General features: G+C 60.0%; 3 protein-coding genes across 3 annotated transcripts; 1 reads left to right on the top strand and 2 right to left on the bottom strand.

Annotated features, from left to right (window-relative positions):
* The first annotated feature begins 1,764 nt into the window (after positions 1-1,764).
* On the top strand, positions 1,765-57,679 carry MAP3K14 (mitogen-activated protein kinase kinase kinase 14). The gene is made up of 16 exons (XM_054176929.1): positions 1,765-1,842; positions 17,383-17,655; positions 18,615-18,684; positions 24,039-24,243; positions 24,366-24,974; positions 27,281-27,418; positions 35,847-35,976; positions 39,361-39,492; positions 39,920-40,024; positions 42,923-43,086; positions 44,224-44,374; positions 45,374-45,724; positions 47,178-47,284; positions 50,753-50,897; positions 53,428-53,528; positions 56,507-57,679. The coding sequence occupies exons 2-16, from the start codon at positions 17,403-17,405 to the stop codon at positions 56,669-56,671; spliced, it is 2,826 nt and encodes a 941-aa protein (XP_054032904.1). The 5' UTR covers positions 1,765-1,842; positions 17,383-17,402; the 3' UTR covers positions 56,672-57,679.
* A 5,208-nt stretch (positions 57,680-62,887) lies between these two features.
* Positions 62,888-83,925, bottom strand: FMNL1 (formin like 1). The gene is made up of 26 exons (XM_054176931.1): positions 83,670-83,925; positions 77,076-77,159; positions 75,609-75,692; positions 75,451-75,524; positions 74,806-74,889; positions 74,422-74,562; positions 73,079-73,187; positions 72,766-72,842; positions 72,595-72,688; positions 72,239-72,313; positions 71,144-71,254; positions 70,898-71,047; positions 70,710-70,811; positions 70,333-70,570; positions 69,774-70,118; positions 69,537-69,658; positions 68,847-69,049; positions 67,921-68,155; positions 66,619-66,687; positions 66,417-66,497; positions 65,531-65,660; positions 65,274-65,437; positions 64,926-65,027; positions 64,571-64,660; positions 64,140-64,263; positions 62,888-63,432 (listed from the first exon to the last, which is right to left on the bottom strand). The coding sequence occupies exons 1-26, from the start codon at positions 83,856-83,858 to the stop codon at positions 63,329-63,331; spliced, it is 3,381 nt and encodes a 1,126-aa protein (XP_054032906.1). The 5' UTR covers positions 83,859-83,925; the 3' UTR covers positions 62,888-63,328.
* Positions 83,926-96,909: 12,984 nt separating this feature from the next.
* On the bottom strand, positions 96,910-99,645 carry LOC104300019 (myosin light chain kinase, smooth muscle; the record flags this gene model as incomplete). The annotated part of the gene is made up of 4 exons (XM_009900256.2): positions 96,910-97,066; positions 97,654-97,777; positions 98,373-98,590; positions 99,449-99,645. Coding segments are annotated over 4 exons (696 nt in total), but the record flags the coding sequence as incomplete, so codon positions are not given.
* Positions 99,646-111,762: the final 12,117 nt, after the last annotated feature.

The following is a 111,762-nucleotide window of genomic DNA, read 5'->3' on the forward strand; positions in this document are numbered from 1 at the left end:
TGTCAGACATCCCTCCTCGCAGCTTTTCAGCAGTTAAATGGTACAAGGAAACAGTCTTGCCACAGGGTAAGAGTAAAAACAGTCAGCAGGAACTCTCAGCTGCTTGAGCCAAAAGCCATTTAATTTGCAAGTCTCAGGAGGCCGTTTACAAAGAGAGCTGACAGCAGCTCTGCTCTCCCGGCCCCTCCGGCACCTGCAAAGCAAACCCCACCGGCAAAGTTCTGTTGGGAAACCCTCTAGAGCCGCTGCCGCTCCGCAACACCCCTCGCAACCCGGGGAGGTGACCGGCACCCCCCTGCCGCTTCGGCCCCAGTCCTGCCCCTCCTCCGGAGCCGGCGCGGAGCCGAGGGCAGCGGCCGGGCAAGGGGGAGCGGAGCTGAGCCGAGGGCAGCGGCTGGGCAAGGGGGAGCGGAGCGGAGCTGAGCCGAGGGCAGCGGCCGGGCAAGGGGGAGCGGAGCGGAGGGCAGCGGCCGAGCAAGGGGGAGCGGAGCGGAGGGCAGCGGCCGGGCAAGGGGGAGCGGAGCGGAGGGCAGCGGCCGGGCAAGGGGGGAGCGGAGCGGAGCTGAGCCGAGGGCAGCGGCCGGGCAAGGGGGAGCGGAGCGGAGGGCAGCGGCCGGGCAAGGGGGAGCGGAGCGGAGGGCAGCGGCCGAGCAAGGGGGAGCGGAGCGGAGGGCAGCGGCCGGGCAAGGGGGAGCGGAGCGGAGGGCAGCGGCCGGGCAAGGGGGAGCGGAGCGGAGGGCAGCGGCCGGGCAAGGGGGAGCGGAGCGGAGGGCAGCGGCCGGGCAAGGGGGAGCGGAGCGGAGGGCAGCGGCCGGGCAAGGGGGAGCGGAGCGGAGGGCAGCGGCTGGGCAACGGGGAGCGGAGCGGAGGGCAGCGGCCGAGCAAGGGGGAGCGGAGGGCAGCGGCTGGGCAACGGGGAGCGGAGCGGAGGGCAGCGGCTGGGCAACGGGGAGCGGAGCGGAGGGCAGCGGCTGGGCAACGGGGAGCGGAGCGGAGGGCAGCGGCTGGGCAACGGGGAGCGGAGCGGAGGGCAGCGGCCGAGCAAGGGGGAGCGGAGGGCAGCGGCTGGGCAACGGGGAGCGGAGCGGAGGGCAGCGGCCGGGCAAGGGGGAGCGGAGCGGAGGGCAGCGGCCGGGCAAGGGGGAGCGGAGCGGAGGGCAGCGGCCGGGCAAGGGGGGAGCGGAGCGGAGGGCAGCGGCTGGGCAACGGGGAGCGGAGCGGAGGGCAGCGGCCGGGCAAGGGGGAGCGGAGGGCAGCGGCCGGGCAAGGGGGAGCGGAGGGCAGCGGCCGGGCAAGGGGGAGCGGAGCGGAGGGCAGCGGCCGGGCAAGGGGGGAGCGGAGCCGAGGACGGGCGCGAGGCCTCGCACCGGGCCAGAACGGGAGCGAGACGCGCGCGAGAGACGCGCGCGAGAAACCAGCGCGAACGGCCGCGCGCCCATTTAAAAGCCACGGGGTGCACGCGCCCCTCCCGCCCGCGCCTGCACGCGCACCCGACACGGCTCGGCCACACCACGGCATCACCACCGCCACCCCGGCGCATGCGTAGAGCGGAGGACGAGCCGCCGTGGGGCGTGGCCTGTTTTGCAGGAAGCCCCGCCCACTTCTGGGAAGCCCGTCCCGCCTCCGGGGAGCCGGCGGGGCGGGGCGGGGCCGGGCGGTGGTAGAGCGCGCGCGGGCGGCGGGGGCTGGACCGGGGCGCTGTCACGCGGCGTGGCGCGGCGCTGATTGGCTACGAGGGTCCAGGGGGGCGGGTCCGGCCGTGGCCGCCGCCTGTCAGTGAGCGGGGCGCCGCTGGGGAGGCCTGAGGGGTAGCGCGGGGCCGTGGCGCGCTGGGCTCCAGCGGTAGGTGCGGCCGGTCAGGGGGCGCGGAGCGGGGCCGAGGCCGGTGGGGGGATCCGGGTGGGACGGCGATCGCGGGGTACTTCTGTCTGATAAGGCCTGACGGAGCCCGGCATCGCCGCCGCTGGTGCTTCCGCGGTCGGCTCCGGGAGGAGGGTGTGAGGGAGCTCCGTGCTCGCCGCCTGCCTCTAGCGGGAGGATGGCCCGGACCGGGCGAGAGGAGAGTCCGTTTCCCGCCGATGCCCCGCTGGGAGTGCTTGGGTGCTCTGAGTGGTACCTACTGACTAACGGGCTCCTCCCGGGGCCCGCTGCCGCAGGTTGCCCTGTCCGCTGCCGGGACCCCGGCGGCGCCCCGAGCCGCTCTCGGTGTGTGTAAAGCCTGGACGTTCTGTCTCCGAGGGGAAGCTAATCTTCTCGGCCCTGAGCCGCCCGCTTCCCTGCCAGCCGCGCCGCTCCCACACGACAGGGGCAATGGAGCCGCTTTGCCGTCCCCGCGCCCGGTGTCCGTCCCACAGCCAGCCCCGGCCGTGGCGAGGGGAGCAGGGCGCTGGGCTGGGCTCCGCTCAGCGCACGACGATCCCCGAGCCGCTCCCGCTCCCCTCGCACCCAGCCCAGCGCTCGGACGCCGCTTGTCTGGCAGAAGGTTGTAAGGTCCCAAGCGCTGCTTCGCTGATGAATAAGCTGCCGCTGGGGTTGATCTCAGATGCTTCCTGTCTCCTTCAAGCGGCTGCATTAGAAACGTGTGTTGGGTGCTTTGCACATGTCAGAAGCAGCGATCTGAAACCCGCGTCCGTAAACAAGGGCTGTGTTTCTTTCTCAGCTGGCTTTCTGAGCTCCGGGGTGAGTAATAACTCGCACCGGCTTCGCTCCCACCCTGCCGATAAGAATAATCGAGTCGGGCTTTGAAAGACCTGGCTGCAGAGTGCTGCCTTGCTGCGTCCGAACTGAGCTGAAATCTGTTACTGGCATGGCCAGCAGATTCCTTCAGAATGAGTCATTTGCTATTAACTATTAAATTTTAACTGCTGTGAGAGTGGAGCCGTGTGTAGCGTGCCGTGAAGGAGGAGTGTAGCAAACAAACATCCCAACAACCCCAGATCCTAAAGGGTTTGCAGGGCCTGATCCACCAGCTCTGGAGTTAAGGAGCTTTGCCACTGTCTGCCCTCAGTCTCATTCCAGTTCCAAGGTGCTGCCTGGTTCTTACTCTGCCTTCTAAGAGGATGGAGCCAAATGTGACCATCCTGTCTTCTGAGCTCTCCTTCTGTCACCTCTGAAGCTTGCTGGCAGGTGTCAGTCAAATCAGAGAATCATTTAGGTTCAAAAAGGCTTTCAAGATCATCAAGTCCAAGCCTTAACCCAGCACTGGGGGGACACCACTGAAGCATGTCCCTCAGCACCACATCTACACTGCCTGGAGACCCCTCCGGAGGTGAGGACTCCACCACTGCACAGGGCAGCCTGGGCCAGGCCTTGACTTACCCTTTTGGAGAGGAAATTGTTCCTCTTGTCCAACCTAGACAGAGGCCTGGAAGTCAGAAAGATATCTAAGTTCCAAGCAGAGCAGCTGGCTTGAAGTAAAAGAGACCTAAGTCAGGAAAGGGTCTGGAGATGCTTGGGAAGGGAGGTCAAGAGGATCCATGGGGGAAGCAGAAGGAGCTCTGTGAGGGCTGCACGTGTGGGACTGTGGCCTGCAGGGAACTGAGTTTTGCTGGTCATAGTTCAGTGGCATCAGGGTCCTGAGGAATATTGACCTTGTGGTGCCTAAGAGGCAGTTTTGCAGTGACTGGGGGGAGTTTGTCTCATAGGAGCTGATGCAGGCTGGACAATCAAACAGTGCTCTGCTCAGTTCCTGCTTGACAGTGTAAAGTCATCATTCAGTTTGCAGGACCCCAGCATAAAGTAAGTTTACATAGAAGTGCTTCTGTCTTACACTTAATGGTTAGTCTGGAGGGTCTTAAAGGCCTTTTCCAACAGAAACAGCTCTATGAGGAGCAGCTGAGGAAGCCTGGGAAGGGGAGGCTGAGGGGGGACCTCAGTGCTCTCTACAACTGCCTGGAAGGAGGCTGGAGTGAGGTGGGACTTGGTCTCTTCTCCCTAGTATCAGGTGATAGGAGTGGAAATAGCCTGAAAGGCTGCCAGGGGAGGTCTAGGTTGGAGATTAGGAACAATTTCATCCCTGCAAGACTGGTCAAGGATTGGAAGAGGCTGCCTAGGGAGGTGATGGAGTCCCCATCCCTGGAGGTGATCCAGGAGGTATCCACGTGGGGCCATGGTTTAATGGCTGTGGTTGTGTTGGGTTGATGGTTGGACTGGATGATCTTCGAGGTCTTTTCCAACCAAAACCAACTCTAGGGTCCTGTCCATCCTCAGTTTCAGTATCCTTGTGGGTTTGTCTGGCAGTTCAGCCTCGCTGCTCCCTCACCCCTTTTGTGGGATGTCTAAATGGGGTTGAGCTGCAGAGCAGTTTGCAGTAACAACTGGTGGGAACTCAGTGCTGCCTGCTTGGGCAGCATCACTTTGATTGTGGTTGGTGTTGGAAGTTGTCCATTGCTTTGTTTCTAATCCTTTAGGGGATGGCTTTGCTCCACAAATAGGTCTTAAACCTCAGAGTGTCCTTGAGCAGGGTCCTGAGCAGCTGAGCCAGGCTGGGTCAAAAAGCCTTTGGTGGGGGTTGAAGTTTGTTCTGATGCTTTCTGTTCATAGAATCAATAAGGTTGGGAAGGACCTCAGGGATCATCAAGTCCAAGCTGTCACCCAACACCTCCTGACAACTAAACCATGGCTCCAAGTGCCACATCCAAGCCTTTTCTGAACACCTCCAGGGATGGGGACTCCACCACCTCCCTGGGCAGCACATCCCAGTGGCCAATTGCTCTTTCTGGGGAGAACTTTCTCCTCACCTCCAGCCTGTTATGGTTTACAAAGCAGCAGGGAGGAATGAGCCACTTCTTGGAGGGAATGGAATGGAATGGAATGGAATGGAATGGAATGGAATGGAATGGAATGGAATAGAATAGAATAGAATAGAATAGAATAGAATAGAATAGAATAGAATAGAATAGAATAGAATAGAATAGAATAGAATTAACCAGGTTGGGAAACACCTGCCAGGTTCTACACATTGGCCACAGCAACCCCAGGCAGTGCTACAGGCTGGGGGCAGAGTGGCTGAGAGCAGCCAGGCAGAAAGGGACCTGGGGGTGCTGGTGGAGAGCAGCTGAACAGGAGCCAGCAGTGTGCCCAGGGGGCCAAGAAGGCCAAGGGCAGCCTGGCCTGCAGCAGGCAGAGTGTGGCCAGCAGGAGCAGGGAAGTCCTTGTGCCCTGTGCTCAGCACTGCTGAGGCCACACCTGGAGTCCTGTGTCCAGTTCTGGGCTCCTCAGGTTAGGAAAGAGGTTGAGCTGCTGGAAGGTGTCCAGAGAAGGGCAAGAAAGCTGGGGAGGGGTCTGGGGCACAGCCCTGGGAGGAGAGGCTGAGGGAGCTGGGGTTGCTTAGCCTGCAGAAGAGGAGGCTCAGGGGAGACCTTCTTGCTCTCTGCAACTCCCTGCAGGGAGGCTGTAGCCAGGTGGGGGTTGGTCTCTTTTCCCAGGCAAGCAGGAGCAGAACAAGAGGACACAGTCTCAAGCTGTGCCAGGGGAGGTTTAGGCTGGAGGTGAGGAAGTTCTTCTTCCCAGCAAGAGAGATTTGCCATGGGAATGTGCTGTGGGGATGTTTCTAACCCCTGAGCAGCCAAAGTTTGGTCACAGCTTTTATTCAGCAGCACAAAGGGAAGTGTGGAGGGTTGAGTTCTGCTCTGGCTTGTACCTGAGGAAATGGAGCTAGGTGTGTTTGGATGCTTTTAGAAACCCTGCTGATGGGTAAAGCCAGTCACACATTTTCCCCCCAGCTTTGCAACCAAAGCAGTGCAGTAGTCTAATGCCTGGCAGCCAGCAGGAGGTTGCAGCTCATTATGCTGCTGTTTACAGTAAGCAGGGCGGGTGGCTGAAGAGGGCTTCTGCTGTGTTTCCTATCAAACCACTTTAAAGCAGGTGTTTGCATGCCTGCTGTCGTTCAGGAGCACAGCTTAACTCCTGGACCTGGAGGCTGGGAGTGAAACCCTGCAAGCAGGCAGTTGTGTGGTGCTGAGCTCTGCCTGGTGATCTCCAGGTGAACTGCGAGAGGTGGAGTTGCTCAGGAGCCCCTTGCCCAGGCAAGTGGTTAGAGAGGAGGAGGTGAAGGCTCTGAGCACCCTGACTCACCAGCACTTTAATCAGTCAGGCATTCCGTTTCTTTTTGCTTTGGAACTCTTAGATGGCCAAGGGAAGGTGTTTTGGGTTCCCTCCCCCCTCTTAAACCTATTAACTTCCAACAGCCTGCAGAGGGATTTGAGGTGACACCTGGAGTCCTGTGTCCAGGTCTGGGCTCCTCAGGTTAGGAAAGAGGTTGAGCTGCTGGAAGGTGTCCAGAGAAGGGCAAGAAAGCTGGGGAGGGGTCTGGGGCACAGCCCTGGGAGGAGAGGCTGAGGGAGCTGGGGTTGCTTAGCCTGCAGAAGAGGAGGCTCAGGGGAGACCTTCTTGCTCTCTGCAACTCCCTGCAGGGAGGTTGGAGCCAGGTGGGGGTTGGGCTCTTCTGCCAGGCAAGCAGCAGCAGAACAAGAGGACACAGTCTCAAGCTGTGCCAGGGGAGGTTTAGGCTGGAGGTGAGGAGAAAGTTCTTCACTGTGAGAGTTGTTGGCCCTTGGGATGTGCTGCCCAGGGAGGTGGTGGAGTCACCATCACAGCATCACAGAATCACCAAGGTTGGAAGAGACCTCAAAGATCATCAAGTCCAACCTGTCCCCACAGACCTCATAACTAAACCATGGCTCCAAGTGCCACATCCAATCCCCTCTTGAACACCTCCAGGGATGGGGACTCCACCACCCCCCTGGGCAGCACATTCCAGTGGCCAACAACTCTCTCTGGGAAGAACTTTCTCCTCACCTCCAGCCTAAACCTCCCCTGGCACAGCTTGAGACTGTGTCCTCTTGTTCTGGTGCTGGTTGCTGGAGAGAAGAGACCAATCCCCACCTGGCTACAACCTCCCTTCGGGGAGTTGGAGAGAGCAATGTGGTCTCCCCTGAGCCTCCTCCTCTCCAGGCTGGAGGTGTTCCAGAGGGGATTGGATGTGGCCCTTGGTGCCATGCTTTAGCCATGAGGTCTGGTGGGGACAGGTTGGCCTGGATGCTCTTTGAGGTCTCTTCCAACCTCGGTGATTCTGTGAGGAGCTGTGGGGACTGCTGCAGCTCTTTTTTTTTTTGCCTTCCTTTCTCTCAGTCCCTTTGACAGAAACTGAAACTCCTCTTTGCTGACAGCCCTGAGCCAGTTGAAGTAACCTCCCCCCAGGCCCCTGCCACGGCAGTGTGCCTCAAGCTGCCAGGGCCGAAACCAGAACCCTCTGCGTTTCAGTTCCGTCTGCGCCGGGGGCAGGCCGGGAAGCTCATCCCGAGCATCCACCCAGGGAGAGGTTCTGAGAGGGCTTCTGTGCACAGATCTGCTCCTTGGGCACCAGAGGGTCAGTGTGATTCAGGAGCCTGCCAGGTGGGTTTCCTTTCCTTTGCTGGAACGGGTGAGCTCGGACGGGGTCGGAGGTCCCTGGGCGCTCGTTCCCTCGCCCCTGCCCTGGCCAGGTTCTTCCTCCTGCAGACTTGGCACTTCTCTCAACTCCTTGTCAGGACTGAAAGGTCCCCAGAAAGCTGGGTGGTGTTCTTCTCCCTTGACATCTCCTGCTCCAGCCAGGCCTACATTTCTGGCCCAGCCCAGCTGCTGCCCTGCTGTGGTGGTCAGCAGAGCTGAGGGGCTGCCCTGTGTGGTGTCGGCGCAGCAGTGGCAGCTGCAGGGAGGAGGCTTAACCTGGGTTAATGAGTTGCTCATAAAGCTCTTCTCAATAAGGAAGTGGGAAACCTCACTGAGACAACATGATTTGTCTTCTTTCTGGCTTTTTTTTCCCCCTCCCTCTTCAATGTGAAACTGCTGCTGAGCACTCACAGGCTGGGAGGAGGACTCTGCATCCTCTGAAGGCTTTTCTTCTTCTTCACCAAATGTGGGGAATAATCCACTGAAACTCTCCATAAAGCCATTGGCAAGGGAACATTGACCAAGGCAGGCCAAGCAGGGTCCTAGAATGGTCTGGGTTGGAAGGGACCTCCAAAGGTCATCCATCCAACCCCCTCTGCACTCAGCAGGGACATCCTCCAGCAGACCGGGGTGCTCAGAGCCCTGTTGAGCCTCACCTTGAATGTCTCCAGGGATGGGGATTCCACCACCTCCCTGAGCAACCTGCTGAGGTGTTCCACCACCCTCATGGTGCAGAACTTGTCCCTCACAGCCAATCTCAATCTGCTCTGCTCTGATTTCAAGCCATTGTCTCTTGTCCTGTCACTGCAGGCCTTTGGGAGCAGTCATAGTATCCTAGCATCAGTCAGGGTTGGAAGGGACCCCAAGGATCATCTGGTTCCAGCCCCCCTGCCATGGACAGGGACACCCCACACTGGATCAGCCTGGCCAGAGCCTCATCCAGCCTGGCCTTAAACACCTCCAGGGCTGGGGCCTCAACCACCTCCCTGGACAACCCATCCCAGGGCTTCACCACTCTCATGGGGAAGAACTTCCTCCTCACCTCCAGCCTCAATCTCCCCACCCCCAGCTTCATTCCATTCCCCCCAGTCCTAGCACTGCCTGAGATCCTGAGCAGTCCCTCCCCAGCCTTCTTGGAGCTCCCTTCAGGTACTGGCAGGCTGCTCTAAGGTCTCCCTGGAGCCTTCTCTTCTGCAGGCTGAACAGCCCCAGCTCCCTCAGCCTGTCCTTGTAGCAGAGCAGCTCCTGCCCCCTGATCATCTCCATGGTGTCCTCTGGACCCACTCCCTCAGGTCCAGGTCCTTCCTGCATTGAGGGCTCCAGAGCTGGGCACAGCTCTGCAGGTGAGGTCTCCCCAGAGCAGGGATCCCATGTTCAGCTCTGCTGTGGAGCCTTCTCAGTGCTGGACAGGAGCTTGCATCACTTTTTGCCAGCTGGGAGCCTCTTTCTGTGTACCTGGAACTTCATGAAGCACAGAAATGGCTTTCAAAGGTGCCTGCCACAAAGAGCTTCCAGTTGAGGCCACAGAATCTCAAAATCCCAGCATGGGTCAGAAGGGGCCTCTAGAGATCACCCAGTGCAAGCCCCCTGCTCCAGCAGGGCACCCACAGCAGCTTGCCCAGCAGCACAATGCCCAGGGTGGGTTGGAAGCTCTGCACACCAGGAGACTCCACAACCTCTCTGGGCAGCCTGCTCCAGGCCTCCAGCAGCCTCACACCAAAGAAGTTTCTCCTCCTGTTCAGGTGGAACCTCCTGGGTTCCAGTTTGTGCCCCTTGGCCTGTCCCTGGGCACCACTGAGAAAAGGATGGAAAGGTTGAAGATGCTCTGGCTTAGAGAATCACAGGTCAGAGGCTCACAGGATGTCAGGGGTTGGAAGGGACCTGTGGAGATCTTCCAGCCCAACCCCCTGCCAGAGCAGGAGCAGAGAACCCAGCACAGGTCCCACAGGAACACATCCAGACAGGGCTGGGAAGGCTCCAGAGCAGGAGACTCCACAACCTCTCTGGGCAGCCTGCTCCAGGGCTCTGGGAGCCTCACAGTGCAGAAGTTCCTCCTCATGCTGAGCTGGAACCTCCTGTGCTGGAGTTGATATCCATGGCCCCTTGGCCTATCCCAGGGCACAGTGAGCAGAGCCTGGCCCTGGCCCCTCCCTCCTGACCCCCAGCCCTCAGCTATTGATAGCCATTGATCAGATCCCTCTCAGCCTTCTCCTCTGCAGACTGAACAGCCCCAGGGCTCTCAGCCTCTCCTCCCCAGGCAGTGCTGCAGTCCCTTCAGCATCCTTGCAGCCCTCCCCTGGACTCTCTCCAGCAGATCCCTGTCCCTCCTGAGCTGGGGAGCCCAGAGCTGGATGCAATACTCCAGGTGTGGTCTCACCAGGACAGAGCAGAGGGGGAGGAGAACCTCCCTGGCTCTGCTGGCCACACTCCTCTGAGTGCAGCCCAGGACCCCCTTGGCCTTCTTGGCCCCCAGGGCACATTGCTGACCCATGCAGAACAGGATGTAGGGAGGAGGTTATGAAGGATCAGAGGCTGTTGTATTGATAATGTTTGAGTGTCTCCTTAATTCTGCCTCCTTCCAAGTCTCCAGTGACCTTCTCCAGTGTGTCAGCTCCTCACAGGAGGAGCACAGACATCAGCTAACTGCTGCTGGGCTGGGGGCTCCATGGCCCAGCTGGGCTGGGGGCTCCATGGCACAGCTGGGCTGGGGGCTCTGTGGCACAGTTGGCTGGGGGCTCCATGGCCCAGCTGGGCTGGGGGCTCCATGGCACAGCTGGCTGGGGGCTCCATGGCACAGCTGGGCTGGGGGCTCCATGGCACGGCTGGGCTGGGGCTCCATGGCACAGCTGCTGCTGGCTGGGCTGGGGGCTCCATGGCACAGCTGGGCTGGGGGCTCCATGGCAGAGCTGGGCTGGGGGCTCCATGGCAGAGCTGGGCTGGGGGCTCCATGGCACGGCTGGGCTGGGGCTCCATGGCACAGCTGCTGCTGGCTGGGCTGGGGGCTCCATGGCACAGCTGGGCTGGGGGCTCCATGGCACAGCTGGGCTGGGGGCTCCATGGCACGGTTGGCTGGGGGCTCCATGGCACAGCTGGGCTGGGGGTACATGGCACAGCTGGGCTGGGGACTCCATGGCAGAGCTGGGCTGGGGGCTCCATGGCACGGCTGGGCTGGGGCTCCATGGCAGAGCTGCTGCTGGCTGGGCTGGGGGTACATGGCACAGCTGGGCTGGGGGCTCCATGGCACAGCTGGGCTGGGGACTCCATGGCAGAGCTGCTGCTGGCTGGGCTGGGGGCTCCCTGGTACAGCTGGGCTGGGGGCTCCATGGCACGGCTGGGCTGGGGCTCCATGGCACAGCTGCTGCTGGCTGGGCTGGGGGCTCCATGGCACAGCTGGGCTGGGGGCTCCATGGCACAGCTGGGCTGGGGGCTCCATGGCACGGTTGGCTGGGGGCTCCATGGCACAGCTGGGCTGGGGGTACATGGCACAGCTGGGCTGGGGACTCCATGGCAGAGCTGGGCTGGGGGCTCCATGGCACGGCTGGGCTGGGGCTCCATGGCAGAGCTGCTGCTGGCTGGGCTGGGGGTACATGGCACAGCTGGGCTGGGGGCTCCATGGCACAGCTGGGCTGGGGACTCCATGGCAGAGCTGCTGCTGGCTGGGCTGGGGGCTCCCTGGTACAGCTGGGCTGGGGGCTCCATGGCACAGCTGGGCTGGGGCTCCATGGCAGAGCTGCTGCTGGCTGGGCTGGGGGCTCCATGGCACAGCTGGGCTGGGGGCTCCATGGCACAGCTGGCTGGGGGCTCCATGGCACAGCTGGGCTGGGGCTCCATGGCAGAGCTGCTGCTGGCTGGGCTGGGGGCTCCATGGCACAGCTGGCTGGGGGCTCCATGGCACAGCTGGGCTGGGGGCTCCATGGCACGGCTGGGCTGGGGCTCCATGGCAGAGCTGCTGCTGGCTGGGCTGGGGGCTCCATGGCACAGCTGGGCTGGGGGCTCCATGGCACAGCTGCTGCTGGCTGGGCTGGGGGCTCCATGGCACAGCTGGGCTGGGGGCTCCATGGCACAGCTGCTGCTGGCTGGGCTGGGGGCTCCATGGCACAGCTGCTGCTGGCTGGGCTGGGGGCTCCATGGCACAGCTGCTGCTGTGCTTGGATCTCATTCTGTAAACCCTCACTTTGTGTTTTACAGCTCTGAGAGCTGCCAGCACTTAACCAGGGGTGAGAGTAAAGCCTTGGAGGAGATAAGCACCAAGCACCCTGTGAGGCTGCTGCCAAGAGCCCCTGGGGGGTTCGGGGTGCAGCATCCACCTCTGCCTGCTCCCCGACCTCCCCTGTCCTCCTTGAAATGATGAGCAGGGGGAGGAGGGTCAGAGGTATTGAGGTCAAGAGCTACAGCTGAACCTAAGAGACCTGGAGGAGGGAGAGGAGGTTGTGAAAAGCAGTTTGGGGTGTGGAAAATCCACCCTCCAGCTGGAGCCTCCTGGTGTTGCACAGGCAGAGCTCAGCAGGAGGCTGTGCTGGTACTGGAGTGGTGCTGAGTGGAACCACAGCTCCAGTGTGTCCCACCTGGGTGATTCCCTTCCTTGGTGGTGGTGCTCTGGAGCCTCTGGTGCCCATTGACTGCTCCCAAGCTTCCCTTTTGCCTGGAGCTGCCCTGTAAAGGGCTGCACACAGCCTGGCCCTAGGACCAAGTCCCTGTGTCCAGATTAACAAGGCTGACCAATGCTTTGGCCTCCCTGCAGCAGCAGCACAGGGATGGGGAGGAACAAACCCCTGCAACCAGTACAGGTGAGGGAGTGACCTGCTGGCAAGCAGCACCACAGAGAGGGGCCTGGGGGTGCTGGGGGCCAAGTCCCCTATGAGCCAGCAATGTGCCCTGCTGGCCAAGAAGGCCAATGGGGTCCTGGGAGGTAGTAAGCAAAGCATCGACCAAGGGAGGCTCTGCTCCTGCTGTGCTCTGCCCCAGGGAGGACATCTGGAGTGTTGTGTCCAGTTCTGAGCTCCTCAGGTCAAGAGGGACAGGGAACTGCTGGAGAGAGTCCAACAGGGGCCTCAAAGCTGCTGAGGGGCCTGGAGCAGCTCTCTGAGCTGCTGAGAGCCCTGGGGCTGGGAGCCTGCAGAAGAGCAGCCCCAGAGGGCAGCTGAGCAAGAGCTAAAGGAGCTGTGAGCACCTGCAGAGGAGGAGGCTCAGGGGAGGCCTCATTGCTCTCTACTACTACCTGCAGGGAGGTTGTAGCCAGGTGGGGGTTGGGCTCTTCTCCCAGGCAACCAACACCAGAACAAGAGGACACAGTCTCAAGCTGTGCCAGGGGAGGTTTAGGCTGGAGGTGAGGAGAAAGTTCTTCCCAGCAAGAGAGATTGGCCCTGGGGATGTGCTGCCCAGGGAGGTGGTGGAGTCCCCATCCCTGGAGGTGTTGAAGAGGGGCTTGGATGTGGCACTTGGTGCCATGGCTTAGTATTAATGAGGTGTTGGGTGACAGCTTGGACTGGATGATCTTTGAGGTCTTTACCAACCTTGATGATTCTATGAGGGGCAAGAGGCTGGGGCCAGGCTCTGCTCAGTGCTGCCCATGGACAGCACAAGGGGCAGGGGGCACAAACTTGGCACAATCTGAGCAGGAGGAGCAAGTTGTTTGGTGTGAGGCTGCTGGAGGCCTGGAGCAGGCTGCCCAGAGAGGTTGTGGAGTCCCTCTGGAGAGCTTCCAACCCCTTCCTGGGCACTGTGCTGCTGGGCAAGCTGCTGTGCTGGAGCAGGGAGGTTGCACTGGAGGATGTGCAGAGGTCCCTTCCATCTCCCCCCCCCCCAAGCGCTGGGGCTCTGCCATTCAGAGCAGGGAGCTTCAAAGGCTCTGCTGCAAAATCTCTTCCCCAGGTCCTGCTTCACTTCGGCTGCGCTTTGCTCCCCGCTGCTGCCGGCCCCGCTCGGCGCTGGCCACCACCACTCGCCGAAGGAACAGCTGATGGAGGGCTGCTGATGGAGGGCTGCTGATGGAGGGCTGCTGATGGAGGGCTCGATTCTTTCCAGGCCCTGAAGGCTGTGTAGCAACACTTCCAGGGCTGGGCTGGGCTGGGCTTTGCAGCCGGGCTGCCCACACACAGCCCTCGCAGACCTGAGTCACACATTAATCCGGCGGGGGCCCCCGGCGGCTGCTCCCGGAGCACCTGGCCCGCAAGAGCTGCCGCTTCTTTTCCTCTCAGCCTCCCACTGAGGTTTGGGCTTTGTTGACTTTAATCTCAGGAACGTTTCCTGGTTCCCCTTTCCCACTCTGGAGGGCCCAGAAGGACTTGCAGCCTTGCCTCTCCCCTTCCCCCCGGGGCTGGCGGAGCCACCCCGGCGAGTTCCGGGGGCCGGGGATGGGGTCGAAGCCTTGAAGGTCCTGGAAGGTGAGCAGAGGGGCAAGGAAGGACAGAGTTAATGCAAATCGGGAGAGAGTGGAGGTAAAAATAGCTCTGGAGCTGTCAGTTTGGTCACTGGTGGCTTGGGTTAGTCATCTGGCAGGCTCTCCTGCTGCTCCTCCGAGGGATTCGTTTACAGCAGTCAGATCTGACACAATTTCTGTTGAGGAGAGGCAGAGGGCTGGGCAGGCTGAGTGGGATCCTGTCATCAGCTGCTTCTGCACAGCAGCTGTTCTCTCTTTAGCCACTCAATGGAGTCATTGTTGACTTGCCTTGTGGACCTGCCAGGTTGTTAGGTGACTCATTTGCACATCACACCAAGGTTCAGGCACTCGGCTCCCCAGGCTCCCTGCCCCGGCCCTGCCGAGCTCAGTTTGGTGTTTTCCTGATGGATCTCCACCGAGCTGGGGGCAGGAGTTGAGCTGCTGGAGGGGAGAGAGGCTCTGCAGAGGGACCTGGACAGGCTGGGCAGATGGGCAGAGGCCAAGGGCAGGAGACTGAACACATCCAAGTGCCAGGGGCTGCACATTGGCCACAGCAACCCCAGGCAGTGCTACAGGCTGGGGGCAGAGTGGCTGAGAGCAGCCAGGCAGAGAGGGACCTGGGGGTAATGGTCGATGGTAGGCTGAACATGAGCCAGCAGTGTGCCCAGGGGGCCAAGAAGGCCAAGGGCATCCTGGCCTGCATCCGGAAGAGTGTGGCCAGCAGGAGCAGGGAAGTCCTTGTGCCCTGTGCTCAGCACTGCTGAGGCCACACCTGGAGTCCTGTGTCCAGTTCTGAGCTCCTCAGGTTAGGAAAGAGGTTGAGCTGCTGGAAGGTGTCCAGAGAAGGGCAACAAAGCTGGGGAGGGGTCTGGAGCACAGCCCTGGGAGGAGAGGCTGAGGGAGCTGGGGTTGCTTAGCCTGCAGAAGAGGAGGCTCAGGGGAGACCTTCTTGCTCTCTGCAACTCCCTGCAGGGAGGTTGGAGCCAGGTGGGGGTTGGTCTCTTCTCACAGGCAAGCAGCAGCAGAACAAGAGGACATGGTCTCAAGCTGTGCCAGGGGACAGCCCTCTGCTCCTCCTCCTGGCCCTGCTCTGGACACCTTCCAGCACCTCCAGATCCCTCTTGCAATAGGGGCTCCAGAGCTGGAGGCAGTACTCCAGGTGGGGTCTCCCCAGAGCTGAGCAGAGGGGCAGAATCCCCTCCCTGGCCCTGCTGGCCACACTTCTCTCGCTGCAGCCCAGGCTCTGCTTGGCTCTCTGGGCTGCAAGTGCACACTGAGAGCTCCTGCTGAGCTTCTCCTCCCCCAGCACCCCCAAGGCTCTCTCCTCAGGGCTGCTTTCCAGCCAGTCCCTGCCCAGCCTGGGTTCGTGCCTGGCATTGCCTCCACCCAGCTGCAGGACCCTGCCCTTGGTCTGGTTAAACCTCCTGAGCTTGGCTTGTGCCCACCTCTCCTGTCCCTCTGGGCCTTGCTTCCAATGCTTCTTTTTGCTTCTCCCTTCCCACCCCTGGCTCCCTTCCACCTTCTTCAGCACTGCCAGCTGGCCAGGGTTTGGCCCATGCTGGGACTTGTTTGGAGCTCCATTTGCACTCCCTGGTCAGCCAGCAGCCCTTGCTGATTGACTGCCAAGCAGAGAGGTCTTCTCCAGCACCATCACTGTCCTCTGCCCTGCAGCAATCTGCCAGAGCTCTGCTTGGCTTCACCAAGAGTTTCAGGAGTTACTGATGATGAAGGAGAAAGGGAATCAAGGAAGGAGCTGCAGGTCACAGGCTGGAGAGCAGCCCTGAGGGGAAGGCCTTGGGGGTGATAAACTCCCCAGGAGCCAGCAGTGGTCCCTGGCAGCCCAGAGCCAGCTGAGTGCTGAGCTGCAGCCAGAGCAGGGAGAGCAGCAGCACAGGGAGGGGATTCTGCCCTCTGCTCTGCTCTGCTCAGCCCCCACCTGCAGCACTGCCTCCAGCTCTGGGGCCCCCAGCACAAGAAGGACCTGGAGCTGCTGGAGAGGCTCCAGAGGAGGCCACAGAGATGATCAGAGGGCTGCAGAACCTGTGGGGACAGGCTGGGAGAGTTGGGGCTGTGCAGCCTGGAGAAGAGAAGGCTCCAGGGAGACCTTAGAGCAGCCTTCCAGTGCCTGAAGGGCTCCAGGAGAGCTGGGGAGGGACTTTGGACAAGGGCTGGCAGTGCCAGGATGAGGAACAATGGCTTTGAGCTGGGAGAGGAGAGACTGAGACTGGAGAGGAGGAAGGAATTGTTGAGAGTGAGGCTGGGGAGACTCTGGCACAGGCTGCCCAGGGAGGCTGTGGCTGTGCCCCCCCTGGAGGTGTTGAAGGCCAGGCTGGATGAGGCCTGGAGCAGCCTGGGCTGGTTGAGGTATCCCTGCCCAGGGCAGGGGGATGGAACTGGCTGAGCTTTGAGTTCCCTTCCAACCCAACCCATGCTGTGATTCTATGATTGCCTTGTTTCCTTGGAAGGGAAAATGAGGAATGGATCTGAGGGTGACTGAGCCCAAGGGAGAAAGCAGTTAGCAGATTGGCTGTGGTGTGGAGCACGCTGCCATTCCTCCCAGCTGCCAGCCAGGGGAAATCTTTCCTGTCTTCTCTCTCTTTTGGCCTTCCCTCTTCTCTGTGTCCTCACTGGTTGTAGTTAACCTACTGCTACACAGCAAGAAATAAATCTCTCTCTGATACTGTTGTGGCTTCATATTTATAGTACTGAGAACAGTCCAAAAACCTCTTTGGTTAACCTATTGATTATTGAGCTCCTCAGTGGGATGGAGAGCTTTGGTTATTGAGCTCCTCACTGGGATGAAGAGCTTTGGTTATTGATCTCCTCACTGGGATGAAGAGCTTTGGTTGTTGAGCTCCTCACTGGGATGGAGAGCTTTGGTTATTGATCTCCTCACTGGGATGGAGAGCTTTGGTTATTGATCTCCTCACTGGGATGGAGAGCTTTGGTTATTGAGCTCCCCAGTGGGATGGAGAGCTTTGGTTATTGATCTCCCCAGTGGGATGAAGAGCTTTGGTTATTGAGCTCCTCACTGGGATGAAGAGCTTTGGTTATTGAGCTCCTCACTGGGATGGAGAGCTTTGGTTATTGAGCTCCTCACTGGGATGGAGAGCTTTGGTTATTGATCTCCTCACTGGGATGAAGAGCTTTGGTCATTGATCTCCCCAGTGGGATGAAGAGCTTTGGTTATTGATCTCCTCACTGGGATGGAGAGCTTTGGTTATTGATCTCCCCAGTGGGATGAAGAGCTTTGGTCATTGATCTCCCCAGTGGGATGAAGAGCTTTGGTTATTGATCTCCCCAGTGGGATGAAGAGCTTTGGTTATTGATCTCCCCAGTGGGATGAAGAGCTGGCAGTCTTGGCTGTCTTTTCAGTTCCTTGCTCTGAGGTAGGGCAGAGCCTTGACTTGGTTTCAAGCCTTTAGTTACCTTCAGCACTCTCCCAAAACAGGGTCATGGAACTGCTGGGGTTTGAGGAGCCCTTAGAGATCATCAGGGTTATGAAGCTGCTTCTGCCTGTGCAGTACTTTGACAAGTGATCTGTTTTGGGTTGCTTTCTTTTGTGTTCCCAGTGACTCTCTGAACCTGTGAGATGGCTGTGATGGGAATTACCTGCCAGGCAGCTCCTGAGCCAGCCTTCAAGCAGAAGAAGGAGCTCACAGGCAGCAAGGGGCTGAAGGAGGCAGCAAGTGAAAAGCAGAGCAGTGTCTGCAAAGTGGAGGATTCAAAGAAGGTCATCTTCCACAGTCAGTGGAAAATCCTCAATGATGTCATCACCAAAGGAACAGCAAAAGAAGAAACAGAAGGAGGCTGTGCATCAATTTCTATTATTGCCCAAGCAGAGTGTAAGTAACTGTGTGGGCTGCTGCTCATTGAGGAGAAGGAATGTGGCATGCAGGCTGAGATTTCACTCTGTTTGCACTCCTGGGGAGCTGAGACAACATCTATTTGTAATCCCAGGGCAGAGTGGAGCTGGTGACACATCCCAGCCTCTATTTAGGAAGCTCAGGAAACAACCTAATAATGTGGCAGAATCCACTGAGTGAGGCAGAAGCACCAGAGCAGCATGTGGCCCTTGCACCTACCTGCTCTGGCTCTACATCTGTGTCCTGCTTGGTCACCTCTGCTTGGCTGACTTCTGAAAGGTGTTGGGAAAGGAGTGGGGGGGGAAGGGAAGAGAACCAAACTAAAGCTGGCACGTAGAAAATGGCTGAGGGATCAGGAGTGGGTCCTGAGGAGGATCACCAAGAGGCTGCAGAACCTCCCCGGTGGGGACAGGCTGGGAGAGTTGGGGCTGCTCAGCCTGGAGAAGAGAAGGCTCCAGGGAGGCCTTAGAGCAGCCTTCCAGTACCTGAACTCCAAGAACACCAGGGAGGGCCTTGGCACAAGGGCTTGGAGTGGAGTGGGCTTAAGCTTGAGAAGGGGAGATATAGACTGGAGAGTAGCAAGAAACTATTTACAGTGAAGGTGGTGAGACACTGCACCAGGCTGCCCAGGGAGGCTGTGGAGGGGTTCAAGGCCAGGCTGGATGAGGCCTTGAGCAGCCTGGGCTGGTGGGAGGTGTCCCTGCCCATGGCAGGGGCTTGGAACTGGCTGAGCTTTGAGGTCCCTTCCAACCCAAAGCCATTCTGTGAATCTGTGAAGCCATGAGGTAGGGGCAGCTGGCTGCTGCTGGAGCAGGGAGCACAGTGTGGCTCAGTGTTTGCTTTAGCAAGTTGGCAGAGCTGTTTCTTAGTCCTCTTGTTGCCAGGAGAGCCTGTCTGCTGCTGAAGACATGTGATGCTGCTGCTTCTCTTTGCTGCAGGTGAGAACAGTCAGGAGTTCAGCCCTACCTTGTCAGAGAGATCCTTCATTGCTCACAGCAAGCGTTACAGGTGAGAGACCTCTTACCCTGAGCACCCACCCTTGCTGCTCTGTGCTGCCTTCTGCCTGTGTGCTGCCTTCCAGACTCAGAGAGTTGGGGTTGTGCAGGCTGCAGAGGAGAAGGCTCCCAGGAGACCTCATTGTGGCCTTCCAGGATCTGCAGGGGGCTACAAGAAAGCTGGGGAGAGACTTGTGAGGGTGTCAGGGAGGGATAGGACTGAGGGGGGATGGAGCAGAAGTAGAAGTGAAGAGATTGAGATTGGCTGTGAGGAAGAAGTTGTTGCCCAGGAGGGTGGTGAGGGCCTGGCACAGGCTGCCCAGGGAGGTGGTGGAAGCCTCCTGCCTGGAGGTGTTTGCAGCCAGGCTGGAGGTGGCTGTGAGCAACCTGCTGTGGTGTGAGGTGTCCCTGGCCATGGCAGGGGGGTTGGAGCTGCCTGAGCCATGAGGTCCCTTCCAGCCCTGACAGTTCTGGGATTCTGTCAAAGGCTCCTTAAGAAATGGAGTTGGTGCTTTTAGCTCCAGACTTGGTGGAGTTAGAGAAGGGTTGGACTCAAATCACCTCAAAGGTCTTTTCCCAACCCAAATGGATCTCTGGTTCTTTGAGCTTGCATGAGATAAAAACATCAAAATGACCTCAGGGAGGCAAAAAAGACCCCAGAGCTCCCCAGGGATGTAAGGCTGGGCCTTGTGTTATCCAGCACCTGCCCTCTGGGAACAAGGGTGGGTGTAGGGTAAGGTGTCCCTGGCCATGGCAGGGGGGGTTGGAACTGGCTGAGCCTTGAGGTCCCTGCCAATTCTGTGATTCCAGACCACCTCTGCCTCAAGAGGATTTTCCCCACAAACCAGAGCAGAGCAGATTGAGATTGGATGTGAGGAACAAGTTCCTCCCTGTGAGGCTGCTGGAGCACTGCAACAGGCTGCTCAGGGAGGTGATTGAGGCTCCTGCCCTGGAGGCATTCAGGAGGAGGCTCAACAGGGCTCTGGGCAACCTGATCTAGCTGAGGATGTCCCTGCAGACTGCAGGGGGGGTTGGACTGGATGACCTTTGAGATTCCTTTCCAAGCCTTTCCATGATTCCTGTTTGGATTAACTTCTCTATCAGAGGCTCAGGAAGTTTCTGTCTTTCCCTAAACATCTTCCCCCAATCCCTTTTTGTGTTAGGGGAAAGCAGAAATCTAGGCACAGACCACTCAAAGCACCTTGCCTTGGGCCTGCTGATTTCCTGCCCCTTGGAGCCTTCTGCCTCTTGCTTCTGATTTGCTCTGAAATGATTCAGTGGTTTTCTTTTTTGAGCTTCAGAGGCCTGAAGCAGAAAGGATCCAAGGGAAATTTCTGAGTCTCTTCTAGCTGTGCTGCCCTGATGCTTTTGAAACCACATTGCACCATCCTCTGACAAGCTGTGGGGAGCTTCAGCTGCTGCTGGAAGCAGTCCTGAGAAAAGGGAACTGCTGCATTTCTGGGGAGGAGAAGCAAAAGGGCTTGAGAAGAGCCTCTGCTTAATGACAGCAGGGCTGTGAAGAGAGAGTGAAACTGGGCAAGGGAGGGAAGCAAAACAGAGACCTGGGGCTTGCTTGTCTGAAGTCATCTGGGAGAGGGCCACTGCTTCATGGAGGAGTTGTGGCCTTGTGGGGCACTCACTGGAGCTCTATTGAGCACTGAGGCTTTAGCAGGCAGCTCCAGCACCCTCTGAAGTGGGTGAGTAGGACACAGAACTAGGTGCTGCCTGTCCTCTGGCAGCTTTCAGGCACTGAACCTGGCCTTGCCAGGGCTGTGGTCTGGCACTGCCCTCTGACTTAGAATCACAGAACTGTTCCTGATGGAAAACTTCTCTGAGATCACTCAGTCCAAGCATCCACCCAGCACCACCATGGCCACTAAACCATGGCCCCAAGTGCCACAGCCACAGGTTCCCAGGGATGGGGACTCCATCACCTCCCTGGGCAGCCTGTTCCAATCCCTGAGCACTCTAGCAGGGATGAAATTGTTCCTAATCTCCAACCTAAACCTCCCCTGGCAGCCTTTCAGGCTGCTTCCTCTCCTTCTGTCACCTGGTACTAGGGAGAAGAGACCAAGTCCCACCTCACTCCAGCCTCCTTCCAGGCAGTTGTAGAGAGCACTGAGGTCCCCCCTCAGCCTCCTCTTCTCCACATGAAACAAGCCCAGGTTTCCTCAGCTGCTCCTCATAGAGCTGTTTCTGTTGGAAAAGGCCTTTAAGACCCTCCAGACTAACCATTAAGTGTATGACAGAAGCACTTCTATGTAAACTTACTTTATGCTGGGGTCCTGCAGGGATGAAATGGTTCCTAATCTCAACCTAAACCTTCCCTGCCACAATTCCAGGCCATTTCTTCTCTATCACCTGTGACTAGGGAGAGGAGGCCAACCCCCACCTGGCTCCAGCCTCCCTGCAGGGAGTTGCAGAGAGCAAGAAGGTCTCCCCTGAGCCTCCTCTTCTGCAGGCTAAGCAACCCCAGCTCCCTCAGCCTCTCCTCCCAGGGCTGTGCTCCAGACCCCTCCCCAGCTTTCTTGCCCTTCTCTGGCCCTGCTCCAGCCTCTCAATGTCCTTCTTGCAGTGAGAGGCCCAAAACTGAACCCAGGACTCGAGGTGCAGGCTCCCCAGTGCCCAGAACAGGGCCATGATCCTCATGGCCTTGTCCCTTGAACCCACTGAAGAGCTGCAGAGTGAACCATCTCTTAGGGGGGGTTATGTGGAACACAGAGCAGTTCTGTGCCTAGGTTCAAGGCATTGTATAATCCATCAGCTAGGACCCTGCTCAGGACACCTTCTGGAGCCCGGGGGGGCAGTGAGGCAGCAGGAGAAGAGAGGGCAGTGGTGGCTGTGAATGCAGCACAGCTCAGTGAAGGTAGGGGAGCACAGCAGAGCTGTTCTGAGCAGCTGTGGTTTCTTCATAGGGAGGTTCTCCTCCCCCTCTGCTCTGCCCTGGTGAGGCCACACCTGGAATGTTGCATCCAGCTCTGGGCTCCCCAGTTCAGGAGGGGCAGGGATCTGGTTGAGCCCAAGGGAGGGCTACAAGGATGCTGAAGAGCCTGGAGCACTGCCTGGGGAGGAGAGGCTGAGAGCCCTGGGGCTGTGCAGTCTGGAGAGGAGAAGGCTGAGAGGGATCTGATCAATGGCTATAAACATCTGAGGGCTGGGGGTCAGGAAGGAAGGGACAGGGCCAGGCTCTGCTCACTGTGCCCTGTGACAGGACAAGGGACAATGGATGGAAACTCCAGCACAGGAAGCTCCTCCTCAACAGGAGGAGAAACTTCTTTGGTGTGAGGCTGCTGGAGCCCTGGAGCAGGCTGCCCAGGGAGGTTGTGGAGTCTCCTGCTCTGGAGACTTTCAAGCCCCACTTAGAATCATAGAATCATGGAAAAGACCTCAGAGATCATCAAGTCCAACCTCTCACCCAACACCTCCTGACTACTAGACCACGGCTCCAAGTGCCACATCCAAGCCCCTCTTGAACACCTCCAGGGATGGGGACTCCACCACCTCCCTGGGCAGCACATCCCCAGGGCCAATCTCTCTTGCTGGGAAGAACTTTCTCCTCACCTCCAGCCTGAACCTCCCCTGGCACAGCTTGAGACTGTGTCCTCTTCTTCTGGTGCTGCTTGCCTGGGAGAAGAGCCCAACCCCCTCTGACCCCATCCAGCACTTGGATGTGTTCCTGGGTGACCTGCCCTGGGTGACCCTGCAGGGGGCTGGACTGGATGATCCCCAGAGGTCCCTTCCAACCCCTGCCATGCTTCTGTGACAGGAGCACTTCTGTTAAGTACACTTCTGACACCAGACTGCATCTGTCCCTCAGCTGTGTCCACTATAAACCACAGACACAAACTTCCTGAAAGCAGCCTGGAGACCCTTCAGTGCTTTTCCCTCTGCACTGCCATCTAACCCCTGCTGTTCCTTGCAGAGTTGGCAAGTGCTGGGAGCTGTGATGCTTTGCTTCCTCCCCACACCCCCATATTTCCTTCTTGCAGTGCCAGATTTGCTGCTCTGCCTTGGTGCTGAAGCTGCAGAGGCAACATATTGGAAGGCAAGAAGTGCTGGCATCATCCTCTGCTCGTTAGAGCTCAGGGGGAGGAATTGCTAATCCTCACTCCTGCTCTGTGGGTGTTAGCTGGGGGTGGGCTTTCACCATCAGAGCTCAGAGACTTCATCCATTATCTGCTGGAGGGTTCAAGGCTCTGCAGAGGGGCCTGGCCAGGCTGGATCAATTGGCCAAGGCCAATGGGATGAGGTTCAACAAAGCCAAGTTGTGCAAGTCCTGCACTTGGGTCACAACAGCCCCAGGAAGGCTCCAGGCTGGGGGCAGAGTGGCTGCAAACTGCCAGGCAGAAAAGGGCCTGGGGGTGCTGGGTGCCAGCAGCTGGAGCTGAGGCAGCAGTGCCCAGGGGGCCAAGGAGGCCTCCTGCAGCCTGGGCTGGGGCAGCAATGCTGTGGGCAGCAGGAGCAGGGCAGGGAGCAGGGCAGGGATCATTGATCAGATGGTGTTGGGTGATAGATTGGACTTGATGATCTCAAGGGTCTTTTCCAATCTGGTTTATTCTTCTCTCCTCTTTCTCTCCTCTTTCTCTCCTCTTTCTCTCCTCTTTCTCTCCTCTTTCTCTCCTCTTTCTCTCCTCTTTCTCTCCTCTTTCTCTCCTCTTTCTCTCCTCTTTCTCTCCTCTTTCTCTCCTCTTTCTCTCCTCTTTCTCTCCTCTTTCTCTCCTCTTTCTCTCCTCTTTCTCTCCTCTTTCTCTCCTCTTCCCTTCCCTGACTTGGCACTGGGGAGGCCACACTTCAAATCCTGGCTTCAGTTTTGGACCTCTCACTGCAAGAAGGACATTGAGAGGCTGGAGCAGGGACAGAGAAGGGCAACCAAGCTGGGGAAGGGTCTGGAGAGCAGGGCTGGGCAGGAGCAGCTGAGGGAGCTGGGGGTGTTCAGCCTGGAGAAGAGGAGGTTGAGGGAGACCTCATTGCTCTCTGCAGCTCCCTGAGAGGAGGTCTCAGTGAGGTGGGCTTTGGGCTCTTCTCCCAAGTTATAGGACAGAAGAAAATGGCCTCAAGTTGCACCAGGGGAGGTTTAGGTTGGATATGAGAAGAAAATTCATGCCTGCAAGGGTTCTGAAAGCCAGGCCCAGGCTGCCCAGGCTGCCCAGGGAGGTGGTTGAATGCCCATCCCTGGAGGTGCTTCAGGGAGGCAGAGCTGTGGCACTGAGGGCCGGGGCCCAGCCCTGGCAGGGTGAAAGAGTGCTTGGCCTGGAGGATCTTTGTTCTGGGTTACCTTCTGTCCCAGGCTGGAAGCTCAAGCCAGGGCAGTCTGGAAGGTCTTTGCCAAGCAGGGCAGCCCTGTGCTTGTGTCTTGCCTTCCCCCAGCCGCTCAGACAGCCTCGACCAAATCCCCAACAATGTTGCCCACGCCACGGAGGGGAAGATGGCACCGCGGCGGGGCCGGCGGCGCGGCAGGGCCAGGAGGAAGCGCCACAAGAAGAGAGCCAAGCTGAAAGCACAGACAGGGGCTGCTGCCAGGAGGGCTCCCAGAACTCCAGAGCAAGAGAGCTGCACTCCAATTCCTGTCCAGGTGAGGGTCCTTCCACCTTCCTTCGGTCCTCCTGGGAGCCCCGCCGAGTCCTGCCCCCTCTCGGCGGCGTTCCGTGGGGTCCTGCCGAGGCTCCTGCTCAGCTCTTTGGTTTTCTTTTCTAGGAGGATGAGTCACACCCAAACACTCTTTACAGAAACAGTTTCTGGGCTTCAGAATTCACCAAGGGCTTGGTTCATGATCCACTGCCATTTGAGAAAGCAGGGCAAGTGCTGCCCACCCTCAAGCCCCCCTCCCCGAGGAGCCAGTACAAAGCCGAGCTGCACAAGCTGATAAGCCCCATTCAGTGCCTTAACCATGTTTGGAAGCAGCAGGCCCAGAGGGACAGTGTCCCCCAGCCTGAAACTCTCCATCCTTTTCCCTACAACATCATCCCCCCTCATGTCCCACCCCTGGAGAGCCCTCTGCATGCCCTGAAGCACAGTGCTCTGGAGCCTTACTTCCACGGGGAGCTCGGCTATCGGGAGAGCCAGCATCGCTTCTCTGGCCTCAGCCTCGAGTACAGCTTCCCCAAATGTGCCACCCAGTCCATCCCAACCAGCTCAGACAAGATTTCTGTGGAGGAATACTTGGTGGATGCCTTGAAGGGGAGTGTGAGCCTTGGTGAGCCACAGAACTTAGCCAGCCTGGCCAAGACGTGGCGAGGAGGTGCTCTGGACCCGAAGGAGCAGTTTGATGAAGCAGATGAAAACGAAGGGGTGCTGCTGAATGAGGTGAGCCTCTGAGCCCAGGAAGGCTGCAGAAGAGAGAGAGCCTGCAGCCATGTGCTAGCTTCTGGAACAAGACTGCATCTTCTGAGTGGTTCTTGCTCTGGTTGGGTTTGTTTCCTGAAGGGTGGCTCTGCTTTGCTTGCTCACTCGCCACACCTGCCTGGGAGAGGAGAGGCTGAGAGCCCTGGGGCTGGTTAGTCTGGAGAGGAGAAGGCTGAGAGGGGATCTGATCAATGGCTATCAATAGCTGAGGGCTGGGGGTCAGGTAAGAAGGGAAATGGACAGCCTCTGCTCACTTGTGCCTACTGAGGCCCCACCTGGAGTATTGCATCCAGCTCTGGGCTCCCCAGCTCAGGAGGGACAGGGATCTGCTGGAGAGAGGCCAGGGGAGGGCTGCAAGGATGCTGAAGGGACTGCAGCACTGCCTGGGGAGGAGAGGCTGAGAGCCCTGGGGCTGTTCAGTCTGCAGAGGAGAAGGCTGAGAGGGATCTGATCAATGGCTATCAATAGCTGAGGGCTGGGGATCAGGAGGGAGGGGACAGGGCCAGGCTCTGCTCAGCTGCACCCTGGGATAGGCCCAGAGGCAATGGATGGAAACTCCAGCACAGGAGGCTCCACCTCAACATGAGGAGGAACTTCTGCACTGTGAGGCTCCCAGAGCCCTGGAGCAGGCTGCCCAGAGAGGTTGTGGAGTCTCCTGCTCTGGTGACTTTCAAGGCCCACCTGGATGTGTTCCTGTGGGACCTGCCCCTGGGTGACCCTGCTCTGGCAGGGGGGTTGGACTGGATGATCTCTGGAGGTCCTTTCCAACCCCTCACATCCTGTGAGCCTCTGATCCTGTGCTCAGTGCCCTCAGAGATGCCTTTGTCTGTCTGAAAGAGCCTGCTCCCTTCAGGTGAACAGGCAGCCAGGTTCTATTGGCTAGAGGTGACCTGGCCTGTGGCTCAGGAACCAGGGCTGTGTAGATTGTGAGGGTGCCAAGGCCATGCCTGCTGCCTGGGGCAGGAGGCCAGCAAGTCCCCACCTTGTGCCTTGCCAAAGGCAGGGCTGGGGCACAGCAAGTGCATGGGAACTGGGAGGCAGGATTCATTTCTTCTGACCTGAGCTGCCCCTTGCCACCTGGAACACCTGAGGAGGACTCTTCCCTGGAATCAGTGTCACCCTCTCAGTGTTGGCAGTGGAGTTCAGGTGTCACTTACCTGCCTGAGAGCATCCCCACTGAGAGCTGAGGCACAGCCTGCTGCCTGGCAGGAGGTTCAGCTCACACCCAGGTGTCTGCCCTGGGGCCCCTGAAGCTCCTTCTGTTTGTAAGGTGTAGCCTCAGAGGTAGCTCCTGGGTGTGAAAGGAGCAGCTGGGAGCTGCCCAAAGGCTGGTGGCCTCTCTGGCCAGTGCTGGGGTGCTCTGCTTCAGGCCAGACAGAGCCCAGGTAGCTCCTCTCAGGTCGTTTCACCTCGAGCCCAGGGCAGAAGTCATTCTGTGCAGGGCTGTTTGGAGGTGTGATGTGGGGAGGTAGAGGTGTGGGGTGGAGGGGTGGAGGTGGAAGGGTGGAGGGGTGAGGGTGGGGGAGTGGGGTGGAGGTGGAGGTGGAGGGGTGGGGTGGGGGTGGAGGAGTGAAGGTATGGGGTGGAGGTGGAGGGGTGAAGGTGGGGGGTGGAGGAGTGAGGTGGAGGTGTGGGGTGGAGGTATGGAGGTGGGGAGGTGGAGGTGTGGAGTGGATGTGGAGGTATGGTGTGGGGTGGAGGAGTGGAGGTGTGGGGTAGAGGTGAAGGAGTGAGGTGGAGGGGTGGAAGTGGGGGTGGAGGTGTGGGGGTGTGGGGTGGAAGTGGAGGTGTGGGGGTGGAGGTGTGGGGTGGAAGTGGAGGTGTGGGGGTGGAGGTGTGGGGTGGAAGTGGAGGTGTGGGGGTGGAGGTGGAGGGGTGGAGGTGTGGGGTGGAGGTGGGGGGTGTGGGGTGAAAGTGGAGGGGTGGAAGTGGGGGGGTGGGGTGGATGTGGGGGTGTGGGATGGAGGTGGAGGGGTGGGGGTGTGGGGTGGGGGTGTGGGGTGGAAGTGGGGGTGGAGGTGGAAGTGGGGGTGGGGGTGTGTGGGGTGGAGGTGGAGGGGTGGAAGTGGAGGGGTGGAGGTGTGGGGTGGAGGTGGAAGAATGGAAGTGGAGGGGTGGAGGTGGTGGGGTGGGGTGGGGATGGGGGTGTGGGGTGGAGCTGTGGTGAGATCTCTTTGTGCTCTCTCTGCAAATGCTGCCCTGGGCCTGTGGAGCTCCAGGGCTGTTCCTTTCCTTGCCTCACCTTCTGTTGTGGTTTCCACTTGCAGAAGCTGAAGCCAGTGGACTATGAGTACCGAGAGGAGGTTCACTGGACCAAGTGCCATGGCTCTCTGGGCATTGGCTCCTTTGGAGAGGTGTACAAAATAGAGGACAAACAGACAGGATTTCAGTGTGCTGCCAAGAAGGTAACTGCCTGGGAGGAGGGGAGGCCTTGCTGACACCAGCACATGCAGGGGGGAGAAGGCTTCTCCCTGTTTCATCTTGGCAGGAGAGACCTTACTGAGGTGGGGGTCAGGGTGAAGGTGCCAGGCTGTTTCTGGTGGTGCCCAGTGATAGGACAAGGAGCAACAGGGACAAGCTGGAGCCCAGGAGGTTCCACCTCAACGTGAGGAGAAACTTGCCCCTGTGGGCAAGAAGGCCAAAGGGCTCCTGGGGTGCATTAACCAAAGCATGACCAGCAGGCCGGGGAAGGTTCTCCTGCTCTACTCTGCCCTAGGGAGGACACATCTCAAGTGTTGGGTCCAGTTCTGGGCTCCCCAGTTTAAGAGGGACAGAGGACTGCTGGAAAGAGTCCAACAGAGGCCACAAAGCTGCTGAGGGGCCTGGAGCAGCTCTGAGAGCAGCAGAGGCTGAGAGCCCTGGGGCTGAGCGGCCCCAGAGGGGAGCTGAGCAATGCTCAGCAAGAGCTAAAGGCTGGGGGGCAAGAGGCTGGGGCCAGGCTCTGCTCAGTGGTGCCCAGGGACAGCACAAGGGGCACAAACTGGAACTCAGGAGGTTCCACCTGAAGAGGAGGAGCAAGTTGTTTGGTGTGAGGGTGCTGGAGGCCTGGAGCAGGCTGCCCAGAGAGGTTGTGGAGTCTCCTTCGCTGGAGACTTTAAAACCCTCCTGGATGCACTGCTGCGTGCCCTGCCCTGGCTGACCCTGCTGTGGCAGGGGGTTGGACTCAATGATCTCTGGAGGTCCCTTCCAGCCCTGACATTCTGTGATTCTCCTTCCAGCTCCCCTGAGCTGTAGGTTCCTCATTGTACAGCTGCAGGGAAGTGTTCTCTGTGCTTGTGTCCGAGGTGAAGCCTCAAGGTGACGGCGTGGGCAGAAGCAGCAGATGGAGAGACCATTGTGTGTGTGCAGAGAGGGTCAAGTTTGGCAGCCAGAAATAGGTTCCTGTGGCCTCCTAAGTGTGCTTGAAGGGATCTGGGGTTTGGCCAAGATAGAGCTGAGACTTCAGGAGAGCTGAGAGTGTGCTGCTGGTGGCTGCGGGGGAGAAGCGGCCGTGGGAGTCGGCTGCTTATCTAACTGTCCTCGTTTGGGCCATGGCTGGTGCAGGCAGTGACATGGCAGGTGTTCCTCTGCTCAAAAAGGAATCAAGCAGGAAAGAGAACCCCTGTGCAGTCAGGAGGCACTCAAGAGAGAGCTTTCAGCTCTTCAGTGAGCGTGGCAGGCATTGCTGGCTCCCTGTCAGCAGCTGCTTCTGTGACGCATCAGGTGGGAAGGGACCCTCCAAGGTCATCTTGTCCAACCCCACTGCAGTCAGCAGGGACATCCCCAGCTGGATCAGGTTGCTCTGTTTGACCTTGAATGTCCCTAGGGAATGGGCCTCAGCTGCAGGTGCAGCCAAGGATGTGCTTGAAGGGATCTGGTGTTACTTCTCCAGCAGTTGGCTTGGCAACCTCTTGTGCACTGAGATCTTGTCCTGTGATGTGGGAAGTGTGTGGAAGCTACCTGGAGCTTGGGGCTGTGCAGGCTGGAGAGGAGAAGGCTCCCAGGAGACCTCATTGTGGCCTTCCAGGATCTGCAGGGGGCTCCAAGAAAGCTGGGGAGGGACTTTTGAGGGTGTCAGGGAGGGATAGGACTGGGGGGGATGGAGCAGAACTAGAAGTGGGGAGATTGAGATTGGCTGTGAGGAAGAAGTTGTTGCCCAGGAGGGTGGTGAGAGCCTGGCACAGGCTGCCCAGGGAGGTGGTGGAAGCCTCCTGCCTGGAGGTGTTTGCAGCCAGGCTGGAGGTGGCTGTGAGCAACCTGCTGTGGTGTGAGGTGTCCCTGCCCATGGCAGGGGGCTGGGGCTGGCTGAGCCTTGAGCTCCCTTCCAACCCTGACAGCTCTGTGATTCTGTTGACTTGTAGGCAGCCATGGGGGAAGTCAGGGGTGGAGGCAGTGTGATAGTGCAAGATGAGAATGTAAACTGGCTTGAACTTAACACCTCAAGACCTTCATCACCTCTGAACTGATGTTTTTCACTTCACTCCCCCAGCAAGCCTGAGCAAGCGTGTGGGAAGCGTTTGGCTGGAGTGCAAAAGTGTTCCATGCAGAAGGAACTGGGGCTTGTGATGCTCAGCTCAGAAGGCTTGCTGTTCCTTCTTTGCCTTGGTCCCAGGGTGATGTGGTGCCTGTGGAAAGTCATAGAAGGGCTTAGGTTGGAAGTCATATCAAAGATCACCAACTCCAAACCCCACCTCTCATCTAGCCCAGGTTGCCCAAGGCCTCATCCAGCCTGGCCTTGGACACCTCCAGGGAAGGGACAGCCACAGCCTCCCTGGGCAGCCTGTGCCAGTCTCACCACCCTTCTACTGAAGAACTTCTTCCTCAGCTCCAGTCTAACCCTGCTCTCCCTCAGCTCCAAACCCTTCCCCCTGGGCCTGGCTCAGACCCCCTCAGGAGAAGTCTCTCTGCAGCCTCCCTGCAGGATCCCTTCAGCTCCTGGCAGGCAGCTCTGAGGTCCCCCTGGAGCCTTCTCCTCTGCAGGCTGCACAGCCCCAGCTCCCTCAGCCTGTGCTCCCAGCAGAGCTGCTCCAGCCCTTGGAGCATCCTTGTGGCCTCCTCTGGCCTTACTCAAGCAGCTCTGTGTCCTTCTGCTGGGGCCTGCAGAAGCAGGATTGGAGCTGAGGTCTGAGCAGAGCAGAGCCCAGGGGCAGAATCCCTTCTGCTGCCCTGCTGCCCACCCTGCTCTGGCTGCAGCCCTGCACACAGCTGCCTGCAGGGCTGCAGGAGGCCACTGCTGGCTCCTGGGGAGCTGCTCAGCACCCAGCACCCTCAAGGCTCTTTCTTCAGGGCTGCTGAACCCACTCTGCACCCAGCCTGGATTTGTGCCTGACCCAGAGGCAGCCTGAGCTGACTTGTCCATCTGTTTAAGCCTTTCCTTTGTCAGCTCTGTCGAAGCAAACCCATTTAAAGCCTGTAGAGAATGACTTCCTGCTCTGCATCCTCACTTTGTAGGTGTGGAATCTGGTGGCAACACCACCAGCTTGTCCTCTGACAGCCTGTGTCTGCTGACATTCCCTCTGCAAAGGCAGAGCCCTGGGAGGAGCAGCTGGTACTGGTGGGTTGTCCCTGCAGGAAGGAGAAGTGGCAGTGCTGCAAAGAGAGACATGAGAGCAGGACAGAGATGGAGGGACAGAGCAGACCCTCAGCCAGTTTGCTGATGACACCACACTGGGAGGAGTGGCTGGCACCTGCCAGGCTGTGCTGGCAGGCAGGGAATGGAATGGAATGGAATGGAATGGAATGGAATGGAATGGAATGGAATGGAATGGAATGGAATAGAATAGAATAGAATAGAATAGACCAGACCAGGTTGGAAGAGACTTTCAAGAATCAAGTCCAACCTATCATCCAACACCACCTAATCAACTAACCCATGGCACCAAGCACCCTATCAAGTCTCCTCCTGAACACCTCCAGGGATGGGGACTCCACCACCTCCCTGGGCAGCACATCCCAGTGGCCAATCTCTCTTGCTGGGAAGAACTTTCTCCTCACCTCCAGCCTAAACCTCCCCTGGCACAGCTTGAGACTGTGTCCTCTTGTTCTGCTGCTGCTTGCCTGGCAGAAGAGCCCAACCCCTACCTGGCTCCAACCTCTCTGCAGGGAGCTGCAGAGAGCAAGAAGGTCTCCCCTGAGCCTCCTCTTCTGCAGGCTAAGCAACCCCAGCTCCCTCAGCCTCTCCTCCCAGGGCTGTGCTCCAGACCCCTCCCCAGCTCTGTTGCCCTTCTCTGGACACCTTCCAGCAGCTCAACCTCTTTCCTAACCTGAGGAGTCCAGAGCTGGACACAGGACTCAAGCTGTGGCCTCAGCAGTGCAGTGTACAGGGGCAGGATGAGCTCCCTGCTCCTGCTGGCCACACTCTTCCTGCTGCAGGCCAGGCTGCCCTTGGCCTTCTTGGCCCCCTGGGCACACTGCAGGCTCATGTTCAGCCTACCATTGACCAGCACCCCCAGGTCCCTCTCTGCCTGGCTGCTCTCAGCCACTCTGACCCCAGGGAGACCTGGCCAGGCTGGAGAGCTGGGCAGAGGACCTCATGAAGTTCAGCAAGGGCAAGTGCAGGGTCCTGCCCCTGGGGAGGAACAACTTCCAACAGGACAGGTGAGGGGAGACCTGCTGGGAAGCAGCTCCAAGGAGAAGGACCTGGGAGTGCTGGGGGACAAGAGCCACATGAGCCAGCAAGGTGCCCTGGTGGGCAAGAAGGGCAATGGGGTCCTGGGAGGCAGTAAGCAGATTGTGGCCAGCAGGGCAAGGGAGGTTCTCTTCCCTCTCTACTCTGCCCTAGGAAGGCTGCACTTGAAGCATTGTGTCCAGCTCTCAGCTCCCCAGTTCCAGAGGGGCAGGGAACTGCTGGAGAGAGTCCCAGAGGAGGCTCCAAAGCTGCTAAGGGGCCTGGAGCAGCTCTGGGAGCAGCAAAGGCTGAGAGCCCTGGGGCTGAGAGCCTGCAGAAGAGCAGCCCCAGAGGGGAGCTGAGCAATGCTCAGCAAGAGCTAAAGGAGTTGTGGGGGGCAAGAGGCTGGGGCCAGGCTCTGCTGAGTGGTGCCCAGGGACAGCACAAGGGGCAAGGGGCACAAAGTGGCACCCAGGAGGTTCCATCTGAGCAGGAGGAGAAAGTTGTTTGGTGTGAGGGTGCTGGAGGCCTGGAGCAGGCTGCCCAGAGAGGTTGTGGAGTCTCCTGGTGTGGAGAGCTTCCAACCCCCCCTGGGCACTGTGCTGCTGGGCAAGCTGCTGTGGGTGCCCTGCTGGAGCAGGGGGTTGGACTGGGTGAGCTCCAGAGGTCCCTTCCTACCATGCTGGGGTTCAGTGAGAAGCTGCTCTGTGAACATGGCCATTCTTTTGCTCTCCTAACTGCTGGAGGATTTCACAGGATGCTTCTGCAGACCAGCAGCACATCTTTGGGGCTGTTCAGTCTGCAGAAGAGAAGGCTCTGAGGTGACCTCATTGTGGCCTTCCAGCATCTGCAGGGGGCTCCAAGAAGGCTGGGGAGGGACTGCTCAGGCTCTCAGGCAGTGATAGCACTGGGGGGAATGGAATGAAGCTGGGGGTGGGGAGATTGAGGCTGGAGGTGAGGAGGAAGTTCTTCCCCATGAGAGTGGTGAAGCCCTGGGATGGGTTGTCCAGGGAGGTGGTTGAGGCCCCAGCCCTGGAGGTGTTTAAGGCCAGGCTGGCTGAGGCTCTGGCCAGGCTGATCCAGTGTGGGGTGTCCCTGCCCATGGCAGGGGGGTTGGAACCAGATGATCCTTGTGCTCCCTTTCAACCCTGACTGATTCTATGATCTTCTCAGACCAAACTCTCAGAGCAGTGAGTCCTGAGGTGCAGGTTGAACACCTGTGTGCAAGGTGCTTCACCTCAGCCAGTGCCTGGAATTAGTGCTGCCTGCTGGGGCTGGAAGGGGACTACCTGGCCTCTCACCACCCTCCAGGGTGGTTTGAACACCTGCTCTCCAAACTCCTGAGAGTCCCCAGAGGCAGCTCCAGCTGCACTGCTGACACTGCAGGAACCTGAGACATCCCTTTCCCACCAGCCCCTTCCTGACTCATCTTTTCCTTCTGGCCTTTCCTGCTTTGTTTTGCTTGGCTGAGCTCGATGAAGAGAGGGCTTTCTGTGAGCCCAAGAGGTGAGAGTGGCAGTCACTGCCTGTGGCCACAGTTCATCTTCCCTCCTGCTTTGGGGGGAGGAGGGAGTTTGATTTTTGCCAAGTGCTGCACAATCCTTCTCCTTCTTCTCCCCTGAGAGCAGAAAGCTGAAGTTGTCTGTTTCATCCTTTGAGCTCCCTCCTGGAGCTGGCCAGGACTGGGCCATAAGCTGGAGGTGAATCTCTTGTGGACACAAATTCACCCTGAGGGTTTGGGGCTCTGGTTGGCCTTGCTCAGAAGGGTTCTAAGTGTGCTCCAAAGGTCATCCAGCCCAACCCCCCCTGCAGTCTGCAGGGACATCCTCAGCTAGATCAGGTTGCCCAGAGCCCTGCTGAGCCTCCTCCTGAATGTCTCCAGGGCAGGAGCCTCAATCACCTCCCTGAGCAGCCTGCTGCAGTGTTCCAGCAGCCTCACAGGGAGGAACTTGTTCACAGTGTCACAGAATCACCAAGGTTGGAAGAGACCTCAAAAAGCATCAAGTCCAACCTGGCACCACAGACCTCATGGTTAGACCATGGCACCAAGTGCCACATCCAATCCCCTCTTGAACACCTCCAGGGATGGGGACTCCACCACCTCCCTGGGCAGCACATCCCAGTGGCCAATCTCTCTTGCTGGGAAGAACTTTCTCCTCACCTCCAGCCTGAACCTCCCCTGGCACAGCTTGAGACTGTGTCCTCTTGTTCTGCTGCTGCTTGCCTGGCAGAAGAGCCCAACCCCCACCTGGCTCCAACCTCCCTGCAGGGAGTTGCAGAGAGCAAGAAGGTCTCCCCTGAGCCTCCTCTTCTGCAGGCTAAGCAACCCCAGCTCCCTCAGCCTCTCCTCCCAGGGCTGTGCTCCAGACCCCTCCCCAGCCTTGTTGCCCTTCTCTGGACACCTTCAAGTCTCTCAACATCTTTCCTAACCTGAGGAGCCCAGACCTGGACACAGGACTCCAGGTGTGGCCTAACCAATGCAGAGTCCAGGGGCACAATGACTTCCCTGCTCCTGCTGGCCACACTCGTCCTGATGCAGTTCCTCACATCCAATCTCAATCTGCTCTGCTCTGGTTTGTGGGGAAAATCCTCTTGAGGCAGAGGTGGTCTGGAATCCCAGAACTGTCAGGGTGGAAGGGAGCTCAAGGCTCAGCCAGCCCCAACCCCCTGCCATGGGCAGGGACACCTCACACCACAGCAGGTTGCTCACAGCCACCTCCAGCCTGGCTGCAAACACCTCCAGGCAGGAGGCTTCCACCACCTCCCTGGGCAGCCTGTGCCAGGCTCTCACCACCCTCCTGGGCAACAACTTCTTCCTCACAGCCAATCTCAATCTCCCCACATCTAGTTTTGCTCCATCCCCCCCAGTCCTATCCCTCCCTGACACCCTCAAAAGTCCCTCCCCAGCTTTCCTGCAGCCCCCTGCAGATCCTGCAAGGCCACAATGAGGTCTCCTGGGAGCCTTCTCCTCTGCAGCCTGCACAACCCCAACTCCCTCAGGCTGTGCTCACAGCAGAGCAGCTCCAGCCCTCTGCTCCTCCTTGGGGCCCTGCTCTGGACACCTTCCAGCACTTACTGCTGTACCCAGAGGTTTCTGCTCACAAAGGTTGTCCTTGTCCCCTGCTGTTACACAGTGAGGCACATCCTGACCCCAGGGTGGGGAGGGAGGATTCTGGTAGGATTCACAACCAACAGAGTTGCTTTGGGAGGAAAAGACTTTTAAGATCATTGAGTCCAACCATTCTCTAACTCTGCCAAGGCTGCAGCTAAACCTTGTCTGTGTCTTCTGAACACCTCCAGGGACAGGGATTCAACCACCTCCCTGAGCAGTGTTGAGAATCCTTTGAGTCAAGAATTTTCTGATCTCCAACCTCAGCCTCCCCCCTGGCACAGTTTCAGCCATTTCCTCTCCTGTCACCTGAGCCTGGGGAGCAGAGCCCAACCCCCACCTGGCTCCAGCCTCCTCTCAGGGAGCTGCAGAGAGCAATGAGGTCTCCCTCAGCCTCCTATTCTCCACATTAAATATGCCCAGCTCCCTCAGCTGCTCTTCTCCCGACCCTTCCCCAGCTCTGCTGCCCTTCCCTGACCCTGCTCCAGCCTCTCAATGTCCTTCTTGCAGTGAGGAGCCCAAAACTGAACCCAGGATTTGAGGTGCAGCCTCCCCAGTGCCCAGCCCAGGGGCACAATCCCTGCCCTGCTCCTGCTGCCCACAGCATTGCTGCCCCAGCCCAGGCTGCTGGAGGCCTTCCTGGCCACCTGGGCACACCCTGAGCTCATCTCCAGCTGCTGGCACCCAGCACCCTCAGGGCCTTTTCTGCTGGGCAGTTTGCAGCCACTCTGCCCCCAGCCTGGAGCCTCCCTGGGGCTGTTGTGACCCAGCTGCAGCACCCAGCCCTTGGCCTTGTTGAACCTCAGACAAGTCTGCTCCAGGCACAGGTGGGTGGAAGATGCTCAGGCCTGAGGAGCCTGGTGAAAGGCAGAGCAGCTCCTGTCTGGCTCAGCCATGTGTGAGGACTGAGGCTTTCTAACCAGGGATGTCTGCAGAGTCGTTCTGAGGGCACACTCTGCAAGCCAGTCCCTCTCTCCAGCTGCTGGCACCCAGCACCCCCAGGGCCTTTCCTGCTGGGCAGTTTCCAGGCACTCTGCCCCCAGCCTGGAGCCTTCCTGGGGCTGTTGTGACCCAGGTGCAGGCCCCAGGCCTTGGCCTTGCCCCACAGCCCCTGCTGAGTGCTTCTCTGTCTCCCTAGGTGCAAGTGGAACACTTCCGTGCCGAGGAGCTCACCACCTGCGCTGCCCTCACCAGCCCCAGCGTTGTGCCCCTCTATGGAGCTGTGAAGGAAGGACCTTGGGTGACCATCTTCATGAAGCTGATGGAGGGTGAGGAGATGAGCAGCCACAGCAGCTGTGGCCCTGTGGGATGCAGTGGGCATTGGCCTCCTCTTCCTCCTGCCCTGCTTTCCCAGCTGTTCGTCCTTTGGTGTTTCCAGAATGTTCCCAGTGGTACCTGCTGGGGGGAGTGGGCTGGGTGTGTGCAGCCCTGCTGCTGGGTAGGGTAGGGTAGGGTGGAGTAGAATAGGGTAGGGTAGGGTAGGGTGGAATAGGGTAGGGTAGGGTGGAGTGGAATAGGGTAGGGTGGAGCAGGGTAAGGTAGAGTAGGGTAGGGTGGAGTAGAGTAGGGTAGGATAGGGTGGAGTAGGGTAGGGTAGAGTAGAGTAGGGTAGGGTGGAGTAGAATAGGGTAGGGTAGGGTGGAGTAGAATAGGGTAGGGTGGAGCAGAATAGGGTAGGGTAGGGTGGAGTAGGGTAGGGTAGAGTAGAGTAGGGTAGGGTGGAGTAGAATAGGGTAGGGTGGAGCAGAATAGGGTAGGGTAGGGTGGAGTAGGGTAGGGTAGGGTAGAGTAAATTAGGGTAGAGTAGGGTAGGTTGGAGTAGAATAGGGTAGGGTAGAATAAGGTAGGGTAGAGTAAGGTAGGATAGGATAGGGTGGAATGGAATGGAATGGAATGGAATGGAATGGAATGGAATGGAACAGAATTAACCAGGTTGGAAAAGACCTCAGAGATCATCCAGTCCAACCTCTCCCCCAGCACCTTCTGATCAACTCAACCATGGCACCAAGAACCTCATCCAGGCTCTTCCTGAACACCTGCCAAACAGAGCGGGACCTGGGGGTGCTGATTGACAGCTGCCTAAACATGAGCCAGCAGTGTGCCCAGGGGGCCAAGAGGGCCAAGGGCATCCTGGCCTGTATTAGGAACAGTGTGGCCAGCAGGAGCAGGGAGGTCATTGTGCCCCTGGACTCTGCATTGGTTAGGCCACACCTTGAGTCCTGTGTCCAGTTCTGGGGCCCTCAGTTTAAGAAGGACATTGAGAGACTTGAAGGTGTCCAGAGAAGGGCAACAAGGCTGGGGAGGGGTCTGGAGCACAGCCCTGGGAGGAGAGGCTGAGGGAGCTGGGGTTGCTTAGCCTGGAGAACAGAAGGATCAGGGGTGACCTCATTGCCCTCTACAACTACCTGAAAGGTAATTGTAGCCAGCTGGGGGTTGGGCTCTTCTCCCAGGCAAGCAGCAGCAGAACAAGAGGACACAGTCTCAAGCTGTGCCAGGGGAGGTTTAGACTCGAAGTGAGGAGAAAGTTCTTCACCGAGCGAGTCGTTCGGCATTGGGATGTGCTGCCCAGGGAGGTGGTGGAGTCCCCAGCCCTGGAGGTGTTCAAGAGGAGATTGGATGTGGCACTTGGAGCCATGGTCTAGTTGTGAGGTCTGTTGGGACAGGTTGGACTTGATGATCCTTGGGGTCTCTTCCAACCTTGGTGATACTGTGAGACTGTGATACCTCCAGGGATGGGGACTGCACCACCTCCCTGGGCAGCACACCCCAGTGCAGCAGTGGTCCTGCCTGGGGGAGGGTCACATCTGCAGTCCTGCCTCACTCCAGTTGCAGACCCTCACTCAAGCACAGCCCCAGCTGTCTTGTCTCTCATGGTCATTTGCACAGCCCCATGGGCAGTGTGTTGTGCTGGGACAGGGCAGGCTGGCTCAGCAAACCTGGATGCTTCCACTGCCTGCTGCTCCTTTTTCCAGGCAGGGCCATGGGGAACACAACCTGTGGAGAGTCACACTGGGTGTGAGCCAGCTGGTCACAGAGTAGTACTTTTGATAGCAAGCACCATCCCAGGATCCCAGAATGGGTTGGGTTGGAAGGGACCTCAAAGCTCATCCAGCTCCAACCCCCTGCCATGGGCAGGGACACCTCCCCCCAGCCCAGCTTGCTCAAGGCCTCATCCAGCCTGGCCTTTAGTGTGTTAGGGGTTGGAAGGGACCTCTGGAGATCAGCCAGTCCAACCCCCCTGCCAGAGCAGGATCACCCAGGGCAGGGCACACAGGAGGACATCCAGGTGGGGCTTCAAAGTCTCCAGAGCAGGAGACTCCACAGCCTCTCTGGGCAGCCTGCTCCAGGGCTCTGCCAGCCTCACACCAAAGAAGTTTCTCCTCCTGTTGAGGTGGCACCTCCTGGGTTCCAGCTTGCCCCTGTTGGTCCTTGTGCTGTCAGAGCACACCACTGAAAAGATCCTGGCCCCTTCCTGCCCCCCACCCCTCAGATATTTATAGACATTGATCAGATCCCTCTCAGCCTTCTCTTCTCCAGCCTAAAGAGCCCCAGGGCTCTCAGCAGAGATGTTCCAGTCCCTTCAGCATCCTCATAGCCTCTGTTGGACTCTCTCCAGCAGTTCCCTGTCCCTCTTGAGCTGAGGAGCCCATCAGTGGGCACAATACTCCAGGTGTGGGCTCAGCAGGGCAGAGCAGAGGGGGAGGAGAGCTTCCCAAGTCTTGCTGGCCACACTTTGGATGCACCCCAGGAGACCATTTGCCTTCTTGGCCACATCCACTGCTGTCCCATGGATAAGCTGCTGCCCAACAGGACTCCAAGGTCTTTCTCCATGGAGCTGCTTTCCAGCTGGTCAGCCTCCCAGCTGCACTGGTGCCTGGTGCTGTTCCTCCCCAGCTGCAGGGCTCTGCATTTGTCCTTATTGAGGTTGCCCTTTGCCCAGCTCTTCAGCCTGGCCACGTCCCCTTGGATGCCAGCTCGCCCTGACGGGTGCCAGCCACCCCTCCCACTGAGGTGGCATCAGCAGAGTTGCTGAGGGTAGGCTCAGTCCACTTCCCCAGGTCACTGATGAAGATACTGAACTGGAGGCAGTACTGATCCCTGGGGAGCACCCCTGGGCACAGGCCTCCAGCTGGACTCTGCACCACTGGTCACAACCCCCAGAGCTCTGTTGCTGAGCCAGTTTCCAGCCCCCCTCATGGCCCAGTCACCTACCCCACTTCTCTTGAGGTCACCCATGAGGGTGCTATGCCTTGAGCACCTCCAGGCAGGGCACATCCACAGCCTCCCTGGGCAACCTGTATCTCCCCACCCTCACTCTAACTATTTCCTCCTCCTCTCCACTCTCAGTCTGCCCTCTCCCAGCTCAAAGCCATTGTTCCTCAGCCTGGCTCTCCCATCCTTTGTCAAAAATCCCTCCCCAGCTTTCCTGGAGGCCCCTTTCAGGTACTAAGCCCAAAGCTTCATGAACCAGCCCAGAGTGTGTGGGCAGGAAGACATCTGGGAATAAACCCCAGGAGCAGATCCAAGTGTGGGAGAGCAGAGCTGTCAGGCCTGGCACTCCTCATCTCCTCCCCAGAATCAAGGAGTGGTGCTGGTGGTGCTGGGAAGAGGGCAAGGCTGAGCTAACCTGGGCTCTCTGGCTTCCTTTCTAGGTGGCTCCTTAGGACAACTAATCAAACAGAGTGGCTGCCTGCCAGAGGACAGAGCCCTCAGTTACCTGGGCCAGGCACTGGAGGGCTTGGAGTATCTTCATGCTCAAAACATCCTCCATGGAGATGTGAAAGGTGGGATGGTGCCTGGGGTGCTGCCTCCTTCCCTTTCTCTTACAAGAAGCAGACTGCTGGCAGGTTCCTGAGGGGCAGAAGGTTATTTGCCAGGGTTCCAGCCCCACATTTGAGACTGGAGCTTGGCTGGGTGCTGACCAGCTGGGCACCCTGTGTCTGCCAGCCCTTTCCCTGCCATCCAGTGGCTCTGCCAAGCTGCTTGCCCAGGCCGCCCCCGCTCCGGGCCGCTGAGATCTGCAGGGCAGGCAGCTGGCAGCTGCTGAGCAGAGAGAACTCTAGTTGTGTGCTTGCTTGCACCAGGGATGCTCCAGAGGAGGAGCAGCCCCTTGGGCTGGGCTCTGACAGGTTGCAGTCCTCTGGGCTCTTGGCTTTGAGTGCACCTCAGTGGCCAGAGCACAGAGACTGACGGCGAGCTTCTCGTTGGCAGCGGAGAACGTGCTGCTGTCCGACGACGGGAGCAGAGCTCTGCTGTGTGACTTTGGCCACTCTGCTCACCTCCACCCTGATGGCCTGGGGAAGTGCTTGGTCACAGGTAAGGGTTTCTCAAGAGCTCTCCTGCTGACCCAGGCTGGGATGGCTCCTGCTTGGCAGGTGGCTGTGTTTGCCAGGCTCGCTCTTGCTCCTGGCGGCGCTTCTGTTGTTGCTCCTGAGCTGTGGCCACTCAACGGGGGGAAGCTGGTCCTCATCTCCCAGTCTGGTGCAAGAGTCACAGAATCACAGAATGCTTTGGGTTGGAAGGGATCACAGCATCACAGTATCACTAAGGTTGGAAGAGACCCCAAGGATCATCGAGTCCAACCTGTCTCGACAGACCTCACGACGAGACCGTGGCACCAAGTGCCACATCCAATCCCCTCATCCAGCTCCAGCCCCCTGCCATGGGCAGGGACACCTCAAACAGCTCAGCTTGCTCAAGGCCTCATCCAGCCTGGCCTTGGACACCTCCAGGGAGGGGACAGCCACAGCCTCCCTGGGCAGCCTGTGCCAGAGTCTCCCCAGCCTCACTCTAAAGAATTTCTTCCTTATATCTGACCTAACCCTCCCCTTTTCCAGTTCAGATCCCTCACCCTTCATTCCATCCCTGCACTCCCTGAAGCAAAGTCCATCTCCAGCCTTCCTGTAGGCCTCTCTGTGGAGTACAGAAAAGTCTCCCTGGAGCTTTCTCCTCTCCAGACTCAACAACCCCAACTCTCTCAGCCTGGCCTCACAGCAGAGGGCTGCCAGCCCTGGCATCATTTCTGTGGCCTCCTCTGGGACCTGCTTGAGCAGTTCTGCATCTTTCTTTAGGAGTAGATGTCTAGGAAAGGTTGGTTCCCCTCCCTGTGCTCCATGGTTCCATGCATCCCAACCTGTTCCAGTGTCTCCCTACCCTGACTGGGAAGAATCACAGAATGTCTCAGGTTGGAAGGGACCTTAGAGATCATCAACCCCAACCTCCCACCTTGCATTTTGACTTGGCTGCTCAAGGCCTCATCCAGCTTGGCCTGGAACACCCCCAGGGAGGAAGCATCCACAAGCTCCTTGAGCAGCCTGTTCCAGAGTCTCACCACTCTGCTCCTGAAGGACTTCTTCCTAAGAAGAAGTTCCAGAGAAGGGCCCCAAGAAGGCCCAGAGAAGGCCCCCAAGGATGAGCAGAGGGCTGGAGCTGCTCTGCTGTGAGCACAGCCTGAGGGAGTTGGGGTTGTGCAGGCTGGGGAGGAGAAGGCTCCCAGGAGACCTCATTGTGGCCTTCCAGGATCTGCAGGGGCTGCAGGAAAGCTGGGGAGGGACTTTTGAGGGTGTCAGGGAGGGATAGGACTGGGGGGGATGGAGCAGAAGTAGAAGTGGGGAGATTGAGATTGGCTGTGAGGAAGAAGTTGTTGCCCAGGAGGGTGGTGAGAGCCTGGCACAGGCTGCCCAGGGAGGTGGTGGAAGCCTCCTGCCTGGAGGTGTTTGCAGCCAGGCTGGAGGTGGCTGTGAGCAACCTGCTGTGGTGTGAGGTGTCCCTGCCCATGGCAGGGGGCTGGGGCTGGCTGAGCCTTGAGCTCCCTTCCAGCCCTGACAGTTCTGTGATTCTGAGATCCAGTCTAAACCTACTCTCCCTCAGTTTTAAACCATTTCTTTCTGGTAATTCAGGTCAGGATGATGGCAAGGTTCAGGCTTGTGCCCCTGCAAGAGTCCCCAGCAGAAGTGCAAAGCCTGACCCTGGCTTGCTGTGTGACCTCACTGAGCAGCTGGGACAGAATCCTCACCTCCACCAAAGCAAAACTCCTCCCTGGCTTTTGGGCAGCTGCTGAAAGAGAAGGGTGTGCTTGGGACCACCAAGCTCAGGTGGAGAGGGTCATGCTTTGCCTCCCAGATTTGCTGGAAGCAGGAGCTGGTAGCTGCTCCATGTGTGAGGGATGAGGCTGAGGAAGAGATGGAGCCTTTGAACAGCTTCTGAGAGCTGGGGGTGGGGTTAAGGTGACTTGTTCCTCACTTGAGCTGCAAAGAGAAACAGCAGGGAAGTCCTTGTGCCCTGTGCTCAGCACTGCTGAGGCCACACCTGGAGTCCTGTGTCCAGCTCTGGGCTCCTCAGGTCAGGAAAGAGGTTGAGCTGCTGGAAGGTGTCCAGAGAAGGGCAAGAAAGCTGGGGAGGGGTCTGGGGCACAGCCCTGGGAGGAGAGGCTGAGGGAGCTGGGGTTGCTTAGCCTGCAGAAGAGGAGGCTCAGGGGAGACCTTCTTGCTCTCTGCAACTCCCTGCAGGGAGGTTGGAGCCAGGTGGGGGTTGGGCTCTTCTCCCAGGCAAGCAGCAGCAGAACAAGAGGACACAGTCTCAAGCTGTGCCAGGGGAGGTTCAGGCTGGAGGTGAGGAGAAAGTTCTTCCCAGCCAGAGAAATTGGCCACTGGGATGTGCTGCCCAGGGAGGTGGTGGAGTCCCCATCCCTGGAGGTGTTCAAGAGGGGCTTGGATGTGGCACTTGGAGCCATGGTTTAGTTGTCAGGAGGTGTTTGGTATTAGGTCACAGGTTGGACTTGGTGATCTCTGAGGTCTTTTCCAAGCTGAGTGTGTGATTGTGTGTGTTGGGGCTGTTCAGTCTGGAGAAGAGAAGACTCAGAGGTGACCTCATTGTGGCCTTCCAGGATCTGCAGGGGGCTCCAAGAAGGCTGGGGAGGGACTGCTCAGGCTCTCAGGCAGTGCTAGGACTGTGGGGAATGGAATGAAGCTGGGGGTGGGGAGATTGAGGCTGGAGGTGAGGAGGAAGTTCTTCCCCATGAGAGTGGTGAAGCCCTGGGATGGGTTGTCCAGGGAGGTGGTTGAGGCCCCAGCCCTGGAGGTGTTTAAGGCCAGGCTGGATGAGGCTATGGCCAGGCTGATCCAGTGTGGGGTGTCCCTGCCCATGGCAGGGGGTTGGAACTGGCTGATCCTTGTGCTCCCTTCCAACCCTGATTGCTCCTATGGATGGTTGCAGGGAACTACGTGCCTGGCACGGAGACGCACATGGCGCCCGAGGTGGTGATGGGCAAGCGCTGCGACTCCAAGGTGGACATCTGGAGCAGCTGCTGTATGATGCTTCATATGCTCAATGGCTGCCACCCTTGGACCCAGTATTACAATCACCCACTGTGCCTCAAGGTGAGTGACCCAGGGAGAGGAACCTCAGCCTGCAGCATCCCAGGGCAGAGAGGGCTTCAGGAGGGCAGGCTGGGAGCAGCTGGGAGTCTGGGATGATCTGAGAGGCATGGAATGGTTTGGGTGGGAAGGGACCTTTGGAGCCCAGCCAGTCCAAGCCCTGCAGCCAGCAGGGACAGCCCCAGCCCCAGCAGGCTGCTCACAGCCCCAACCAACCTCCCCTGCAGTGGTGCCAGCCATGGGGCAGCTCCCAGCTCTCTGGGCAGCCTGGGCCAGGCTCTCCCCACCCTCAGTGCCAAACCTTTCTCCTTCTCTCCACTCTCAAGCTCCCTCTTGCCCTTTCCAACCATCCCCCCTTGTCCTGTCCCATCAGGCCCTGCTCAAAGCTCTGTCCCCAGCTCTCTGCTGGGCCCTTGAAGCACTGCAAGGCCACCAGAAGGTCTCCCTGGAGCCTTCTCTCCTGCAGGCTGCCCAAGGCCAACTCTCTCAGCCTGGCTCCCAGCAGAGGGCTTCCAGCCCTGCCAGCACTGCTGTGGCCTCCTCTGGCCCTGCTCCCCCAGCTCCCTGTCTGTGCTGAGGGCTCCAGAGCTGCCCCAGCCCTGCAGGGGAGGTCTGAGCAGAGCAGAGCAGAGGGCAGAATCCCCTCCCTGCCCCTGCTGCCCTCACTGCTGGGGCTCAGCCCAGGGCAGGGCTGGGGCTGGGCTGGCAGCACTCAGTGCCTGCTCCTGTCCAGCTTTTCCTCCACCACCTTCCCCAAGTCCTTCCCCACAGGGCTGCTCTCCAGCCCTTCACCCCTGAGCCTGGACTGATACCAGGGGTTGCCTGGACCCAGGGGCAGGACCTTGCAGAGGGCCTTGCTGAAGCTGCTGAGCTTCCCATGGTGTCAGCTCACGAAGCTTTGCTTTGGGCACTGATCCTCCCTTACACCTCTCACGCTGCTGTGTTTCACATCTGAGGGCTGCTCCTGTTGTGTCCTGCTCAGGGCTTGATGGTGACTTTTCCAGCCAGTGCTGAAGTGCCTCCCCAGCTCTCTCATCTCATGCTGCCCTTTCAGCTGGAGACTCTCAGGGTGGGAAGAACCTTTCTGAACTCAAACGAAGCCTCTGCGCTAACCTCTTTCACTTCCTGTTTGTTACCCAGATAGCTAAAGAGCCACCTCCTCTGAGGGAAATTCCACCTTCCTGCAACCCTCTCACTGCTGAGATTATCAAAATGGGGCTGGAGAAGGAGCCTGTGCAGAGAGCATCAGCCTCAGAGCTCAAAACCAAGGCCAGTGTCGCGCTTGAAGAAGGTAGAGTTGACCTCTCCCTGCGGCTTCTTCCCTGCACTGGCGAAGTGCTCAGCTGCTGGCTGTGCCCAAGTGGTCCTGTGGGCAGGATCCCTGTGGTTTGCTGCTCAGCACATCACCTGCACAGGCTGCAGCTTGGATGTCTGCTTTGGGGTTGGTAGCTCTTGGCTGGGTTGATGACTTTAGCCCACAGCTGGCTGTTTCTCACCCAGCTCAAGGACAGTTCCCTGCGTGCCTCACCTGCTCCCTCTGCCCCCTCCACCTGGAGGAGACAATGTTGAGCTTTACTTGGGTTTCCTGAGGCTGTCTGCTGTGGCTGGGCTCATGTTCAGCCAGAGTCTCAGCTGCATCACAGAATCACCAAGGTTGGAAGAGACCTCAAAGCTCATCAAGTCCAACCTGGCACCACAGACCTCCTGACTAAACCATGGCTCCAAGTGCCACATCCAGTCCCCCCTTGAACACCTCCAGGGATGGGGACTCCACCACCTCCCTGGGCAGCACATCCCAATGGCTAATGACTCCCTCAGTGAGCTCAAGCCTGGTGAGCCTGGAGCAGCAAAACTGGGAGCAGAGGTTTGTTGCATCCTGACAGGAGGAGAGAATTCCTTGGTGTGAGGCTGCTGGAGGCCTGGAGCAGGCTGCCCAGAGAGGTTGTGGAGTCTCCTGATCTGGAGACTTCCAAGCCCCACCTGGCTGTGTTCCTGGGTGACCTGCCCTGGGTGACACTGCTCTGGACCATCTGGACTGGATGGTCTCCAGAGGTCCCTTCCAACCCCTGAGGTTCTATGATTGCAGCTCATCCCTGTGGCCCAGTCCTGCCTCTAAGATCCTCTCTGATTCATTTCAGCTTAGTCCTGCTGACAGCTTCTGTAAAGCAGCAGGAAATCCTGGAGGGGATCTTCTTCACAGCAAGACACAGCCTGAACTGGCACTGAAGGGGAATGTTTGCTTCTTGCTTGTCTTTATTTGATGATGTCTGTGTGCTCTTTGTTGTTGCAGTGGGAGGTGTGACAAGCCCCTGGAAAGGTGAATACAGAGAGCCCAGGCATTTCTCTCTGCACAAAGACAACAACCCACAGACCTCCCTGTCCCCCACAGTGAGCCCAGTTTCTGAGACTGCTTCTGACCCCAAACTGCCAGACAAAGTGTCCTGTGCAAGCCCAGTCCTCCCACCAGCATCCCTGGAGCAAACAGAGGAGGTGGAGGGGACCTCTTGGAACATGTGCAAGGAGTTACCAGAGGCCTGGGACCCTCCACCTCTCTCCTCCACTCCTCTCCCCCTGAAGAGCTGCAGCCATGTGGAGAGAGCCACAACCATTTCAGAGCAAGAGCTTCAGCAGCTGGAAATAGGTGAGCAAGGGGCTGTGGGGGGGCTTCAGCCTTTCCCCCTGGAGCCTGCTGCAGCTCCAGCTGCTTTCCTTTGGCCTCCTGAGAGTTATTTCTGGGCCTTGAGCTGGGATGTCATCTTGCTCACAGTTCCTCTCTCGTTACACAAAGGGCTAAAATTACCAAAGCAATGAAACATGGCCCAAAGGCAGTGGTCAGGGTTTCCTTCCACTCTCTGAACAGTGGCAGCAGGCTGAGTGGAGCAGGAAGCTCTCCAAACCCAGCCAGTTGCAGACCTGTGCCTGAGCAGTGCCTGCAACCCCAGCTCCAGCTGGAGGTTTTGATTCTCAGGTGGACTTCTTTTACTGAAGGCCTAAACCTCCTGGATGGGAGATGCCAGAAACTCAGTCTGCACCTATTTGTTGTGGGGGCTGGAAATGCTGCAGCCTATAGATGTGATCCCCAGCACCAGAGTGTGGAAACCAGCAGGGTGAAGAGCAGTGATCAGACTCACAGAGCTGAGCTGGATTTAGCAGCAAGGCAGCTGGAGAGAGGGACTGGCTTGCAGAGTGTGCCCTCAGAATGACTCTGCAGACATCCCTGGTTAGAAAGCCTCAGTCCTCACACAAGGCTGAGCCAGACAGGACCTGCTCTGCCTTTCACCAGGCTCCTCAGGCCTGAGCATCTTCCACCCACCTGTGCCTGGAGCAGACTTGTCTGAGGTTCAACAAGGCCAAGGGCTGGGTGCTGCAGCTGGGTCACAACAGCCCCAGGGAGGCTCCAGGCTGGGGGCAGAGTGGCTGCAAACTGCCCAGCAGAAAAGGCCCTGAGGGTGCTGGGTGCCAGCAGCTGGAGATGAGCTCAGGGTGTGCCCAGGTGGCCAGGAAGGCCTCCAGCAGCCTGGGCTGGGGCAGCAATGCTGTGGGCAGCAGGAACAGGGCAGGGATTGTGCCCCTGGGCTGGGCACTGGGGAGGCTGCACCTCAAATCCTGGGTTCAGGTTTGGGCCTCTCCCTGCAAGAAGGACATTGAGAGGCTGGAGCAGGGCCAGGGAAGGGAAACAAGGCTGGGGAAGGGTCTGGAGAGCAGGGCTGGGGAGGAGCAGCTGAGGGAGCTGGGGGGGTTCAGCCTGGAGACAATGCCTTAAAACCAGAGACCCAGAGGTCCATTCAGGGGCCCTGAGGGCCACGTTTCTTCAGCATGAGGGTGGTGAGACTCTGGAACAGGTTGCCCAGAATGGTTGTGGATGCCCAGAACCTGACATAAATTACTAGAAAGAAATTCTTTCCAGTCAGGGTGGGGAGCCTCTGGCACAGGTTGCTTGGGGAGGTGTCCAAGGCCAGGCTGGATGAGGCCTTCAGCAACCCGTGCTGCTGGGAGGGGTCCCTGCCCATGGCAGGAGGTTGGGACTGGATGATCTTTGAGGTCCCTTCCAACTCAAGCCCTTCTCTCTTGCTTCTCTTTCCTTTTGCTTGCAGAGCTCTTTCTGAACAGCCTGTCCCAGCCCTACTCCCTGGAGGAGCAAGAGCAAATGCTGTCCTGCCTCAGCATCGACAGCCCCTTCGTGTCGGACGCCAGCGAGAGGGTGAGTGCTGAGGCACCCTGCCGTGGGGCAGCCACCTCTGGGGCGCTGCAGCCTCTCACAAGTGGACTCCTGAAGTTGCTCAGCTTAGTTTCTTCATAGAAAGAGAGACTGGCCATGGGAATGTGCTGCCCAGGGAGGTGGTGGAGTCCCCAACCCTGGAGGTGTTTAGGGAGAGCGTGGATGAGGCACTTGGAGCCATGGTTGAGTTGCTCAGATGGTGCTGGGGGAGAGGTTGGACTTGGTGATCTCTGAGGTCTTTTCCAACCTGGTTAATTCTGTTCTGCTCTATTCTGCTCTATTCTATTCTATTCTATTCTATTCTATTCTATTCTATTCTATTCTCTCTTCTCCTCTCTCCTCTCTCCTCTCTCCTCTCTCTTCTCCCTTCCCTTCCCTTCCCTTCCCTTCCCTTCCCTTCCCTTCCCTTCCCTTCCCTTCCCTTCCCTTCCCTTCCCTTCCCTTCCCTTCCCTTCCCTTCCCTTCCCTTCCCTTCCCTTCCCTTCCCTTCCCTTCCCTTCCCTTCCCTTCCCTTCCCTTCCCTTCCCTTCCCTTCCCTTCCCTTCCCTTCCCTTCCCTTCCCTTCCCTTCCCTTCCCTTCCCTTCCCTTCCCTTCCCTTCCCTCCCCTTCCCTCCCCTTCCCTCCCCTTCCCTCCCCTTCCCTCCCCTTCCCTCCCCTTCCCTCCCCTTCCCTCCCCTCCCCTCCCCTCCCCTCCCCTCCCCTTCCCTCCCCTCCCCTCCCCTCCCCTCCCCTCCCCTCCCCTCCCCTCCCCTCCCCTCCCCTTCCCTCCCCCCTCTCCCCTCTTCCCTTCTCCAACTTTTTACTGGAGAGGCCCTTGGGAATCACAGAATGTTAGGGGCTGGAGGGGACCTCAAAAGCTCATCCAGTCCAACCCCCCTGCCAGAGCAGGGTCACCTAGAGCAGGGCACACAGGAACACAACCAGGAGGGTTTTGAATATCTCCAGAGAGGGAGACTCCACAACCCCCCTGGGCAGCCTGCTCCAGGGCTCTGTCACCCTCACAGGGGGAAAATGTTTCCTCCTGTTTCCATGGCACTTCCTCTGCCTCAGCTTCCACCACTGCCCCTTGGGCTGGCATTGGGCATCCCCCAGCAGAGCCTGGCTCCAGCCTCTGGGCACTGCCCCTGCACAGCTTAGCAACAGCAATGAGGTCACCCCTTAGAAGAAAGCTTTGCTCTTGGCCACTGAAGTATTTAGCCTGGAGTTTTCCTTTAGTTTGCTGCCCAGCATGGATCCCTTTCCTCCAGTTGCTCTGCTCTGCTGTATGCTCACAGTGAGCATCAGGGGGGTGACTCTGGAGCATCTCAGCAGCCTGAACCCTGTCTGTGCAGGAGGAAGAAGCTGAAGAAGCAATGATTATAGAATCATAGAATCAACTGGGTTGGAAAAGACCTCAGAGATCATCAAGTCCAACCTGTGACCTAATACCTAACACCTCCTGACAGCTAAGCCATGGCTCCAAGTGCCACATCCAATCCCCTCTTGAACCCCTCCAGGGATGGGGACTCCACCACCTCCCTGGGCAGCACATCCCAGTGGCCAATCTCTCTTGCTGGGAAGAACTTTCTCCTCCCCTCCAGCCTAAACTTCCCCTGGCACAGCTTGAGACTGTGTCCTCTTGTTCTGCTGCTGCTTGCCTGGGAGAAGAGCCCAACCCCCACCTGGCTCCAACCTCCCTTCAGGGAGCTGTAGAGAGCAAGAAGGTCTCCCCTGAGCCTCCTCTGCTCCAGGCTGAACAGCCCCAGCAATGTCCCTGCCCATGGCAAGGCCTTTGGAACTTGATGATCTTTAAGGCCTCTTCCAACACAAACCATTCTGTGACTCTCTGGTGAGCTGCTGGGCAGCCCAGGGTCACCTTCCTGGCAACAGCCCCTGAAGGGATGTCTAGAGGACAACCAGAAGAAGGGGCAGAACACAGCCCCTGCTCTTGGATGTTCCTTCCCAGATTCCTTCTCCATGAACTCCTCTTTTAAGCCATGCCTAGCAATGCCTCACACTCCCTAACTCACTTTACCCAAGTGCACTTGGCAGCAGAGTTTTAGCTGATGCTTTATTCTCCTCTCACTCACTCCAGCCAAACCCTCTGTTCTCCCCCAGCTCTTCTGCTGATTGTTGAGTTGACTGTTGAGGAGATCTTAATGTCTGCAAGCAAGGGGCAGTGGCCTTGAGCTGGGGGAGAGGAGATTGAGCCTGGAGATGGGGAAGAAACTTTTTCCAGTGAGGGTGGGGAAGACACTGGCACAGGCTGCCCAGGGAGGTGGTGGTTGTCCCCTCCCTGAGGCCAGGCTGGCTGAGGCCTTGAGCAGCCAGGGCTGGTGGGAGGTGTCCCTGCCCATGGCAGGGGGTTGGAAGGAACTGGATGAGCTTTGAGATCCCTTTGATAAGCTTTAAGATCCCTTCCAACCCAACCCATTCTGTGGTGCTGTGAAACTGTTCATTGCTCTTCATCCTGGTTCCCAGAGGGCAGGTAAATGCTGGATAACACAAGGCCCAGCCTGACATCCCTGGGGAGCTCTGGGGTCTTTTTTTGCCTCCCTGAGGTCATTTTGATGTTTTTATCTCATGCAAGCTCAAAGAACCAGAGATCCATTCAGGTTGGGAAAAGACCTTTAGGTGATTTGAGTCCAACCCTTCTCTAACTCCACCAAGTCTGGAGCTAAAAGCACCAACTCCATTTCTTAAGGAGCCTTTGACAAACTTAGAATCCCAGAACTGTCAGGGCTGGAAGGGAGCTCAAGGCTCAGCCAGCTCCAACCCCCTGCCATGGGCAGGGACACCTCACACCACAGCAGGTTGCTCACAGCCACCTCCAGCCTGGCTGCAAACACCTCCAGGCAGGAGGCTTCCACCACCTCCCTGGGCAGCCTGTGCCAGGCTCTCACCACCCTCCTGGGCAACAACTTCTTCCTCACAGCCAATCTCAATCTCCCCTCTTCTAGCTCTGCTCCATCCCCCCAAGTCCTGTCACTCCCTGACAGCCTCAAAAGTCCCTCCCCAGCTTTCTTGTAGCCCCCTCCAGATACTGGAGCCCCCATGAAGTGACCAGCTGCTGAAGCCATGGCCATGGAACAGAGCTATCAGTGTGGGGTCCCTGCAGAAGCACCACATGAACCTACCCACAGCAGGGCACAAGGCACAGGGACTGGGGAATCCCTGAACCCCAGCAAGCTGGGGGCTGGAAGGGGCCTCCAGAAGTCATCAAGTCTAAGCCCTCTGCTAAAGCAGGGCACCCACAGCAGCTTAGAATCAGAGAATTGTCAGGGTTGGAAGGGAGCTCAAGGCTCAGCCAGTCCCAACCCCCTGCCACGGGCAGGGACACCTCACACCACAGCAGGTTGCTCACAGCCACCTCCAGCCTGGCTGCAAACACCTCCAGGCAGGAGGCTTCCACCACCTCCCTGGGCAGCCTGTGCCAGGCTCTCAGTGGAACTCTGTGCTCACTTCTGCAGAACTCCATGAAGGCTTCCCATAGCCTGAGGGACACGATGAGCTCTGGGATTCACTCCTGGAGCAGCCAGGCCGAGGGGCAGAGCTGCAGCTGGAACAACCTGCGGAGCCGCGGCCGGCACGCCGACACCCCCAGCTGCTTCAACGGTGAGTCCCAGCTGCCCAGGCCTGGCTGCCCCCCCTCAGGTGGCCTTTGCTCACTGCTCACAGGGACTGCAGTCTGGAGTCTTGTCCCCTTCAGTTGCTGTGTCAGCCCAGACCCCAAAGCACGTGAGGTGTGGAGACTCAGGGAGCTGTTGGGGTTGGAAAAGACCTCCCAGGATCACGGAGTCCAAACGGCGCTGCCATGGGAGCCCTGAGCCAGGGCAGCCCTGAGCCAGGGCAGCCCTGAGCCAGGGCACCCCTGAGCCAGGGCAGCCCTGAGCCATGGCAGCCCTGAGCCATGGCAGCCCTGAGCCAGGGCACCCCTGAGCCAGGGCACCCCTGAGACATGGCAGCACTGAGCCATGGCAGCACTGAGCCAGGGCAGCCCTGAGCCAGGGCACCGCTGAGCCAGGGCAGCCCTGAGCCAGGGCACCCCTGAGCCAGGGCACCCCTGAGCCAGGGCACCCCTGAGACATGGCAGCACTGAGCCATGGCAGCACTGAGCCAGGGCAGCCCTGAGCCATGGAACCCTGAGCCATGGCAGCCCTGAGCCAGGGCAGCCCTGAGCCAGGGCAGCCCTGAGCCATGGAACCCTGAGCCATGGCACCACTGAGCCAGGGCAGCCCTGAGCCATGGGAGCCCTGAGCCAGGGCACCCCTGAGCCAGGGCACCCCTGAGCCAGGGCACCCCTGAGCCATGGAACCCTGAGCCACGACACCGCTGAGCCAGGGCACCCCTGAGCCAGGGCACCCCTGAGCCAGGGCACCCCTGAGCCAGGGCACCGCTGAGCCAGGGCAGCCCTGAGCCAGGGCACCCCTGAGCCAGGGCACCGCTGAGCCAGGGCAGCCCTGAGCCAGGGCACCCCTGAGCCAGGGCACCGCTGAGCCAGGGCACCCCTGAGCCAGGGCACCGCTGAGCCAGGGCACCCCTGAGCCAGGGCACCGCTGAGCCAGGGCACCCCTGAGCCAGGACACCCCTGAGCCAGGGCAGCCCTGAGCCAGGACACCCCTGAGCCAGGGCAGCCCTGAGCCAGGGCACCGCTGAGCCAGGGCAGCCCTGAGCCAGGGCAGCCCTGAGCCATGGAACCCTGAGCCAGGGCACCGCTGAGCCAGGGCAGCCCTGAGCCAGGGCACCCCTGAGCCATGGCACCCCTGAGCCAGGGCACCACTGAGCCAGGGCACCCCTGAGCCAGGGCAGCACTGAGCCAGGGCACCCCTGAGCCATGGCAGCACTAAGCCAGGGCACCCCTGAGCCAGGGCACCCCTGAGCCAGGGCACCCCTGAGCCATGGCAGCACTGAGCCAGGGCACCCCTGAGCCATGGCAGCACTGAGCCATGGCAGCACTGAGCCAGGGCACCCCTGAGCCATGGCAGCACTGAGCCGTGGGAGCCCTGAGCCAGGGCACCCCTGAGCCATGGCAGCACTGAGCCAGGGCACCCCTGAGCCATGGCAGCACTGAGCCAGGGCAGCACTGAGCCAGGGCACCGCTGAGCCCTTTTGGGTTGAAATTGTTCCTCATGCCCAACCTAAACCTCCCCTGGTGCAGCCTGAGGCCATTTCCTCTGGTCCTGACACTTGGTACTAGGGAACAGAAGCCAAGCCCCACCTCCCCTGGCACCGTTTCAGGCCATTTCCTCTCCTTCTGTCACCTGAGCCTAGGGGGAAGAGCTCAGCCCTCACCTCACTCCCCCCTCCTCCCAGGGAGCTGCAGAGAGCAATGATGTCTGCTCTCAGCCACACCAAACCCCCCCAGCTCCCTCAGCTGCTCCTCCCCAGCCCTGCTCCCCAGACCCTTCCCCAGCTCTGTTGCCCTTCCCTGGCCCTGCTCCAGCCTCTCAATGTCCTGCTTGCAGGGCGAGGCCCAAACCTGAACCCAGGATTTGAGGTGCAGCCTCCCCAGTGCCCAGCCCAGGGGCACAATCCCTGCCCTGCTCCTGCTGCCCACAGCATTGCTGCCCCAGCCCAGGCTGCTGGAGGCCTCCTTGGCCCCCTGGGCACTGCTGCCTCAGCTCCAGCTGCTGGCACCCAGCACCCCCAGGGCCTTTTCTGCTGGGCAGTTTGCAGCCACTCTGCCCCCAGCCTGGAGCCTCTCTGGGGCTGTTGTGACCCAGCTGCAGCACCCAGCCCTTGGCCTTGTTGAACCTCAGACAAGTCTGCTCCAGGCACAGGTGGGTGGAAGATGCTCAGGCCTGAGGAGCCTGGTGAAAGGCAGAGCAGCTCCTGTCTGGCTCAGCCATGTGTGAGGACTGAGGCTTTCTAACCAGGGATGTCTGCAGAGTCGTTCTGAGGGCACACTCTGCAAGCCAGTCCCTCTCTCCAGCTGCCTTGCTGCTAAATCCAGCTCAGCTCTGTGAGTCACTGTTGTCTTCTGCAAGCCTCCAAGCTCAGCAGAGGCCCTACCTAAATTCAACTGCTTAAGGGCACCACCAGGTCCTTCAGCTGCCTGTGCCTTGCAGCCAGGTTTTCTCTGCTGGGCTGGGCAGTCAGCAGGCTGCCCCCAGCTGCAGGTAACAACTCCCCTTGCACATTGCAGGAGTCAAAATCCAGATCCAGCTGCTAAGTGGAGAGAATTTGCACATCAGGGATTTCCACAGGACAAAGGTGGGAGACATTGCCACTGGGATCAGCAGCCAGGTGAGACACCAAGCTGGGAGCTAAGTGCAGCTTTCTGCCTGAGGGGCAATTTCTTCTCCAGTGCCTTAAAACCAGAGACCCAGAGGTCCATTCAGGGGCCCTGAGGGACACATTTCTTCAGCATGAGGGTGGTGAGGCTCTGGAACAGGTTGCCCAGAATGGTTGTGGATGCCCTGAACCTGACATAAACCTCTTGACAGTGAGGGTGGGGAGACTCTGGCACAGGCTGCCCAGGGAGGTTGTGGGTATACCTCCCTGGAGGTATTCAATGCCAGGCTGGATGAGGCCTTGAGCAAGCTGGGCTGCTGGGAGGTGTCCCAGCCCATGGCAGAGGGGTTGGAACTGGATGAGCTTCCAACCCAAACCACTCTGTGATTCTGTGAAGAGTGGCCACAAAGCTCTGTTACTCCTGAAGCAACATCTTCAGCTGCAGGGCATCCAGGGAGTGCGAGGAGGTGAGGTCTTTCCATCCTGCTCCTGCTGCAACCCTGCTCCTCTTAACAGCATCCTGCAGCAGCTCCCAGGCTTTAATGTCCCTTCCAACCCAAACCCATTCTGTCTTTAGAATCATAGAATCAATAAGGTTGGGAAAGAGCTCAGAGCTCATCAAGTCCAAGCTGTCACCCAACACCTCCTGACTAAACCATGGCTCCAAGTGCCACATCCAAGCCCCTCTGGAACACCTCCAGGGATGGGGACTCCACCACCTCCCTGGGCAGCACATCCCAGTGGCCAATCTCTCTTGCTGGGAAGAACTTTCTCTTCACCTCCAGCCTAAACCTCCCCTGGCACAGCTTGAGACTGTGTCCTCTTGTTCTGCTGCTGCTTGCCTGGCAGAAGAGCCCAACCCCCAGCTGGCTCCAACCTCCCTGCAGGGAGTTGCAGAGAGCAAGAAGGTCTCCCCTGAGCCTCCTCTTCTGCAGGCTAAGCAACCCCAGCTCCCTCAGCCTCTCCTCCCAGGGCTGTGCCCCAGACCCCTCCCCAGCTTTCTTGCCCTTCTCTGGACACCTTCCAGCAGCTCAACCTCTTTCCTAACCTGAGGAGCCCAGAGCTGGACACAGGACTCCAGGTGTGGCCTCAGCAGTGCTGAGCACAGGGCACAAGGACTTCCCTGCTCCTGCTGGCCACACTCTTCCTGCTGCAGGCCAGGATGCCCTTGGCCTTCTTGGCCCCCTGAGCAACATAACTGCAGTGCAGCCAGGATGTGATAGCAGGAGATGTTTCCTGAATCACAAACCACTGCTGGTTGTCCCAGGGGCCATTGGGATCTCCAGCCAGAGGGATGGCTCTGCACTTTCTGGTAGAGTCACAGGCACAGAACCATTTAGACTGGAAAAGACCTTCCAGATCCTCCAGTCCAACATTAACCCAGCACTGCCAGCTCACCACCAAACCATGGCCCTCAGCACCACATTTCTCTGTGCTGCAGCTCAAACCTCCTCAAACCTGGAGAACAGAAGGCTCCTGAGAGACCTTAGAGCAATCTTCCAGTACCTGAAGGGCTCCAGGAGAGCTGGGAAGGAACTTCTGACAAGGGCTGGGAGTGCCAGGTTGAGGAACAATGGCTTTGAGCTGGGAGAGGGGAGACTGAGAGTGGAGAGGAGGAAGAAATTCTTTAGAGTGAGGCTGGGGAGACTCTGGCACAGGCTGCCCAGGGAGGCTGTGGATGCCCTTCCCTGGAGGTGTTGGTGGATGAGGCCCTGAACAAGCTGTGCTGGTGGGAGGTGTCCCTGCCCATGGCAGGGGGGGTGGAACTGGATGAGCTTTAAGGTCCCTTCCAGCCCAACCCATTCTGTGGTTCTCTGACCTCCCCACTCCTTCCCCTCTCCCTAAAGGAGAGTCACTCCCTGGCTGTCCCCAGGAGCAGCAGTGCCAGCTAAGGAAGCAGGCCAGGGCTGGCTGTGATGCATCCCTCTTGTTAGGCTGGAGGAGCTGTTGGCAGGCTCCAGTGAACCTCACTGTGGGGCTCCTTGGCAGCTCCTGGAAGAATCTCCTGCCTGTGTGTGGGGCTGTGACTCAGCTGAGTGGGAAATGTGGGGATTGATCATCTCTAACCAGAGAGCCTGGGGAGATCCAGGAAACACTTAGCAGTGCTGCTCCTCCTTGGCAAGCTTTGCTTCTTGGGCAGCACAAAGCAAAACAGCAGCAGCCTGAGAGGAGCTCAGAGTGCCCCAGCACAACACCTCAGGAACCACCAAGCAGTGAGCAGAAGCTGGAGAGGGGCAACTGAGCAGCAAGGTGAATGCTCCCAAGGCCAGTGGGGGAGAAGCTTGCTGAGGAGAGAGCTGTGGGAGGAAGGCTCTGTTCCAGCCAAAAGCAGGGCAGGAGGTCAGGATGTTCCTGCCAAGCACAAGCCTCTCTCCAGGAGCTTTCCATTGAATCCCAGACTGGTTTGGGTGGGAAGGGACCTTTGGAGCCCAGCCAGACCAACCCCCTGCAGCCAGCAGGGCCAGCCCCAGCCACAGCAGGCTGCTCACAGCCCCAACCAACCTCCCCTGCACTGCTGCCAGCCATGGGGCAGCTCCCAGCTCTCTGGGCAGCCTGGGCCAGGCTCTCCCCACCCTCAGTGCCAAACCTTTCTCCTTCTCTCCACTCTCAAGCTCCCTCTTGCCCTTTCCAACCATCCCCCCTTGTCCTGTCCCATCAGGCCCTGCTCAAAGCTCTGTCCCCAGCTCTCTGCTGGGCCCTTGAAGCACTGCAAGGCCACCAGAAGGTCTCCCTGGAGCCTTCTCTCCTGCAGGCTGCCCAAGGCCAACTCTCTCAGCCTGGCTCCCAGCAGAGGGCTTCCAGCCCTCTCTGGGCCCTGTTGATCTCAACCTTTCCTTGCCTCTCCTCACTGCACCCTGGAGCCCCAGGAGCACTTGCACTGCGCAGGTGTCTGGAGCAAGCCCGAACTGCTGGCTGCCTTTGACAGGGGGCTGGGATGTTGTGACAGAGACTTGAAACTGCTGCTCAGATCTATCTGTTCTGCTTCCCAGATCCCAGTCCCTGCTTTCAGCCTGGTCACTAAAGAAGGGCAGCCAGTTCACTATGACATGGAGGTGCCAGACTCCGGGATCGAGCTGCAGTGCACCCTGGCCCCCGACTGCAGCGTCAGCTGGAGCTGGCGAGTCAAGCACGGCCAGCTGGAGAACAGGCCATGAAGCCAGCCCTGCCTTGGAGGGTTTGACCTTGGCAGAAGAAGGAATTGCAGAAGCTTCCAAGCACCCCTGCCCTGGAGCACCAGGAGCAGCTGCTGGTGTGTTGTGCTGCAGTAGGATAGCGGTCAGCAGCTCGCTGCTCTCGGGCCTCACTTCTGTCGTCTGCTCTGATCCTGGCTCCAAGACACCTCCTGAGCTTAGATGTTCCCCAGGAGAGTGGGAATGACTTGTTTGGGTGTGAGTGTTAGGCTGAGCTTGAGACTGGTGGGTGGAAATTCCTGCTTTGCAGAGGAATCTGATTGTGCTTCCCAGGAGAAGAGGGGGATGGGGAGAGAGCTGCTGCTCCTCAGGCGCTGAGGCGAAGCCTGGGGGCTTGCCCGAGGGAGGAGGTTCAGGGCATCTTCGGGGTGCTGGCTGTGGGTGGCTGTGCTGAGGGGAGCTGGCTGGCTTCCTTCTAGCTGCAGGAGAAGCTTCACGTTTCTGGAGGCTCTGGGTAGCATCATCTCTACCTCAAGCCTTTTGCAGGGGGGGAAATCAACAGCAGTGAGTGGCTGGGTTCCTGGTTTCACCTCCCACCCTTCCCCGCAGAGACTTCCTCCTTCAGTCAGAAGAGAACTTTGTTCCCAGAAAGAGCTCTGCCTGCAGCTCTCATCTGCAGCCCTCCTCCCGACTCAGGGGCTGCTGCTCACTCTCTGCTGTTGCTGCTGACATTGGCTGGCAGGAGGGGCAGGAGAGGGGTTGGTGGGCAGGTGGAGGGCTTGCATTCCTCCATCCTCCCTGCACCACTGGCCTGGGATGTGGGGAGGTGAACTGCCCCGTGCTGGCAGCTCCCCTTGGAGGGGCAGGGGGCAGCAGCTCTGTCAGCTTGGACAAGGTCTGAGTGTGGAGCTGGCTGGTGGAGGCCAGGAGCCCAGCTGTGTGTGGTGTGTGAGCCCAGCCCACCGAGGGCCTGGCCCCAGGCTTCCTGCTGCTCCCCTGGCAGCACAATGTGCTGAGGGGCTGTGGTGAGCAGCTGGGCCCAGAGCACCCTCAGCCCTGAGCTGCTTTGTACTCATTTGTGAGGCTTTTGGAGTATGCTGAAACTGCAGGGGTCAGGTCCAGCTTGGGGGGGGGGGGGGGGCAGCCCTGCTGCACCCCAGAACAAGAGCAGGGGGAGGTGGGAGCTGTGGGGCTGCTTGTTCAGGACTGGAGGTCCCTGCACCCCTGGGCATGGCTGTCCCTTGATGCTGTGCAGTGGCTCTGCCAGAGCCCTGCAGTGACCTCTGAGCAGGGACTGCCCACCCCCAGCCTGAACAGAGGAACAGCTCCCAAGCAAGTGAAATGGGGGCTCCAGGCTGCTTCTGGGGGACACAGGAGGGCAGGAATGTTGGCAGCTCTCTCAGGTGAGGTTCAGGTTCCTCTCTGGTCCTGCTCTCTGAGGGCCGAAGCTCCTCGAGCAGCTGCTGCTGCTGCCCTTTGGTCTCCCAGCTGGTTTTGCTGCACCAGGCAGGGCTGAAGTGGGGAGGGAAGCAGAGGGTGGGACTCTTGCAGGAGACCTGGAAGCTGCCAGCACTGTGGGTGTCGTTTTTATAGCACTTTTTGTTCTGAAGCACTTAAAACCTTGTCCCAGAGGGGCACCGAATGCTGCCTGGGCCACCCCCGGGGAGCTGTGGGTAAGCAGTGGGCACAGCAGGCACAGCTCCTCCCCCAGGAAGGGCTGGGGGGGGCATGGGCAGCTTGCCTCCGTTTCTTTTAGTTCAGATGCCTTAAACTACTACAAATTGTAAGCTCTGGAGCAGGCAGGACCCAAAACAGCCTCTCCACAGGGTGCCCAGGAGCTCCTCAGCAGCCCTTCAGAGCAACCTCCCCCTGCCTCACACCCTTCCCCAGGCTTCCTCTGGGGGAGGAGGAGGAGGTGGCAAACCAGGTGCTTGCATCTAGGAAGAGGCTGTTGGTGATGTGCCACATAGCTCTTGGTGCCACATGGCTCCTGGGGAGGAGTCAGTGCCAGAGCCTGGTCTGCTCCCTCCCCCGAGGCTGCACCCTGTGGCTTTGGCTGTCTGCAGCAGGGTGGCCCAGGGGAGCTTTGGCCCTCGGTGCTGTGCTGAGCAGCAAGGGTGGGAGGCAGCAGCCCCCTGCTGCCAGGGCTTCTGAGCTTCATCTGTAGCATTAACCTTAATCTCAGGCCACCTGCAGGATTGGGGGAAGGCACTTAACCCTTGTGAAGCCAGAATGTCTTTGGTGGGGAGATGGAGGTGGCCTCTCACACCAGCAGTAGCACCAGCACCTCCCTCCTGCTCATTTTGTCCTTCGGTCCTGTTCTGCTGCCACCTCCAGTGAGAAATGGAGGCAGCAGATGTCCACCTCCCACTCTCCTAGGTGACAGCTGGGCCCTGGGGTCAGCAGCCCCCACTGGCTGGGGGAGATGCTGCTGCTCATCCCACGGACCAGGGGTGCCTTCCTCCCACCCTGAGATCTGCTTCCTCCTCCCAGGAGGATCTCCAGGCCTTCCATGGCTTTGCTGCCTACCACCTTGAGTTCTCCTCAGCTCTCTCCTGCTGCCAGGAGTTTGCTCTGCTTTGGGCTGAGCATTTTGGCTGTGACAAGCACCAAGAGTCCAACTTGCAGCTCCAGGCTGGCTGTGCAGCACTGAGAGCAGGCAGGGGCAGAATTTGGCCAGAGCTGTGTCTGATCACCTAGGTGGTCTTTGGTTCTCAGAGCTGAGACTAAGGTTGGGCTTGGAGCCCCACAGGGAGGGCAGGGAAGACAAACAGCAGCCAGAGTCATAACCACCAATGGCTCTTCTCAGGTAGCTCCTTCCCAAAGGCCTGGGAGGATCCCTGTTGGCAAAGCAATGTGAGGCTGAGGGTGCAGTCCTGGGGTGGGTGAAGGTGCTGGGCTGAGCTCCTGTGGATCCAGTGGCACTTTATAAAGCTGTGAGTTGTTGAAATTAAGGCTTTGGACCTGCATTTTCCCAGGGGAAAGAGAGAAATAAAGCTGGGGGGGGGAAAAACCCACACACACCAAGAGAAAACCCACACCACAAAGCTGCTTTTGTTCTCCTTGCTGGGGGCTTGAAGGTGTCCTGGAGGGGCAGGGAGGGAGGCCTGGCCTGGGTGAGCTCTGCTGGGGGGGTGGTGCATTGCTGGCTGTGAGGACAGAGCTGAGCTCAGTGCTCAGCATCCCTGGCAGCAGGCAGATTGTCACAGAGTCATGGAATCAGCCAGGCTGGGAAAGACCTCAGGGATCCTCAAGCCCAACCTAATACCCAACACCTCCTGACCACTAAACCCTGGCTCCAAGTGCCACATCCAAGCCCCTCTGGAACACCTCCAGGGATGGGGACTCCACCACCTCCCTGGGCAGCACATCCCAGTGGCCAATTCCTCTTTCTGTGAGGAACTTTCCCCTCACCTCCAGCCTAAACCTCCCCTGGCACAGCTTGAGACTGTGTCCTCTTGTTCTGCTGCTGCTTGCCTGGGAGAAGAGCCCAACCCCCACCTGGCTCCAACCTCCCTTCAGGAAGCTGTAGAGAGCAAGAAGGTCTCCCCTGAGCCTCCTCTTCTCCAGGCTAAGCAACCCCAGCTCCTTTTCCTCCTCCTCCTCTCACACTGCAGAGGGAGTTGCTGTACTGGGAGCTGCTGAATCTTGCCCTCAGCAGTGGGCAAAGTAGGTCTGGGATGGAGGCAGCCAGCAGGACAGGCAGAGAGAGCTCTGCAGCCTCACCCACGCCTGTCAGCAGGTCCTGCTGCTGCCTGCTGGGGCAGGAGCTGTTTGGCTCCACTTGGCTGATGTGTTGCTGCTCCAGCAGCACCAGAGACCAGGGGCATGCTGGTGGCTTTGGGGTCACAGCATCACAGGATGGGAGGGGTTGGAAGGGACCTCTGAAGATCATCCAGTCCAACCCCCTGCCAGAGCAGGAGCAGAGAATCCAGGGCAGGTCACACAGGAACACATCCAGCCAGGGCTGGGAAGGCTCCAGAGAGGGAGACTTGGGGTCATGTCCCCCCCAAGCTGAGGTGGGGAGGCTGGGGAGCAGCGGCCTGTGCTGTGAACAGAGACCAAGGCAGATGTCCACCAGCACAGGTGGGTGTTTGGTCACTGGCCCTGCCTGTGAAGATCAGCTTAGGGAGGCACTGGGCCACCAAGAGGCGGTCTGTGAGGACTCAGGACCTGAGCTCTGGACCTTGTGCTGGATTGAGCCTCTCCCTGAGCCTCCATGCTGTGGGTGGCAGAAGCTGTGGCCTCCTCACCCAGGGAGCCCAGCAGAGACAGACACCTGGGGCCTGGTAGCCTCTTTAGGGACACTTGTGTGGTAAGAGGTGGCAGTGCCCCTTGGAAGGGGCTGGCTTTTCCCTCTGCCTTTCCCTCCTGCTGCCCTGTGGCCCTCTCATTCCTCATTTTCAGCCATTAGATCATCCCTGCCTGCAGGCTGCCAGTCCTGGACTGAGCTGAGCAGAGCCTTGCAGTCATGGGCAAGGCAGAAACATCTTCCACATAACAGTGCTCAAAGGAGCTTGGTCATCACTCCTGTTCCTTACAGAGGTCACAGAGCAGAGCAACAGGCAGCAGCCCCTGCACAGGAGCAGAATCAGTTTGGTTGGAAGAGACTTTTAAGATCATCAGGTCCAGCTGTGAACCTCTGCCAGGGTACCACCAACCCATGGCCCTCAGCACCACATCTCCACAGCTTTGAAACCCCTCCAGGCATGGGGACTCCACCACTGCCCTGGGCAGCCTGGGCCAGGCCTTGACAACTCTGGGGGAAGAAATTGTTCCTCATGGCCAACCTGAACCTCTCATGGTGCAGCCTGAAGCCATTTCCTCTTGCCCTGTCACTTGTTCCTTGGGAGAAGATCCCAACCCCCACCTGGCTCCAGCCTCCTTTCAGGGAGCTGCAGAGAGCAAGGAGGTCTCCCTCAGCCTCCTCTTCTCCAGGCTCAACACCCCCAGTTCCTTCAGCTGCTCCTCCCCAGCCCTGTTCTCCAGACCCTTCATCAGCTTCTGGACCTGCTCCAGTCCCTCATTGTCCCTCCTGGGACATTGGGAGGGACCCAAAAGTGACCCCAGGCTTGGAGATGTGGCTTCTCCAGTGCATGCCTCCCTCCACCCTCTGCAGCCCCCAGCCAAGCTTCTCCCCTGCTCACAGCCACACTTTGTCCTCAGAGTGGGTTTATTACCAGGTCTGCTTTGGACTTTCCAGGCTCTCCATATATAAAAATAATGTCTAGAAATCAGCAGGTGAGGATTTACAGCTCTGGCCTGAAGGCATTGATAAGTTACACAGCCAGGGGGGTGTCTGTATCCCCCCCCACCCCCCAGATCCCCTTGGAGCGTGGGGGTGCCCCAGAGCCGGGCGGCGTTTAGGCAGCGTTAATTACAGCGGAGCAGAGGCTGCTCAGGCGCTCAGCAAGGACCTGCCCTGGTCCAAAAGCTGGGGCTGGCGAGGGGGTGGGTGGCACCTGGTGCCCTCAAACAGGTAGGTGGCACCTGGTGTGCTCCAGAAGGTAGGTGGCACCTGGTGTCCTCGCAGCGGGGCGAGCGGGGGCCGAAGCGAAAGCGCAAAGAGGTTAACTGCGGCGGAGCAGAGCACAGATTCACGGCTGGGCGGCAGGGCAGGGCAGGACCCAGCCCAGCGCCTCTGCAGCTCCCTAGGCTGGGTCCTGAGGGGCTTCAGCAGTGGCCCTGCAGCAATTGGAATTCGGGGGGTGGGTTTGAGGGGCTGGAGCTGCCCAGCACCTGCTGCAGGTCACATCCTAAACCCGCTGCTTAAAGCTCCCCGAGGTCGCCGTTGGCCCCAAGTGGCTCCAGCCCCTGGGATGCAAGAGGCAGCGTTGGGAACCACCTCGAACAGGTCGGAGGGCAGCAGATCCCTGAACCTGCCGCTGCTGGTTGCAGCTACAGAGCCTCCCCTGTGATGGAACAGCTCAGTGCTGCTCACCACAGCTTCAGCTGAGACCCTCTGTGGGGGTGTTCCAGTCCCTGCGGTGAGGAACAGCCCAGCGCTGCTCACCACAGCTCTACAATCCTGGGGAGACCCTGGGGTTCCAGTCCCTGCTCCCACAGCACAGAGGAGTTTTAAGGAAGACATCAAATGGCTGTAAAATAGCACCCCTGCCAGCTCCTGGGGTTGGGGACGTGCCCAGGGTGGGATCTTTGCAGCAGGCTCCTCGCTGCAGAGGAGAAGCAGCCCCAGCTCGGCTCTGCAGCAGAGGACGAGCCGGGGCTCAGCGGGCCAGAGGAGCCGGGGGAGGATGTGCAGGGGCTGCCGCTTCCCCGGCTGACACCCTCCCCGCAGTGGGAAACCCAAGGCACCAGCAAGCAGAAGTGGGGCACAGCAGGGCTGTCCCCAAGCCAAGCGTGCAGTAGAGAGCTCTGGGGTGGGGATGGGGCAGCCTCTCTTCCCCTACCAAGACAAGGTGGGACCCATCCTATCCCCCCCCTCCCTGCTCGTACCCAGGGGGGTCCCCCAGCCCTGCCAGCCGGGAGGGGAGGAGCTCAGGGGCATGGCTAAGCAAGCGCCGGGGATCCCTGCGCCGGACCCAAGGGCAGGCAGGGTGGGAGCGGGCGCCGGCCCCGTGCCCCGCGTCGTCCCGGGCTGCTGGGCTGGCATCCTCTGGTCCCTTCTGCGTCGGGAGGATGGTCCTGCCCTGCTCCTGGTGGCTGCGGGGACGGTGCCGGTCACAGCGAGATGTCCGGCGTCGTCTGCAGGCTCTGCCCCCCGGGCCGCCGCTTGGCGCTGCCGCGGCTCTTGTCGGCTCTCCGGTAGGGATTGTTCCGCAGATCTGCGCCGGGACACACCGCAGAGGCTCAGCTCCGCCTGCCCACCCCGACCGGCGGGCACCTGGTCACCCACCACCACCCCGGGGTCACCCCGTCCGGGAGCGAGGGTGCTCAGGAGAAGCCCTGGACAGGGCAAGCAGGGACAGGAGGAAGCAGCAGCTGCCGACGAGCAGCCTGCGGACCCCAGCCGCGTACCCAGCGCCACGGCCCGGGGCTGATGCCGCGGTGCCCCCGGGGCCGGTGGGGCAGAGTTGGGTCGATGATTGTCACACAGCCCGAGGTGACGATGGGCCGAGAAGCCAGGAGGGTGGCACCGCCGGGCAGCCCCTGCCCCGCCCCCCTTACCTACAGAGGACTCTCCTCGTTGAAGCTCACGTCGCAGAAGAGCCTGGACGAGCGTTTGCCCGTCCGGGCCGTGAAAGGAACAGATTTCAGAGCTGAGCAGAGCCATCCAGAGCAAAGCCAGCAGGAGGAGGAGGAGGAGAGAGAAGGGAGAAGCAGAAGAGGAGGAAGAGCTATGAGACAGGGCAGAGAGCGCTTGGCAGCTGCGCTAAGTCCAATGCCATCTGCGATGGGAAGGTGCCGCAGGTAGGTTTGGTCCTCAGGATGGGGCTTGGTGGCCCTCCAGCTCCAGAGTGTGACAGTGCCTGCAGCCTCCCATCACCAAGGGTCTCCCTGCTGGCTCCAAGGGCTGTGAGGGGGCAGTCACCTGAAATGATGTCCTCAATGGCTCCATCCTTCTCCTCGTAGATGAGAGGCTCCTTCACCATCTGCCTCCTCTTCAGCTCGGCGATCATGTCCATCTGCTGCCGCTTGGCCTTCTGCATGGGCAGCTGGGGGGGACAGGCAACAGCATGGCCTCCCCCTGCACCCCAAAGAGATGGGGCACCCCACCCAGCTTTCCCTCACCAGGGCCTGCTTGGCCCTTCCCCATCCTGCAGCCCACCTGGGGCTGCCCCAGGGGACAGGGATGTGTGGGACCACCTCAGGCTGCTTGGCCCTTCCCCATCCTGCAGCCCACCTGGGGCTGCCCCAGGGGACAGGGACGTGTGGGACCTTCACCTCGGGCTGCTTGGCCCTTCCCCATCCTGCAGCCCACCTGGGGCTGCCCCAGGGGACAGGGATGTGTGGGACCTTCACCTCGGGCTGCTCCTCGCGGGGGCTGCCGGATTCTGCCTCTTTGGCTGCGGCCTCTTGCTTCTTCCACAGCTCAATGTCCTGCTCTGCTTTCTGGGGGAGGCACAGGGAGGGTGTGCTGAGCTGGGAGGGTACTGCTGCAGGACTGCAGCCCCCACACTTCCTCCCCTCAGCAGCCCCTGGCTCACCCCAACCCAGCTCCAGCCACCCCAAAGGGCACCACTGAGCCCCAGGCTCTCTCCGCCCCACGAGCCCCCAGCCTCACGTGTGGCTTTTGCTGGTTACCCCAAAGTGGGACCAGACTCCCCCCTGGCCCCCACATCTCCTCCCCACCCCCAGACCGAGGGTCCCCTCCTACCTTGTAGGCTCTGATGAAGCGCATGAACATGGGGAAGAAGGTGGTGGGGGGACTGGTCTTGGGGTTCTCCCCGAAGTACTCCACAGCCGCCTCGTAAGCCTCCTGTGGGCAGAGACACCTTGGTCCCCGGGGCTGGGGCCCAGCAGCAGTGCCCCCATCACCCACCACCTCCTTCCAGCCTCTCCCACCTCACCCTCCCTCTCCATATCCCTCCCAGGTCTCCTGCTAGAGCCACGTCCCAACCAGGAGCTTCCCTCATGGGGCAGAGGCACGAGCAGAAGGCACCCTGGGGTGCCCCCACGCAGCAGTGGAGGGGCTCAATCCTGCCCCACAACCCCCAGCACCCACCTTGGCAGTTTTGCTGTCAGCCTGCAGCTTCTCCATCACCTCAGAGTTGACCTTGAGGAAGTCCTTGAGCGCAGGGCTGTCGTCCTGCCGCATGAACTCCTTGCGGGTCAGCTCCATGCCCTGCTGCAGGCTCCGCACGTCCTGCAGCACCCCCTCCAGGGAGACTGCGGCAGGGGGAGAGGTGCCAGGGTCAGGGCAGGCTTGGAGAGCTCCCGGGCCAGCCCACCACGATGCCCCCAGGCCGGTGCCCCGGGTACCTGTGCCTGCCTTGTCGAGGAAGTGCAGCTCGGTGTGGAAGCCGACCAGCTCGGGGTACTTCTCGGTGACCACCCGCACCAGGTAGTGCAGCAGAGTCTGCTTGCGGTCTGTGGACTTCATCTCCAGCAGCTGGGAGGCAGCAGTGTCAGCCCCAACCCACAGCCCACCCTGCCCACCTCCCCCTGCTCAGGGCAGGCTCTGGTGGCCCTCCACCCCCATGGCAGCTCCAGCATCCCTCCATCCACGCAGCTGCTCCCTGCATCCCTCCATCTCTCCCTATCTGCTCTCTGCATCCTTCCCAGCCCACAGCCAGTTCTGGTGTAGCTCCATCCCTTCAGCTCCTTCCCATGCCTCATCCATGGAGATGCTCCTTTCATCCCACCATTGCCACAGCTGATTCCTGGGTTCTTCCATCCCCAGGATTGGTCTCTCCATCCCTTCAGCTGCTCTCCGCCCTTCTCCAAGCCCTAGAGGTGGTCTCTGCATCCCCCCATCCCCACAGCAGGTTCCCATGTCCCTCCATCTCCATAGCTGGTCCTGGTGCCCCTTCCAGCCTCATGGCTGGTCCCTGGGCAGTGACAGGGCCAGCAGACAGGGACACCAGCACACAGGATACAGGGACACAGCACACAGGGACACCAGGACACAGGACACCAGGACACAGGACTCCAGCACACAGCACACGAGCACACAGGACAGAGGATACAGTGACACAGAATAGGGGAACACAGCACACAGGGACACAGGGACACAGCACACAGGACACCAGGACACAGGACACAGGACACGAGCACACAGGACAGAGGATACAGTGACACAGAATAGGGGAACACAGCACACAGGACACAGGACCCAGGGCCCCAGGCAGCCCCAGGTCAACCCTACCGCGTCCAGGCTCTGCAGGCGGAAGCCGTAGGCTGCCCCACGCTTGCTGCTGTTCATGTAGTTCCCGAAGGCCAGGACGATCTGTGGGGGCAGGGGTGGCTCAGGGACACAGCCTGGCACGGATGGGGCACCCCGGGATACCCATCCCAGCCCCACATCCCCCCCCACCTCCGTCAGGGCCACCCCACCCCAATCTGCTCACCTCGAGGATGTTGCGCAGTTTGCTGGAGGACTTGAGGGACATGGAGGCAGCGATGATGGCGTTGAGTTGCTGCGGGGGCAGGAGAAGCTTTGTGAAGCTCCTTGAAGGGAGGCCACCCCCCGGCAGAGCCCCGCAGACACCCCCGGCAGAGCCCCGCAGCCACCCCCGGCAGAGCCCCGCAGCCACCCCCCGGCAGAGCCCCGCAGCCACCCCCCGGCAGAGCCCCGCAGCCACCCCCGGCAGAGCCCCGCAGCCACCCCCCGGCAGAGCCCCGCAGCCACCCCCCGGCAGAGCCCCGCAGCCACCCCCGGCAGACCCCCGCAGCCACCCCCGGCAGAGCCCCGCAGCGACCCCCCGGCAGAGCCCCGCAGCCACCCCCGGCAGAGCCCCGCAGCCACCCCCCGGCAGAGCCCCGCAGTCACCCCCCGGCAGAGCCCCGCAGCCACCCCCGGCAGACCCCCGCAGCCACCCCTCGGCAAAGCCCCGCAGCCACCCCCGGCAGACCCCCGCAGCCACCCCTGGCAGACCCCCGCAGCCAGCCCCGGCAGAGCCCCGCAGCCAGCCCCGGCAGACCCTCGCAGCCACCCCCGGCAGAGCCCCGCAGCCACCCCTGGCAGACCCCCGCAGCCACGCCCGGCAGACCCTCGCAGCCACCCCCGGCAGAGCCCCGCAGCCACCCCCCGGCAGAGCCCCGCAGCCACCCCCGGCAGACCCCCGCAGCCACCCCCGGCAGACCCCCGCAGCCACCCCCGGCAGAGCCCCGCAGCCACCCCTGGCAGACCCTCACAGCCACCCCCCGGCAGATCCCCGCAGCCACCCCCCGCAGAGCCCCGCAGCCACCCCCGGCAAAGCCCCGCAGCCACCCCCGGCAGAGCCCCGCAGCCACCCCTCGGCAGAGCCCCGCAGCCACCCCCGGCAGACCCCCGCAGCCACCCCCCGGCAGAGCCCTGCAGCCACCCCCCGGCAGAGCCCCGCAGCCACCCTCGGCAAAGCCCCGCAGACACCCCCGGCAGAGCCCCGCAGCCACCCCCCGGCAGAGCCCCGCAGCCACCCCCCGGCAGAGCCCCGCAGACACCCCCGGCAGAGCCCCGCAGCCACCCCCCCGCAGCGCCCCGCAGCCACCCCCGGCAGAGCCCCGCAGCCACCCCCCAGCAGAGCCCCGCAGCCACCCCCCAGCAGAGCCCCGCAGCCACCCCCGGCAAAGCCCCGCAGCCACCCCCCGGCAGAGCCCCGCAGCCACCCCCCGGCAGAGCCCCGCAGCCACCCCCCGGCAGAGCCCCGCAGCCACCCCCCGGCACCCACCGGCATGAGCAGCTGCGCCGTGTCGCCGAAGCTGCCGAGGAAGATGAGGACGTTCATGCGCTCGGCCAGGCGCGGGATCTTGCTGAAGCGCATCATGAACTGATCCTCCTCGGACAGCTCCCCCGCCGGGCGCTGCTCCCGCTCGAACTTCCCCAGCTGCGTCCGCTCGTACTCGGTGGGCAGGAAGCGCAGCAGCAGCTCCAGGAAGTCCAGGCTCAGGGCTTGCTGGTCGTACCTGTGGGTGGTGGGAAACCGCCCCCCCAACACACCCCCACCAGCACGGTCAGACCCTGCAGCAGGTCCCTCAACCCCCACCTGCCGCCCACACTTGGTTCCCATCTGCCCTCCATCCCTCTGGCTGGTTCCTCCCTCCAGCTCTCCCCGTCTGGTCCCCACATGGAATGGTTTGGGTTGGGAGGGACCTCCAGAGGTCATCCAGGCTGGCACAGGCTGCCGAGGGAGGTGGTGGAGCCTCCAGCACTGGATGTGTTTCAAGGTGGTTTGGATGTGGGGCTTGGGGATATGGTTTAGGGGGGAGCCTGGCAGAGTAAGGGTCAGTGGTTGGACTTGGTGACCCCAAGGGTCTTTTCCAACCTGAAGGTGTCTGTGACCCTGGTACTGTGTGGTTGGTTGGTTCTGTGATTCTGTGACCACTCCAAGCCCCTGCAGCCAGCAGGGACATCCTCCACCAGAGCAGGCTGCCCAGAGCCCTGTCCAAGCCTCACCTTGACTATCCCCAGGGATGGAGCTTCAACCACCTCCCTGGGCAACCTGCTCCACCACCCCCAAGGGGCAGAGCTTGCTCCATCCCTCCGTGCCCACGGCTGCTGGCGTCACCCCAAGCCCAGCACACCCCACAGCATGCCAAGCCCTCGGTGCAGCTGTGCCTGTGCCCAGCCTTGCCCCAGCAGGCAGGGGGCACTCACGTCTCGATGGCCGTGCAGATGTCCTGGACGCTGCGGCCGCCCTTGCGGAGGGTGATGGCCAAGTTCTTGGCTCGGTTGGACTCCAGCAGGGTCACCTTGCTGGGAGCCTTCTGCGTGGCCTTCGCCTTCAGGGCGCCGATGTCCAAGCCAGGGCCCTGGGCCTTGGTCTTGAACTGCTCCTCGAAGTCATTCATGTCCAGCTCCTGCGGGGACACAGCGCTGAGGGCACGGCGGGGAGGTGGCACAGGACGTGTCCAGAGCACCAGGACAAGACAGAGGGGAGTGAGAGGATGAGGATGGAGTAAAGGGAAGAGGTCAAGCTGAAGGGATGAGGACAGAGTAAGGGGACGAGGACAGGGACAGGACAAAGACAGGGGCAGAACAAGGGGAGAGGGAGAGGGTAAGGAGAGTATGAGGCCACCAGAGGATGAAGATGAGGAAGAAGGCATAGGCAGCACATGAGGAGAAGGAGGAGGAGGAGCAGGATGAGGAGGATGAAGATGGAGCACAGGGAAAAGGATGAGGTGACAGGAGAAAGATGGCAGATCCCACATCGTGCCCCTCCACGACGCTGGCACAGATGGGTGCAGAGCAGGCATGGGGCAACCTCAGAGTGGGTGCAGCATGGATGGGGCACTGAGGCAGCCAAGCCCCCTGCCCCGGGACCCCCCAGGCCTGCTGTGTGCTCACCTGCAGCACCTTCTCATCGTTGAGCTCGGTGAAGACCGTGCCATCGATCTGGCTTGGCTTCAGCGCCACCCAGTTGAAGACTGGCATGCGGAACTTGGTCTGGATGGGCTTCTTCACCTTCACTGAGGGTGACCGGCAGGGGGCACACGTCACGGGGTGGGGACGTCCCAGTCCCACCCCAGGGTGTCCCCAGCCCTCACCTGGGGGACGTCCCCACCGTCCCTGGGCCACACTCACCTGGACCACCAGCAGGGTTGGGGCCACCTGGTCCATCTGGGAGCTCCCCACCAAGGGGTGGGGGTGGTGGAGGTGGGGGGACAGGGCCTTCCAGCCCCCCTGGCAGTGGGGGTGGGGGCGGTGGCACTTGGGCCCCCGGGAGGGGAGGGGCTGGGGGGGGACAGGTGCCCGTGGGCAGTGGAGGGGCAGGAGGGGGACAGGTGCCCGGGGGCAGTGGAGGGGCAGGAGGGGGTGGCGGGGGACCAGGTTCAGCCCCGGGCAGTGGTGGGGGGGGCGGAGGGGGAGGAGCTGGAGGGGCAGGGGGGGCTGGGGGAGGAGCTGGGGCTGGATCCGGCGCTGGAGCATCTGCAAGGGAAAGAAGAGGTGGGTGAGGTGCCGGCACAGCAGCACACGGTGTCACCAACACAGCTCTGCCAGAGAGCAACTCGGGGGCCCGGGGCACATCCCCATGCCTCAGTTTCTCCACCCAGAGGCATTCTGCCACCCCTCCTCTGGGTCAGCTGTCCCCAGCGGGCCGGGGACATCACAGGCTGCCCTCATGCCCCTGCACCCTCGGTACCTGTGCCGGTGCCGGTGGTTCCGACGGCGGCCGCGGGCTCCCCGGGAACGGCGGGGGCTGCCGGCGTTTCTATGACAACCGGGACGATCTCGATGGCGACGTCCCCGTCGGGCCCGCGCAGGATCTGCACCAAGCCCTTCTCCTCCAGCTCCACCAGCCGCCGCTCCAGCGCCAGCCGGTAGCAGTCCTGGGGCTGCGGGGCCGGAGGGCTGGGCGGCCGCGGAGGGCTCAGCTGCTCCTGCGGTGGTCGCAAGCCCAACTCCATCACCGCCTTGCCCAGCGCCGCTGCCCCCCAGCCCCGCTGCCGCCGGCGCCCAGCCCTCCCCCCGCAGCGCCGCGCAGCGCAGCGCCGGGCAGCGGCTCCCCGGGGCGCTCACCCGCAGCGCCTCCAGCTCCCGCCGCGCCTGGCTCAGCTGCTTCTCCAGCTCTGCTATCTTGGCCATGGAGTCGTTCTCCGCATGCTGCAGCTTCTCTGTCAGCTGTGGGGGATCAGGAGGCATCCCTCAGCCCCAGCCCTCCCCCCGGGCTTGCGTCAGCAGCCCCTGCCCACGCTCCCACGTCCCACCTGGCCGATGTGCTCCTGCAGCTCCTCCATGTGCTCCAGCACCGCCGTCTTGGTCTCCGAGTCCTCCAGCATGGCCCCCACGTCGAAGACGTTGTCCAGGTAGGCCTGGATCTGCACCTGCAGCTTGTCGCTCTCGGTGAGGCGGAGGCTCTGCCCGGGCGCAACCGGCGGCGCCGTCAGGGTCTGGTGCTACCCGCCCTGGGCGCCCACCCAGCCCCCTCCAGCAGCAGGGCAGGGGTCACCCACCTCCAGGTACTGGTCCAGCCCCAGGTGGGTGAATTCGTACTGCAGGAAGACTCTGAAGTTCATGTTCTCCACCGAGTGCACCACGATGTTGATGAACTGCATGCAGGCCACCTGTGGGGTGGGGACAGCCTCAGCACGGCCACCAGCACAGCCTGGTGGCACAGATGTCCTTGGCAGCGTGGTGCCCTGGGCACTGCATAGTGGACCAGTGCCCCTCAGGGAGATGGCTCCTCCAACGAACTCAAGGTGGTCTCACAGCCTTGGGGACAGGGGGAGCTGGGGGAGAACCAGCAGCTCAGCAGCCCTTGGGGACGTGATGGCCTGGGGACAGCATGGTGGCTCAGCAGCCCCTGGGGATGTGATGGCCTGGGGACAGCATGGTGGCTCAGCAGCCTTTGGGGACATGATGGCCTGGGGACAGTGTGGTGGCTCAGCAGCCTTTGGGGACATGATGGCCTGGGGACAGTGTGGTGGCTCAGAAGCTCCTAGGGACATGATGGCCTGGGGACAGTGTGGTGGCTTAGCAGAACCTGAGGTCATGATGGCCTGGGGACAGCATGGTGGCTCAGCAGCCCCTGGGGACATGATGGCCTGGGGACAGTGTGGTGGCTCAGAAGCTCCTAGGGACATGATGGCCTGGGGACAGTGTGGTGGCTTAGCAGAACCTGAGGTCATGATGGCCTGGGGACAGCATGGTGGCTCAGCAGCCCTTGGGGACATGATGGCCTGGGGACAGCGTGGTGGCTCAGAAGCTCCTAGGGACATGGTGGCCTGGGGACAGTGTGGTGGCTTAGCAGAACCTGAGGTCAAGATGGCCTCAGGACAGCATGGTGGCTCAGGCAGCCCTTGGAGACGTGATGGCCTGGGGACAGCATGGTGGCTCAGCAGCCCTTGGGGACATGATGGCCTGGGGACAGTGTGGTGGCTCAGCAGCCCTTGGGGACAAAACGCTCTGAGGACAGCACAACAGCTTGGCAGCCCCTGGGATGTGGCACCCCCAGGACAGCCTGGTGGCTCAGGCACCCCTAGGGACACAGTGCTGTGGGGACACAGTGCTGTGGGGACAGCAGAGCAGCAGCCCCAGCAGCCACTCACCATGAAGTCGATGTTGGTGTCCTCGTTTCGGAAGTACTCCATCAGCTTCTCGAAGCGATTCTTCTCCCCACAGACCTGGGGTGGGAGCAGGGGGGTCAGGCCAGGAGGGCCATGGCCAGGGTGGGCACCCAGGGGGGTGGACAGGGCAGGAGGCACCTGTCCCATCCAGCTGGGATGCAGCCCTGGGGACATGCACTGGCAGGGGGACATCAAGTGGTGGGATGGGCACTTGCAGGGTGGAAGGTGCCCTGATGGCACAGGGCTCTGCCACACGCAGGGAAACTGAGGCACAAGCCCAGCCAGAGCAGCCAGTCAGCATGGGGACCTGTGTCCCTGTGTCCCTGCTGGGGACTCACCTCCTTGAAGTTGTCAAAGGCAGCCAGGATGATGTCATGGCCACCCCGGACCAGGCAGACAGCGGCCAGCAGCTCCAGAACCAGCGCCTTGGTCCTGCGTGGACAAGGAGTGGGTGAGGGCCACGAGGTGGGCAAGGGGGCAGGGGGAGTGTGAGAAGGGCTGGGTCCTACCTGGCACTCTTGTTGTTGAGGCTGAGGGTGATCTCATTGACACAGGCTGGGTGGTTCATCACCAGGCTGAAGCCAGACTTGGGGGCAAAAGGAGCATCGATGTCCGGCAGTGCCCACCCCAGGGGTGCTCCAGGCCCTTGGCCATCCCCACGCCACATCCCCACCGCACACCAGGTCGAGTGCAGGCACCGCCGAGCAAAGGGCATGGAAAACAGGTCCCACCCCCAACCCCGCCCCTGAAGATGGGCGCCGCGGGGGCCGGAGACTTTGGGGGAGCCCCAGGTGGGTCCCTGAGGTCTCTGCCCTGTCCCACCTGGTAGTTCATGATGGCACGGAGGCACATGATGCAGAGGTGGACGTCGTCCTTCTGGCTGACCAGGCGGGAGCTCCGCAGAGCCTTCTTGCTGTGCGAGGGGTTCAGCCTGAGCGGGAGAGAGGGCGGCTGAGAGGGGGCCGGGCGCGGCCGAGGGGGCGCAGCACAAGCGGGCAGAGGGCAGCGCATGGCTGGGTGGCAGCGGTGGGAGGAAGATGACACCAGAAGACCCCCAGGCGGTTGCGTCCCCGTGGGAGAGGCTCCCACGCCCATCCCGGTCTAGAAGCCCTCGGGATGGTGGTGATGGGGTGGGGGTGACGGGATGGAGGTGATGGGATGGGGGTGGGGTGCCCCTCGTGCCCGCGGCTGGTCTCAGAGGCTCACCGGGGGGCGTGCCAGCTGCCGGGTGCCTTGGGGCTACTGTCCCCATCGCTGCCCGGGGCGCCGCAGGGGACACCGGGGTGGACGTGGCGGAGGAGGGTGTGGAGGTGCTGGTTCGAAAGGCAGCAGCTGGAGGCACGTTAGAGCCTGCAGGACAGGAGGGAGAGACGGGGCTCCCGCGGCGCCCCGGGGACACCCAGGCTTGGGGACACAGCTAGGGGGCAAGGGCTGGGACCCCCTGCGACGCTGCCACGTCACTCCTGACCTGTCCCTGGGGGCTGGAGGGGGCACCCTGGTTTCCCGGTGCTGCTGACAGGCGGCGAGGGACCCCCACGGTCCCCACAAGTGCCACATTAAAGCTTGGGGTGACCGTGACGGGTTGGACCTTGGGACCGTCCCCCCTGCCCACCGGGGTGGCCTCGCAGGCACCATCTCCAACACTGGTGACCAGCAGTGGGGGCCACTGGGGGTGTCCCTGTCCCACCGGCACCCCGACCCCATCACCTACCGTCAGCGCGTCCCCCGGCAGCGTGCAAGAGAAGAGCAGGGTTAGGAGGGGGCTGCGGGGACGAGCGGCGCCAAGCGAGAGCCGCCGGGACCGGCCGCGGGGACGCAGACCTGTTCCTCCGCCCCGGTTTTAAACCAGGAGGGGTGACATTTGCTCCCCAAAATCTTGAACACCCCCAGTTTTCAGTTGTGCGCTCATTGATGGGTTTTACCCACAAGGATCCCAAACCGTTTGCGGCGCAGGGCTGGGGGCGCTGCTCCGGCCCCGGCAGGGTTAGTCCCCTCTGCACGGGCACCGGGATGGGGCTTTGCGTCCCCGAACCAGCGCTGGGGAACCGTTTTGGGGAGCAGGCCTGCGTCTCCCTGCCGAGCCCCTCTCCGAGCTGGGGGTGCAGCGAGGCAGAGAGCAGGGGGCCAGGGCGCGGGGACACGGGGGGCAGGGGGCCACGCGTTACCTGACGGTGAGGTGCCGCACTTTGGAGGAGCCCTGGGTGGGGGACGAGGAGCTGCTCTTGTTCAGGTCCTCCAGCGACCTCTCCAAGCCCTTGCCCTTGTCAGAGCCCGGGCTGCCGTTCTCAGAGCTCTCCATGTCGTACCTGGTGGCCCGTGGGGACACAGGGACGGGTGAGGCACAGCACCCCCAAACTGCCAGGCGCCCCTCTGGGGTGCCCAGGGCTGGGGACGTGGGCATGGAGGTGGTGGAGATGCTCTGCTCAACCCCAGCAGTGCAGCATCCTTGGCTGCATCACCTCAGTGGTGGGAGAGAGCATCCCAGGGACCCCAGCCCCCACCCACAGGAGACCCAGGGGCGTGGGGAAGGGACACGGGTGGGGACGTACGCGACGGAGCACTGGGCGAAGGCAAGGTACTCCAGCAGCACGTCCAGGCCCTTGTTCTCCTCGTTGAGGAACTCCTGGACCCACCTGGGGGGTGCAGGGGGTCAGCGAGCTCCACCAGCCCCTCCTCACCCTCCCTTCTCTCCACCCAGGCCTCCTGAGCCGCCCCCTGCTCAGACAGTGTTGGACACTCTGGGCACACGAGGTGGCATCTCTCCAAGGCGGGTGGCTGCCATGGCCACCTCCTAAGGCCCAGGGGACATAGCCTGAGGGCTCTGCTGCCCCTGCTGCCATCTCAACAGGACAGCCCAGCTCTGGGTGGCAGGAACGTGGCTCAGCACCCACCCACACCAAGGAGGGGCTGAGGGACCAAGGTGGGGAGCAGCCTCCTTCCTCGCACCCAGGAGGCACCATGGTGACAGCCAGCTGGCAGAGCCAAAATGAGGCCTAGCAGCACCCACGGCACAAGCAGCTGCCGCAGCACCCACGTCCTCCCACCAGAGCCGGGCTGAGGGGCAGGATGAGGCCACCAGCCTCCACATCCCGCCGTCAGCCCCACAGCCAGAAGCCACCATCACACCAGGCCCTGCCACAGCGGCGCCAGGGCCGGCAGCAGCAGCCGGGTGCCAGCCCGGGTGCCCTCCTCACCCGATGTAGTTGGTCCTCAAGGAAATCTCCAGCTCCCGGAGCACCTGCGTGGACTCCTGCACTCGCCTCTTGAACTGGGGGGGGGCAGGGACAGCCGTTGGCACCGTGCCCACCCCTCACCCAGGCTGGGGACAAGGCGGGGTGGGGGCAGCCCTCACCTTCCTGCTGACGCCCCCTGTGTCCAGGCAGCTCTTCAGCTTCTGGATGTAGGCGGAGGGTGGATTTTTCACCTGGAAACGCTCCTGCGAGCCCCAGAGAGAGGATGAAACCAGGGCGCCCGCCCACGGCACGGGGACGTGCCAGCCTCCCTGAGCCAGCCTCCCCGTGCCAGCCTCCCTGTGCCAGCCTCCCTGAGCCAGCCTCCCTGTGCCAGCCTCCCTGTGCCAGCCTCCCCGTGCCAGCCTCCCTGTGCCAGCCTCCCTGAGCCAGCCTCCCCGTGCCAGCCTCCCCGAGCCAGCCTCCCTGAGCCAGCCTCCCTGAGCCAGCCTCCCCGTGCCAGCCTCCCTGTGCCAGCCTCCCTGAGCCAGCCTCCCTGTGCCAGCCTCCCTGTGCCAGCCTCCCTGAGCCAGCCTCCCCGAGCCAGCCTCCCCGTGCCAGCCTCCCTGAGCCAGCCTCCCCGTGCCAGCCTCCCCGTGCCAGCCTCCCCGAGCCAGCCTCCCCGTGCCAGCCTCCCTGTGCCAGCCTCCCCGAGCCAGCCTCCCCGTGCCAGCCTCCCCGAGCCAGCTTCCCTGAGCCAGCCTCCCTGTGCCAGCCTCCCCGTGCCAGCCTCCCTGAGCCAGCCTCCCCGTGCCAGCCTCCCTGTGCCAGCCTCCCTGAGCCAGCCTCCCTGAGCCAGCCTCCCTGTGCCAGCCTCCCCGAGCCAGCCTCCCTGAGCCAGCCTCCCTGTGCCAGCCTCCCTGAGCCAGCCTCCCCGAGCCAGCCTCCCTGAGCCAGCCTCCCTGTGCCAGCCTCCCCGTGCCAGCCTCCCTGAGCCAGCCTCCCTGAGCCAGCCTCCCTGTGCCAGCCTCCCCGTGCCAGCCTCCCTGAGCCAGCCTCCCTGTGCCAGCCTCCCTGTGCCAGCCTCCCCGAGCCAGCCTCCCTGTGCCAGCCTCCCCGTGCCAGCCTCCCTGAGCCAGCCTCCCTGAGCCAGCCTCCCCGTGCCAGCCTCCCTGAGCCAGCCTCCCCGTGCCAGCCTCCCTGTGCCAGCCTCCCTGAGCCAGCCTCCCCGTGCCAGCCTCCCTGAGCCAGCCTCCCCGTGCCAGCCTCCCTGAGCCAGCCTCCCTGAGCCAGCCTCCCCGTGCCAGCCTCCCCGTGCCAGCCTCCCTGAGCCAGCCTCCCTGTGCCAGCCTCCCTGTGCCAGCCTCCCTGTGCCAGCCTCCCCGTGCCAGCCTCCCTGTGCCAGCCTCCCTGAGCCAGCCTCCCTGTGCCAGCCTCCCCGTGCCAGCCTCCCCGTGCCAGCACCCTGTCCCCACGTCCCCTCCGTGCTGCAGCTGGCTGTGCGTCGATGTTTAACGAGGTTAATGAGGCGCTGCCCGGCTCAGGGGGATGGATGTCGACCCTCGGCACGTGCCAGGCGGGTGCCCACGCCACGAGTGGCACCTGGGGACGGGGCTGGCCCCGGGGACAGCGCCAGGCTCGGGCCTCACCTGGTCACAGATGAGCTCCCACTTCTTCTCGTTGTCGTACTGGCTGAGGAGCTTCATCTTGTCCGGGGGCAGGTTCATGGAGTTCTGTGGGGTGACGAATGTCAGGGCTGGGGGCACCCCCCAGAAACACCCCCCCAGGGCTGCTGCACCCACGGCTGGCACAGCACTGGGTGTCCTCCTTCCGTGGAGGGATGATGAGGACACCAGTGGGGGGATGAGGGCACTCATGGGATGATGGGGACACCAGTGGGGGGATGAGATACTGATGGGACAACGGGGACACCAGTGGGGTAAAGGGGACACTGGTGGGACAATAAGGGACACCAGTGGGAGGATGGGGACACTAGTGGGGCAATGGGGGACACTGGTGGGACAATGGGGACACCAGTGGGAGGATGGGGGCACTGGTGGGACAACAGGGGACACCAGTGGGACAAAGGGGACACTAGTGGGGCAATGAGGACACCAGTGGGATAAAGGGGATACTGGTGGGACAATAGGGGACACCAGTGGGAGGATGGGGACAGTGGTGGGGAAATGTGGGGCTCCAGTGGGAGGATGAAATACTGGTGGGACAATGGGGACACCAGTGGGACGAAGGGGACACTGGTGGGACAATAGGGGACACCAGTGGGAGGATGGGGACACTAGTGGGGCAATGGGGGACACTGGTGGGACAATGGGGACACCAGTGGGACAAAGGGGACACTGGTGGGACAATAGGGGACACCAGTGGGACAATGGGGACACCACCATTCCCAGAATGTGACCATCTCACCAGCCATGGCTGGCTGCTGATGGCTCCATCAGCAATGTCCCCACCCAGGGGTCCCCAAGCAGGAGGACATGGGGTGCTAACGGAGGACAGAAGGGAAACCTGGACCCATCCATCCGTGTCACGAGTGCACACTGCTCCCGGCCTCAGCCAGCCCAGTCCCAGCAAAGCCACTTGGGGTGAGGGACAGAGACAGGAGCTGGTGGCACAGCCGAGGAGCCAGGAGTCAGAGCCCTGCTGGAGGGTGGTGGTCACCCCCACGTCCCCTCACCACAGGCATGTGACCACCCTGGCTGGTGATATCAGTGCTTCCTCCCAGACATGATGTCAGGGCAGGGGCTGGCGTGCCTCCACCTCCCTCTGTGGCACCATTGCATAACCCCAGGCCCGGCACCCCCCCGGGGCACCCCGGCAGGACGTGACGCAGCTTCCGCCCTCCCAACGGCACCAGGCAGCTGCCAAACAGCTCCGTGCCAGGCCGGGGGCTGCGGGGCCCCCGGGGCACCTCCTGGCTCTGGGGTGCTCAGGGACTCAGCAGCTCCCCAGGGGACACCATGGAATCACAGAGCTGCCAGGGACCTCAAGGCTCAGCCACTTCCAACCCCCCTGCCATGGGCAGGGACACCTCACACCACAGCAGGCTGCTCACAGCTCCATGGGATGAGCAACAGAGCCTTTAGTGGGGCACCTGCCGTGGGCTGGGCCATGTGGGGAGCTCAGTTTGGGTCTTCTTTCCCCAGAAGAGCCATTTGTGCTGATCCAGCCCCCAGGGAGAAGCAGGAGCTGAGGCTGCTGCCGGCCCAGAGGGCCCTGCCGAGCTGGCACGTTGGCTCACGGGGGTGATGCACAGCCCCACGTCACCCTTCACCTCTGGCTTTGGGATCCCCTGATGCTGGGCTGTACACACCCCTGGGACAGCCACATCCTTGGGGAAAAGGCATCTGACAGGGGTTTGGTCACCCACAGAGGAGCAGGTCCAAGAGGAGAGGTGCCAGGCTGGCGGGCAGGAGTGGAAACCTCGACGCCTGCCTCCGCCGGGGACCTGCCCAGCTGCTTTCGCAAGGAGCCAAAGCCAGGAGGTGTGGGTGGAGAGGAGCCAGCGCTTGGCTATGTCCAACCAGGAGATGGCTTTCATGGAAAGCCAGGCAGGGAGGGTCACCGTAGGCTGTGGGGACAGAAATAGCCTTGTGGTGAAGCCAGCAGAGCTGCCAGGTGGGTCCCAGGCAAGGTGGCAGCAGCACTTGGGTGTCCCCTTCGCTGGGGAGCCACATCCCTGTGGTCATCAAGCTGCCATCCTTGGGCCAGATGAGTCTCTCCAGGAGGGTCAGACCAATGCACAGGGCTGGGACTGGAGGCACCACGACACCAATACCCCACCCAGGGCTCTGGTAGCATCTGTGGCACCCTCCATGAATGACTTTGTTGGGTCACCAGAGAAGGGATGGTGGCACCCGCCACGTGGACCACTTCTTCCAGGGACTGTGTGTGGGCACCTGGAAACCCCAGGCCTGAGCAGCAGCAGTGGGACAGGACCTGACACAACCACGCTGGGGACATCCCTGTGGAGGTGGCATCACCACCTAGCCCTGTGGTCCCCTCCTCACACACAGGGCTGGGCGGGGGGCAGGATGTGGCAGGGCTTGGGTACAAACTGGGCGGTGGCTGCACCCACGTGGCGCTGGCAGGGGGAGGAAGTGGCTCTGCTGTGGTCCCCAGCAGCACCAACAAACTGCTTCTTGTTTCCTGCTGGGGAGGGGGCAGCAGTGCTGCAGGAGGCGTGGGGCAGGCAGCTGATGTGGGGCCAGGTGGGAGATGTGGGGCAGGGCAGCAGCCCCAGCACCCTGGAGGTGACAGAGGAAGGACCTGGTCCTCATCGGGGAGCAAGGATGGAGGGGCCACAGAGACTTGTCTCCAGGAGCCACATCCCACCCCCAGCACCCAGCACCCCTGTCCCAGCCCAGCGTGGGGCTTCCCCATCCTGCCCCCTCAGCCTGGGGGCAGTGCCACAGCTGCCTTACCGAGCAGATGCCACCAAATGCCCCCCAGCAGCCCTGCCGGGACACGAGGTGCCACGGAGCCACCGTCCCACCAGGAGGTGGCTGGCTGGGACCTCCTATCTTGGGGGGAGTTGCTGTGGGGTTGAGCTTCCCCCAACAGCTACAACCCACAAAGCAGCACCCACAGCATTTTCCTGTCCAGAAGGGACCTCCTCATCTGGCAGAGCTGCTGGGGGGCCGGGGGTGACGGAGCTGTTCTGGGTGTCAGGCACCTTCAGTTTGTTCCACACACCAGCAAGCAGAGCTGGGCTGGGCTGGGCTCTGCACCAAAGCCCAGCAGAAGCTCTCACAGCATCCTCTGCAGAAGTGTCTGCAAGACACAGGTGGGCTGGAGAGAGGCCCAGGCTGGAGCCAGGAGCCACGTTCCTGGGGCACAGCAGGATGAGCGTCCTCAGAGCAGAGGTGGAAAGTCTCAGTGGCACATGGCACAGGAAACAGCCCCAAGATGGCAGTTGAGGGACTTTCGTGTCTGGGGACTTCCAGGGACTTCCAGTTTGGCCATGGGAAGGACTAACATCACCTGAGCTGGTGGCCAATGCACCACCCCACCCCTGGGGTGGTCCATCCCTTGTGGCCATGGAGCACCACTCCCACCCAAGGGAATTGGGGGCCTGGCCAGCTCCATAGCACCAGCCTCCCATGATGTCCCCTCCAGTGACCTTGAGTGTCACCAGAGCCATCCTCCTGCCTCTCCCTGAGGCTCAGTACTGGCACCCAACAGGATCAGGCCCACCCAAGGCTCTCTCAGCCCCCAGGTGCACGAAGCTGGGCTCTTAGAACCAGTTCATCCCTCCAGGACCCAGCCAGGTCACAAACCCACCACGTGCCAGGCAGGGCCAAGATGCTCCTCCAGTCTGGTCCCCACTGATGGCCAGATTCTGCTGCAATGAGCAGCTAAGGGGTGGTGGCTGCTGCTCCCACCACTGGTTTAAGACCAAGCAGAAGCTGCTCTCAGCACAGGGTGAGGGGAATGAGCCTGATCCAGCCACAGAGCCCAGATCCCTGCTGGATACCCCTCACCTGCCCTGCACATGCACAAGGTGGGATCTCTGCACCCACATGCACCCTCAGGTTATCCAGACCTGGATTTGAGGATGTGGGGGCCCGATCCAGTCACCCAAGGAGGATCTTTGAACTGGGATGTCCTCCTCAATCAGCGATGCAGGAGGGGGAACCACTCGGGGGGGATTCCCACACAGACACCCTCCCCGTGCAGCCAGAGCTGGCTCCAGCCACATAGGGCAGCTCTCAGGCCACTTCTCTGCCTATCCAGGACACATCACCTGTGGGGATCCCCCACCACCCCTGGGGCTCCCCAGCCAGAGCTCCCAGTCAGACCTGGCCACCGTAGTGGGGCCAGGCTGGGGCAGGACCCAGCAGAAAGCCAAGTGTCAGCTTCTCTTTCTGGGTTGAGCCGAGGTCGACACTGCAGCCAGGGCTCACTGGTGACCAGTTCCATCACTGGGGCCAACAGCACATCTGCAAACATCTGCAAACATCTGCAGCAGTGATGTTTGTTGTCCTCTCCTCTAGCTCCCGGGAGAAGCGGCAGCAAAGCCCCCGCCAGGGGCCAGAGCAGCCCCAGCCCCATCAGTCCCTGTGCCCACAGCAGGATCCCTCCCAACTCACCCTCCACTCACAAATCCACTCATGGAGATTCCCCATCCCTACCTCTTAACCTACAACAGAGGGAAGAGTCCTGACTGCTCCAAGCAGGAGCATCTGAGCATCCCCATCCTGGCAGCTCCATCCCAAAAAGCCACCTTGGCGCTTCCAAGCCACTTGGCATGGGGACAACCCTCCCATCGTGCTGCCAAAGTGGCATCTGCCACAGTGCCCTAGCTGGGGAGAAGCCAACTGTTGGGGAGTAAGAGGAAATTCCCTGTTTGCTGGCACACCACAGGTTCAGGATCCCCTAGACTCTGCTGCTGCCAGGCTTTGCCCCAGCAGTGCTCCCAGTCTGGGGTGCTTTGTGTGCTCCCACGGCATCACCGTGACCAGGGCAACCTGCTGGAGCTGGATCTTCTCCACTGGCAGGTTCCCAACCTGCTCCCTCACTGCCCTCACAAGCTCAAGAGGTAGAAAAGTTGGATCCCAAGTCAAGGAGCGGGGTTGGGTGGATGAGAGTGGAGGGACCCCCCCCCCTCCCCTTCCCCCAGGGGTCCTGCTGGCCCCCTGGCCGTGGGAAGGGGGAAGGGAACCTGCGCAAGGAGGAAGCGAGATTGGGACAGTGGATTTCACAAGACAGAGGCTTCCCGTCTGGCCCAAGCCCAGCCCCTGGCTGCCCCCAGCTCCCGGGAAAGGGCTTTCCCTCGGGATGGAGGAGGTCCAGGCGGCACAGGGCATCTGCAGCATCATTTCCCCCTTTTCCCATCATTTTTTGCTTAGGATTCCCAACCTGCCCCCACCCAGCCCGTTGCAAGCTCTGTTTCCTGAGGCCTCACAGCAGCAGCAGCAGCGGAAGCACCCTGAGGTCCCCAGCCACCCGTCCCCTGCTGCCACCTCTGCCACAGCACCCAGGAGCCATCACAGGCGCTGCCACTACACTCCACCACCATTGCACTCCCAAGCTGATGGGTGTCCCATAGCCAAGTCCCCCCTCTGGGGGTCCCGTGCGGACCCGGGGCTCGCCAAGCCCTTCACCGTCATCCCCCCGCAGCCGTGCCGAGAGGAGCTACCGGCGGCAGCGGCCGCGGTGCCCATCCCTAAATAAGCCTCTAAACGCCACCGGATGAAATCCTTCCCAACAGCCAGCGCTCGGGGCCGGGGTGGTGGATCCCGGCCAGCAGATCCCGGCGTACCGGCAGCCGGCGAGATTTGCCGGCAGCCTCTCACGGCACCGGGCCGGCAACCAAACGGCTTCCATCTCCCGCCAGGGGATGGATCCAGGCTTTAAAAGCAGCGATGGGTTTGGGCTTTTTTTTCCCCAGCTCCCAGCGTGAAGCTCCTTCAAGGAGCAGCTCTGGGATGCGGGATGGAGCCGTGTCCCCGTGGCACCGCCGCCGGCCTGGCGAAGGTCACGGCCAACCGACCCCGCTCAAGGACAGCGGCGAGCGGAGCGGGAGCCGACCTCCCGCAGCTCCAAACGCTCCAAGGAGCTGCCATCCATCCATCCATCCATCCATCCATGCATCCCTTGGGAATGCGGCTCCGGCAGCGCCCGGGTGGCTTTCCCGGGAAGAACGGCAGCGAGGAGGAGGAGGAGGAGGAGGAAAAGGAGGAGGAGGAGGAAGAGGCGAGCATTGGCCATCCGCAGCACCGGGCGCCTGCGGCACGCTGCCGGCCCCTGCCATGGCCGAGTGTCCCCGGGGACACCCCAAGAGTTCAGGGCTGGGTCCCCCCGAACTGTGGGAGCCCTGGAGGGGTGGCACCGGGTGGGGGCTGTCCCCGGGGAAGGGATGAGCACCTCCGGGGGGGACAGGACGAGAGGGGAAATGAGTGTCAGTAATAAAATAATAATTAATAAGCAATTTTAAACCGAGTATAAGGAAATAATGCTGATGAACATCCTAATAAAGGTAATGAACAGCAGCATCCGCTAGCAAGGGGCTGTAGTAATTATAATAATAGTAATAATAGTGAAAATATGATGATAATGCTGCTGCTGCTAATGCTGCTAATAATGCTATTAGTGCCAATAATAAAAAGCCTGGCCAAGATTCCGGGGTGTCTCCCCCCGAAGCAGGGGTCCTCCCCTCCCCAGCACCCCCTCAAGCTGGGGTGTCAGCCCCTCGCAGCAGGTCCCCCCCCAGCCCCACTCACCAGGACGCGGCCGAAGCGCTCCTCCAGCTCTTCGGCCCCGGGCATGGGTTGCCGGGCGGGCGGCGGGGCGGCGGCGGTAACGGTGCTCGGGGGGGGCCCCGGCTGCCGGGGGTCGCGCGGCTCTCGCTGCTCCCGCTGCTCCCGCCCCGCCGTGCCCCCCCCTTCCAGCCCCCCGGCCGCGTTGCCCATGGCGGAGCGCTGCGGGCTGCCCGGGGGCGGTTTGTCCTGAAACACCCCCCCCGCCAGCCCCGACTCCGCGACTGCTGCTCGGCGCCGTTCGCAACTTCTCCGGGGCGCTCTCGGGCGGTGAACGCCTTCAGCCCCCGCCCCCCCCCCCGCCCCGGGGCCGGGCCCGCCGAGAACCGGCCCGAGAGGGGCCGCCCCGCACCTGCCAGGATCCCCCCCGCCCCGGGGCACTGCGGTGAGCGGCGGGGACGGGGCAGCCCCGTACCGACCGCCCCCAGTCCTGCCCCGGCGCTGCCCGGGAGTTCTGCTGCCTCGGGGGCATCGCTTCTTGGTTTACTTCTATTTTATTTTATTTTATTTTATTTTATTTTATTTTATTTTATTTTATTTTATTTTATTTTATTTTATTTTATTTTTTAGTCTATTTTGTTTTATTTTATTCTATTCTATTTATTTTATTTTATTTACTTTTATTTTATTTCATTTACTTATATTTTATTTTCTTTTACTTTATTTTCTTTTACTTTATTTTATTTTATTTTATTTTATTTTATTTTTTAGTCTATTTTGTTTTATTTTATTCTATTCTATTTATTTTATTTTATTTCATTTACTTTTACTTCATTTTATTTTACTTCATTTTATTTTACTTCATTTTATTTTACTTTATTTTATTTTACTTTATTTTATTTTATTTTAATTTATTCTATTTTATTTTTTATTTTAGTTTATTTTGTTTTATTTTATTCTATTCTATTTATTTTATTTTATTTACTTTTATTTTATTTTACTTTATTTTATTTTATTTTAATTTATTCTATTTTAATTTATTTTAGTCTATTTTATTTTATATTTTATTTTATTTTCATTTTATTTTAATTTATTTTAATTTAATTTATTCTATTTTATTTTTTATTTTAGTCTATTTTACTTTATTTTATTTTATTCTATTTCTTTTATTTTTATTTTAGTCTACTTTATTTGAATTTAATTTTATTGTATTTTATTTTGTTTTATCTTATTTTATCTTTTTAAAAAATTCTTTTAACTTGTTTTACTTCAGTATATTTTTTTCTTATTTTATTTTCAATTCTAATTTAATTTTACTTCATTCATCTTATTTTGTTTTCATTTCTTTTCATTTGCTCATTTACACCCAAGTCCTTTATTCAGCTAAATGCCACTTTCCATTGTGATTTTATTCTATTTTTATTTCACTCAGAGGGGTATTAATCTCTTATTTTTATTTTCTTTAATTTTTTTTATTTACATCTTATTTCATTCTGTTACTGATTTTTGTGATTTCTAATTTCCCTTTTATTATTTCCTTTTCCTTTTAATTATCTTTCCTTTTGTTCTTTTGCCTTGCTGCATTTTTATCTCACTTAGTGTTTGTTTCATTTACTTTCTAGCACACATTATGACCTTGTTTTATCTTTAATGTACTTTAATTTGCCATCTGATTTTTAATTTTCTTTTACTTTACATATATCATTTAATTTTTGATCTCTTAATTTTTACTTTGATTTCTTCATTTTACCTTGATTTTTTAATTGTATTTCAATTTTAGTTTTTTTTTTCATTCTTAATGTTTTTATTTTGCTTTGATTTTTATATTACTTTACCATTTGTTGTGTTGACATTCAAAATGTTTCCATTTTATTACTTTATTTTACTTTTTATGTTACTTACTATTAAATGCAATTAATTTATTTTTCATTTCATTTAGCTTTATTTAATTTTATTTGCCTTTTATTTTATTTCATTTGCCATTCATTTTATTCCCTTCATTTCATTTCATTTCATTGTATTTTCTCAGGGGCCAAGGTGCTCAGTGCTGGCATCCAGGAGGTGCTGAGTTCTCCCCTCCTCAACTTGGACACTCCAGGAGAGGAGCTGAGGCCAAGCAAAACTCCTCACACCCCTGGGCATGCACTGGGCAGGGACCTCTGGCCTGTGTAACCCCAGGTCTAGGGGGATCCTGGGGTGGGCACAAGGCTGGCACGGCATGGGCAGGGGACAATGACCCTGCCAGGGACCGTGCCTCATGGCCTGGCATGCTGCTGCCTTCCCACCAGCCAGGGTCAAGAAGGGGCCAGGCTCCTTTCAGGAGTGCCCAGGGACGGGGCAAGGGGCAGTGGACACAAACTGGAACCCAGCAAGATTCACTTCAACATGAGGAGAAACTTCTTTGGTGTGAGGGTGCTGGAGCCTGGAGCAGGCTGCCCAGAGAGGCTGTGGAGTCTCCTTCTCTGGACACTTTCCAGACCTGTGTGGATGTGTTCCTGTGTGCCCTGCCCTGGGTGACCCTGCTCTGGCAGGGGGCTTGGACTCGATGGTTTCTGGAGGTCCCTTCCAACCTCTACCATTCTATGATTCTGTGAGCGCAGAACCACCTGGCCCAGGGGTGCCATGGGCAGGTGAGGATGGACCCAGCACTGGCATCTGTGCTCCCCAGGCTGCTGCAGCACACATCACCTGCAGAACACCCACCCTGTGCAGCTGGGGCTGGAGCCACCCCATCCATGTGCAGCTCCAGCCTGCTCCCTGCCCGTGCAGAGCAGCTCCCCAGGGTTCCCACCGCTGCAGCAGCAATGCCCACGGCTGCCAGCTGTGCCCAGCACACAAAGCAGTTCCACTGAGGTTTGGAGAGATTCAGCAGGAGTTAGTCAGGTTTGACACGGACAGGCTGGAGAGGTGGCACCATGTGAACCTCAGCAGCTCCAACAAGGCCATGTGCAAGGTCCTGCAGGTCATCAGAGCAAGTTCTGATAGCAATCCGGGCTGGGGGTGAAGGGCTGGAGAGCAGCTCTGTGGAGAAGGGCTTGGGGGTGAAAAGCTGGACAGGAGCTGGCACCGAGCACTGCCAGCCCAGCCCCAGCCCTGGCCTGGGCTGAGCCCCAGCAGGGTGGGCAGCAGGGGCAGGGAGGGGATTCTGCCCTCTGCTCTGCTCTGCTCAGACCTCCCCTGCAGGGCTGGGGCAGCTCTGGAGCCCTCAGCACAGACAGGGAGCTGGGGGAGCAGGGCCAGAGGAGGCCACAGCAGTGCTGGCAGGGCTGGAAGCCCTCTGCTGGGAGTCAGGCTGAGAGAGTTGGCCTTGGGCAGCCTGCAGGAGAGAAGGCTCCAGGGAGACCTTCTGGTGGCCTTGCAGTGCTTCAAGGGCCCAGCAGAGAGCTGGGGACAGAGCTCTGAGCAGGGTCTGATGGGACAGGACAAGGGGGGATGGTTGGAAAGGGCAAGAGGGAGCTTGAGAGTGGAGAGAAGGAGAAAGGTTTGGCACTGAGGGTGGGGAGAGCCTGGCCCAGGCTGCCCAGAGAGCTGGGAGCTGCCCCATGGCTGGCAGCAGTGCAGGGGAGGTTGGTTGGGGCTGTGAGCAGCCTGCTGGGGCTGGGGCTGTCCCTGCTGGCTGCAGGGGGTTGGACTGGAGGAGCTTCACAGATCCCTTCCCACTCAAATCACTCCACAATTCCACAGGTTTTACAGAGATTTGGGGTGGGATCTGCTGAGGGATGGGTGGAGAATGGATCCAGGTGGGATCCTTGACCCCATATGGGATCTGCTATGGCCTGGAAGCTGCCTTGCAGCACCAGGCCAGACGTCAGCATCCATTCGGCTCTCTGGCATCTCCTCTTGGGCAAGACCTGCCAAGGCACTGCAGGGGCCAGGGGAACGTGCTGGACCTGTTCTGCCAACCTCTGCTGGCCTCTGCAAACCCAAACCCTGACCTGGGGATGAGCAACACGAGCAGGAGGCTGCAATCAGCTCCCCAGCTGCCCATGGCAGGATGCCACATCCTCCTCCCCACCATCTCCAGGGCTTTGGGAGGTCAGAGAGGAGCCTCAGGCAGCTCAGCAGCACCAGAATTGGGGTCACCCACATTTGGGATGGTTCTGCTTTCCCAAAGCTCAGCTGGAATCTCTTTGTCTCATTAAACTATGCTTTTGTAGCTCATTAAATATTCTGTGTGCCATTCCCTGGTCCTGGTTGTCCAGGGGCAGCTCTGGGACCTGCTGCAGGGTCAGAGATGAACACCCCAGTGCTGCCCCAGAGGTGTGCCCAAGAGGGCAGATGTCACCAGGACCATGCATGAGGATCAGGGCTTGACTCAGAGAGATCCCATGCCAGGGATGAGGCTCTGCAACAGGGCAGGAGGTCTGTGGGGACCCCCACAGCCTGGATCCCACCATGAACATCCCACCCATATGCCAGGGTGAAACCAGGGTGCTGTCAGAGCACCCATGGCCATGCTGACAACACCTTCCTGACCACAGCTGGAATAGGGTGTGTGCTTCCAGAGGGAAGCATCAGGGTTGATATCCCAGGACAGGTTTCAGACTGCCCACTGGGCCAGGCTTTGATCTCAGAGGTCCCACTGGGTCACTCCTGACTTGGGGTGGGATGTCCCATGCCAAGAACAAGTGCAATGTGAGCAGCAGGCAGGGCTGGGGCTGCCATGAGAGACAGCTGAGGCTCTCCATCCCTAGGAGAAGCAGGGCCAAGGCTGAGGGTACCATCTCCTGGCCACAGTGAGGGCTGCAGGGGTGGGAGGAAGGCTGTGAGAGCAGGGCAGGAAATGGGGGCTGTGCACTAGAGAGCACAGGGCTTGTGCCCCTCACCACCACCACCACCACCTTTGCATGGGGAGGGGTTTCCTGAGAGGTTTGGGGTTGCACTGATGCCCATGGGCACCACTCAAGGTACAAAGAGGGAGCCCAGCACTGGGGTTTGGGGTGCTGGAAATCCTTGGTGCAAGTTGGACAAGGGCAGTCCTTGCACCAGCAGTTCCAGGAGGACAAGAGCAGGGTGCTCCCCAGCCACTTCTCATCTCAACCCCAGAGACTGAGATGTCTCCAGAGATGGCAGAGTGCCTGTGGTCCCTTGATTGGTGGAATCAGTGTCTCTTATCTCCTCCTCTCTTGGGCTAGCCACGCGTGGCTCATCCTCAGGGTGATGGTTGGTGAGCTCCTGCCACCACAAAGAGCTTCCTGCCCTAGCTGGCAGCTGGCCAGGTCCTTTGAGAGGTGAGGAGAGCCTGCTTCACCCAGGGGTCTTTGCTGAGACAACTGCCTCACAACCTGGCTGTCACTGATGGTCCTCCACCACTTCCAGCTTCTCTCCTCCTTGAACTTTGTAGCTGTTGCTTCTCTCCTTTCATCGCTTCTCTGGTGTTCAGCTTGTGCTCTGTGAAGGCTTCTGCCTGACAACCCCCAGTGGCTGCTCACTTCCTGCTGTGAGAGACCTTAAACCAAAGAGAAAGAAGAAAGAAGCCAAAAAGCAAACCCAGTCTCAAAATGACTCAAATAATTGTCATCATTATGAGCCCAGCGCTCACTGAGTTTCCATCTTCATGCTGGCTTCAGGCCAGGCTTAGCTTTGTTCTCTTGATCAGCTTCACCTCACTGAAACCTCTCAGGCAGGACATCACAACTCCTCTGGTTTTATCCCCCCTGAATTTGTCATTTCACCTAAAAACAGCCCCAGATAAAGCCCATTCCTTGATGTCAGAGCTGCCCAGGCAGTACCTCCTCAGCCATACCTTGGACCTAAGATGTGCAGCTCAGAACAAACCCAAGATGAGAACTTGGCACTGAAGGATTAAGCTCCAGAAGCTTGAGGGTGTTGGGAAAGCTGATCCCCATCTCACATACATCCAAGGAGCTGGGCCTGGAGGCATCTGGGATAGGGAGGGAACCATTTCTTGAGGTTCCTCAGGGGCATTTCTCTTCCTTTCTGCCTCACTGAGACCTTGTTGCTCCCTGCAGCTGCCTAAAAGGAGGCTGCAGCGAGGTGGAGCTTGGTCTCTTCGCCCTAGTACTAGGAGATAGGAGAGGAAATGGCCTCAGCTTGTGCCAGGGGAGGGTTAGGTTGGAGAGGAGGAAAATTATTTTCACTGCAGGAGTGGTCAGGGGTTGGCACAGGCTGCCCAGGGAGGTGGTGGAGTCCCCAGCCCTGGAGGCGTTCCAGAAACCTGTGGCTGTGGCGCTTGGGGCCATGGTTTAGAGGCCATGGTGGGGCTGGGTTGAAGGCTGGACTGGATGAGCTTGGAAGGCTTTTCCAACCCAAACAGCACAAATGCTGCTCAGACAGAGCTGCCCTGCACAATGTCCATTGGTGGACTTTCAAGATCAGACTCAGTGTGGCCCTGGGCAGCCTGCTCTAGGGGGAGGTGTCCCTGCTGACTGCAGGGGGGGTGGACAAGATGCCCTTTGGGGGTCCCTTCCAACCTGATGCAGCCTGTGAATTCTATGATTCCATAATGGAGGTTTTCTGATGACTCTGAAGCTGTGTGGCTGAAGTGAAGGTCAACCCAAGAGAGCTTCTTGATGGATGGATGAAGATGTTAATTCCTTTGCCTCTGAGCTGCTGAGATTGGATTTCTATTTTCAGCCCTGCTGAATTTCTGGGTGGCTGTGCTGAGGCTCAGGTCTGTCTCTGCTCTTCATTTAGTCCACTCATTCCTCAAGAGCACCTTTTAATGTGTCAAGCCCTGGGAAGCAATGGAAGGAGAAGAACCTTTTGCCTTCTGCCTGTGAAGCAGCTGCTGCTTTGGTAAATCAGGCTCCAAGAGTTGGGGCTGTCCAGCCTGGAGAAGAGAAGGCTCCAGGGAGACCTTAGAGCAGCCTTCCAGTACCTGAAGGGGCTGCAGGAGAGCTGGGGAAGGACTTTGGACAAGGGCTGGGAGTGCCAGGAAAGGAATAGTGGCTTTGAGCTGGGAGAGGGGAGATTGAGACTGGAGATGAGGAGAGAGTGAGGGTGAGGAGACACTGGAACAGGTTGCCCAGGGAGGTTGTGGATGTTCCCCTTCCCTGGAGGTGTTGAAGGCCAGGCTGGATGAGGTCTTGAGCAACAGGGGCTGGTGGGAGGAGCCCCTGGAACTGGATGAACTTTAAGGTCCCTTCCACCCTAAACCATTCTGTGACTGTGAAAATCCAGGCTCCGAGGCAAAGCTCATGCCTGGAGCCCTGGGAGGTGGAGCTTCAGGGCTGGGAGGAGTTTGGGAAACAGAGGAAGATAAACATAGTTCCCAACCAGAAATATTTTGGCGAGGTCAGATGGTAGGTGGCTCATCAAGGGATTGATTGTACACAACGGCTGTTTGCTTATCAGCTGCAGCTCCGAGGCATTCGGCGCCTTCCCAGGGGATGAGTGCGAGCTGAGAGCATGGGGAAGGAGGAAAACATGGAACAGGGGGGAAAGAGAGAGGAGCAGGGGAGGGAAACAGGGAATAAGGAGAAAAGAGAGAGGAGCAGGGGAGGGAAACAGGGAATAAGGGGGAAAGAGAGAGGAGCAAGGGAGAAGAACATGGAATAAGAGGAAAAGAGAGAGGAGCAAGGGAGGGAAACATGGAATAGTGGGAAGAGAGATGAGCAGGGGAGAAGAAGATGGAATAGTGGGGAAAGAGAGATGAGCAGGGGAGGAGAACAGGGAATAGTGGGGAAAGAGAGATGAGCAGGGGAGGGAAACATGGAGTAGTGGGAAAAGAGAGAGGAGCAGGGGAGGGAAACAGGGAATAAGGGGAAAAGAGATAATGAAGGGAAGGAAACATGGAATAAGGGGAAAGAGAGAGGAGCAGGAGAAAAGAACATGGAATAGTGGGAAAATAGAGATGAGCAGGGGAGGGAAACATGGAATAGTGGGAAAAGAGAGATGAGCAGGGGAAAAGAACATGGAATAGTGGGAAAAGAGAGATGAGCAGGGGAAAAGAACATGGAATAGTGTGAAAAGAGAGATGAGCAGGGGAGGAGAAAGGGCTTCCTCAGCCTCACTTCTCAGTTCCTCAGGGAAGGGAAAACAAATGCAATGGAGAGAACATGGAATAGGTTTGCTTATTTCACAGGATCAGAGGCTGTGAGGGGTTGGAAGGGACCTCCTGAGGTCATCCAGTCCAACCCCCTGCCAGAGCACAGGTCCCACAGGAACACATCCAGATGGGTCTTGAAAGTCTCCAGAGAAGGAAACTCCACCACCTCCCTGGGCAGCCTGCTCCAGGGCTCTGTGAACCTCACAGTGAAGAAGTTCTTTGTTCCTAAGCAGCTTGGAATCCATTTCTCCTACGGAAAACAAGGGAGGCAGGGAAGGAAAGCAGTTGAGCTCTGCCAGGGGATGACTCCTTTGGCCATTAAGGACCCAAGGTCAGAGAGCCTCCCTGTGAGGAATGACCTACAGTGTGCCAAGCAAGCAGAACATCCAGGTGGCCTCAGAGTTCAGCTCTGGTGAGGCCACACCTTGAGTATTGAGTTCAGCTCTGGGCACCTCAATCCAAGAGAGCTGTGGAGGTGCTGGAGTGAGAGCAGAGGAGGGCAAGGAGGCTGTGAAGGGCCTGGAGAAGAAATCTGATGAAGAGCAACTGAAGGAGCTGGGGATGGTTAGTGTGAAACAGAGGAGGCTGAGGGAGACCTCATTGCTGTCTGCAGCTACCTGAAAGGAGGTTGTGGAGAGGCTGCTGCTGGTCTCTTCTCACAGGTAATTAGTGACAGAACAAGAGGGAACAAGCTGCCACAGGATAGGTTTAGACTGGACAGTAGGAAGAACTTCTTCCCAGCAAGAGTGGCCAAGCACTGGGATGTGCTGCCCAGGGAGGTGGTGGAGTCCCCAACCCTGGAGGTGCTTTGGATGTGGTGCTTGGGGCTATGGTTTAGGGGTGAGCCTTGTAGAGTAGGGTTCTGGGTTAGAATAGGCTAAACCAGGTTGGAAGAGACCTTCAAGATCATCACATCCAACACCATCTGATCAACTAAACCATGGCACCAAGCACCCCATCAAGTCTCCTCCTAAACACCTCCAGGGATGGGGACTCCACCACCTCCCTGGGCAGCACATCCCAATGGCCAATCTCTCTATGAAGAATTTCTTCCTCACCTCCAGCCTAAACCTCCCCTGGCACAGCTTGAGACTGTGTCCTCTTGTTCAGATGCTGCTTGCCTGGGAGAAGAGACCAATCCCCACCTGGCTCCAACCTCCCTGCAGGGAGCTATAGAGAGCAAGAAGGTCTCCCCTGAGCCTCCTCTTCTGCAGGCTAAGCAACCCCAGCTCCCTCAGCCTCTCCTCACAGGGCTGTGCTCCAGACCCCTCCCCAGCTTTCTTGCCCTTCTCTGGACACCTTCCAGCAGCTCAACAGCTTTCCTAAGCTGAGGAAAGATGTTGACTGGGGTTGGACTTGGGGATCCTGAAGGTCTTTTCCAAACTGAGTGTTTCTGTGAGGTCCCCACAAGGATATTTGGGCAGCTGGCCCCACCTCACATACCCCTAAGGAGATGGACTTAGGGACATGGACCTAGAGTCTTGGGGGTCTGTCCACCAGCCTCTAAAATTCCTTCTCAAGCTGCATCTGCTCCTCCCAACAAGGGAAGACACCAGGATGTCCTGGGCAGAGCCAGAGCCTGTTACAGCCCCAGCAAGAGACCTCAGCCTCCTGTTTCCCCTGGTCAGATGCACCCAGCAGCTGTGGATGTCATGAACAGGAACAGGCTTCTGCCACAGAACAATTCCAGTCAGGCCTGGGTGCTGATAAAGCCTCAGCAGCCAGAGAGTCACTGCCACCACGGCAGGACAGGAAGGTGCCTGCAGCTCTCCCACTTAGCCCCACACAAAAGGAGATAAGAGCCCTGAAGTCCCCCAGCCAGCGGGGGGCTGCAGACGCTCCAGCTGCTCTGCCAACGCTGGAGGCAGCAGAGGCAAATCCTGATGTGGAAACCTCCTGCCACGGTGGCCCTCAGCTGCCTGAAGGGTTCAGCAAACTCTTCACAGCAGGTTCATCCTCACCAGCCCAGCAGCAGCCCTGGGAGTTGGTGTCCCAGGAGCACTCCTGGGCAGAGCTCTCAGCTGTGTCCTCACCAGGGTTGTGAGTGGGAGGCTTAGTATCACAGTATCACCAAGGTTGGAAGAGACCCCAAGGATCATCAAGTCCAACCTGTCCCAACAGACCTCACAACTAGACCATGGCACCAAGTGCCACATCCAATCTCCCCTTGAACACCTCCAGGGCTGGGGACTCCACCACCTCCCTGGGCAGCACATCCCAATGCCGAACGACTCGCTCAGTGAAGAACTTTTTCCTCACCTCGAGTCTAAACCTCCCCTGGCACAGCTTGAGACTGTGTCCTCTTGTTCTGGTGCTGGCTGCCTGGGAGAAGAGACCAACCCCTTCCTGTCTACAACCTCCTTTCAGGTAGTTGTAGAGGGCAATGAGGTCTCCCCTGATCCTTCTCTTCTGCAGGCTAAGCAACCCCAGCTCCCTCAGCCTCTCCTCCCAGGCTGTGCTCCAGACCCCTCCCCAGCCTTGTTGCCCTTCTCTGGACACCTTCAAGTCTCTCAATGTCCTTCTTAACCTGAGGGGCCCAGAACTGGACACAGGACTCAAGGTGTGGCCTAACCAATGCAGAGTCCAGGGGCACAATGACCTCCCTGCTCCTGCTGGCCACACTCTTCCTAATGCAGGCCAGGATGCCATTGGCCCTCTTGGCCACCTGGGCACACTGCTGGCCCATGTTCAGGCAGGTGTCAATCATCACCCCCAGTTCCCTCTCTGTTTGGCAGCTCTCAGCCACTCTGACCCCAGCCTGTAGCTCTGCCTGGGGTTGTTGTGGCCAAAGTGCAGCCCCTGGCACTGGGACTTGTTAAATGCCATCCTGTTGGCCTCTGCCCAGCTGTGCAGTCAGTCGAGGTCCCTCTGTTTAGTAAAAAAAAAAACCCACTGTCCTCCTACCCTCTGATGGCCCTGGGGGAGGAAAAGGAAGAGGATGGTTGAAGCTGTGCCTCAGATGTGCACTGTTGGACATGGCTACACCCTGGCGCTGGGCACAGGGCTGGACCACTGCGACCAGGGCAGCTCCTCTGGCATTGGAGAGCAGCTCCCAGCCCAGCTTCCACAGGAGGTAGGTTTTCACAGGATGGCTGAGGCTGGGAGGAACCTCTGCAAGTCCTCCAGTCTCTGCCCCTGCTCCAGCAGGGCCACCTTGAGCAGGGTGCCCCAGGCTCTGCTATTAGCTTTTTAATGTCCCCAAGAATGGAGATCACACAACCTCCCTGGACCAAAAGTGCTTCCTGCTGTGCTTCACATGGTGCCCACAGCCTCTGGTGCTGCCCCTGGGCACCACTGAAGAGCCCAGCTCCATCCTCTCTGCACCCTTCCCTTCAGCTATTGATGTCTTTTGAGGTCCTCCCTGAGCCTGCTCCTGCAGGCCAGGCAGCCCCAGTTCCCTGAGCCTCTCCTCGCAGCTGAGCTGCTCCAGGCCCTCCAGCACTCTGCACTGAACTCCCTCCAGTGTGTCCATGCCCCTTTTATCCTGGAGGCTCCAGAACATGCCAGTCCTCCAGGTGTGGCCTCACCAAGGGAAGGGAAGGCTCAGCTGCCTCCACCTGCTGGCAGTTCGCCCCTAATGCAGCCCAGGACACTATTCGCCTCTTCATGCTCAGCCTGGTGGCCCCCGGGACCCCCAGTGTCCCCCAGGACCCCACTGGGTTGCTATTCCCCAGGGGCAGGACTGGGTCCTTCCTGTTGAAGAAGAGAGGCTTCCAAACCCGAGCTTCTGCCCAAGGAAGCTCCTGAGGAGGAGGGTGGAGGTCACACAGCAATTTCTGTGATTTTCCAGCCCCCCTTGTCCCAGAAAGGGAGAAACCACAATCCCCAGGGCTCACCTCCAGGCTCAGGACACGGGAAGGCCACCAAGGGCTGCTGCTATACCTGCCCCCACTTAATCCCTCTCTCTCCAGGGCCAGAATCTGTCCTGGAGGACACAAAAGTTGGGGCTCAGACTGGAAGGGAGAGCCTGGTACCAGCTCCCCAGGGGTGGGCACAGCTTGAGCAGCTCTTTCCCACCCCTCCCAGAGATTCCAGGAGAGGAAAAAGGAGCAGCAGAAGATGTGCAGAGATCCTGGGTCCTTTATTGGTCCTACAGGCAGGAGCACTGGTCCCTTGCTGCCATGCCTGCTGTCCCCACACCAGCAGAGAGATACCATGGGAGCCCAAAGGAGAGGAGCTCTTGGGTCTGGGTCTGCCCCTGGCTGGCTGGATCGTGGAGTGAGCTGTTAGAGGTTTCCACCCCCTCTCACCAACCACCCTTGGTGGTCCAGGACTAAGTTGGCACAGCCACACCACTCTCTGCCTCTCCTGCAGCTGCAGGGCTCCCACCTTCCTCCTCCTCCTCTTGGTCTGTCAGCAGCTGTGGGAAGCTGGGAGCTCCTCCGGGCTGACACCCAGAGGCTTGGTCCTCCTCTGGGTTGCAGCTTAGGTCTGTGGGCAGACAGACAGAGAGGACAGTGAGGATCTAGCCAAGTTCAACCTCCCTCCTCTGCTGGAGGAGCAGATGTAACACCCATGGGTCAAGTTCCATGGAATCAGTTCTGGATTCCACAGATTCCAGCTGTGCAGAGCAGAATGTGCCTGCTCCAAGGCTACATCAGAGAGAGCCCTGCAGGGGGGAGGACAGAGAGAGGACTTTGAGACACTGAAATTGGCCTGGAGCACAAGTGATACAATGGGGACATGCCTGGGTGTTTGGTGGCACCAGGGCAGGCTGGATCAAAGGGGAGGAAGCTGCTCAGGAGCAGGAGTGGGGGGTGACAAAGCAAAGAGAATGGCTTGGAGGAGCGTGTTGGGGATGATGCTTCAAGGGCCATCACCTTCCTCGTCCTGAGCCTCTGACGCTTTCCTCTCTGGGTTCTGGGACAGCAGAGTCAACCTGTTGAGGGCCAGCAGAGCTTTGCCTGTTTTCTGGGAGGAAAAATAAAGAGAAGGAGCAGTGAGCCTCACCAGAGCCAGCCCCACACCCCCAGCCCCACCAGAGCCAGCCCCAGGTACCTGCCACTTGCGACGCGTCAGGAACTGCTTCATCCTCTCCTTCGACAGCAGCTTGGTGCTGCTGGGCCCCTGGGGGTGCTGCAGCCAGGGGTGCAGCAGAGCCCCTGCGCTGGAGAGGCGGCGGCTGGGGGCAGACAAAGGGCTCATGGAGGTGTTCCTCCACCATCACACCCTCAGCTGCTGCTAAGGCCCCCATGGAGCATCCTCTTGGCACCCCAGAACCCAGCCCAGCTGCCCACGGCCACGCGGCAGGTCTCACCGGAGGGCCTTCTGCAGCAGCTGGCTGATGAAGTCCTTGGCTTGCTCAGAGATCTCTGAGAAGGTCTCCTCCTCAAAGTCCCACTGGGCAGCTGTGATGTTGCTCAGGGTCTCCATGTCATTGTCCCCCTGGAATGGGGACTCCCCGCTCAGGCTGGGGAGGTGGCACAAGGACATCAGTAACAGCTCAGCCCCGACCAGCCCAGCCCAGCCTGGAAGAGACCTTTGAGATCATCGAGTCCAACCTATCCTCCAACTCCATCTGATCAACTAAACCATGGCACCAAGCACCCCATCAAGTCTCTTCTTAAACACCTCCAGGGATGGGGACTCCACCACCTCCCTGGGCAGCACATTCACATGGCTAATCTCTCTATGAAGAATTTCTTCCTAACATCCAGCCTAAACCTTCCCTGGCACAGCTTGAGACTGTGTCCTCTTGTTCTGCTGCTGCTTGCCTGGGATGTTCTGTGATGGAAGAGACCAACCCCCACCTGTCTACATCCTCCCTTCAGGGAGTAAGAAGGTCTCCCCTGAGCCTCCTCTTCTGCAGGCTAAGCAACCCCAGCTCCCTCAGCCTCTCCTCCCAGGGCTGTGCTCCAGACCCCTCCCCAGCCTTGTTGCCCTTCTCTGGACACCTTCAAGTGTCTCGCTGTCCTTCTTAAACTGAGGGGCCCAGAACTGGGCACAGGACTCCAGGTGTGGCCTCAGCAGTGCTGAGCACAGGGGGAGACCACTCACAGGATGTAGCAGATGACACCAACGCTCCACATGTCCGTGGCGAAGTCCACAGGCTCAAAGGCCACCACTTCTGGGGCCATGAACTCAGGGGTGCCGTGCAGCACCTTCACAGGGCTGCCTGGAGCTGCAGAGAAGATGAGCAAGTGTCCAGCTGGGACCTCCCTGGGGCAGGTGTCCAGGCTGGACACTGGGGGGAAAAATAATTCACTGAAAGGGTTGTCAAGCCTTGGCCCAGGCTGCCCAGGGAAGTGGTGGAGTCACCACCCCTGGAGGTGTTTAAAAGCCATGGAGATGTGGTGCTGGGGGAGATGGTTTAGTGGTAGACTTGGCAGAGGAGGTTAATGGTTGGACTTGATACTCTTGGAGGTTTTTTTCCCCCCCCAAATTAAATGATTCCCTGATTCTGCACACCAGCACTTGTTGATTGTTCAAGTCCCTGTGTCCAGGTGAAGGTCTGGGATCCACCACAAGTCCCTCAGCTGCTCCTGGAGCATCTCTGGGTGCTGCACACCCACAGCAACAGGGTCTTGGGGTCTCCACCTTGAGGGACAGGCAGCTTCCCCCAGGAGATCTTGTGGTCAGCAGGAAGGGCGCTGATGGGAGCTGCCTGTCCCAGAGGCAGGGGAAGGAGGATGCCAAGCTGCTTGCTGACACACTGAGCCAGCTCAGGCTCCTGTGACAATGGCAGCCCCCAGCCCAGGCCCCCCACTCCTGCTCACCCAGCTTCCGTGCCAAGCCGAAGTCGACGATCTTGAGCCAGTGGCTGCCGGGGCTGACGCAGACAATGTTCTCAGGTTTGAGGTCGAGGTGGACAATGGCCTGGCCATGCATGAACTGCAGCCCCTCCAGGATCTGCCTCATGTACTGGGCACTGCTGGGCTCTGTGTGCTCGAAGTCATCGTCCACGATGCGCTCAAAGAGCTCCCCACCTGCCACGCTGCAGGAGGACAAGGTGCTGGAGACCCTGCTGAGGGCTGCCAGCCCCGAGGAGAGGCTCTACCAGGGAATCCAGAAGTAATGCTCTGGGAGCATCTCACCATGCAGGGTCTGCAGGTTCCCCATCCACCCTCTGCCCCATGCCAGTATCCCACAGTGCAGGACCCCTTCCCACATGCCACACTGGGGGAGGACCAGGTGCTGGGAAGTGAGGTTTACCAGCCCTGAGGAGGAGAAGCCCCACTAAGGAACCCATCCTCAGCAATCTGGAAGCATCTGCAGTGACAGGAGCAGGGGCAACAGCTTCAAACTAGAGCAGAGCAGGTTTAGATTGGATGTTAGGAACAAGTTCTGCAGCAGGAGGCTGCTGGAACACTGCAGCAGGCTGCCCAGGAAGGTGGTTGAGGCCCCATCCCTGGAGATATTCAAGGTGAGGCTGAACAGGGCTCTGGGCAACCTGATCTAGGGGAGGATGTCCCTGCTGACTGCAGAGGGGTTGGACTGGATGAGCTTTGGAGGTCCCTTCCAGCCTGGACCACTCTGTGACTATGATCCCACCAAGATCTGCACATTCCCCATCCATCCTACACACCAGCACCCCACATCTGCCACACTGGGGGAGGACAAGGTGCTGGAAGACCACAGTGAGCTTCACCCACTCTGAAGAGAAGCAGCCCCACCAGGAAGCTCAGACTCTGGGAGCATCCCACTGCCCATACCCCCAGGGTCTGCAGGTTCCCCATCCACCCCCATGCCAGCACCCCACGGGGCAGGACCCCTCCCCACCTTCAGCCTTCTCCCTGGCAGAGCTCAGCAGCGTTCCCACCACCCCAAACCTGGCTTTGTGCCCTGCACTCACTACTCCATGACCATGACCAGCTCAGCAGGGCCCTGGAAGGCGGCGAGGCACTGGACGAGGCGGGGGTGGTGCAGGAGGTTCATGAGCTGCACCTCGGCCTCCGCTGCCTCCTTCTCCTTCGCCGTCCGCGTCCGGAAGTATTTCCCAGCCCGGACTTTGCCAGTGGCCTTCTCCTGCAGCCTGTACACCTTCCCAAATCTCCCCCTGGGACACAGCAAGGATGAGAGATGGAGGAAGCCATCCCCACCACCATGGAGAGCCACGGACCGTCCCTCAGGACAGAGGGTGTGTGGGATCCTCACTTACTCTCCCAGCTTCTCCAGCTGCGTGTAGACATCCGAGACCTTCTCCTGGCTGTTGATGACCACATGGCAGCATTCAAAGGGCTCTTTGCCTTCTGGGAGGGATGGAGCAGAGAGGTCCATGCAGGGATCCTTCATGCTTTGGGGACCAGCTGCCTGCACTTCTTCTCAAGTGCTTATTTCTGTGCCCAGCCCATTCCATCCCAGTCCAACCACCCTCCCCACATGGCACAGGGACAGGAGCTGCTGCCACGGAAGCTTCTGGAGCAGCCCTGCACCCTGAAAAGCAGCATCTGGGACAAAAGCTGCTTGTAGGATCAAAAATCCACGGAAAACAAGGCCATTGAGCAGGATGGGATGGAGACTGGTGTCAGTTTGGGGGAGGGCACACCAGTGCCAGGGGCCCCCTGCACCTCCCCCAAGACATCTCAAAGGCTCAACCATACCTTCTGCCTGGGACATGGCGGTGCCACCAGCTCCTCACTGGGTGCCAGCACAGTTGGGACCAGAGCTGGTTGAGGCCCTGAGGCTTCCAGCAGCCCTGTGCAGGGGGTGCTGAGGCAGGAGATGCCACGTCCAGAGCTCAAAACCTTCTCCCTGCCAGGGGAGACCACCAGCATCTCTCCACCTCCAGCCACACTTCCCATCCCACCCAAGAGCTGACATCTTGTGGGATCCAAAGAGACCCAGCCAGGGGCCAAACCCCGTATGGTCCCTTCTCAGACAGGGACAGCCTCCCCCCAGCGGTGCCTTGGGCTCAGAGCCGATGTTTTCCTTCTGTTCCAGCCTGCATCAGCCAGGAAATCCCCAGGAAAAGCCACACTTCTAGGGCAAAGGACCCATTTCCTTAGGGATGTCCCCTCCCTCCTCCAGCCAAGCACCAGTTGGGAGAACAGGGAGATGACACCCAAAGCAGCAGCACCTGAACCCCAACCCAAGAGCCACAGCACCCACCTGACACTGACCCTGTCCTGTCCCAGGGGGCCACCAGCAGGTTTCTTCCCAGGGATTCTTCCCAGTCACTGCAGAGCCACTGAGGAGCTGGAAGGAAGAGCTGATGCTGGGGGTTAAGGACCACTAGGACCACGCATATGGAGGGGTCTCAGGGCAGTCTGAAGGCTCAGCCAGGAGTATCCCTCCTGGCCCAGCACTGGGAAGAGCCCCAGTTCTCCCCTCCCTTTCCTTCCCAGCAGAGCATTTCCGGACCTGGGGGACAAACAACCACCAGCACCATCGCTGAGCCCTCCCCAAGCTGTGCTCAGCCCCACAGTCACAAACCCCCAAACCCCCCACTTAGCAGGGCCATGGGTCTGCAGCATGGGGGACACCCCCCCCCCCGGGAGGGAACCTGCAGACACCCAACACCTCATCACCTAGCAGAGAGCTGAGCTCAGCTCTCCCGCAGGCAGCCAGACCCTGCAGCCTCTCCCGAGCTAAATCCACCAGCAGCCCAGCCCCAGCACACCTCCAACTCCTTCCCCACCCATGGGTGGGTTCCTGCAGAGGGGCTGAGCACCCACACCTGCTCCCAGCTCCACCTGCAGCTAATATCCCACCGGAACCATCACTGTACCCAAACCCACCCTAGGCTTCCCTGCGTGGAGCTCAGCTCCTGGCTCAGGGAAACCAGGATGAAGATGAAAGTGAAGGGCAAGTTGTAAAACTCCTCTGGGCCTCCAAGCCCAGCAGCTTGGAGCTAAAATGGGATTTTCCAGCTTTTCTCCCCGCCAAAAGTGAGACTGTGGAGCCGCTCTGGCACTCGGGGTGCTGCTGTGCCTCAGTTTCCCCAGCTGCCATGGGAATCGCCATGGGAATCAGGCTGCGGTTTCCTCCCGGAGCTGCCTCCAGACCCAGGGATCAGGAAGTGGCTCTCTGCGGGGGGGAGCAGCCACTTCCCCCCAGCAGCCCTGTGTCGCAGCACCCCCTGAGCAGAGGGGACATCCCCGCGGGGTTACCTGCTGTCCACAGCCGGGGCCGGCAGCTGCTGCGGGGCTCAGCCGGCGCTGGCAGCCCTGTCCCTGGCACCGCTCCCACGCTCGGCACAAAGTCCAGGGCGGACGGCAGCCTGTCGGGGATGAATGTCCCCAGCGCCGGGGCGGTGGCAGGGCCAGCCTGGCCTCGCCGCTCACCCGGTCACCGTCACCTTGCCACGGGCGAGGCAGAGGCGTGGGACGGGGGTGCCGCGGCCAGGGGGGTCCCGCAGCACCCCGCGGGTGAGGGCGGTGCTGGCTGCTCGCCGCCCGGGGATGCTGTCGCTGCGCTCCGCTCGACCCCGCTGCGATATCGACTGCCCCCGGGGACAGGAGCAGGACACGGCGGTGGCCTGGCTGGGGACAGGCAGTGGGATGATGATGGTGGCCTCATCCTGCCTGCCCGCTGAGGGGTGATGGGGACCTGGCTGATGTCTGACACCGCTGGCCGTGGCTCCTGACCTCGCTTGCCTCCGGGCCTCTCCCCAGGGCAGGATGAGGCCATGCGGGTGGTACTGGGCTGCTCCCAGCGCAGGGAGAAGCAGGATATGGCCCAGGCGTGCGAGGGATCCCAGCAGCCACTTGATGTCAGTGTTGGTCTGGTGCTGGGCCTGGAGACAAGCAGCAAAAGAGAGCAGAAAAGGGGCAGGAGGGGAAGAAAGATTTGGGGTCCGGGGGCTGCCCGGAGGGGTGGCAGCACCCTCCAGCCCTGCGAGGGCATGGCAGGAGCCAGTGCTTGGCTGGAGGGTGAATCCCTCGGGGGCTGCTTCCCACCCCATGGATGGAGAGTTGCATCCCCAGGACACCCACGTGGCATCAGCCCAGAGTCCCTGCCAATGCCATGGGGCACCTGGGTGACCCCATGCAGTGATGTGCCACCACCCTGGGCACCATCCAGACTCAATCACCCAGCAGCTCCTCCCGTGGGTCTGGAGGCACCTCCAGAAGAAATCACAATGTTCCTTGCTTTTTACTGCCACCAACAGACAGAGCTCTTTTCCTTTTCCTGGCATCTGAAGGGGATAATGAGTGGCTCAGGGCCAAGACCAGGTCTGGGATAACACATCCATTCCCAGCTCCATCCCTCCATCACTCAGCATCAGAAGTTATCCTGCTCCAGCCTTTACTTCCTGCAGGAGCAGAGCCTGGCTCAGCCTCCCTCAAGCCCACAGAGAATCACAGAATGGGTTTGGGCTGGAAGGGACCTTCAAGATCATCCAGCTCCAACCCCCTGCCATGGGCAGGGACACCTCCCACCGGCCCAGGTTGCTCAAGGCCTCATCCAGCCTGGCCTTCGACACCTCCAGGCAGGAGGCAGCCACAGTGTCCCTGGGCAACCTGTGCCAGTGTCAGGAAGGACAGTGTTTGGTTTTCAAGCTCTAACTCAGATTTCCCTTTGACTGCACCTTCCAGAGCATCCCCCAGAGCTGAGGATCAACATCAGGAGAAAGCAGAAAGATTGTAAGCAGCTAAGATAAAAGAGTCAGCCCAAAGAGGGCCAAGCAGGAGGGAACTTCCAGCTGCAAAATGAACCTCATTACCAGCAGTGCCTCATTGAAGAGCCACCAGCCCCTGGCCCTTTGTCACACCTTTGGAGGGGATGGTGGCCCCTCCAAAATGTCCCAGGGTGTGTTAGCCACCATGGCCATCCTCCTCTTGTGCCTTATAAAAATAATTAGGTAATTAACATAATTAATTAATGATTAGTGCTCACTCCTGGGCACCCATGGGTTCCTGCTTGGCTCATCCAGTTGCCCCTGGCTGCTCCAGGAAGCCTTCAGTAAAGACAGGATGAAATTTCCAGGTGACCCTCTCGACCCCAAAGCCGCTCATCCTCCCCCACTGGGTGCCCCAGTGGCCACTCCTAGCTCACCCCCTACCCCAGGCAGCCCCCTGGCCTTTGGGCTGAGTCAGGCCCCCTTTGTGTTGGGTTCTGGGTGGATTTAGCTGCCTCTGCTCTTTTGTAGGTCCTACAATAAACAGTGTCGCCACAGGGCTCAGCCAGCAGGCCTTGATGCTGGGTGACAGCGTGGCTTGGGGGTCAGGGGGGACAGGCTCACCTCCTTTGGGTCTGGGATCTGGGCACAGGTCTGTCCATGACCCCATTGTGCCTGAGGGACAGCTCAAGGACCCCGGGGAGGGACACAGTTCCTGCTCCCCATCACACTGTGGGGTGGGGACAGTCCCCACTCCCCATCACCTGGGGACACAGGCACATGGGAACAGGGGTGAACATATGGAGGACGTGGAGACATGGGGGGACATGGGGTGCACAGTGAGGTACTCAGAGGACAGCAGAGAAGCAGAAGAACATGGAGGAGACTCAAGAAGCAGGGAACATGGGATGGGATGGGACATGGGAGACACAAGAGCCCATGGAGGGCAGATGGGGAGGAGATGTTGCAGTACTGGAAGGTGTCCAGAGAAGGGTGATGAAACTGGTGAGGGGTCTGGAGCACAGCCCTGGGAGGAGAGTGAGGGAGCTGGGGTTGCTTAGCCTGCAGAAGAGGAGGCTCAGGGGAGACCTTCTTGCTCTCTACAACTCCCTGCAGGGAAGTTTTAGCCAGGTGGGGGTTGGTCTCTTCTCCCAGGCAAGCAGCAGCAGAACAAGAGGACACAGTCTCAAGCTGTGCCAGGGAAGGTTCAGGCTGGATGTTAGGAAGTTCTTCCCATAGTGATTTGCCATTGGAATGTGCTGCCCAGGGAGGTGGTGGAGTTGCTGTCCCTGGAGATCTTCAAGAACAGCCTGGATGAGGCACTCAGTGCCATGGTCTGGTTGATTGGATAGGGCTGGGGGATAGGTTGGACTGGATGGTCTTGGAGGTCTCTTCCAACCTGGTTGATTCTGTGATTCCATGATTCAGGCAGCAGAGAGGTCACAGAGGGGGGACACAGGAGACACAGAGGGACACAAGAAACACCAGGGGCAGGGGCACATAGAAGCCACGAGAGACCCAGGAGGGCCTGGTAACACCTGGGGGCTACAAAGGGACCTGGCAGTGGCACACAGGGGACCTGTAGAGACAGGGGGCCGCGGGGGGGGGGGGGGCACAGAGGATGTGGGGACACGAAAGGGAGGCAGGAGGGCATGGGGGACTGGAGGGGCATGGAAATCCCAGGGGACAGAGGGGCAGCCCGGAGCCGTGAGACACACCGGGGCGCAGGGACATGCGGCGAGGGCGGCACCGGAGGGACGGGGCCAGGCACGGCGCGGGGCGGGGCCAGGCACGGCGTGGGGCGGGGTCAGGCACGGCGCGGGGCGGGGTCAGGCACGGCGTGGGGCGGAGCCACGCTCGGCGTGAGCCGGGCGGGGGTGGAGCCGGCTGTGCACGCGCGGGGGGCGAGGCTAAGCGTGGGGAGGCGGGGCCAGGGCCGCGTGCGGGGCAGTGGGCGGGGCCAGCGCGGGACACACGTGGCCGCCTCTGGCGCCCCTCTGCGTCCGGGGCGAGTGAGAGCAGCTTGGTACTGGGAGCGCCGGGGGAGAGGGGCGCTGGCAGCTCTGGGGGAAAGGGGTGCTGGGAGCACTGGGAGGTGGGGCTGGGAACACTGGGAGACAGGCACTGGGAGCACTGGGAGCACTGGGAGACAGGCACTGGGAGCACTGGGAGCACTGGGAGGTGGGGCTGGGAACACTGGGAGACAGGCACTGGGAGCACTGGGAGCACTGGGAGACAGGCACTGGGAGCACTGGGAGCACTGGGAGGTGGGACTGGGAACACTGGGAGCACTGGGAGGTGGGCACTAGGAGCACTGGGAGTTGGGCACTGGGAGCACTGGGAGGTGGGCACTAGGAGCACTGGGAGACAAGGCTGGGAGCCCTGGGAGGTGGGCACTGGGAGCACTGGGAGGTGGGCACTGGGAGCACTGGGAGGTGGGCACTAGGAGGCAGGGCTGGGAGCACTGGCTGGTGGGCACTAGGAGCAGTAGGAGACAGGGCTGGGAGCACTGGGAAGTGGGTGTAAGGATCTGGGTCTCTGGTGCTGAAAGTGCTAGGACATAGGTGCTTGGAGCACTGGGATCTGGGGTGCTGGGGAGATGGATACTGGCTGTGTGGTGCTGGGAGCATTGGGAGATGGCAATTGGGTGCTGGGCCTGCTGGGCCTGCTGGGCCTGGTAGATGCAAGGTGCTGGTAGCACTGGGAGAAGACTGCTGGGGATCTGGGTGCTGGGTAGATGGGTGCTGGGAGCACTGGGATGCTGGAAACTGAGGAGTTGGGATATGGATGGTGGGAACTAGGTCCCCAGGAGCTGGGTGCTGGGCACTGGGAGGTGGACTAAGGATTGGGATGATGGGTGCTGGAGACCTGGGTGCTGGGAACTGGATCCTGAGGTGCCGAGTGCTGGCAGCTGGGCACTGGGTGGCCAGGCTGTGGGAAGTGGGTGGCAAAGCCATGCTGGTGCCAGGGCATGTTTCACATTGGCTTTGGCTTGAAGAGAGAAGGAGAGCAGAGCAAACGGCACTGGGGTCACAGGCTGGGCTTTTGGTGTCCTGGGGACACACAGGGGGCTGTGGGAGTACCCAAGAGCAGTGTGCAGACAACCTGTTCCTAGTGGTTCTGCCCATGACACCCATTTGGCTGTGCTGATGCCAGGAGGGGCACACATGTGGCAGCTGGGTCTGGGCTCTGGACAGATCCAGGGCTGCAAAGCTGTTTGCAGAGCTCAGTGCCAACGCTGGATCCTTTCACCCCACCCCTGCCCCAGCTGCTCAAGGCTTTGCTCAAGCTCAGGCTGGCCTCAACAAGCAGCTCCCTGCCCCAGCCAGCCCAGCAGCCACCCAGCTTCATTCAGGGCAGCTCTGTCCTGGGCCTGTGGTGTGATAACTCTCTGACTGCAGATCCAGACCCAGATTGGCTCTGGAGGGAGACATCTCCCATGTCACCAGTTTAAATCCAGTCAGAGGCACTTTCCCCCCTGTCAAACATGCCCAGAGCCTGGGGGCACACCCAGCCAGGTCTGCCAGCCCACAGGAGGCCAGTTCTGCAAGATCAGGGCTGCACAAACATCTGATGTCCCTAAAATATTCCTCAGAGGCGTGGAAAGGGTCATGACACCCAGGCTTTTGGGTGCCACAAAGAGGAAGTGGACCTATGGGTGCCAGAGCAGGCAATGACTGCACCCAGACCCAACTCCTTGTGCTCAGTTGGACACCACGGGGGCGTGGAGGAGGCTAAAACACAGCTGGAAATCACCAGCAGGTGACTTTAGGAGGAAGTTCTTTACTGTAAGAGTGGTGAGACATTGGAATGAGCTGCCCAGAGAAGCTGTGGACACCTTGTCCCTAGGAAGTGTTTAAGACCAGGCTGGATGAGGCTTGGAGTGGGAGGTGTCCCTGCCCCTGGCAGGGGAGTTGGAACTTGATGATCTTTAAGGTCCCTTCCAACCCTTCTATGATTCTAAACATGTGAGGGGGGAAACAAGTCAATCTGGAGCTATAAACCCACAAAACCCCTCCAGCATCAGCAGCTCAGGGACCAGCCTGTCCCTGCAGGGGGTCGGCTGCCAAAGCCTCCAGCTCCATACACCCTGGAGCCCCCCAGCACCGCTGGGACCTTCAACCTGTTCCTCCAGCAGCTCAGGAACAGGACTGACGATGCCTGCACGGTGCAGAGAGCACCCTGAGGAGCAGGATTGCGAGCCCATGGGCCAGAGAGTGGCACATGGCACCCTGGGAGGGCTCCACCGGCAGCCCTGCTGCTCAGCGCGCCACCGAAGGAGTGACCGAGGGGCCGGAGCCGGGCGCCGGCTGACTCGTGGCGTGGCTGTGCCAGGACAGCCATGGGCTGGCAGATAAGTTCAACACCCCAGGAGATGTGGCTTATCAGCACAGCAGGGCTGCTCCCCTGCTCCTGGAAACCCCTCCACGTCCCTGCCTTGCGCTCTGCTTGGGCAACAGCAGGCAAGGGAAGGGCAGGAGCAGGTGAGGGGGGGGGCCGTGGTACCCACACCAATGACCAAGGGGGGCTGTGGTGGGGCTCTGACCCTCTGAAGGCACAAACCCCCTGAAAATGGGACGCACAGGGAGCCAAACCCCACGTGCACTAGCTGGAGACCATTGTGTCTTTGAGCTGGCAACTTCATAGGTATCAAAACTTTGCCCTTGACACAGAAAAAAAGACAGAAAGCAGGAATCCTCTGGCTTGCAGAGCTGAGCCCACCCCAGGGGAACACTCACTGTGAGCTCAGGGTATGCCAAGGGGGTGTGAGGAGTCCCCATGTCTGAGGAGCCTCATAGGAAGCATGGCTCTGCCTCTCTCCTATTCCCTAATGAAGATCCCAACGTCTCCCAGGCAGGGAAGGGACAGGGACAAAACCCTTAGAGCAAGCATGGGGCTTTGCCAGGGCCCCTGGCACTGTCTCAGCCATTGCCACCACCACTGCAGAGCAGAGCAAGCCTGGGCCTCTCGCTGGCTGCTGGCCCTGCCTGCGCCTCCCAGCACAGCCTGGCGCTGCCGCCCCGGCACCGTGCCTGCTGGGAACAGGGGGAGCCCCAGCACTGCTGGGGGGACCCAGTCCTGCTCCAGGGCTGACACTGTGGAGCTCACTTCCCAGAACATGGCACCAGTGCCCCCAAGCCTCCTTCACACCCGCCCTGAGTCTCAGCAAAAAGGATTCCTGCCCCTCATTGTCCCCCCTGTCTACAGCAGGGGGGAGTCAGAATGGGAGTGGTGGGTCGATCCCCTTCCTCCCCCCTACCCAAATCCCAAGATTCAGCCCAGTTTACACCTCCCTTGCCCATTCAGGAGCAGCCAGGCCATTTCCAGCACCAACCCTGCAGCTGGGAAACATTCAGCACCAGTAACCTCCCCCCTGGCTCCAACCATGGAGGGGGCTGTGGGTATCGTGGTTATGAATTTGGGGTTTACTAGGCCAGAAAAAAACAACTCTTTGTCTTTTCACAACAGCAGAACTCGATTCAAAAAGCTTCAAGTGGCTGCCCAGGCCAATCCCCTGCCTCATTCTCTCCCAAATCACAGAGGGCCACAGTCTGGGCTCAGCCTGCTCCTCTGAGCTAGGGGAGTCCAAGATGTCTGCCTTCAGATGCAGAGCTTCTCTTTATTTATCTTCCCTTTTCTGGGGGGGCTATATGCAAAATGTATTACTTGTGTCCTTTTTCTGTCCTGAGCCCCACAATACACAACACTGCCTTGCACCCACTTGCAGACTGAAACCCCCACACCCACAGCACAGCCACCCAGGAGCTGCCCACGAGGAGCATTCCTTCGGGCAAAATCTGAGGGAGACGCTGGGGAAAGCTCCTCGAGGTTGCTCTTGGGGTCACCCCTCTCCCTGAGCACCAGGATGGAGCTGAGGCTCACTCTGGGGGTAAGAGCTGGCAGAGATGGAACTGGGCACAGCAGCAGTTTGGGGTGAGAACCAGCTCCTCCCCCTCCCCCCCAGCACACTCAGCTCTCACCGTGCCGGCTGAGGGGACCCACGCTCCCCACGGGGAGCCCTGCCGGCTAACTGCCACCCGTGCCTGCTAACTGCGATCATTGTTTGCCCACTGCCATCCGGGGACAGCTCTGAAGGAGGAGAGGGGCATGAAAGAGTTAAGCTGCAGCCTCTGGAAGGCCTAGGCCTAGAGCCGGGCACCTCTCTTTAGAACCACGATACCCTTTGTGAGCCGGGCACCTTCCCTTGGAGCTGGTGTCCCGCTCTGTGCTCCGGGAAGCAGCTTTCGAGACAGGCACCTTCCTGGCGCTACCCCCATCCACACACAGGCACACACCCTGCGCAGGCCGCCCGAGCGACGCCTCGGCCAGCTGGGCCACCGCCGGGCCGGGCAGCACCCAAGCCCACATTTTAATGTCTTCATCCTTGCCAAAACCTTCCTCCAAGGAGCCCGCCGAGCCCCGACCGCCCCGCCGAGGGGCTCCAGGGTGGGCCCGCAGCGCTCGCTCCCCCCCGCCCTGAAAGGCCCCTTGTGATATCAGCGGTCTGCGGGAGGTGGGAGCTCACTTCGCCGCAACGGAAGCCTCAGTCCTAGGTCCCCCAAGGCGTTGGCGGCTGGGCCAAGCCGGGGCAGGGGGCATCGAAGGCACGGCCCAGAGCGGGTACCGGGACCGGCCCCTCCCGCTTCAGCCACCAGGCGGCTCCGCCCGCCGCCATGGCAACGCGCCGCTCGGCATCATGGGACAGCAAGTCCACGGCCACCCCCTCCGCGCCACGGCCCCGGGGCAGAGAACCACAACCCCCATAATCGCCCGCGGCGAGGGCGCGCCCCACCCCTTCCTTTACGACTCTCGCGTCCATTGGCTACGCCAAGCCGTCAGGCAAGCGGCACGGCGCCATCTCATTGGCGGAAGAGCCGCAGGGCCCAAGCACCGGCTATGGCGGCCGAGCGGGCGATGGGGGAGCGCCGGCCGCCATTTTGTGTGTGCGGAGGACGGCTCCGGGCCTAGCTGCCCGCCGCGGAGGCGGGGGGACGCGGCGCGGCGAGGTCGTGAGCGGCCGGGAACCGGCGCTGGGGGCTTCTGCGCGGCGGAGTCGAGCCGAGAGCGCGGGGCGGCCCAGCCGGGCCTCCCTTTCCCCGGGAGCGCAGCACGGGTCTCCCTGCCGGCCCTGAGGTGGGCGGCGACGCCGCGCCTGCCACCGGCCGCTCCCCCGTCAGGGCTCCGCGGACACGGGGAGGCCATCCCCTGCCGGGAACTCCTCGTCTGGAGCCGGTGGAGTCTAACACCTCGCCGTGGTCTCGTCCGGGGACTCCGCGGCCTCCTCCCTGGGTCTGAGTGCGCAGAGGAACGGGAGAAGGCCCTGCCCGGCCCGGCCCGGCCCGGCCCGCCTCAGCCTGCCCTGCCTCGGGCGCCACCAGTTCTCTCATCGTGGCTGCGCCCAGCGGCGAGGCCGGAGGAGGGGCTGGGCGAGGGGTCTGGAAGGGGTATCTCGCAGCGAGCCGCGCATTACCCAGTGTCTGAACGTTGCTGGGCAGCAGCAGCAGCCCCAGCTCCCTGCAGGGCTGGTGTCTGCCTGACACCCCACCCCCAGCCCCCCGGCGGGAGCCAAGTGGGGAAAAAACAGCGCAGTTCCATATTGGAAGTGAAATTTGGATTAGGAAACCCGTTTCCTGGACGGGTGAGAGCAGCTCGTCGTCCTCCATGCCATCACACCGCACCACGTCGGGAGGCGGGGAGGGGGAGGAAAAAAAACCAGCCCAAACCCCAATCCCTCGGATTTCATCCTTTGTTCCACACATTTCAGTCAAAACACGGCCAGATTCCCCAGAGGGGGTTCTCCCGGGCTGGATCCAGTGGATCACAGTTAATATGGCCTCCCTTTGCCTGCTGCTGCTGCTGCTGTCTGCAGAGGCACCAATTACTGCTGTGGCGTTGGGGAGAGACTCTTAAAAACAAAAGCCTTTGCCTGTTGCCAGGGCACAAGGGGTAACTTCTCAAGCTGATAATAAACTGGAGGGAACCTTGTCTCTGAGTTATAAAAGCCACTCCTCTGGCTGCTGGAAAGAACCCAGTGGGGATTTTTTTTTCCATGTCAAGAAAAGCCTGTTTCTTTTCCTTTTTTTTTTTCTCCCTTTTCCCTAAGCTTTCCTTTTTTCTTTCTTGTGTTGGGTTTGGGTTTTTTTTAACCCCCTTCAGCGCTGCTGAGTTCCTGAGCTGAGCGAGAGCAGCCTCCGTGCTGCTGCCTGCCCTCGCTGAGGCGTGGGGCAGCCGGTGGTGAGCCCCTGGCGCGGGGTTGCTTTGCTCGGTGGTGCAGGCGGAGCCCCCCTCGGCTGCTTGCCTTCCCCTTCCCTCTGCTCGAAGGCAGATAATGCCAGCTCATCCCCTGGTATTAGTGGCACTTGGTTCAGATGGAAAACAGTGAGATTTGGGGAGGCTTTGGGTGTAAGTACAGATTGTGCTGTCAAATTTGGAGTCCCCTCAGTTAAAAAGCAGATTATTTGACGTGCCTGCACTTGCTGGGCTTTGGGGGGGGGGTGGTGTTGGGGGTTTGGTTGATTTGGGTTGGGTTTTTTTGAGAAGATGCTTTCTCAAGGCCCTGCTGGCATTTTTTGACTCCTGCCTTGCTTTCTCGGGTCCTGAACTCT

Source organism: Dryobates pubescens, chromosome 36, assembly GCF_014839835.1.
Source record: "Dryobates pubescens isolate bDryPub1 chromosome 36, bDryPub1.pri, whole genome shotgun sequence".
Lineage (NCBI taxonomy): Eukaryota > Metazoa > Chordata > Aves > Piciformes > Picidae > Dryobates > Dryobates pubescens.

Coding starts and splice junctions, on each gene's coding strand:
- MAP3K14 (XM_054176929.1), top strand. CDS start 17,403: ATGGCTGTGATGGGAATTACCTGCCAGGCAGCTCCTGAGCCAGCCTTC. Junction 27,419..35,846: donor TTCAGTGTGCTGCCAAGAAG/GTAACTGCCTGG, acceptor CTGTCTCCCTAG/GTGCAAGTGGAACACTTCCG. Junction 50,898..53,427: donor CACCCCCAGCTGCTTCAACG/GTGAGTCCCAGC, acceptor TGCACATTGCAG/GAGTCAAAATCCAGATCCAG.
- FMNL1 (XM_054176931.1), bottom strand. CDS start 83,858: ATGGGCAACGCGGCCGGGGGGCTGGAAGGGGGGGGCACGGCGGGGCGG. Junction 75,525..75,608: donor CAGGGGGCGTCAGCAGGAAG/GTGAGGGCTGCC, acceptor GCCCCCCCCCAG/TTCAAGAGGCGAGTGCAGGA. Junction 64,661..64,925: donor GCTTCATCAGAGCCTACAAG/GTAGGAGGGGAC, acceptor TGCCTCCCCCAG/AAAGCAGAGCAGGACATTGA.